We start from the raw sequence: 142,172 nt of genomic DNA, 5'->3' as shown, positions 1-142,172 counted from the left end.
CGACCCAGCAGCCATCCCCAGCGCCCCGTCCCCCTGTCCTCCACCCTGTACCTGGCAGTCAGGATGCCCTGGTAGGTCTGCAGCTGGCGCAGGAAGCCTGGGTTGGGGCGGGCGATGGGCCGGAGCTCCTGCACGTGGCGCAGAGCCTGCTCCAGGCTCCAGCCGTACTGCTTCATGGCATAAGCTACCACCGTGGCCGCCGAGCGGCTGACACCCATCTTGCAGTGGACCAGCACTCGGGTGCCCTGCGCTCTGTGGAGGCAGGACAGGGTTAGCCCCCTTCCTGTCCCCTCGCTGCGAGGGGCCCTGCAGTATGGGCGAGGGCAGGCAGCGGACAGACTCCCTGCCCAGGCAGAGGGGGAAGGAAGCAGCCAGGAGGAGGGCATGGGCGCTCTTGAAGCTGGCGTGGGGCAGGCCGTGAGGCTGGGGACACCTGACCTTGCGGCCTCCACAAAGCGGTGTGTCTCCTTCCAGTGAGGCAGCAGCTGGGCGGACTCTTCGTCCCAGAGGCGCACGTTGTGGTAGGTGAAGCGCTCGGGGTAGAAGTTGTCGATCTCCCGGGCCATGTTCAGGATATGACTGACCCTGCGGTAGGGAGTGCGAGGCGAGGCTAACGGGGCCAGGGCCTCCAGGATCGCTGGCCAGGGGACCTAGCGGGCCTGCGGGTTTCTGTTTAGTTCTCGGTTCGGAGTCAGGTGGGGGTGGCACAGTTATGATGGGAGGAGGTGATGACTGTGGCCCCGAGCCCATCATTTCACCCCACTGGGCTGTGTCCCCTCTAGTCCAGGGAGCTGCTGGGCTTCACTGCAACCCTGGGCCTTCTGTTAGTCTCAGAAGTCAGTCTGAGAACAACTGCTGAGCTAAGCTGAGATGGGGAGGGTCTGCAGCAGCTGGGTGACGGGCCACAACTGGTGGACAATTGATGGGAACCGGCAGCCAGGTCCCCCCAGGAGAGGGGCACTTCCAGCCCCCTTGACAGCGTGGGGAGGGAGAAGAGTGGGCCAGGGAGCCACAGCAAGCCAGCAAGGTGGTGGTTCTGGTCTGGCCCAAGACCATGCTGAGGGGCACGGCCCCAGGCACAGAGTTGGAAGCTGAGTTAGCAGCTGCTGAGGGGAGTCTGGGGGTTTCTGACCAAGTGGCCCCTTGAGGGGAGGCCAGGCAAGGGGGATGACAGGCTACGGGCAGTCCTGAGGGGGCTCGGAACCCTACCTGTTTCTCTGCAGCTCTTCCAGGTTCGCTGCATTCCACTCCGAGCCCTGTGGACAGGGAGAGAAGCATCACTCTTCCCCCGCACGCACCGGCTGCAGCTGTCCTATCTCCCGCCCTCACCCTGCAGCTCACCAGGTAGAGGTGGGGGAAGATGCGGGAGGCCCGGTCCCGCTGCGCCATGAGCAGCAGCATCTGGTTATCGATGAAGTCGCGGTACTGCTGGAGAGGGTGGCCCAGGCGCAGCTCCAGGGCCTGGCGGATCTGCAGGCAGGAAGGACAGGAGAGGTTCCTGATGCCCCACCCTTCCCTCCAGGGCTTCTGGGGACAGTACCATCCCATCTATTCAGAAGAGCTGAGGCCACGCATCCGGGACTGGCTCAGGAGGAGAGCTAGGTGGGGAGACTCCAAGGGGAGGGGAACGCTGGCTCCCAGCTGGAGGGTTCCACCCCCCATCCGAGCCCCGCTTCCTCCCTGGCCCCGCACCCTGCCCACCTCTTTGGAAGTGATGCTGTCCAGGTCACTGGTGTCCAATACCTTCCACAGCTCGGCCCGGATTGCCTGCTCCATCTGCTCCTGCTCCAAGGGTCTGGGAGCCGAGCCCGTCAGTCCAGGGACCCCTTCCCTGCTTTGCATGGCACCCGCCCCCCATTTCCTCCCTTCCCTGTACTGACCGGCCAGGCTCCGCACTGGGAGGCCGCAGAGACTCCAGGTCAGCCATGGCCATCCACTCGTTGAGGCAGCTCTGGTCCGAGCTCAGTCTGTCCTGGTAGTGGCTGGCCCAAGTGAGGGCACTGCCCCCTGGCACAAGACCACTGCCCAGAGCAGCCTCACACGCCTGGTGCAATACCTGGAGTGTGGCCCTGGGACAGAAGGGAGGCTGGGTCACACTGTCCTCCCTGCTGCCCCTCCCTGGACCCTGCAGCCGTCTCTGAGGAGAGGCCCGCTGAGGCTGGACCACCCCAGCTCTTACCACATGGTCTGGATGGAGATCGGCTTGAAGATTCGACTCTGCCCACCGGATGTCACACTGAAGCCCCTGAGGGAGAGCAGGGAGGAGTGGAACCCCACCCCGGGCCCCGGGACAGAGCCCCTGAGAGGCGCACCCACTAGACACCTCATGAGGCTGGGCCTCAGAATATGTACACATTTGAGCTTCAAAATAAGCCCCCTTGGCCAGATATGGGGCAGCTGAGGCCCAGAGAAGTTAGGTGACTTGCCCAGGATCACACAGTAAATCTGAGGTCGAGCTGAGAGTAGGCCCAGGCCTCAGACACCCAGCCTGGAGTTCCGCAGCAGCCCCCCAGCGCCCCAGCTCCCCATCATATGCATCACACCCTCTTCCTCTCTCCTCCCTCCTGTCCCCGCCCTCCAGTTGCCATGCTTACCCATCTCCATCTAGGTACACCTGGGTGTCACTCCAGAGAGGCAGGACCAGGCCCAGGGTGCAGCTGGAGGAGCTGGCAGGACAGAGGGAAAGCCGTTGTCCCCCAGCACCTCACTTCCTCGCCCCCCTCCCTTCCTCTCCCTGCTCCCACCTGCTATCGGTGAAGTCCACTCCCAGGAGGACTGTCTCATCCTGGCTCTCGGGGTCTCTTGTGGAAACTACCAGCAGGTAGCGGAGCCGAGGAGGTCGTGCTGCCTCCAGCTGGGCCGCCTGGGGAGGTGGGAAGAGAGAATCCCAAGGTCATAGTGGCCCCGTGGACCCTGCCCGCCTCACCAGGACACACCCCTGGGCCTGGAACAGACCTGCTCCCTCCACACCACCCCCTTCTTCCCAGACCTCAGGTCAGTGGTTACCTTCCAGGGGTTCCCAACTTTTGAATTTTATGGTCTAACAAAATGTTTTAAAAGATTTTCCTTAGATCTAACCGGTTTGGCTCAGAGGATAGAGCATCGGCCTGCAGACTCAAGGGTCCCAGGTTCGATTCTGGTCAAGGGCATGTACCTTGGTTGCGGGCACATCCCCAGTGGGGAGTGTTCAGGAGGCAGCTGGTCGATGTTTCTCTCTCATCGATGTTTCTAACTCTCTATCCCTCTCCCTTCCTATCTGTAAAAAATCAATAAAATATATTTTAAAAAAAAAGATTTTCCTTAAAGGGTGTATGTGTGGAAAAAGGGGAGAAGGAACCTGACAAAGATTGCCCATTTTTTATTTTTGCCCGGGAAGGAGGTTTAAAATAAACCCTTTCACTTGCCATTACCATCATTTCATTCAAGAAATGTTCCTTACCAAAGAAATGGGAAGGACACAATCTCACCATAAAAGACGGTGTTTCCGTGGAGCAAATTCAATTCTACGAAAGACTGACTGCACCTTCTTTTTCTCCTTTTGCTGCAGTGAGATGTCCCACAGGCACCTGGGGACTAGTCCTCGCACTCCCACCTGTGCTCACCGCCCACGGGCCCCTCCAGCACACCAGCTCCTGGTGGGCGCTCAGCAGGCTCCCTGAGCACCGGTCCACTATGGGCAACTCCCACTGTTAGGAAGGTCTTGCTGTGGTTGCACAGAAGCCTGTCCCTGTGTAATCCCAGCCCTTGGGCCTAACTGGGCCCTACAGGCTCATGCAGAACAAACCTCCCTGTCCTTTCCCAGCCATTCCGACACCTGCAGATAGGACCTCTCCCTGTTAAACCCAGCTGTCAGGGTTTGGGTCAACCCTTCACCCCCCAGGGTGCCCCCTGCCCTCACACCATTGCTCCCCAGAGACACACACACTGGCTCCATTCTGCCCTCCCCTCCTCCCACCCCAGGGATGACTCTTCCCCCTCCAAGAGGGCCCCTCACCAGGCGAATGTCGTCCTGCGGCCTCAGCAGCTCCACCATGAGGAGGAGGTGCTGACTCTGCTCCTGCTTCTGGGGACTCTGGGGCCCATGCCCATCGTCTGTCTGGTCCCCGTGGAGCTGCTCTTCACCCGAGGGTTCCTCCGCGGGCCGAGGGCTGGGCTCAGCTGCATCTCCACTGTCCCCTCCGTCCTGCAGTCCCAGGACAGCCCCATGGAGCACTGCAAAGCTCTGCCTGGCAGGGCAGGGGAACCGTTTTGGCCTGTTGTACCTCTTAGGACAGGGGCACATCAGAATCACCATTACAACAGGCGGTTGGCCCCATCGGTGCCGCATTAGCGGGTACGGAGTGTGGAGACCTGAGAACGTGAATTTCCAACGAGCGCCCAGGGGATGTGGCCACCACACTCTAACTGAGCGTTGCTCCCTTTTCCTTTCCACCTGCCTAACTCCAAGGACATTGTGAACTGGATGGGGACCCAGACCCTCAGGCCCTATAGTCCCATCTTGCCCTTGGGCTTGTGGCCACTAGTCTGGCAAGATGGGCGAAGGAACCCCACAAGATCAGGGGAAAGATGAAAGCAAAGGCGGAGCGCCAGCCAGCCAGGCCCCCTGGCTGCACTGCCCCACAGATCGGGTGGTTGGCTTGGGCGGCGAGCCCCCCAGGACAGTGGCTGGTGCCCAGACAGACCCGCTGCTCCCTCACACCCATCCCCTGAGCTCGGGATGGAGGCATCTGCGCTGCGGGAGGCGCTCACCTTCGCTGGAGCCGGCTCCTCCGCCTGGAGGCCTGGTCCTGCGGGGAAAGCAGCAGCCCCCAGGGCGGAGTTAGGGGGTGCTGGGCTGGGGGAATCCGCCCCCCCCACCGACTCCCCAACCCTATGGGGAGTGGAACCAGACAAAGCGTCAGATACCCCTCCTGCCCCAGTCCACACCCCACCGGAGGCCTGGGGGGGTCCGGCCGGGCCAGGTAGGGCAGCAGGGGGTACAGGTGGCTGGGGTGCTGGCGGTGGCCCACATCGGGGCCACGGAGGGGGTAGGGCCTCCACTGGCTGGTCTGGCGCCCAGAGCTCGGTCTTGCCGGGGTCACAGTTCCGGGGGCCTCCAGCCCCCCGACCCCAGCTGAGACCTCGGGTCCCCCTCCCACATCCCCAGCCCCGTCGGCAGGACGCTCCCCCGGCCCCGCTGGCAGCCAGCTCCGCGGGCAGGACCGCAGCGAAGCCAGACTCACCGAGGGCCCCACGGGCGTGGAGTGGCCGCTGGCCGGGGGCGAGCGGCTCACTGTGACCAGCGCCATGGGGTCAGGCGGGGCACTGGGCCAGCACCGGGCACGGAGACCGCCCACGGCCACACGGACAGTCCCTGCCCAGCAGGACCAGGAAGGAGAGCCCAGAGCCACCCGGCCTGGCACCTCCTCGGGGCGGCCCTTAAAGGGCCAGGCGCCCGTCCAGCCCGGCCTGCGCAGCCGGCACCGCCGGGCCGCCGCCCCACCCCTCCCCGCCGGCCTCCTGGGTTCGGTCCGCCCCGCCCCCGCCTCCGAACACGCTGGAGGCGGAGCCGGGGCGGAGCGCAGGTGAGGAGCCGGCGGCCCGGAGCAGGGGAGGTTCGGTCCCTCCTCCCGGGAAGCGCGCCGGCCCCGCCCAGTTAGGGCACCTGGACTCTGCTTTGGGCCTCAAAGGTTCTGTTACCCGGCCAAGGTGGGTCCTGGGGAAGGCCGGACTCGGGGGGGGGGGGGGGGGCACAGGTCTCAGGGAGCATCGGACACCGCGGGTCTTAAGTTGGGGGCCCCCCAACATCTCCCTCCTGCCGGTGGGCCCTCATGCTCCCACCCTGTGTGAATCGCTGGAGACAGGCTCGTGGGGGTCCTCAGGGCCCCCCAGAGGTGAGCGGGGTGGGGCTGAGCGGGTGCGGAGGGAAGTGACTTGTCCACAGAATGTGCGGGGGTCAGAGCAGGAGCCAGGCCTGGGGTGCAGGGGCTCTGGCTGGGAGTGGAGTCTGCAGGCTCCGTGTTGCCCCCTCGACAGGAGCACGTGGGTCCTGGGGAAGCCAGGCTGGAGGCAGGAGGAGCCCGGGTCTCCGGGAGGTGGCACAGGGCTCCGGGGAATTTTTATGAGGCACCTACTCTGGATGGGCACTTGGCACACGCTGGCTCTTCGCCCTCCCTCCCTCCGCGGCCCTGGCCGGGAACGTGGTCTCACTTTACAGCCGAGGAAACGGAGGCTCAGAGAGGCCAAGGGGCCGCGGCCAAGATCTGGACGCAGGTCTGACGCCATCGCCCATCGTGTCTCCCCTCAGGGCCCACCCACTTGAGCACAGCAAGCCTGCCGCTGAAGGTCTCTTTATTTCCGTCTTGGTCTCCCAGGCAAGCCCATCCCCGGGGCTCCAGGCCCCAAATCAGCAGCAGACAGTTTATAAATAAATAAGTTACAAAAGCGGGTGAGGAGGTGGCCCGGACAGCCCTCCCCGGGGCTGGGCAACCAGTGCTCAGTGTTCCGTGAGCGAGAGCCGCAGGATCCGCTGTAAGTCTTCCTCCTCCTGCTGCCCTCGCCGCTCCCGCTCCTCCTGTTCCCGTGAGGACAACTCCAGGGCCAGACGAAGCTGCTCCTCAAAGCTTGTGGGGGTCGGGGCCAGGGGTGTCCTGTGAGGGGATCCTGGGCCCCTGGGCTCTGTGGACATCTGCAGGCTTTCCTGGAGGGCCCTTCAAGGAAAGGTGTGAGGGGGAGCAGGCAGGTGAGCACCAAGGCTGGGGGTGGAGGCCAAGGGCTGGGGCATGGCTTTGAAGGACAAGGACCAGGACAGGGTGGCTGGGTCCTGGGAGATCAGAGAGAAGAGACAAGGTGGGGCCCGGTCTTCCCATCCCACATGCCGCCTTCGGTGCTGGGGAGTGATGCTAATGGCAGGTGGTCTTGGGACAAGCACCTCCCTGCTACCACCCCCACCAGCCAAGGACCTCATGGCCCAGAGGTAGGGCAGGGCTGAGACGTGGACTGGTAGGTCCCAGAGCACTCACCGCTCCAGCTGAAGCTGTTCCTCATAGGCCATGGCTTGGGGAGGAGGGTGGGTGCCAGGCCTGGTGTTGGTCAGGGCTTCCCAGACAGTCACCTGCAGCAGCCAGAGCCCAGAGCTGTCATCTCTGCCACCCCTGCCCATACCCGGGCCCCGCCCTGCCTGCACCCCACCTGCTCCGCCTCTGTGCCTGCCTCAAGCAGGCTCTGCTGGATGGCGAACTGCAGCAGGTCGTCGTCCTCGTCGTGGAGGGGCTCGCTGCGCTCTGCGCCCAGCACGCTGTACCCCTCAGGCACCTCGAACACTGAGGGGTCCACCTCGCATGGGAAAGGGCTCCCTGGGGTGACAGAGGGGCCATATTCAGCCCCCAGGACTCACACCCCAGCAAGTCGTGCGGCCCCCTCCCTCCATAGCAGTACCTGAAGCTGGGACAGCAGAGCCAGGGGCTGGCACCCACACCGAGCTCAGAGGCTCGTCACAGCCACACAGGTTGCTGAAGGTGATTCGGGCATTGAGCACATGGAAAAGGGGAATCTCTGTGAGGAGAGAGCCAAGCCTGAGCCACTGTGGCCAGAGACCCACCTGTGCCTGGCCCCTGTGGCCACATCCACCCCACTCCCTGCCACTGCCCGAGGCCTCCCTGCTCCCCCACCACCCTCTCACCAATCTTGACTGGGAAGCCAGGCGGGAGGCGAAGGGTGATGAAGTCCCGCAGCTTGGCAAAGTGAGCGTTGCTGATGGCCATCAGGTCAATGATGGGCGTCACCTGGTCGCCCAGGGAGAGCGGGTGCTCCTCGCTCAGCCACAGTGTTGCCTTGAATCTGCCCAGCCAACCACAGGACGTGGGTCTAGGAACCTCTGGTGGCCCCTCTCCTAAAGCCCACCCACTGCGGACACCGGCCTGTGCTCGCCTTCTGCCCGGCCTGGGTTCCCTCTTCTCTCCTCAGCGGCCCCTGCCTGCTTCCTCCAGGAGCTTGTGACCTTCTGGTCCTATGGCCCGAGCTGCCCCCAGACCCTGGGCCCAGGCTGGAGCCTATGGTAGTTTGTGCCAGCTCAACCCGTCTAGGTGAGGGCAAGGCTGGGCTGCTGGCTTCAGTCTGAGCCTGGTCTACAGCCCTGACCACCCCCTCAGCCCACAGGTGGCCAGCACAGCCCACAGGTCAGGACTGCTGGGGTCCAAATGCACTGGGCGGCTGAGAGAGGTTCCTGGGACAGTGCTGGGCCCGTCATAAGCCCTGTCACGCGCATCAGACCCTCATAGTGCCCAAGAGTGACTTCGCAGTTACTGAGAAGACCAGACTCTGGGAGAGGAAGATGGTTCCCTGGGCCACGAAGCCAGGAGGTGGTAGAGCTGTGGGCCCTTCCCACTCTGCTCCCAAGCTGGCCCCCAGCAAGTGCCATTACATTTCACAGAGAACCATACATGGGTGGTGCTGCCCGCTCATTCATTTGCTCATTCACCAGAGAAGAGTGACCAGTCCTCTGGGCCAAGTCCCGGGCAGGATCCTCTGGTAAGCCCATGTGTGACAGGAGTCTGTTAGAGCTCAGGGGAACCAGGCAGGGTCCCTGTCATCGACAGAAGTCCCAGTCAGCCCCGGACCTCACCTCTGTACTTTGCTGGACATCTCGATGGGGCGGCCGATGTTCCGTGACTCCAGGCTGAAGTTGGGGTCAAAGTATTCATCGGGGGAAATGGCTGTGGGGTTGGTGGGGCTGGCTGCCTGCTGCACAGGAACCTGGTGGGCCCCAGGACCCCGCTTAGCGCTCAGGACAGCACCTGCCTGGCCCTTCCCAGCGGTCGGTCCCAGCCCCTGCCCCCAGCCCTGGCTCACCCCGTTGTGGGAGGAGTGCTGCTGGGCCATCCCGAGGAAGGACTGGAACGGAGTCTTCCCCCCTAAGGAGACGGGTGGGAGCCCATGAAGGGACTTTAGGCCACTGCCCCCAGGTTGCCCCCACCCACCGTCCACCCTGGGAGCCTCCTGTCAAGTGGAAGACAGAGCAGACGGGAGTGGGGTGACCCCTCAGCTTGTCCCGGATACTCTGGCCCCCCTAGACCAGGGTGACCCCACCACATGGTGTGACTGGGCAGCAGCAGGCGCACCTGGGTTTACCTTTGCTCCTCGACTTGTCCTGATCAGAGAGGTGCTCCGTGCGTGTGCGTGTCACCAGCTCCACATTCATGGCACTGTACACCTGGGGAGCAGGGGGTTACAGGGGGAGCTGGGGGCTCAGAGCCTGTTCCCCACACTCAGCCTCACCAGCACGGGACCTAAGTCCTGTCCCCAGAACAGATGAGAGCTCGCTCCCCACAGTGGAGGAGATGGCAGGGGCTAAACCCTGGGAAGTCACTAATGACAGGAAAATGGTCTGCGTTCGTCTCAGTAACGTGGGTGGGGGGCCCGTGCTGTGGGTGACCTCTACGTGTCAGCAGAGGGCTGGGTGGTTGGGCCCCATTGAGTTCCCAGGGCTGCACAGGCTTCCAGAGCCCACCGGCTGCTCTGTCTCTCCCTCCATATGGGTGGATGAGGAGAAGGAGTGGAGTCCCGAGCCTTGTCCTACCCCAGCCCCCACCACTAGCCTCTCCTGCCTTGGCCTCGTAGCCGCTAACGGTTTCCATCTTCTCAGACCGCCAGCCCCAGATACCACATTTGTTCCTGAAACAGACCAAACAGGAGTTCATGAGGCCCTGCACCCCCCAACCCTGGCCAAAGCCTTCCCTTCCAAAGACTCCCTCCAATCAGCCTTCTCACGGTGAAACATGCAGGGACCTGGAAGAGGTTGCCTGGACAGCTGGGACAACTGAACAAGGACCGGGGACTGGAAAGTCCTGAGGAATTATTGTGAATTTTGTTAGGTCTGATAATAGTGTTGGGCTGGGTTTAAAAACATCCTTATGTGTTAGAGTCAGGTGCAAAGGCATTTACTGCTGAAATGATATGCCATCTGGGATGTACTTTAAAACAGCCCAGGGGGCGGGGGGAAAAAGGTGAGGAAGGATAGATTCAACAAGATTGGCAATATATTTAATAAATGTTGAACTTGGGTGATGAGCATATTCTCTCTTCTTTCATAAATATTTGAAATTTTCCATAATAAAAAGTTGAAAATGAAAGTATATCTGATTCAACAATAATAGTTGGGACTTCAATATCTCCCTTTCAATAATGGAGAGAATGAGTAGGCAGAAGGTCAACAAGGAAATAGAAGACTTGAACAACACCATAAACTAGACTAAACAGACTTCCTTAGGACACTCCACCCAACAACAGAATATACATTCTTCTGCACATGGAATATTCTTCAGGACAGACCATATGCTAGGCCATAAAAGAAGCCGCAATAAAGTTTAAAGGGCAGAAATCACACAGTGTGTGTCCTCCCATCACAATGGAATGAAACTAGAATTCAATAACAGAAAAAAGATTTGGGAAACTCACAAATATATGGAAAGCAAACAACACACTCCTAAATAACCAAAGGATCAAAGAATAAATCAAAAGGGAAATCAGGAAATACTTTGAGATGAATGGAAATGAAAGTTTTGACACAACATATCAAAACTTATGGGACATAGTTAAAGTAGAGCTTAGAGGGAAATTCTTAAGTGTGAATGACTATATTAAGAAAGAAGAAATCTCAAATCAATCATCTAACCTTACATATTAAGATACTGGAGAAAGAGCCTAGTAAACCCACAACAAGCAGACGGAAGGAAATAATAAACATTAGGGTGAAAATTAATGAAATACAGGATAGAAAAACAATAGAGAAAGTAAACCAAAAGATAGTTCTTTGAAAAGATCAACAAAATTGACAAACCTTTAGCTAGATTGGCCAAGAAAACAGACAAGACTCAAATTATTCAAATCAGAAATAAAAAAGGGGCCATTGTTACTGACATTACAGAAGTAAGGATTATAAAAGCATACAAATGAATAATTGTTCCCAAACAAATTATATAATTTAGATGAAATGGACAAAGCCGAAAGGGACAAAAACTATCAAAACAAATTTTTCAAAAATCTAATAGACTTGTAACAAGTAAAGAGATTGAAGTGGCAATACAATAGCTACCCACAGAAAAGTCCAGGCCCAGATGGCTTCACTAATGAATTCCCACCAAACATTTAAAGAATTAATACCGCCTGGCTGGCGTAGCTCAGTGGCTGAGCGTCGAGGCTACGGTTCAATTCCCGTGTTGTGGGCTCGATCCCCAGTGTGGGCCCTGCAGAAGGCAGTCAATCAATGATTCTATCATTGATGTTTCTATCTCTCTTTCCCTCTCCCTTCATCTCTGAAATCACCCGAGGATATTTTTCCATTGATTTTTTAGAGAGAGTAGAAGACAGAGAAATATCGATGTGAAAGAAACACACCGATTGGTTGCATCCTGACCAGGGCCCAGGCCAGGGAGGATCCTGCCACCGAGGTGCGTGCCTTTGACCGGAATCAAACCCAGGACCCTTCAGTCTGCAGGCTGACACTCTATCCACTGAGCCAAACCGGCCAGGTAACACTGCCTAACTTATCCTATGAGGAATTTTTCACCCAGATACTAAAACCAGACAAAGACATCACAAGAAAAAACTACAGACCAATATTCTTTATTAATATGAATATAAAATACTAGCCAACCAAATCTCGCAACATATGAAAAGAATCCTACACCATGACCAAGTGGACTGTACCAGAGCAGCGGTTCTCAACCTGTGGGTCGCGACCCCTTTGGCGGTCGAATGACCCTTTCACAGGGGTCGCCTAAGACCATCCTGCATATCAGATATTTACATTATGATTCATAACAGTAGCAACATTACAGTTATGAAGTAGCAACGAAAATAATTTTATGGTTGGGTCACAACATGAGGAACTGTATTTAAAGGGCCAGAAGGTTAAGAACCACTGGTACCAGAGGAATATAAGGTTGATTCAACATCTAAAAATCAATTGATGTAACATATGTCAATAGAATTTTTTAGAGTTATATGATCATATCAATAGACACAGAAAAAAAGCATCTGACAAAATTCAAACCCTTTCATAATAAAAAACACTTAACAAAGTAGAAATAAAAGGAAACTTCCTCAGCTTGATAAAGGGCACCCACAACTAACATCACTCTTTTTTTTTTTTTTTTAAATATATTTTATTGATTTTTCACAGAGAGGAAGGGAGAGGGATAGAGAGCCAGAAACATCGATGAGAGAGAAGCACCGATCAGCTGCCTCCTGCACACCCCCCACTGGGGATGTGCCCGCAACCAAGGCACATGCCCCTGACCGGAATCGAACCCGGGACCCTTCAGTCCGCAGGCCAACGCTCTGTCCACTGAGCCAAACTGGTTTGGCACTAACATCACTCTTAATGGTGGAAGACTGAATACTTTTCCCCAAGGTCAGAAACAAGACAAAGATGTCTGCTCCTGCCACTTCTATTCAACATTTTACTGGAGATTCTAGCCAAAGCAATTACACAAGAAAAATAAATTTTAAAAAAACAGGTTGGATAAAAAGAAATAATACTATCTCTATTAAATGATGACATGATCTTACATATAAAAATCATAAGAAATCCACTAAAAGTCCATTACAACTAAAAAATGAGTTCTTTGAGATGAGCAAGGTTGCAGAATACATGATCAAAACACAAAGATCAACTGTATCTATATAATCTATATAATAAAAGCATAATATGCTAATTAGACCGATGTCCTTCTGGACATCCTTCCTTCCAGACAAAGCCACAGCGGGCGGGGGCGACGGCAGAGGCGGCAAAAGCCCCCAGCTGCGGTGGTGGCAGGCGGGGGCCAGGGCCAAGGCCCTTGACGAATTTCATGCATCGGGCCTCTAGTTTTTATATATTTGCAATTAAAAAATGTAATAAAGAAAACAATTCCATTTATAATAGCATCAAAAAGAATAAAATACTTAAAATAAATTTAGCAAAAGAAGTGTAAAAGGTATACAGTTGATCCTTGAACAATGTGGGGGTTAGTGATGCCTACTCCCATGCAATTGAAAATCTGTATAACTTCCGACTCCCCCCAAAATTAACTACAGTTGGCCCTTTGTATCCATGGAGTCAACCAACTGCGGTTGGGAATTCGCAGTTGGGAAACCATGGTTGAAAATTCAAATCAGAATCCCATCTGACTTCTTTGTAGAAACTGACAAGCTGCATTGGGAATTCATATGAAATTACAAGGGAATCAGAATACCCAAAGTAATCCTGAGAAAGAAGAACGAAGTCAGAAGACTCACACTTTCCAATTTTAAAACTTACTACAAAGCAATATCAATTAAGACAGGGTGACACGGGAACAAAGACACATCTATAGATCAATGGAATAGTGTAGAGAGTCCAGAAATAGACCCATACATCTATGGTCAATTGATTTTCCACAGGGGATGTCACACCATTCAATGGAGGGAAATAACAGTCTTTTTAGCAAATCATGCTGGTATAACTGAATCGTCACAGGCAAAAGAATGGAGTTGAATCCACCATATATAAATATTAACTCAAAATGGATCAAAGACCGTTTGTAAGAGCAAAAACTATAAAACTTTAAAAAGAAAATACAGGGGGAAATCTTCATGACCTTGGTTGGATTTGGCAAAGTATTGTTTGATATGAAACAAAAAGGACAAGCAACAAAAGGAAAAATAGGTAAACTAGACTTCATAAAGATTAAAAACTTTTGTGCTTCACCCTGGCCGGTGTGGCTCGGTTGGGTGTCATCCTGTGCAACAAAGGGTTGCTGGTTCAATTCCCAGTCGGGGCAAATGACCAGGTTCCAGGCTCAGTCCCCAGTGGGGGGCGTACAGGAGGCAGCCAATTGATGTTGCGCTCACACATCAATGTTTCTCTTCCTTCCTCTCTCTCTAAAAATCAATAAACTATTCTTTAAAAACAAACAAACAGCCCTGGCTGGTTTGGCTCAGTGGATAGAACGTCACGTCAGTTTGTGGACTGAAGGATCCTGGGTTCAATTCTGGTCAAGGGCACATGCCCAGGTTGTGGGCTCGATCCCCAGTAGGGGCATGCAGGAGGCAGCCAATCAGTGATACTCTGTCATCACTGATGCTTCTCTCTCTCCATCTCCTTTCCTCTCTGAAATCAATAAAAATAGATTTTAAAAAACAATAAATAGCCCGAACCAGTTTGACTCAGTGGATAGAACGTTGGCCTGTGGACTGAAGGGTCCCAGGTTCGATTCCGGTCAAGGGCATGTACCTTGGTTGCGGGCACATCCCCAGTAGGAGGTGTGCAGGAGGCAGCTGATTGATGTTTCTCTCTCATCCTCATCGATGTTTCTAACTCTCTATCCCTCTCCCTTCCTCTCTGTAAAAAAATCAATAAAATATATTAAAAAATAATAATAATAAATAAAAGAGAAATGCTGCCTCTGATACAATCTTTATAGGTTTTTAAAAGTAAAACCAAACAAATATAAAACTTTTGTGCTTCAAAGTACACCATCAAGAAAGTGAAAAGAACCCACAGGATAGGAGAAAATATTTGCAAATCATGTATCTGGTAAGGGACTTATAACTAGAATTTATAAAAAGAACTCTTACAACTAAATAATAAAAAGATAACCCAATTTTTTAAATGTGCAAAGAATCTAAAGAGACACTTCTCCAAAGAAGATATACAAATGGCCAAAAAGCACATGAAATGATGCTCAACACCATTAGTCACTAGGGAAATGCAAATCAAACCACAGTGAGATACTACTTCACACCCAATAGGATGGTTAAAACCCAAAAATAAGTAAGTGAACAGTAAGTGTTAAGTGAGGATGTGGAGAAATTAGAATCCTCATACACCACTGGCAGGAACAGAAAATGCTAGTCCCTTTGGTAAACAGCCTGTCAGTACTCCAATTACACATCCAGTTACCACATGACCCAGCAATTCCACTCCCAGGTATATATACCCGACAAAAATGAAAACATACGTCCAGACAAATATTTGTACACTACTGTTTATAGCAGCATTTTTCGTAAGAGTCAAAAAGTAGGAATAATCAGAATGTCAATGGACGAATGACTAAACAAAACATGGTATATTCCTACAACCTATTCAGCCATAAAAAATAATGATGCAGCTTTATGCTACAACTTGGATGAACCTTGAGGACATTATGCTACGTGAAAGAAGCCAGTTACAAAAGTCTACATATCGCCCTAGCTGGTTTGGCTCAGTGAATAGAGCATGAGCCTGCAGACTGAAGGGTCCCAGGTTCAATTCCGGTCAAGGGCAGATGCTGGGGTTGTGGGCTCGGTCCCCAGCGTGGGGTGTGCAGGAGGCAGCTGATTGATGATTCTCTCTCATCATTGATGGTTCTCTCTCTCTCTCTCCCTTCCTCTCTGAAGTCAATAAAAATTTATTTTAAAAAAATCAACATATCATAGGAAATGTCCAGAATAGGCAAATCTATAAAGGTCAGTAGTTGCTTAGTACTGGGGGAGGGAATAAGGGGATGGGAATTAATAGGTAAAAGATATAGGGTTTCTTCTGAGATGATAAAATGTCCTAAAATTAACTGTGGTGATGGTTGCATATCTGTGAATGCACTAAAAACCATTAAATTGTTGTACACTGAAATAGGTTGAACTGGATGGTATATGAAAATTATATCTCAATAAAACGGTTTGGTTTTTCTTTTAGGTGTTTCTGAAGTCTGTTGTTGGAACTGGGGCATGTGTTGTCACAGAAATACACTCTGGCCCGAAGAGTCAGGTTCCTAGGCTGCCCACAAAGGCCTCTGGCCCAGACACAGCTATACTCCTGAGGAGCCAGCTTTGGTGCAAACAGCTGTCCTGAACCACAGCCCAAATCCTTGTTTTTATGGGAAAATATGCGAGGTCAGGAGTCAAGAAACTGGGGACACCCTGACCTAGCCTCTTCCCCAGGAAGTCAGCTGCCAGTATAGACAGGTGCAGGCTTAAAGGTTGCCACAGGATGCTTAGGTGACCAATCTTTGGGGGACACTGGGCCTGCAATGACCGCCCCCTCTCATCTGAGCAGCCTCTGCAAGTGGCTCAGCCTCCCAGAGACCTGCACCAGGAGCCTCAAGGGCACTGCCCGCAGTGTGGCCAGACCCCGACTCACCTCTCAAAAGCCACATTTCGAGTGTCCAGGTGGGTGGAGACGATGGGAGAGGTGAGGCGACTGGCCACATGCTCCTCACTGGGCCGCATGGCGGCCAGCAGCACTTCCGGCTCGGGAGGGGCCAGCCCCAGCGTCTCCGTGTGCACCACCTGCCGGTCATGGTCCACTTCCATCACCAGGGCTCCTGCCTCTGCCAGCCAGTGGGATGCAAGAGGGAAGTAAATCAGTGCCAGGCCCGAGGCAGTGGATGGGGACCCATCATGACGCCCTCAGCCACCTGCCCCTCCGCCCCAAACCTCCATTTCCACACCTGGAGAGTGGAAAGCAAGGACAGCATTGTCCTCACAAGCCACAGGAGCATCTCTGGCGCCCGCGGTGAGTCCCTCAGAGCTCACCCTGGCCCTTGAAGATGAAGCTCCTCCGGCCACGCTGCCAGGTCATGTGCTCAAAGCCCAGGAGACTGGTGTCCACCCGCAGGCTCTCACCCCGCTTCCATACACGGTACACGTCACTCGGGCACATCTTGGACACGAGGGGCACTGCAGGGGGCACAGAGGTCACCAGGGTTCTTTTCTTAAGGTCCCACCCCAGGCCCCTTGGAGCCGAGCAGTCCCCACTCACCCCAGCTGGTAAACTCCCACTTCATCTCCACGTAGAAATCAGGGGCCTGAGATAGATCAGAGCTCCGGTCAGGGCCCTGCCTAGTTCTGGGGGCCAGTGGGCCTGGGCAGCTCCTTGTCTGCAGCCCGTTCCGGGAGCCGAGCCCTTCAGCAAGTCCTGATGCATTGCCATGGCCCTGCTATGCCCCCATCACAACCAAACCCCACCCAGGAAACGGTGGGCCAAGTGGTGCCCTAAAAAGGCCGTCAGCAATCAAACTATAAGATCTGAGGGCCAGCCTCAACCTGGCTGCTGGCGTGCTGGGGCGGGGGGGGGTGGGGGTGGGGCGCAAGGGAGCTCCTGACTGTTCTGAATCCCAGAATCCTCATCTGTAAACGGAGCACAAGGACCCCCTCTGGGCCTGCCCCTGGGATGGGGGAAGGAGGTAGTGTGCTCCCTCAACCCCCCTCCGCCCCGGGTGCTTTGAGAAGGGCAGACAGGTATTCTAGAAGCGCAGGCCACATCCGTGGAGTTGGATGAAATCCTCCCTCCAGAAAATCTGCATTCACCAGGGAGCCCATGGTCTAAAGCTCTGCTGAGATTTCTGGCAGTAGGAGACCCTTAATGCCGGTAAGGGCTTTCCTTCCAAAAGACCCACTCTTGTCCCTGTGGGCCTGTACTCCTCGCTTTCCTCCGCGACCCTGGGCTGGGGTCATAAGAGAGGGACTTCGGGGGTGAGGGCATGTGCTGGGGAGTGGGAGTGGCCGGGGAGAGGTCAATGGGGGGAAAAGGAGACATGTTATACTTTAAACAATAAAGAATTTAAATAAAAAAATAATAATCAGCCGAAACCGGTTTGGCTCGGTGGATGGAGCGTCGGCCTGCGGACTGAGAGGTCCCGGGTTCGATTCCGGTCAAGGGCATGTGCCTGGGTTGCGGGCACATCCCCAGTGGGGGATGTGCAGGAGGCAGCTGATCGATGTTTCTCTCTCATCGATGTTTCTGACTCTCTGTCTCTCTCCCTTCCTCTGTAAAAGAGTCAATAAAATATATTTAAAAAAATAATAATAATAATAATCAGAGATATCGACAGACACAAAAAAAGAGAGAGAGGCACTTCGTCGGCAGTGTTGGGAAAGCATGCTGCACAAGCTGGGTGCCCTTCCCAGGCCAGGCCAGGCGTGTGTGACCAGGGTGACCACCACGCAGCCTGCCAGCCCCCTGCATGGCTCTCCACCCCTCTTACTGGCCACACCTCTGCCCTCTGTACCTGGCGGAGTTTGTTGAGCAGTTCCGGAATGCCGGCCAGCCTCTGCTTGGCCCTCTGGTAGTCCCGGTACTGGAGCACCACTTGCACCATCTCAGGGTCCCCGGTGCTGACAGCCTCCTGCAGGACTGGGTTCACCAAGCTGCTGAAGGGCGCTCTCGCCACGGCCCCAGGTCTGGTCACTCACCAACCCCATGTCACCCTCAAGGAAGCCCGTCTGCCCTCGGCAGTACCTGCCCAGCCCTGACAGCTCTCTCTGCCCACGTTGGCGTCGTGCCGAAGGAGGACTCTCACAGACTCCAGGTTCCCCAGGGAGACGGCCAGCTCCAGGGGGGTGCGGCCGCGGGGGTCCTCCTGTTCAATGTCATGCTGGGGGAGAGGGGACACTCGGCACGGGGCAAGGAGAGAGAGGCAGGGGCAAGAGGCCCACTGGGCTGAACGGAGCCGGGAGCCACTATATGGGAAATAAGTAGGTGGACAGGCGGTGGAAATGGCAGAGGGCGCACCTCGTTGTCCCTGCAGGGACCGGGAAAGGGCAGGTGGGAAGGGCCTGCCCGCCTCTCCTGTGCTTTGCCAGGGACAGAGCTGTGGGCCCAGTGGTGGGGCCTGGTCAGAGAGAGGTAGAGCTGCGGCTGTCAAGAGCTTGGACCGGCCTGGGGACCAGGACCCGGTTGCTCCATCTCAGCCTGGCTCAGGGGCGGCCGTGGCGAGAGATGAGGGGCTGGGTGCAGTGCGGAGCGGGGAGACGGGCGAGGCGGGCGAGGCTCAGCGCTGGGATCCGAGCCCAGAGGCTCAAGCGAGAGGGGCCGGTCACCTGGGCTTCCATCGCCCGGGGAAGGTGAGCGGGGAGGCGGCTGCGGCGCCGAGCGGGGACGGGAGGCCTCCAGGATGGAGGCCAGGGCTTTGGGTGCGGAGCCCCGAGGACGGCCCGGGTGCCCGGCGGGCCTCACCTGGCGGCTGTGCAGCGCGGCCTCCAGTTCGCGGTGCCGGTTCGCCCAGACGAGCCGGTGCAGCGGGAAGGTGGGGCCCGGGCCGGCCATGCTGGGCCTCAGCGCCGCATCCCGGGCGGGCGGGCGGGCGGGCGGGCGTGGCGAGGGCGGCCCGGCCCTGCCTCTGCTCGGAGCCTGGCGCGGCCCCCTCGCCTCGCGTCCTCACGGCGCCCCGGCGACACCACCGCAGCCCTCGGACCCCGCGCCTCCGCGGCAGTGGCGGCAGCGGCGGCGCAGGTGGCGGGGAGGGCGGGCCGGGGGCGGGGCTGAGCCGGGGCGGGGCGTCGGGCCGCGCGCCCCCTCGCCACCCGCAGCCAAGGCAACCGCTGCCAGCCGGGCCCGCGTGCACGGAGGTCTGGCGGCCGCGCTGTCCGGCCCCGGGGGCAGTGCGCGCGTCGGGGAGAAGCCCGGCCCGGCCTCTGTGCAAAGAGGGTCTGCGGAGGGCGGTCCGGAAGGCGGGGCCTGGCTGCAGCTCCGTCCGCCGCCTGCAGGGGGCGCCCCAGCCCAGCGTAGACCCCTCCTTGCGGGTCCCGCAGGGGAAGGAGGGCGCCCGGGGGTGGGGCGTCTCGGCGAGGGGCGGGGACTGGGACCCCGGGACGTGCGCGCGCAGCAGGCTGCCCTTATGCTACGCGTGGGTTATCGTATTTCGCCGGCAGTCCTGCTGGTCCCGGTCCCCTTCCTTCCCCCACCCGTCTCCCGCCTTCCCACCCCGGGCCACTGTATGGTGGCCAGCTGAGCGTGAAGCAGGGACCTGGGCCCGTGTCTGGAGGTGGCTGCACCGCAGGACTGGGTCCAGCCATGCAGGGAGGCGGCCCCCAGGCCCTGGAGCAGGAACAGGAGTACTGGGGGTGGGGAGGGCAGGCCTGGCTAGCTCTAGACCTCTCCTGGTGGGGGACTGTCCACGGGGAGCGGCTTTAACCCGCTGCGTGGATCCCTCTTGCAGAGGCTGCCCCTGGTTGCCAGAGTCAGGAGAGGAAGGAGAGTTTCGAAATCAGAGCCGGCCCCTCCACCCACACGGAACCAAGGTGCAGGCCTCCTGGCCTAGCGCTGGCGTTGTTGCCTTGGCCTGGCGTCTGGTCCTGGTCTGGTTGGGTGATGAGGCAGCCACCGGATCTGGCCACATTCACCAGAGACCTCCCCGGTGCCATCTTGAACTCCACCTCTCTCTCCCAAGTCCTGCCCATTCCTGATGGGCCCTGTTCTTCCCATCTGGCCTGTTTGCATCTCTTCCAGATCCAACCTCCACCACTGCCATTATGGCATCACTTCCCTGGACAGAAGCAGCCCTGAGCTGTCTCCCTGCCTCCCATCCTCTGCCTCCCTCCACTCCCCCTGCACATGGTAATCAGTGACTTGTTCTACAGCTGCTCCCAGCGCCCCGGCCCGTCCACAGCCTCTCCAAGTTCAGACTCCACGTCCATTCCCATCTTCGTTCTGTAGCCACTAAGTGCGCACTGGGCTCTGAGCCAGGTTGAGCCTGGCATTCAGGGCCTCCCGGGCCTGGCTCCTTCCCACAGTGCTCCTGCCAACTGGAGCCACTCCCGACCGCCTGGCCCATCCCTGCATCAGAAACATCCCCCCATCTCCCCACCTCAACACTGGAGGCCCAATTCAAAGGCCTTTTTCAAGTCTCAGCCTCCACCCCAGCAGCCTTCCTTCGCCACCTGCCATGCTGTGCTTTGGTCGTGTGCCCCTCAACCCTGCCCAGCAGAACCTTACACGGGGTGGGCAGCAACAGACATCACCCATAGGGGTCTCTGGGGAGTCCCTCAGGCCTCACAGACTGCTGCTAGGGGTGCAGCACAAGGCCAGAGGGGAGGCCAAAGCCGGAGAGGGCAAAGGCCTGGAGGCTCACTGTGGCCCTGAGGGCAGAGGTGCTTGTCTGTCCATGGCGCTGCCCTCAGCACTGTGCCTGGTGGGCTGGAGTGTTCAGTCCAAATGTGACACCAAGAAGCGAAATTCAGATATCTCCTCCTGCTTCCCGGGGCAGGGGGTGGAAGACCCTCTCTGCTCCCCCGGGGTGGGACCGGGGAGGGGAGGAGAGGCTCCTACCTCACCCTGGGGGAGGACTTGGGCCTGAGCAGGCTGGCCCTGGATGCCTGCCGTGGTGGTGGAGGGGACTGGCACCACCACGACCCTCTCCCCTCATGCCTGAGCCCAAGGGTGGCTGAAAACGATCATTGGGCACAAAAGAGTCTGACACAGCCAAAGTCAGGCACCATTTTTTTATAAAAACGCATAATCTCATTTTTTCACTTTAAAATCACATTCAAAAATCGGCAAAGAAACGCCCCAGGGAGTGAGCAGATGGGAGGGGAGGTTGAGCCAACCCAGCCCTTGGGGAAGAAGGCGCGACACCACACACGGCAGCGTGACTGGCACGAGGGGGCATGCGGCAGGTGAGGTGGCGCCCTGTGGGTAGTGGCACTAACAGGACATGTGGCTGGGGGCTGGACAGCCCATGGGGCACACTGGCGATCCTGGGGTGGCAAGGGCTGGCCCAACTGGCCCCTCTCGCTGTGCAGCCCAGTCCACCCAGGCTGGCCCCTGTGGTCCTGGGCAGACAAGGCCTTGCCCAGTCCAGAGTGATGGGGAGAGGGCGAGGGCGAGGCCCCGGTATGGATGGGGGCAGGGGCAGGGGACCTCAGGCCCAGGATAGGCCAGTGTGACACAGCCCAGAGTTGCCTTTCTGTGGTCCTGGAGCCTGGGAGCTCGGGGTGGGAGGAAGGGCGGGGCTGCCATGACAGCAACAGCACCTGCTGCCAACGCCACCCTCCTGGCCAAGCCCCAGTGTCCAGGGAAGGTGGGAACGGAGGCAGCCAGTGACACAGGGACTCCTCCCAAGTGAGGGTGCAGGAGTCCAGATCACTGGGCGGCGCTGGCGTCAAGGAGACCATGGGCTCCTCCTCACCAACTGGCTGGAGGCAGGACAGTGCAGGGCTGTGTCTCTGTCACAGGAGGGGCCGAAGTGGAAAAATCCAGGTAGTATTCCTGTGCTGTGGCCTCCCCTGGGGTGGAGGACGCTGAGCCACCCCACTGTGCTGTTGGCACAGAGCACAGCCCAGAGCCGGAGGTGGCACTACCCCCAGGAAGGGGCGGGGGACTGCTGGGGCTGCTGCTCTCCCCTCCACAGGAAGACACTGGGAGCAGGTAATCCCTGGGGCTTCAGGGCTGACAGGTGGCTGGACAGTGGCTGGGTTGGTGGCAGCAGGAGCCAAGGCAAGCGGGCCCCTCCCTGGGGGCTGGGGCCACAGGAAATCACAATAATTACAAAATAAAACCTTTTCCGCTTTGCGGGAAAACAAATAATAAAAATTCGACAAAATAAATTAGAGGTTTATAAAAGGCGGGCGGGTGGGGGGGGGGGGGTCAGAGGCCGTTGGCACTGCCGCGCTGGACCAGCGGCACCTTGCTCAGCTCCACCACGGGCGAGCGGGCCTTGTTCTTCATCTTGGGCACCCGCTGCACCAGCTGCTGGGCCTCACGGTAGGCGTCACGCAGCTCCTTCTTCCACTGCACCAGCTCCGGGTCACTCTGCATATGCCCGGGGGGTCCGTCAGGTGAGGCCTGGGTGCCCCCAAGGCCACGCCATCCCCGCACGCCCCTGCCTGCTGGGCCCCCACTCCCCACTCACGTCGCACTGCAGGACGAACTGTTTACCCCCGCGGATCTTGAGAAGGAGGCACTTTCGCTCCTTGATCTGCGTTTCCTCCACCGACTGGATCTCTTCCATGGTCAGCAGGCTCTGCTGCAGGGCAGGGAGGGACGGACACGGGCAGTGAGGGTACAGGCCAGGCCCAGCCAGCCCTGGCCCCAGCCCCAGCCCTCAGCCCCCATCCTTACCGGGGCCTCGCCCTCGCCCCGCCACTCGAGCCGGTTGGGGAACAGGTAGAAGTACCGCCGCTGCCACTGAGTCAGGAAGGGGTTGCCCATCTTGGACATGTAGCCATGCATGATGCAGTCCTTGCCCAGGGCGTAGTCTGCCGGGAGAGAGTGAGAGAGGCCCCGCCCGGTTTGGAATCCTGGTTTGGCTTCGACCTTGGCTGGGTTCCTGAAACCCACGCCTGTTTCTCATCTATACAGTGGGCAGCGGGTACCCACGGCCGCCACCGAACCTCACCTTCCTCGTGGCCCAGCTGCTTGTTTTTGGTTTTCTTTCGGGTCTCTAGCCGGTCTGTCTCGGCGTTGATGGTGTCAAAGACAGTCTCTGCCACCTCTTGCTGCCACCGCTCGGAGATGGTGAGGGGGAAGTTGCGGTAGAGTTCCTGGTCGCTGTCCAGTAACTGCGCCATGGGACGAGGCAGGGGCATCCATCACCATGGGCATGGGACTAGGGCAGGGTGATCTGGTGCACCCTCAGCGACATTTGGGGGAAGGAGCCTGGGGCCCACAGCTGACAGGGCTGGCCAAAGGGTCTCCCAGGGCAGAGAAGGGATGCGGATGCCCGGGGCTGGGCTCAGGTGCAAGGCCCAGTACCTTGATTCCTTTTGTGTCTTCCTCATCAAAGGAGCCAATGTCGAAGGCATCGGCAGCGTTCACCTCCCCTCGCGGGGGGATCAGTGGGGGAGGGTACTATGGCAGAACGAGGGCTGGGCATCAGCACGGGGCAGGGACTGCAGAGCACCACCGGCCCCGGCCCCTGCTGTTACCTTCTGCAAGAAGACCATCTGCCAGTCCAGGGAGCGGAAGAAGGGACTCTCCTTCACCTCCTGGGCCCTGTGGGGAGACGCGGGTCATCCGGGCTCTATCCGGGTGCGGGGCAGGTGGCCCCAACTAACGCCTGGTTCAGCCACTTTCTGGCTCTGCGACCTTGGGCAAGTTCCTTAAACCTGAACCTATTTCCTCATCTCTAGGGGGGAGAACAGCAGTTCCCACGTCTCGTAGGGCTGTTGTAAGTTTTAATATTGTAAATCTTGCAACATCATGCCTGGCACTTAGTAAATGTTTAATAAACATAAAAAGCTGCTGTCATCATCATCATCTGATATCACTGTCTTTGTTACAAGGGCCCCTCCGGAAGCCAGTCACCAGCCAGCTCCAGCAGCTGCAACCCGGAGGATACTGGACTCAGAGCTGGCTGTGCCCCAACCTCCTGTGAGTTCCCCAAAGGAGGCTGGTTCCAGTGAGGGGACACAGCCCTTGTCCTCAGGGCGGAACAGGCAGAGGCCAGCAGCCCACAGCAGAGGCCTGGACACCGCAGCAAGCCGAGTGCTCAGGGCCTTGCTGGGAGGCAAGACCTGGGACAGAGGCCCTGGTCCTGGCACTCACCCTCGGCCCAGGCAGCCCAGTCTCCGGTGGACATCCCTCTGCAGTAGCCCCTCCAGCAAGGAACGGAGCTCGGGGGAGAAGGAGTCGGGCAGCTCCACAGCCTGCGGGAAGAATGAGATGTCAGCAGCGGCCACAGAAGAGCCCCCGGCTCCCAGTAGAGCGAGAAACAGGCCCAGCTTCCTAACTCCCCCACCCCCAGCGGGCATGTTTGCTCTGACAATACAGGGAAGGAGCCTACAGGGCAGGAGGCCAGAGTGGGGATGAGTGGCCCAAGATCGTCGCTGGTGAGAACCAAGAGTCCATGACCCTGATACCCATGAGAGACTCCAACCCCACTGTGGCCCCATGGACTCCATACAGCATCCCTGGGCTGGAACCCCACACTCACCATTGTCAATGTCATGCGGTCGATCTCATGCTTGTCTTTGGTCTTGTGCTGCCGGAAGGGACTGTGCCTGGGCAGGAAAGGACAAAGGCCGAAGTCACAGATCAGGAATGGGGAAACTGAGGCAGGGGGCATCCATGGTCCTTATCCAAAGCCAGGGATGATGCCATACCTAACACCCAGGTGGCTGTGGGCTCCTCCCCCAGCCTCCTACCTGGACCAGGGAAGAGCTGCTCTGTCCGGTCCCACCCCTCCATGTGGGATGCCCACTCACCCCCGCAGCAGCTTGAAGAGCATGCAGCCCAGGGAGAACCAGTCCGCACTGCTGTCGTAGGCCACTCCCTTCTGCAGCACCTCGGGGGCCATGTACCCGTGGGTGCCCCTGTGGAAGCAGAGACCGTGAGCAGGTTTGGCAGAGGGTTTGGGAAGGGCGGGTGCGGGCTGGGCACTCACACACTGGCGTGGGGTTTCTTCTTGGAGAAGTCGCAGGCCAGGCCCAGGTCTGAGATGCGCACGTGGCCATGCTCGTCCAGCAGGATGTTGGCCGGCTGTGGAGGAATCCCAGTAAGCTGCCCCCCCGCAGCTCAGGCCAGGGCCCAGCCAGGCATGTGCCAGCTGGCCCGCTGCCTTCACTCTCAAGGGTGATGGGTGTCCAGGGACCAGGCCCTGGGCGGGGTCCTCCCCTTCCCTCCTCAATCACAATCTGAATTCAGAAAATGGCTTGTTGGGCTGGAGGGCACCTCAGGGAGGAGCCGGCTGGCCCTGTCCCGGGCACGCCACTCCCGTGGCCTAGTGGGCCAGGCGCACCGAGAGGAGGGACAGGCAGGCGGCTCACCTTCAGGTCCCTGTAGACGACGAAACGGTTGTGCATGTGCTCCAGGCCCAGAATGATCTCAGCCGCATAGAAGCGCATGTCGGCCTCGGAGAAGACCCCGTGCTGGGACAGGTGGTAGTGCAGGTCCCCGCCTGAGGGAGGAAGCGCTCAGCTCCCTGTCCCAGTCCCCCAGCCCAGCTCCTGGCCCGCCTGGGGCCGGGCCACACACTCACCGTTCATGAGATCTAGGATGAAGCTGAGTTTGTCTGGCGTGTGGAATGCGTAGGACATGCAGACGATGAACGGGCAGTCCTGGGAGGGGACAGGACAGGAAGTCAGCAGAAGCCGCCCAAAGGTCCCAGAGCCCAAGGCTGCTTGGTGGCCAGCCCACCTGGTCACCCGCTCACCCCGGTGCTGACGAGGGACAGCATGATACGCTCGTTCAGGGCCAGGGTCTCCCCCTGCTTCATCTTGATGCGCTTCTTGTCCAGACACTTCATGGCGTACCTGCGGGGAGGGGGCCACTGAGTCAGCCCAGAGGCACTGTCGTGCGGAGTCCCGGCTGCTCTGGGGCCCAGGGTCAGAGTGGGGGAGTCCTCGGAGCCCTTTTGGGGAATTCTGGGCACCACAACAAGCTTATGACACACAGACAGAGAGAGGGCAAGAGGAAGTGCTGATGGGTTGGAGGCTCAGGGGGTAAGAATGTGGAGAGAGACAGTGGCATGGGGTGACTAGCAAGCCTATGTCCCCTTGCAGAGACCTGCCCATTCAGGACCCTGTCACCTGGCTCCTGGGACACTGATGCCCCCACAGCTCTCCCATGGACACCCATGCCTTCAGGGCACCCCCGGGGGCCCTCCCTTCCCTCGAGCGTGCTAACATCTTGCCCGTGTCGGCCTTCCGGCACCCATAGACCTCGCCGAAGCCTCCTCGACCAATGATGCGGTGCACGCTGAAGTCGTTCATGGTCAGCTGCAGGGGCGGCAACAACGGGGGTCACTGCAGGCTGCCTGGGCCCCTTGCCCACGGCCACCCTCACGTTACCTTCCCGAGCCATCCTCATGGGGAACCTGGCACTGAACCCACAGCCACCATACCAGAGGCTGGCAGACTCCCTGGCCTGCCTACCCCTGGACAAGCCCTGGGGCCCAGCCCCCACACCCACCCAGCCCACTCACGTGGATGTTGAGCTCCACATTCTTCCACTGGCAGAACCGTGTGAATTTATCACTGTAAGAGAAGAACCGGGGCTCAGGAAACCTCAGGAAGTAAATGGAGTGATGCCAGGTGTGAGCCTGCGCCACCCCCCGCCATTCCCTGGGTCCTGAGCCTCAGTGTCCTCTTCCGGAACTGCCCAGGGACAGTGCCATCCCGAGCTGGGCCCCTGCCCGGAACACCGGCCCGAGCGGGGCCTGGACACCTACACGCAGGTTCCTGCTGCGATCAGATGGGTTAGAAAGGAGGTCTCCCAGCCTTACACTTCCTGCCGCCGTATCGCTGACAATGCTGCATGCCTGTGACACAGCACTCACTCCCTGCGAGGCCCCACTCCATGGCTACTCCTTCTATCAAGCTGACATCTGCCTACAGTTCCCACCCACCAGGTGGGCTCTGGCCATGAGGGCGGGGGCTGGAGCAGTGTGTCCTCTCGTGTCTACCCGAACCATCCCCCATGCTTCTCAGTCCAGGGAGGCCCAGCAGGGTGCTAAACAGTCCGTGGGAGGGAAGGGCTCACAGGTGGTCCCATGGTCCCTGGAGAATTACCTGGGACAGGCTTGGGCTGAGAGGATGGGAGGAGTGTGGGGCAGGCACTGACCTGGCCTGCCTAACCTCTGAGGACTCTCTTCACTGGGGTGTAGATGGGCCCAGGCACCCCCCTGCCCAGGGCCTAAAGCAGGCTGGCTTCTCTCCACGCCATCCACACCCTTCGCAGGACAGCCTCTTCCTCCCTCCCTCTCCTCTCCTCTTCTGCATGCACCCACTCTCACCTCTCGATGAATTTCTGGAACACATCCCCTCGGAGGTTCTGACAAATCTCTTCGATGTACGGCTAAGGGAGGAAGGCAGAGGTTGGCGACTGTGCCCGAGTGGGAGCTGACCAGGCTCCTTGACCTGGCCGAGGGGACCCTGGCCTGGCCGGGAGGCAGGGGGATAGGTCAGCACACACCTGGAAGAGATCTGGAGGCACCTGCCTCTTCACCAGGTGGCCCTGGACATGCTCAGTGGCACTTTTCGAGAAGGGCTGGGGAAGACAGAGATGGCTGTGAACTCTCCGCAGGGCCCTTTCATCCCTTCCCAATGCCCAGGTCGCTCCGGGCCGGCAGGCAGGTCCGGGCACTCACGTGCGAGCAGGCCAGCAGCTCCTTCATGATGTAGGTGTCGAAGATCTCCCGGCTGCAGGCCAGGCGCTCCTCCTCCGTCTCCAGCTTCTCGTATCTCTTGATCTAGAGGACAAGACCCCCCAGGGTAACCTTTGGCTCAGGGGAGCCTAGAGGCGCCAAGCATCTTGTCAATTCAACAAAAGCAACCCAACCTCGTCCCCTCCTCCAGGCAGTGCAGGGGCCGGCTTACCTCCTCGTAGAACTCCACCAAGGGCTTGGCCTCCTCCAGGTGTTTCAGGCAGAAGTCTCGAAAGAGCAGGTACCCTGAAAGCAAGCGTCAGGTCTCACTGAGCCACACCACCTCAGGCCTTCCCACCATGGAGGGTGGTGTGGGCTTGGGGCTCCCTGGGCAGAACCGGGCAAGGAGGTGGCAGAAGTGGTCTCTGCCAGGCAGTGGCTGGGCAAGATGGCCACGAAGGCTGCTGCCAATGGAAGATTCTTGGATTCGGGGTCAGGGCACCTGCATTTCTACCCTCTCAGGATCTCCTCCTCAGATGGTGGCTGGAAAGTGACCGGCACGTTGGTGAGTCACAGGCCAGGGGCTGGCTCTGGCACGTGGGCCCTGCCCTCTCACTGCAGTCTAGGGACCTGCACCTCCTCCCACAGTGTGACACCGGCCCCGGGCAGCTGTGCGGGTGCAGTGAGGTTCACCTGGGCCAGGCCAGAGCCACGGCACGGGGGAGGAAGCAGCCTCGGAGGGGCCACCTGCTCTCCCTGGACCTCATAACCCTCCATCATCTGCTGATTTATTCTCACAGCAGCCCTGAGACAGCACACGGGAGGTGAGGTACCACGGGGGAAGCTAAGGCTCAGGGAGGTCTGCCAGGCAGGTGCTATGTGGCAGGTCCTGTGAAGGAAGGTTGGGGAGCGGGGCCTTGAAGGGCGTGGGCTACTGGGGGGGGAAGAGGTGAGATGGGCTGCGGCCAGGTCTCACCCTCCCAGGGAGTAGGGGCCTGAGGCCTGGCCTCAGACTACCTTGGAGGGCAAAGGAGAAGTATGCCCTGCACCCTCCAGCCCAGCCTGGTTGAGCATCTTGCACTTGGGAGTGTTCTATGCCTCTTTGGGGGCACTGTCCCCACTGCCTCGCGCCGCTTCTGGAGCGTGCAGACTCACTTCCTGTAGGGAGGCCTGGCCCATCAGTATCGTGCCTTTGAGTAACTCGTGGGGCTTTCACTGGCACTATCACTTCCGGGCCTCCCACAGGTGGGGCTCCTGCGTTGTAGGTCCCAGGTGAGGACGCCAGCAGGCTCAGAGAGGTAAAGCAATGTGCCCAAGGTCACACCGCACAGGCAAGGGTACCCAAGCTGTGTGCTTCCTTAGGAGCTGGCTCCCAAGCCTGACCTCAAAGCCTGATCCCACCAGGCCAGGCTACTGCTGTTCCAGATCCTGTTCTCTGAAGCCCCATCCGAGCTGTGTGCCTGGAGCCTGCTTCCCTGAGACCTGCCCCGACCTGCCCTAAGGCCAGGTCCCCACTCTGAGACCACAGGCACTGGAAGAGGAGGAACGGAGGACCAGGCCCGAGCGGGTTGCTCACAAAGAGGGCCCATGGGGGCGGGGTGGGCCGACCACAGCGAGGCAGGCGCCACAGGAAGAGCCCCGCCCCTTCCTGTCAGTTCTACCAACAGCCCTGAGCAGTTGTGCTTGCGCCAAGGGGAAGCTGCAACTCTCAAAAACAAAAACCCCAAAGGAGGAACTTCCCCGGTGGCCCTGGAAGACTGCGGGGCCCCCACCCCTTCACAGGGCTCCCTGGGCCGACAGCCAGGGACTGGGAGGCACAGCGGGTCACAGCTCTGCTGTCACCCAGGGGCTCCCTGGCTGCCCGGCCCCAGTGGATGGGAGGCAAAAGCCCGGGGAGCCAGCCTCGGGGTCTTCCTGTTTCCACACCCCAGTCCCTGGGGCTGGCGGAGCCCCCACTGTACTCACCCAGTTTCTGGGAGAAGATCTTCTCGAAGGTCACCTCACCCCGGTCCTCCAGGTACTTTTGCATGACGCTGCGGATGCTGGAAGACAGAGGGGCCGTGTGACCTGGGGCCCCTGTGATGCCTGTCAGCAGAGGGCACTGCTAGTGGGTGTCACTGCTCCCTCGAGGAAGGTCACACCAGAGGGACCCGAGGACGCCCGGGCCTGTCCCCTAAGGCTCTGTCCCCCAAAGCCAGGGTGGCCAGAAGGTGGCTGCTGAGAAGTCTGGTCCCAGCACGGCCTTGTGCTGGCTTTGGGGTCTTGGCCAACCAGCAGCAGGTGATGGATCACCAGAATGTGGCCTGTCCTCACAGCGGAACGAGTACGGCTCAGCCAGATGGACCGTAGTGACACCCACACACGTTACAATGTGATGGGCCTTGAAAGCATTCTGCGAAGTGAAGAAAGAGAATCACAAAAGACCACGACCCCATTTACATGAAATGTCAAGAACAGACAAATCCACGGAGACAGAAAGCAGATTAGTGGTTGCCAAGGGCTGGGGAAGGAAAGGGGGGGTGACTGCTAAGGGTATGGGGTCTCTTTTGGGGGTGACAGAAATGTTCTGGAAGTAGGTAGTGGTGAGGGTTGCACAACATAGTGAATGTACTAAAACCCATTCAACTGTACTCTTTAAAATGATAATTAAAAAATATTTTTATTGATTTTTAGAGAGAGGAAGGGAGAAGGAGAGAAACATAGACTCGAGAGGGAAGCATCGATCAGCTGCCTCTTGCACCCCGCCACCAGGGATTGAGCATGCAACCTGGGCATGTGCCCTGACTCGAATCGAACCAGCAACCTTTAGGTGCACAGGATGATGGCCAACCAACTGGCCAGGGCTAAAATGAGAAATTTATATTATTTGAATTATATTTCAATTTTTAAAGATGGTTAAAAAAAGAAAAAGCCGTCTCAGTTCCCATGTCCCTAATACCTGTCCCTGGGTTGCAGCAGGGGAGGGGCGGCCACTCTGACACAGAAGCCAACCCCACGCTCTACCCCTGTTCATCTCACCCCCCGACATCACGCACCGTCTGGGAGAGCGACACTGCACTTCAAGCCTCAGACACACCGTCTGTCCCCTCCGCCCCCCTGGGCCACCTGCAGTCCATCCCTGCAGCCTGCCTGTCACGACGGCCACTGTGGTCATGTCGGGCCCTCACTAGCCCAGGATCCCGAGGAACACGCTTTGCTGCCCGAACTGAGGGCCGTGCTGGCAGTCGCACCGAAGGCCATGCAAGGCACATGTGACCCTTAGGATATGTGGGGCCACCAGCAGGCCACGAATAAAGAGACTGCAGCTGGTAAGAACTTGGGCTGCAAAGTCCAGGCTGTGCCCTCACCTCTGTGTCCTTCTCGGAGCTCAGCACGGGGCCCTGGCCACGGGGGCCGGCTGTACATCACCTACTGGAAGGTGAGGTGCCATGCACCCCTCCCAGGACACAAGCCTGGTTCTGTGACATTAGACAGAGTGTGACACAGCCTGAGTGGGACCCAGCCGGCTCAAGGAGGCTCGGAAAGGGAAGGGTGCTCTCGGCCTTCGGGACAGGCTGTGTGGACAAAGGCGGAACTTCAGTGGGTTCCTCAAGCGCAAACAGGATGTCAACAGGTGGTGAAGCCCAGGGCAGGTGGGTGGCCCAGGGGAAGGCCAGGCCGGGGATGAGCAGGAAGGACACTGAAAAAGCTCGGTCAAGGGCAGGGAGTGAGCAGACAGACTACACCAGGGGCACCCACTGGAGGAAGCCCAGGTATCTGATGACGGGGCCAGGAAGGAGGGAAAGAAACAGGGTGGGGAGAAAGCTCAGGCTGTCGGACGGATGGAAGACAAGGCCAGTGCACCGGCGGACCCTGCTCAGCCTCTGGGCCTGGGCTTGAAGGAAAGGGACTCCTGCCCTTTTCCACTCAGCGTTTTCCTTCTGAGATGGTCTCAGGGGAAGCCCAGGACCCAGCCTTCCTCGGCCTTTGCTCACGTTCAATCCACTCAAGGAAAAGTCAGGAAAGAGAACATGTGAACACGCGGAGCTGATGGGAGCACACAGCTTGGAACCTCCTGTCCAGACACTGGGACAGCTCGGGGGGCTGGGAGATGCTGGGGCCGAGTGCAGTGGGAAGGGCCCAGGTGAGGCAGCGAAGGCTCGGCAGGGTGGCGAGACCAGGCAGCCAGGAGTTAGGGGCAGGAGCCCAGGAACTCCGCAATGGCCAAGTGCCTGGTTTCTCACGTGAGAGGGACCAGGAAGGCGGGGCCCTCATTCTAGCCCTGGGCTCTTCACATCTGCACCCCATTCCTGTGGCAGGGGAAGCGAGAAAGCAATCAAGGGAAAACAAATGGAAAACATGTCCATCCTCCTTAGAGGTGGACACTGACATGGTGGTCAGGTGTGCTCAGGTGAGCGTCCAGACAGGTGATGCGACGACACACAGGATGACCCCAGCCTGTCTGGATGACCCCAACATGGCTCCTGCAGTCGTCACTGGGAAGCCCCCCGAACCCCAAGCTCCCTTTATGAGAACCAGCAAGACTGGCGCTGGCTGGTTCAGTGACGGAGACGGACGACATGGGAGTGCCCACGGGGAGCCGTCCTGCCACGTGACCCGACGGCCCTGCAGGGCAGCTGAGAGCCGGACACCGCGGTCCCCCCGGAATCACACCGTCAGAGCGCCTGCCCACCAGAGAGGACCGGCCGCGGCAGCAGCGCCTTCCCTACCTCTCGCTCTGTCACCTCAGCCCGGGGACAGCAAAGCGGCCCCGGCTCCGAGCTGCCTCGGCGGCCAGACCCCGCCCTCCCCCCAGAAGCCTGCACGGGAGGCCGCAGCATTCTTCCTGGCCCACAGCACTTCACTTTCTTCCTTAAAAAGAAAAAAAATGTTTTCTCAATAAAACAAACACGGCCCCCAACCAAACACAAGGTCAGGCTCGGGCAGAGCCCTCGAAGGGAAGGCCCCCACAGCGACAGCGTTAGGGTTTCCTGTCCATTCCCACGGGGCCGGCTGAAGGGGCTGGCAGGTTACAAAAACGTGTCACGGGGGACACTCCCGCCAGGGTGGCAAGTCCAGGCTGGCACGGGAGGTGGGGATGGCCTCCTGGGCTGGGCCACCTTTGTGTCCAACCCCCCGCTCCCCGATCTAGGAGGAGTCTGAGTGGCCGGGAGCCCAGGGCAGCATTCCTGCCCCTGCCCAGTCAACAACCCCCATATCCAGGAGCGCCTGGCTCCCACATCAACCCTGGGCTGTCAAGAGAGCCAAGTGCCTGCATCTTTCCTGCCAGAGTTTGCCTGAGGCTCCCCATCAAGGGGCGCCCAGGTCTGGGTTCCCAATGGCTCTCCCGCCTCCCTCCCCGGAGGCCAGGCCATGTCACCCACTTCAGATGTCCAGTTTCCTCATTTGTAAAATGAGGATGTCAACAAAATGCTGAACTGTCACCACAGCACTGGCCATTTAAAAAGCCTGGGAGGCCCCGGCCGGTGTGGTGCAGTTCACTGGGCGTTGTCCCCTGCACTGAAAGGTTACTGGTTCAATTCCCAGTCAGGGGACATGCCTGGGTTACAGGCTCGATCTCCAGTAAGGGGGGAGGGGGGGGCCGGCAGGAGGCAGCCAATCGTGTTCCTCTCTCTCTCTCAAAAGTAATAAAAATACAAATAAATAAATGAATAAATAATAAATGGATCCTACAGCCTGCACTTCCTTCTACTGTGACCATAAGCTGCAGTCTGGTTCAGGTCTCTGTCCCACACTTGCCATGATCTCAGAGACTGAGGCCTGTGGCCAGGCGGCCGCCTAACAAGTGAGCCCTGACCAGGAGCCCAGTCTGAGCAGGAGCGTAGCTGCCACGCCGCTCTGCTCACAGATCAGCCTCATCCACTCATGCTGCTCAGCCTGGGGCCTCAGGCAGAGCCCAACACCTGCCCTGCCAAAGTATTGGGGGGCCCTCAGCAAGAGGCCCACATCACCCCGGCAGGGAGCTGCCGGCCTGGTTGCATGGCACTGCCACCTGCAGCCAGGGCTGCTCACACCGGCTCCAGCTGCTCCAAGGAGCAGGTCCAGTCTGACTGGCATGAGGGGGCGGGAGGGGGGGAGCACTTCCTCCCTCTCGGCCCAGAGTCAGGGTTGGGGTGACAGAACAGCAGGCAGGGAGGGGGTGAGAGCTTCCGGAACCTTCTGGCACCACGTGGTTCACAGGAAAAGCCGAGGCCCTCACTCTGTGGCGCAGTGGCCGGGCCCCTCATCAGTGACTCCTACCCAGGGCCACAGACGGGAGCTTCTGTGGACTGGGAGGGGCGCAGGGGTCAGGGGCAAACACCCCTTCTGATGGTGAGGAAATCAAGGCTGAAAGAAGCTGAGCAGAGTCCCACACACGTTAGTGGCAAGAGAACATCCAACCCTCCCCGAGAAAGGGCCTCCCACCAGTGGGAGCCCCCCTTAACCTCTGTGGAAGAGCGGGGTCCGGGGTCTCGGGGTCCCTGGCTCGTGGCCTGGCTGCCTTCCCCTCCACTCCCTGCCAGTGACTGCGGACAGCAGGCAGCATCTCCCCTGGGAACCCATCAGGCTGGAGGCAGCTCTGGCTGGCACCCGGCAGGCCAGGGACCATAGTTCCTGTGCCCGTGTGACAGGGGTGACCGAGCCTTGAAATCCCAGGACAATGCAAGCTGGCACGGGCGCCAGGGACTGGCAGGTCCAGTGCAGCCACGCCGGGACTGCCATGCTCTGGGAGGTGACAGTTAACAAGCCAGCAGAGCGGAGGCTAAGGCACTCCTCTGTGGCATTTCCAGGAAACCTGGCACCGCGGTGGCAGTGGTGGGAGGAAGTCCCCTGGGGCTTCTTATTAATATTTCTCAATGACTCTCCCTCGGGCTGACAATGTCCTCGGAGCTCGAGGACGGGGCACGTATGAAATGGGAAAGACTCACTGAATCGGCCAGCTGTGCAGCAAGCCCTGGCGGTGGAAGGGAAGATGATGCCCACCGGGCACCACACACGCAAGCCCCCTGCAAATGTCCACAGCAACCCAGGCTCCCAAGGGCACGGTGGCCACAAAGTGGCTCCCTGTGGGATGTGCAGGAAGAGGCACTCTGGCGGCCTTGTCACGTCACAGCTTCTACACGAATATGACCCGAGCACCACACCCTGCAATTCACTGCCATCGAGTTAGCATGCAGCAGGAACACACTTCCAGGGCGCTGTGCCCTGAGGTTCCCAGGAGGGGCTGACTCCTCCCCGAACCCAGGATGGCTCCCCCGAGAATAAAGCTGCTCACACGTTAACACCAGAGGCCTCCCCGAAACCCTGCTCTTCCGCCTGTCTTAGAAAAAGCTGCTGCTCAACACCTCAGTGTTAGTATCTCCTGTTCGAAACAGCGCAGCAATAACGCGAGTGACTCCATCTTCTGTAATGAGTGAGCAGAGGACTCGGTCCCTCGGGGCCACAGGAGAGTGGGGAGTGGCCACAGGAAGGAAGGGCAGGTGTGATGGAGGCTGTGCATTCCCCAAAGACTGTTGGGTTCGTGGCTTCTGTTTGGTCCAAGGCGGGAGCATCATGTCCAGGAAGCATCATGTCCTGCAAGCACTTGGCCCATCTGCAAAGCTGACCTGGGCGCCTGCTGGGGGTGGAGGGACGCTGGCTGCAGGGTGTGCCTACATCCGACATCACTGGGAACTTACTACTAGGAACTGATCCTGCATTAATCGGATACATTATTCCCGGGATGACAGAGCCCAGAATCCCCTGCACAGATTCCAGCCTGTGGCTCATGTTCCCTCAAATTCCTCAGTAAACAGGCAGGCAAAAATGTGAAACCCAGTGATTGGGAAAGGAGAACAGATGGGAAAAGACAGGCCAGAGACCGATTCCTGGGGAACAAGGGGCTGCAGAGGCCCAGAGGGAGTGACTGCTACTGGAATGGAAAGTTCTGGATAAGGAATAAAGGCTGGTGGTGAAGAAGGGGAGGGATTAGGAGGGGAGAAAACCTTCCCCTGCACCCCATCCCCCACAAATCAAGGGCAGGAAGTTCTGGAGGCTAAGAGTGGTGGGTCCGGGAGACAGGGAAACCAGGAGAGGGACAGGAAGAAGGAAATCCATGGTGGGGGAGGGACCAGGAAGGAGCCGAGAAAATGGGAGGCTGCAAGAGGCACCCGGCTCTGACAATCCACTGCTGGGGCTGCTGCTGTCACTAGGGAGGGCAGGGGTCCCTCCGGGGACGGCCCAAGACGGGCTCCTCAGCAGGAGCCCAGAGATTAATTACACAAGGCCTCCATGGTCATATTAAGCAAATGACAGTAATTACAGAGCTGCTGCCGCTGCTGGAAAGGGAGACAGCAGCTCCTTCGGGGAGAGGAACAGACCACGGACCCTGGGAGGTCATTGTTCATCGTTTTACCGAGGCAGAAACTGAGGCAGCTCGGCCAGGATAAGGGATGTGACCTGGGCCTGCAGCAGGATTAGAAGCCGAGTCTCCTGTCTTCCAGCCACACAAGGCTACTTCCTTCAGTGAGGAAGAGGAGAAAGGGGTCTGTTTTCTTGGATTCTACAGGGTGACAGAGGGGAGGCCCCTGTGCCAACTCAAAGTGGCCTTGTGCCAGTAGCTCCAGTTCCCCAACCCTGAGAAGCCAGAGCTGTGGCGACAGACCCTCTGCCCAGCCAAGCCACAACCTGGGCACCAGCCGCAGGGAGCCCACCCGAGGTGGGAGCAACTCCAAATGGCACCTTGTCATGGGAAAAGCCACAGCCTTTCTTCTGGCCCCTGACCTGTGTGTGGGGGGGACGTGACCCCAGACATGGCACTGCCTCCTCCAGGCACTAGCTTTGCCAGGGCAGCCAATGGGGAGTGGGCTGGGCCTAGCGAACCAGGACAGCTGACGGTGCTGGGGGCTGCCCTGCTGCTCCCAGGCCACCCCCCCAGCCCCACGGCTCCCTGGAGAAGGGGTGCTGGCTGGCACATTCCACAAAGCGTGGACGGGTGAGAGCAGAGCTGTAGAGGGGCGTGCGGAGGAACCGCAGCAGGGAGAGCACGTGGGAGCCCAGGGGCCTGAGTTCAGGCTCCAGCTCCCCCCGTAACCAAGTCTCCTCCTCCCTGTGCGCCTTAGTTGCTCCAACTATTAAATGGGAGAATCTCAGAACACTGCCTGCTGTGCCTGCTCCCACAGTGATGAACAGGATAAAATGGAGTATGAAGCACCGTGCAAACTGGGAAACGCCAGACAGAGAGACAGTCCTAATGACCTTCCAGGGCAGGAGGCATCTGGCCCACTGGGTGCGGGAAGCATCAAGCAAAGGCTGGCGTGTGCTCTAATGCAGGAGGCCTGGACTCCTAGGAGCAGCTCCGGCCCTGCCCTGGCCTCGGCTCACCAGTGGCACCTGCTTAGAGCCTCTAGTCTGTCTCACAGACGCGGGCAACCTGCATGGCAGTGTGCTGCCAGATGGTGACCCTAGACGAGAACCAGGACACCTGGCTCTCGGTCTCCTGCTGTTTGCCTACAACGCACAGCCATCCTGGTTTCAGACATGGCACGGTGCCCACAGTTCTTGTGCAGCTACTACACGCAAGGCGTGGCCTTGTCAACTTCACAGGTTGGTTTTTGGATCAATTGAGATGACAGATGTCAAAACAAATCATAAATTATTATAATTTCCACCATTATCCCTATCACCACCACAGATGGTAAAGGGGCCGGGGAAAGAGGAACATCTCGTTTCTCTGGGTGCTAACACCTGCAGAGCCAACCCAAGGTGGGGCCCCATCAGGAGCAATGCATTCTGGGGAGAGATTACCCAAAGGCAGAGAATTCCAGAAAAGGCCCCGCCTCGCCATTTGCAGAACTCCAACCTGCGGGGGGGTCTTGGGGCCTTGGCCACCAAGAGGAGCCGTTGCAAGCCCCAGAGGCTGACTCCCCCATTTCCTCCCTCATGGCTTTGTCATTTCTGAACTCCTTTTTGTTCTAACTGTCACTGCTCCCCGGACAGCCCCCAGCTGACAGTCAGTCTGGTTCCTGTTTTGAGAAATCTGATTGCAAATGTCTAGAAAAAAAGGGCCCTAACGGCCTTTTCAAACTGCAGACCGATTTTCCTCTTCAGGCCTGGTGTTCAGTCAATCCGAAACCCAGCGAGCAGGGCCCTGAGGGAGACGCCGGAGACTGCAGCACGGCAGCCCTTGCAGCTTTCGGCCCCGCTTCAAAGACTCGGGACACTGCAGTCACAGCCTCACTTCACACCATCCACATTTCACAGATGAGAAAACCGAGGCCCAGAAACCAGAAGGGACTTGCCCAAAGTCACATGACAACACCACGACAGCCAGGACAGGCCCAGGCTCCTGGGCTGGCAGTCCCCAACATGCCACCTCTCTCAGGCAGGTATGGAGGAGTTGCTGGGACTGGCCCTGCCAGGTAATTCGAGGAACGGTTGTGGGCACCCGGCTCTCACAGACTCAGAACGGCCAGGTCCTGGCTCAGGCCGGAGCGGTGGCAGAAATGTGGAACTAGAAGCCGGAAGCCCTGATCTGGAGGCGAGGCACCACCCCGATTACCTGCGACACTGGGCAGGCACTCAGCTTCCACCACCTGTTCCACTGGGGCCCAAACCACACCCGTTCCACCTGCCCATGGGTGGCCACCAGGTTCAAACAATGAAAAAAGACTCCAGAAACCATAAAAAGCCCCAGCTGTCGCCCGTATCCTGTATGCTCCTGCACTTACATCCTGCACGCACAGTTTAAACTTTGATACCAGGTGCAATGGCATCAGCCGCCTCACAGAGAGGTGGCAGCCGTGGTCCAGCTGCTGCCGGGGTGCTGGGATGTCCCCCAGCAAACAGCTCTGCAGGCCCATATGCGGGGCCCACCCGAGGAGGAACGTAGGGGGAAGGGGCTGGGGGTGTCCGCTCCACCGGGATGGGGCACACACCACACCCTGCTCCCCACCACCCCGACTCCGAAGCGCTCTCCAACCCCATCCCAAGCCAGTGACCCCTCAGCGGGTGGGGGAGACTTTTGCCTCCCCCAAACCTCACACAAGTGTTGACCAGAAGGGGTTGAGCGGAGGCGGAGAAACCCCAGGGGGAGCTGGGCTGCAGGGGCAGCAAGGGGATGGGTCAGAGTCAGGCCAGGTGGACGGTGGGAGGCAGAGGAGGGGCCGGGAAGGGACCAAGCGCCGCCCGGAGGAGGATGGAGGGGCTCGGGCTCCAGGGGGAGAAGGCAGAGCCGAGGGCCGGGCAGAGGCCGCGCGGGGCAGGGGCACGGAGCCGCTCGGGGAGCCCCTGCGGCTGGGGAGCCCCGGCGTGAGGCGCCCCGGGTTCAGGTGCGCGGGGCTGGGCGCGGGCTCGGGGCAGCGCGGCGGACCCGGAGCGGCGCCGGGGCCGGGGTCGGGGTCGCGGGCAGCGCCCGGCGCGCGGGCGGCGGGGTCCGCGCCGGGGCCTCACCTGGGCTCGGGCAGCAGGATCTTCTTGGAGGCGCGCGCGGCCGGCGTGGCCTTGCTCTTCTCCATGGCCATCAGGTAGCTCACGTCGGCCAGCACCGCCTCCAGGTCCGCCATCTTGGCGGCGGCGGCGGCCTCTCCCGCCGCTCGGCTCCGCTCCGCTCGGCTCGGCGCGCTCGGCCCGGCCCGGCCGCTCCGTCGGCCTCGGGCGCCGCCGCCCGCCCGGCCCCGCTCGGCGCCCGCGGCTCCGCTCGCCGCGGCTCACTGGCGGCGCCGCCCCATGGCGCCGGCTCGGGCCCGGCCCCGGCTCGCTCCGCTCCCGCCGGGACTGCAGTCGGGCCGCCGCCACCGCCGCCGCCCGCGCCCCGGAGCCGCCGCCGCCGCCTCCGGCCCCGCCTGCCGCGCACAGCGCCAGCGAGCCCGCGAGGGGCCGGGCGGGCGGCGGCGCCCCCTGCAGGCCGCGCGCGCTGCGCCCGGCTTGACCCCCGCGGCCACCCGGACCCCGTCCCCGAAGCCGGCGGCCCCCGACCGGGTGGGAGCCACCGCCCGGACCCCAGGCCTGGAGCACAACAGCGGGAAACGCTGGACCCGGACCCCGACTCCCAGTCCGACCACCGGGCGGATCCCAGGCCCTGCAAGACCACGTCCCTGCCCGAGACAGGCACTGGAGAACATGGTCGCAGGGACCCCAACTAGAACGCCCTCCTCCCTGATCTTGGACCTGACGACACCAGACCCGGATAACATTGTGACCCGAGCCTCCGAACGGGACGCCAGACCCAGACCTGGGACCCTGACCCAGACCCCAGAATCTCACCATGACCTTGGATCACAACCCTGGATCCCTCCACTCCACACCCAGACCCTGACCCTGACACTGAACCCAGATCCCGGACCCCAGACCCCAGACCCCAGGTCCCCAACAGGACCCCACAGCTAGATTTTGGGTCGTGATCTCAAACGCTGATCAAGGGCACAATCTCATATTGGTTGCTGACCCCCAACCTTGATTCCGACCCCCAAACCAGACCACTCTCATGACCCTGGACCCTGAACTTGGGGGCAGAGCCCAGGCTGGGTCTTGGACCATCAGCACCAAACTAGGGTCCTAGACCCAACACCAAGAAATCTGGACACAAACCCAGGACCGGGACATCCAACCAGAACCCAGACTGGACTTAGAACCGTAACAGGTCGCCAGGAACCTGGGACCTGACAACTGTGGTTCCTGGGACCCGTTCCCCACCCCCACCCTTCCTGCTCCAGACCCAATCCTGGCTTCAGGACTCCCGCTCAGGACCAAGGACACTGCATCAGCCCCTGCCCTCCCTGGACCAGTTTGTAGACACAGGTCCCTCGCACCCAACCCAGCGACAGATTCATGATGGAATCATCGTAATTCCCCAACGTGGGATTCAATCTCTCATCCTGGGAGGCCACAGGGTCTCAGTGCTGCCTGGCAAGGGAAACTCACTCTGCTGAGAGCACAAGGGGTTGTGGGGGTGATCTATGTGTTTCAAGGCAGCACCCCTATCTCAACATGTTCCTCTTTATTTTTTTTAATATATATTTTATTTATTTATTTATTTATTTTTTAAAAAATATATTTTATTGATTTTTTACAGAGAGGAAGGGAGAGAGATAGAGAGTTAGAAACATCGATGAGAGAGAAACATCGATCAGCTGCCTCCTACACATCTCCCACTGGGGATGTGCCCGCAACCCAGGTACATGCCCTTGACCGGAATCGAACCTGGGACCCCCCAGTCTGCAAGCTGACGCTCTATCCACTGAGCCAAACCGGTTTCGGCTTTTATTTATTTTTTTACAGAGAGGAAGAGAGAGGGATAGAAAGTTAGAAGCATCGATGAGAGAGAAACATCGATCAGCTGCCTCCTCACCTCCTATGGGGGATGTGCCCGCAACCAAGGTACATGCCCTTGACCGGAATCGAACCTGGGACCCTTCAGTCCGCAGGCCGACGCTCTATCCACTGAGCCAAACCGGGTAGGGCTCAACATGTTCCTCTTTAGAGCCTCTGCTTTCCAAGATGACAAGGTCCTTTCCCATCCTGGGCACAGTAACCAGGACCCTTTTGTAAGGCAGAGAGGCCCTCCCTGGGCACCTCTCAGGCTACCTTCCGAGATCAGCCTCCGCAGACCTTGGAATCAGAGCACGTCAGAGGCCAGGTCACTTCTGTGTGGGTAGCACCACCATCCACCCAGATACCCAAACCAGGACTCCAGTCATCAGCCTTGACTCCACCCTCTGCCCCTGTCCTAATCTAGTTTAGTACCACACCCTCCGGTTTGGCCTCTTGAGAATCTTCTCAAACCTGTCTGCTTCTCAGGAGCCTCGTTGCTGCTGCCCTGATGCCGGCCCGGACCAGAGATGCCTCTTCCAAATCTAGATCTGATGGAGCTACTGCCTGGTTAGCACCCAGACGCCGCACTCCAGGCCAGAGGGAGCTCCAGGCTCCCACTCACTCTGCCCAAAACAAATCCCGTGAACAAGTTCCTCAGCCTGCAAGTCAAGGTCTTAGATGACTGTGCCCAGTTCCCCTCTCCAGCTTGTGTTGCCACCATCCTCTGCATCAGGGGTCCCTCTGCCAGCCTAGCCCTCAGTTCTCACCTATGTGCATTTGCTCTCCCTTGTGCCTGAAAGCCCTCTGTGTCCTCATCTCTGGTGAACTCCTGCTCATCCTTTAAGACCCATCTTCTCCAGGTAGCCTTCCCCAACCCCCGACTCTGTACAGCTCTGATTCTGCACTTACCACTTAGTTCCTTGATTTGAAAACATCATCAATTGCAAGATGCATAATGTCACTTTTTTTTTTGTTTTTTTTCATGTCACGTTTTTTACAGTGTGTGTGTGTGAAGCTTTATTAAATGTTTGCATCAATTGGGTCCGGCTGGCGTGGCTCAGTGGTTGAACGTCGACCTATAAACCAGGAGGTCATGGTTTGATTCTGTCAGGGCACATGCCTGGGTTACAGGCTCCATCCCCAGTGGGGGGTGTGCAGGAGGCAGCCCATCAATGATTCTCCCTCATTTTGATGTTTCTATTTCTCTCTCCTTCTCCCTTCATCTCTGAAATCAATAAAAATATATTTTTAAAATGTTTGCATTAATTGGAAAATGCATCCTGATGCTGGAAATGCTAATGTATGAAAAAAATGGTATATATACCATCTGCAGCTGTAACTGATGTTGCCAGTTTATCTCTTGCTCCCATGCCCACCACAGGGGCTGACGCAGAAAAGACTAATCAATGTATGATGAATGAGTGACTGAGCTCCTCAGCCCAAGGTGGCACATGGAATATGGAGCAGAACAGAGCCAGAGGCACGCGGAATGCCACAGCAGGAAGTCTCTAACCTCCCTCCCTCCCACCCCTCTCCAATTCCTTGGCACTCTAACTATAGACACACAGTGGCCTAGGTTTTCTGGAGCAACCCCAATTTTAAACATTCTTCCTGGTTTGGCTGGGTGGCTCCTTTGGTTGGAGCATCGTCCCATACACCAAAAGGTTCCAGGTTTGATCCCAATCGGGGTATGTACAGGAGGCCACCGATCAATGTTTCTCTCTCTCTCTCCCTTTCCTATTTCTCTCTAAAATCAATTTAGAGGGTGACTATTTAAAAAAAAAATCTTCCTGATGAACCTGTCAGACCACAGTCCCTGTGGGTTCTCAAATGCCAACCATCCTGCTCCGGGAGGTGGCCTTCCCTTCCCCGCCATCTGAAAACCCAGACTGCCCTCCCATCCACAGCTCAATCTGCAGCCCCCGCAGGCCTAAACCAGGGTCCTACAAGAGAGCCAGTCTCCAGAGAGCCTCTCATTGATTCCTAGGCCCTGGAAAGTGGGAAGAGGTCAGGGTGAGTCCTTGGCTTCAAGGAGGTAGTGCCAGTTTCCCATCTGGGGGTGGCTGTGTTTTGGATGGTGCTGCCCTCTGGTGGTTGAGGGAAGGTCGATTGTAAACTTGGCTTTCGGGTTGGCTTCAGTCATTCCTTCTCTCAACAAACCTCTGTCCAGGGCTGGGGCTGCCAGCCTCCGGCGGGGATAGTGATAGTGAAAGAGGAGTGGAAGCCCTCTCGGTCCAGCAGGCAGACCCGCAGACACATCATTACTTGGCAGCTCCCCTGGATGACTAATAGGTATTGCAACTTAAAGCGTCCCACACTGAGCTCTTGCTCCCACCACACAGCCCCTGTCCAACCTGCTCCTCGCCCGCCTCCCCATTTCAGTCGTGGCTCCTCCATCTTCCAGAAACTTAGGCGTCACCCTGGATTCCTCTCTTCCCTCGCTGCCTCCCCCCACCCACACACACGTATACACATGCTGTCATCCAGATCATACCTGGTATGATCCTTCTACTGTGCCCTGCTGAACTCTATCTGAGTCCCATCACCGCCCAGCTGGTGCTGCCACCTGGACCCGGCTCTCCGTGGGGCTCCCTGCCTCTCATCTAGCCAGAGTTTTTACAGGCCTAAATCTAACCCCACCTCCAACGACTGCCCCTGCACTAGGGACAAAACATACCCCCTTTTCCGTGGTCTGTAAGATCTGCACATTCTGGCCTCTGCCCACTTCTTTAATTCAACTCTATCCTCCCTCCCCTTGTCCTTTAGTCCCCAGTCTCTCTGGTCTTCCTTCTGTCACTACAACAAACCCAGTTTATTTCTACCCTAGGAGTCTTGCCACAAAGAGAAAAAGGACTCAGTGGTGGCCCAGTCCAGTGGGAAAGAAGACCCCCTAAGCGCATACCTACAATAAATCTGGACAGAGCTCTAATTCGAGGAGGTAGATGATCAGGAGGATCATGGGGAGGGTTGGGCAGGACAAGGGAGGAATGGGAAAGGTCTTGAACTTCACATTGTGTACATGTGAAGTACACAACCAAGTGTGTGTCACTTCACCTCTCTGAGCCTTGGTTTGTCATCTATAGAATGAAGGCACTGCTCCAGGGTGGGGTGTGATAGTGAAATTTGATCACGCATACACAGAGGCTAGGGTGCCAGTGGATAGGACCTCATAAATGTGAATGAGGTTGGGGGTGAGGACTGACATGTGCGAAGACCCAGGAGTGCACCTCTCCCTCTCCATCCTGAGCTTTGAAGGTATAGGAGGGTGAATTTGGGAGCTTCCCTGACCTCACCAGGGGTGTACAGGTTACGGGGAGAAACTTCCCCCCCAATACAGACAGCCACCTCTCGGATGCCTGGGGACCAGACAGTGCCAGCGTCTGCCTGGGATTCCGGAAGTTCATTTCATCCACTCACTCGCACATCTGACAACATTTGTTGAGCTTCTGCTGCATGGCAAGCACTGGTAATTGGCCTTGAGGATCCAACAAAGGGAGAGAGACAGTGAACTTATGGGCAAAGTACACGTAGCAATAACCACTACATTTTCTGGGTTCTCACTTTGTGCAGGGCCCTGTTCCTGGAGCCTGATGATCTCACTTTATACTGACAACATCCTTAGGAGGCAGGTGACACGTTACTATAAAGCCAGGAGCCTCCTTTCGGAAAGTCAGGGAAACCTCCGAGGAAGGGCCTGAAGGACAGGAGGGAAGCAGCTTTGCGAGGGGCAGGGAAGAGCTTTCCAGGCCCGTGGACCAGCAAGTGCGGAGGCCTGGTTATCTAGGGGGCTCCCACAGCGCCAGGGCTCCCTTCCACAGTGTCCAATAACCTTCCGGGTGAATCTCCGCACACAACCTGGGGCCGGGCTTCCCGCTGGCATCGCCCAACCTGCTTCCCGGGACCAGCACCGCTTCCTGGAACCCTCCAGAAGGCCACACAGTCCCCGCACCGCCCAGGCTCATCTCCTTTTCCGCTTCGGATCCTCAGCCTGGACTTGACCCCAACCTGTAGCCCGCCCCGCCGCAGCTACGGCCAGGTCCCCAACCTTGCGCAGGCCCCGCCCCGCCCCTGGCCCCGCCCCCGGCCCGGAGCCCGCCCCTGGCCACCGGCCTCCCTCGGATTCTGGCCCTGGCAGCGCCCCGCCCCTGGCGCCCGCCCGGAGCTGTCTCCAGCGCGCATGCGTCTCGTCCTCCTCGGCTCTACCGGGAGCTGGAACCTACTGTGTTCACGCGGCACACATTTCTGTCTTTTTTTTTTTTTTTTTTTTTTAATTTTTTTTTATATATTTTATTGATTTTTTACAGAGAGAAAGGGAGAGAGATAGAGAGTTAGAAACATCGATCAGTTGCCTCCTGCACATCTCCTACTGGGGATGTGCCCGCAACCAAGGTACATGCCCTTGACCGGAATCGAACCTGGGACCTTTCAGTCCCCAGGCCGACGCTCTATCCACTGAGCCAAACCGGTTTCGGCCACATTTCTGTCTTGACCTTCCTTCAGCCTGAGTGTCCGAGGCGTGATCACTGTGGCCACTGGTACTTGTGTCGGGGACCGGGACGTATGTGTGTGGAGAAGACCCAGGGTCAAATGCTAGTGCCACCTCCGTTGCCCCGTCTGGTTTCCCGAGGCAAGTTACTTAACCTCTCTGAGCCTGGCCTTTCTCAAACTCTGTGCGGGGGAGCCTCCAACCTGGCCGCACTGGGTTGCTGCGAGGATTAAAGGAGATGCTGTGCAGTGCTGGGCTCGGGGAGATGGTTTTCCTTGTGGCCAGTCAGACGTGGAGTATCTTGGACCTCGCTTGTATCTCCCTCTCATGGTCTCTTCTCTCATTTCATTTATCTTCTCCCCAACCCCTTTCTCTACTTCTTTTTCTGTCTTTCCTTTTCTGGGGTTTTCAGGGTGTTTTCTCTCTGTGTTTCTGTGTCTCTGCATCTGTTCCAGTCTTGCCTTTCTAGCACTCTCATGTCACACTCCAGGGAAGGGGGGATAGCAGTGGGACCTTTCTGCCCCCCTGTAGCTCTCTCTGGAATGGGGCTGTTGGGGGAGGCAGAAGCTGGGTGACAGCACTAGGCTTAGGGCAAAACCAGGTGCTCCTGGACCGCAGGTGCATACTCTTAGTTTCCTGCCCACACATAGGTGTCCAGCGCTGAAGTTCCCTTCTGGGCCTGGGCACCTGGGAAAGTGGTGGTAGGACAGGTCTCCCAAGCTGGGAAGTGGCAGGTCTGCTCTGCTGCTGGCCACCCAAATGACACTTAGCACAGAGTTGGCCTGGGAAGACAGGGGATTCCCAGAATCCCCTGGGAAGAGCTGGATTGTCCCTCCCTCCAGGACTGGCTATATCATTTGCAGGGCCCATTGCAAGTGGAATGTGGGGCCCTTTGTTAAAAAATTAAGACTTTCAAGATGGTGACAGTAGAGCATTCAACCAAATGTAAGGTCCTTCTGAGTACAGGGCCCTGTGTGATTGCATGGGTCACTCACCCATCAAGTTGCTCCTGCGGGGTCACCCTCCTATACACCCACCTCTACATTTCCTTATCCCCCACTTCTGGGACAGGTGAAGGGGGAGGTAGAGGTAGCTAAGGTTAGCCCCACCCTCAAGGATTTCGAAGTGCCATGGGAGAAGGGTGTGGGCACAGACCCAGCCTGGATGCTCAGCAGGGCCCGAGAGAGCTGGGACAAAGGCCCGAGTTCGAGTCCCAGGCTCACAGTTCACATATGTTCCAATTCTGCCACGGATTCTAGGACTGTCACTTCACCTCTCTGAGCCTTGGTTTGTCATCTATAGAATGAAGGCACCTCTCCAGGGTGGGGTGTGATAGTGAAATTTGATCACGCATACACAGAGGCTAAGGGTGCCAGTGGATAGGACCAATGCTAGAGCCTGAGTCTTCAGGTTTTACTAGCCAAGACACTTTGGCTAGTAAATGGTCAGTGTCCATAATTCAGTTTCTCACCTTTAAAATGAAGATAATGGTAGGGCTGCTATGAGTGCCTACATGAAAGTGTTCAGAACAGTGGCCAACTCTTAGTCAAGTCCATTAGATGTCGACTGTTTTTTCTATGTTGTTACCTATGAAAGGCACAGAATGTCCACACTAATCCCTCCTCCTAGTGAGAGGGGAAGTGGGAGGTGCTTCTGGAGGAGGAGGTGTTTGAAGGAAGATTTTCAGAGCTGTAGTGAGGATGGCGTACCACATCCTAAACACAGCAAGTCTGGGGACCACAGAGGTGCCAGTTTAGCCTCTTAGGAGCACACACCTTCCACGTGTCAACTATGGTGCTTCCCATTTCAGAGATGTCAGTGGCAGGATGAATTTATTCTGTTTAGACATGACCCTGGAGGGTTACTGAACATTTTTGTGTGCCTTAGGAAGATTAATTCAAAGCTGAATTGAGGTTAGCTTGGAACTATCCCTCCCCCCACAAAGAAAAAGAGGCTGGGCTTGTAGTATTGGCACAAGAAAGGAGGGAACGTATGAGGGAGTGGGAAAGTGAATTTGGAGAACATGGCAACAGATTGGCTGTATTGGAGGGATGGGCCTCTCGATTTATGAGCTACTGGGAACATTCACTCAACAGTATTTCTTGGGCATCTATTATGTGCCAAGCTCTGCATCAGCTGCTGGGTTATGACATGGTGAGCAACACAGACTGATCTGTGTCCTAGTGGAGCTCCTGGCTAGCTGGGAGACTGATTTATGAGAGCCATGGTAAGCAGTAGGGTATTATGGGAACATGTGATCTGGTCTTGAGCAGGGTGGGAGATGGCTTCCTGGAGGAAGTAACATGTATACTGAGGAAGGTGTACCAGCAGAGGGAACAGCATGTGTAAAATCCCACTCAGTGGGATTGAAAAAAGTTAGCTAAGGGTGGAGAGGAGTAAAAGGGGCAAATGACAAGGAAGAAGCTTGAGGACTTTATCCTGAGACATATTTAATGGGTTTTAAGCAGGGTAGTCAAATATATCCTATATAATAAAAGGCTGATATGCAAATTGTCCCCTTGGGAGTTCAACTGACTGGGACTTCAACTGCTCACTATGATGTGCGCTGACCACCAGGGGGCAGCGCAGAACTAAGGAAGGCCAGGCGGGCAACCAGGGGAAGGAAGGCCCTGATCAGCCCTGATCGCTGGCCAGGCCTGGGACCTTACCCATGCACAAATTTCATGTACCGGGCCTCTAGAATATATATATATATATATTTATTTTAATCCTCACCCAAGGATATTTTTTCATTGATTTTTAGAGAGTAGGAGAGGGGAAGACAGAAATATTGATGTGAGAGAAACACATCAATTGATTGCCTCCTGCACATGCCCTGACCAGGGCCTGGGCCAGGGAGGAACTTGCAACCAAGGTACCAGAATCGAACCCAGGACCCTTCAGTCAACTGAGCCAAACCGGCTAGGGCTCAAATATACCTTTTTAAAGAGAAATGTTCTGGCTGCCAACAGAGTTGGACCAAGGCTGGAAAGCCTCAGGATTCTTAACAATGGTGGCTTCAACTAGGGTGGCAGGGATGAGGTGACTGAGATAGGTGGTTTCTGAGATATTTAGGAGGCCGAACTGACACACTTCCTTTCCTGGCCAAACATGGCCACGCCCCTATCCCATCCTCAGGAAACAGACATGAAAGCAGCCCATCGTGCAAGGCCCCATCCTTTACTAACTGTGCAGAACTGGAGGTGGTCCTTAGCTGTCAGCTTGGGGAATAGGTGGGCAGCTCCCCCAGCTCCGGGCAGGTGGTGGTGAAAGCCTCCTCAGGACTCCCGGTGGGATCCCAGCTCTCCTGAGATGCTGCCACCAAGGTGCGGGGGCAGTCTGCTGGCAACACTTTACACACTTGTCTAAAGGCTGGAAGCTTGTTCCCAACAAGCCAAGTGAGAAGCGGTAGGGGTGTGGTGGGACAAATGCCGACTGTAGCCTGTCTTGCCCAGACCTTGTTCAGTGACCTGCAGGAGGCACTGTCCTTGAGGGGCTGGCTCTGCAGCAGCAGTGGATGGAGGCTGGCCTTGGCTAACAGCTCTCCAGAGATGCCAAGATTAGAAATCCCAGGGTTTCCTGTCTCAGGTGAGCACCACAGGGGTAGCTCTCCTCCATGACTACAGACCACTCTAAGCAATGCCGTGGGTGGGGTGTATGCGTGTGTAGGGGAACAGGTATCCTTGTACTGAAATTTTCACATCTGTTAAAAAGTTCGATGAAATAAAATGTGTTTTAGAAGCTGCTTCTGCCCAGAGGAGTGAAGCAGGCAACCTTTGGCCTTGGCCTCTAACATGAAAGCCTTCTGACTCATTCTCGTGCATGCGCGCGCACACACACACACACCCACACCCACACCCACCAAGGCAGGAAAGGTTTTGTTTGTTGTTGTTGTTTTTAAAGCCTTTTATTAAAAAAAAAAAAAAACCAAATCAAAATTTTCCCATTGGAAGCTATTTCTTTTTTTGTTTTTTAAAATTTTTATTACACAAATATCTCCCATTCCCGCGTATCAGAAGAAAGATGTCCTTGCTTTCTCTAAAACCAATAGTGGAGAACGTTTAGAAAACAAAAGTCCAACTAGCTTCCCTCTTTCCCTGGCCCAAAATAACCCAATGTGTCAACTGAGATATAGCATGACTTGTCCCCTTAATGCTTACATTTAATTTAAATTTTTAGCACAACATTGGAGACAGACTAAATCAGCAACAAAAAATATATATTTACAATATTTCTCTGAAAAAACAAAAAACACAACCAAACCCTTTAAACATAGTGACTTTAGGAGTTTTATTTATGGAGCAGTTATTTTTTTAATCACCAAGTGATTTTATATTATATATATATATATATAAATTTTCTTCCTTTCCTTTGTGGTTTTTCGCCCCGGTGCTTGGAAAGATGGAGGCAGGGTGTGTGGTCCTGTGGTCTGAGGGCAGGCTCTCCTGGCAAGGCAGGTATCTAAGAGCAGATTGCAGGAAATGCGATGGAACTCCCGGGTTCCTCTGTCCCCAAACAGAAACATTTCTTTCCTCCACGTGGACCATCCCTCACCTCTGAAAACCATTTCCCCCCTCACAGTCCCAGAGAAAAGGAAACCCCAGCAAGGGCATAGGTCCATCTGCTGCCACTCCTGGGTTCCTTTTTCTGCTGACCAATTACGTGCACGGTAAAAATGCTTATTTTTCCAAACCCAAAACAAACAAAAATACAAACCAAAACCCAAAACAAACCATCAGCTTGGAAATTTCTGTGGATGAAATGTCCCAAAGTCAGAGGCACTCTCCCGGCACAATCCCTGCTCTGAAGGGGTCTCTCCACCTCCCCTTTTATAAAAAGACAACAAAACAATCTTTTCAGTATTTTCCACAGGAGCAACCAAAAAAGGCAGGAAGCTTCCAATTATAGATCATTAACAATATTAATAAGGTTTTTGCTCAATACCCAGGGTTCTTTACAGAGAAGTTCCCCTAACTGAGGCACTCTGGAATAAGTCACTGGCGTTTCCTCAAAGTTTTAGCCCCAGGTCACTGGGCCTGGAGACCAATGGAAGGGGTAGAGGGTCATGGGAGCAGACTGCTGTTTTTAAGGTGCAGCCAAGAGAATCAGCAGATTGGAAGAAACACACCATGCTATCCCCTCCTACCAGGACCCAGTTTTCTCTTAGGCCAGTCAATGCCAGGGTCAAAGCTGGGCTAGGCGGCAAAGAGGGGGCCCCTCTGCCTCTATTGCTTTGGAAGTGGCAAGGGTGCAGTTGGCGTCTCTCCTCAAGGTGCCTGGGCTCCTTGCCCTCCCCCATAGAGTTTCAGAAGAGCCTGAGACTGGGATGCAGAAAGGGGCCAGGAAGGGATGGGGCCGGAGGACGAGGAGGTGGGCAAGGTTGTGCTATCACTGTCCTTCTGGAGGGAGAGCAGAGTGCAAATCCGCATCTATTACTTATAAGCTCTTGCCACAGGCTGCTGCTATTGAGCATCTCCTCACACATTTCAATATTGACCCAAAAGAAATTCCGACCTTTCTTTTTTTTTTTTTTTAAAGTGCAAAAAGCTCTCTGCTGCCCTAGAGAGAGGATCTTTGGACAGGCCGTTCAATGCAAAGAAAAAGGGGGCAGCTGATGGGGCTTGACACAGGGAGGTAAAGTGGGAGACACCATGCTCCACTCCTTTCCTCCCCACACACACGCGTAATACACTCAGCCACACACACAGAGGCACATGCACACCCCCTTCCAGGGCCGCAGAGGGCAGGTGACTGGCTTCTAAGCAGGAGCTCCCCCTCCTCCCAATGGTGCCAGATCAGTGAGCCACTGGGACTAAACACAGGTCTGGGCTCTGGGGATTACACTACACTAGAGGACTAGTGCCTGCTGGAAGGCAGGTGGGAACCTGGCCCAGATCTCTGTTCCCCCCAGCAGGGGCAGACAGGCTGCTCCCTTTGAGGACCTGCATCCTAGGAAAGCCCTATTCAGGCAGGAATAAAGATATGGAAAAGGGCAGTGGGAGGCTAAAGGAGTGGGAACAAGGAGATGGTGCCTGTCTCAGAATCTGCTTAGAAAGCAATAAAATGGGGGTGTCCCTGGGATACAGTTCCAGCTCCTCTGAAGAGCCTCAACCCCAATAAGTGCAACAAGGACCTCAGGACCTCATAGAGACTGGCAGGAAAGTCTAGGGTGGGGTAGCCTCATTATGTGAACTGACATGGTGCATCGGACAGGATCAAGCTAACTGGAGGAGAGGGGAGGACAGACACAGATGAGGTCTTAGACACCTCAACAGCACCAGTGTGATCTGTATGGGTCTGGCATTCCTGGGGCTGCTGGCCCCTCCTGTATAAGCCGGGAGAGTGTGACAGAGGAGAGACACTGGGCACCAAAAGGAGAACCTGGCCATGGAGACAGGGCTGCTTTCCTCCCTGGGAGTTTGCTTAGAACCAGGCACTGCTGGGGACCATGGATGGGGAGGAGGGCCCCAGGGCCTAGCGCAGATGATAGTTGCACAGACGACCCAACTGAGAGCTTGGCCTCCTGGCAGGCAGGCGGCAAGCGTGCAGGTGAGCTGGCACCTCGACAGCACACAGCCTATGCTTTTCCCTTAGATCAATTTGCTACTCCCTTTTCCTTAGGAGGGAGAAGAGCAGGCAGGTAAGCCTGGTGTCCACCGCACTCTCTGCCCCGCCTATAGGGGAAGGGCTCAAAGGACAGGAGAGCAGAGAGGGAGTGTGACGCTGGCCTCAGAGCCTGTGCAGGGTCAGGGAGAGAAGCTCTCCTGGCTGGGAAGTCAGGGAAGATTGGTTTCCTGTTCAGTCTGGGCCAAGTGTGTCTTAGCTGATCTTCTGTATCAGCTTCTCGTCAGACAGGCAGTAGAGACTGTTGATAGACAAGTCTGAGATGAAGTGCTCGCAGGCTTTTCGAGTGATCTGCTTGCATCCTCGAAGGTCGATCAAGGTGACATTGGCGATGCGCCGTAGGTAGATCAGGGTCTGGTCTGTCAATTTATTGCAACCTGTGGGGAAAGTGACTATAAGGACAAATGTATGTACACATGGCCACAGGAGCTTGCCTCTGTAGCTCAATTCCCCAGCTCCTCCCTTCAAAATGCTAAACCAAAGCCCTCTTTGTCCCGTAACTATCTGGCTCAGGGATCAGAAGTGCCATCATCACTGTGGCCTCTGAAAGCCCCCTGCTATCTCACTCCCTGCATTTTAAGGTTGACCAAACTGCAGCTGGGTGGTGGCTGTGCTCTTAGGCACCTGACAATTACTCTAGGCGTTGGCCACCCATCAGTTAAAAAAGGGATAGAAATCCATCTCCGTCCAGTTGTGAGGAAACAAGTTAACACAAGTTTAGTCAACAGACCCAAGTTCTTTCAGTCAAGCTCCAGGAAGGGCTGGGACTTCCAGGAGGCATGGGGCAGTTTGCCATGAAACACTGCAGCAGCATACCTGCCATATTGAGCTCTGTGAGGGAGTAACGAGTGGAAGACCCGACAGCAGTGAGTAGATTGGAGGACTGATCTGTCAGGTGGCTGCAGTGACTGAGGTCGAGTCGAGACAGGAGGGGCATGTGGCGAATGATGAGGCGAAGCGTGGCATCTGTGATGTCAAGGCCTGCCAGCCGGAAGTCAGTCATGTTCCGGAGCTTGCTGCGATTGTCCTGACCTACGCAAGCAAGAAAAGAGCCTAGATCAGTGGTCGGCAAACTCATTAGTCAACAGAACCAAATATCAACAGTACAACGATTGAAATTTCTTTTGAGAGCCAAATTTTTTAAACTTAAACTATATAGGTAGGTACATTGTTATTAACTTAATTAGGGTACTCCTAAGGCTTAGGAAGAGCCACACTCAAGGGGCCTAAGAGCGGCATGTGGCTTGCGAGCCGCAGTTTGCCGATCACGGGCCTAGACTAAAACTCTTTTTTTTTTTTTTTTAATATATTTTATTGATTTTTTACAGAGAGGAAGGGAGAGAGATAGAGTGTTAGAAACATCGATGAGAGAGAAACATCGATCAGCTGCCTCCTGCACATCTCCCACTAGGGATGTGCCCGAAACCAAGGTACATGCCCTTGACCGCAATCGAACCCAGGACCTTTCAGTCCGCAGGCCGACGCTCTATCCACTGAGCCAAACCGGTTTCGGCTAGACTAAAACTCTTAACCGGTTTCGGCTAGACTAAAACTCTTAACTCTATTCTAGCTCCAAACCTGCAGGCAACTTCACAGGCCAGGTCCCCTTGCAGGGAATACGCAGACTGCCCACACCCAGCCCTGCCTCCAGAAAGCAGTGTGTGGGGGCCATTTTCTAGGAAACCAGACACGTTTTCTTCCTTCCCAGCTGCTGGAATATGCCTTACACATCAAAAGAGTATGTGCAGAATATCCCTACCTTTCCCACACTCCTATACTTTTCTAGATCATCTCATACAAATAGTTCTTAATGATCCACCTCAACCCGGAAGCCTTCCCAGACTTCCTTAGGCTTTATACTTTCTGGACCCCAAATGCCAATGACCAACAAAATGGCTTACTCCTTTGTTTGCAGGTAGTTGTCTGGTTCTAAATCATTAACCTGTACTTGTATACACTCTATCATGCTGTTCTCAATCTGCACAGTGTCATTTCTGAGACTACCTTTGCTTTTGAAGATGAAGTATACTGAAAGATAAAGCTACATACAAAGTATGTTGAAAGACGAGCACAGAGAAGTCAGGCACAGAGCATACCTGGTTTATCAGCAGGTGGAGTCAGCAAGTCCCGAATTTGAGGGTCCTTGATTCCTACTGCCCACCGAAGATCAAGGGTCCTGAGAAGGGGGCAGCTGGAGGTGCTGAGGGCAGAGACTGCAGACCAGGAACAGCCGGCTAGGAGAAGGTCTTTCAGTCCTGCAACGGAAGAAAATACATATGCAATAATATATACTCTATCAGCACATCCAAAGCCTTTACTAGCAGCTGATCTGACAAGGTAAATGGATTCCCAGTCTAATGAGAGAGAGAGAGACTATGTCCTTATCTTATCCTAGTAATCCAGCTCAAAGATTCCTATGAGCACTCTCCTTTATTAGCTTTGGTGGTAAAACCAATTCCTTAGTTCCTACCAGAGCAATGCAAACGTGACTTTTTGTCTTTCTAAAACCCCAAAATGCTGAAAGGAATAGGTCAGCCATCGGCAAACTATGGCCTGCGGGCCGGATCCGGCCCATTTGAAATGAATAAAACTAAAAAAAAAAAAAAGACCGTACCCTTTTATGTAATGATGTTTACTTTTAATTTATATTAGTTCACACAAACACTCCATCCATGCTTTTGTTCCGGCCCTCCGGTCCAGTTTAAGAACCCATTGTAGCCCTCGAGTCAAAAAGTTTGCCCACCCCTGGAATAGGTCCTTACAAGGAGCTGATCAAAGCAACATCTTATTCAAGTTCCCTCTTCAGTAGCCATGCTGAGGAGAGCCTTAGCACTGGCAGCAGTACCTGATCCCATTCTTCTCGCTGTCCAGTGCAGTGATTGGTCTGCCAGTTCAGAGTGGTGCCTGGGGACTAGCAGTTAAGGTGACCCTGAGTAAATCTCTTGCTAAGCAGAAAGGCAACTATGGTATGGGACTGCTGCCCTAAAACACTGCTGCCAACAAAGCAGCTTTCCCTGCCCACTACTGGGGCCCTGGAAGAACAGTGGCAGGGCTGCTCACCTGGCAGCCTATTGACGAGCCATGTCAGTTGTTTTTTAGAGATGTTGGTCCAACTGAGGTCAAGGCTAACTGGCTGCCTCTTGATGATACCACTGAGAGCTTGGGGTACAATAGCCTTACACCTACTCAAGTCAATTTTTGTCCAAAGTCTCTTGTCGCAGCACCTGTGACAGAAGGAAAGAGAAAAAGCTGTCAATAACTCCATATCCCTTGTTAGAGTAACTTCTATCACAGGATGCTGGAGGCTTCTGGGAAAAGCAGGGCATCTGGAGGGTCTCTCTCCCTGGGTTCTACAAGCTTACAAGATCATGCCTGTTGTATTTTCCCTGTGAGAATAGGGCTTGTCCTCTATGGCAACCATACAGAGATTAAATGATGGATAACCTGACCAGTTCACCTTGATTTACTCTGGATGGGCTGAGAACACAGTAAACAATAAGCCCTCATTTGCACTAAAACGGTACAGCTTCTACCAAAGTGCATATAAGGCAGTGGTTCTCAACCTTCTGGCCCTTTAAATACAGTTCCTCATGTTGTGACCCAACCATAAAATTATTTTCGTTGCTAATTCATAACTGTAATGTTGCTACTGTTATGAATTGTATGGTCTTAGGCGACCCCTGTGAAAGGGTCGTTCGGCCGCCAAAGGGGTCGCGACCCACAGGTTGAGAACTGCTGATGGAATATTAAAAAAATATCTTGACTTCTTACTGCCTGAAGCTAGGACTGACTATATTCTTTCCCTTGTCAATCACTCCCAGCTGCCTGGAGATGCAGGTATATCCACAGTTCATCCTACCTTAAGCTCTAGAAAGAGTCCACTATTGTACCAAGCCAAAAGAGGCTCTTTATGACTAGGCCTGGAGAGTTCTTTCCCACCCTGGGTTTCTGCCTCAATGCTATCTCTACATTTTCTAGCCAGTCCAGACCAGAACTGAGAGGACAGCCTTTCCATTGCAATCTGCTAGTCCATAGGCCACAAATACTGTTGCCACCTGCAGGCTTCTATTTAATATTTTACAGTGCCTGTTCCCTCAGCCCGGCTCAGAGTCTAGCTGACAGCAGAAGGGAGACAGCACATAATGGGAATCTTATGTGATTTGGCCTAAAAACAAGGGACAGAGCCAGGTAGGCCCACTAGCCCTACAAAGAGAAATATTAGGAGAATTTGTGTAGCTCACATATTCAGATTTGGGAAATAAGCTTGTGTTTGTGAAGAATGGGGTCTTTATTTCAAGACTGAAAAAAACTTCACCAATGGCATATGAAACTTTTCTGGCAGAAACAAGCAGCTTACCTAAAGCAGTGGATCTCAGACTTGAATGTGTACCAGAACTCCTGGAGGACTTAAGAACAGACTGACCGGCCCTATCCCCAGAGGTTCTGTTAGGTGGTCTGAGATGGGCCCTGAGAACTTGCATTCTAACGAGGTCCCAGGTGATGCCACTGGTTTGGGCATCATCTTTGAGAACTACCCAGATATGAAGGGTATGTCCTAGGGTTCAGAAGCTTGAGGAAAATCAGTGTCCTATGAAAATCTTTGATCATCATCGCTAGGGACCTCCCCCCCCCCCCCACCCCAGTTTCTTAATGTTTAACTTGAGAAGAAACTGTTGGCCTCATTAAGGACAACTAAGTCTCAGGAAACTTTAAAACTGGACCCTGCTTGCTGGAAAAAGCAATTCTGGTCCAGATTTTGGGAATAAGAATTAAAACTAGAAAACTGTGAGCACCTTCAAATTTTCTGAAAACCATGCCCACCTCTCCCATTAGAGAGGTAACTGAGCAGACAATTATTGGGTGTCATCTGTCTCCAAGACCAGGAGAGTGACTGGCACATCAGAGGCTCTCAACAAATAAGTGACTAGTTTCACTGACTTGTGGGGAAACATATGACTGAAGTTTTTGCACAAACTACAGATCTATCCCCCAAACCAGTTTCCTACGCCAAGTCAAGAGAGATGGAAAAGTATGGATAAGGGAGAGGAGGCAAAGGGTCAAATTTCCTTCATGGACACAAGTGCCCACATCTTGAACAAGACCCCAGTCTGGGGAACAGACTAGATTGATTCAATCTTTTAGGTCCCAACAAGCCTCCAGATGCCAAATCACATGCTTGTCTCATTTGAAAAATCTGCCACCTACTCCCATACCCCTAGTCCTGATCCCTGTATCCCTGCTCACCATTTATACCACGTCTTGCACACTCGCATACATTCACAAAGTTCTCTGCGGCTGAGGTAGCGGAAGACAGACATCCAGACCTCCCGCTGCATCCAGCTTTCGTCTCCATCCTGAGCCCAACTGCCCCGGCCATTCAGCCTGGCTGCACCCCCCTCCTCTGCACTGTCATCTTCCTCCTCCTCATCCTCCTCCTCCTCTTCCTCTCCCCCCAGCCCCTCCTCATCCCCACGCTGGGGGGTTCGGGCTGGGCAGTGCTGCACTAGCACGCGGGGGGAATGGCGAAGGTTGGCAGAGGAGGCCGTGATGGCCTGCAGCTTGGGCACAATGGATGTCCCGTGGAGCTCTTTGGTGGGCCTCTGCAGCGTGACAGTGAGGTACGATCCCCGGATCTTGGCTTTCTCAACTTCAGACAGCTCCTTTTTGCCGCTGGGATTGTTCTCCTTTTCCCGTACCATGGTGCGCTCTGTGGCCTGTAGCCGCAGCAACTGCCGCCGTTTGAAGCGCTCATCGCGGCTGGCACTGTGGTGGTCGCTGGGGCCAGCCCCAGGGGATGACCGAGTCACCATACCCCGGGGGGAAACCGGGTCATGGATGAGCTGTAGCATGGAAGTGGGTGAGTGAGGCGGGGGTGTGAGGGGCTCGTCACAGCTCCGCAGGGGCCGCAGGACTTTGGCTTGCACAGCTTCTTCATCACTCTCTTCCATCTTCCGCTTCTATAAAACAGGCCCAAAAAAGCCACATCAGTGCCTCCCTGTTGTTGTCAGGGGACTAGAGAGAAGACAGATCACTGCTTTTCTATGGAGAAAAGTATCAAGAGATGCTTCTGGTGGAAGAAAGAGATGCTAGTGGTGAAAGAAAAGAGGCCTCCATTCACCATTTGGACTAGGATGCAAAACCTGAGAGCAGTCAACACAACAGACCTTCAGCTCCACCAGTGTCTGAGCTCGCCTCTACCAGTCTGCTGCTTCCACTCAGCACCCCACCCTATCCCTAGAGACCAAGGGCAGATACGAGACAAAGCAGAGAATGAGAACCTCTGTGAGAAACCACACTGTTCCCAGAGGAATCTGCTCTGGATGGAAATGAGGAATTCAGGTTGGGTGAAGACAACCTTCCATAAAGAAACAAAACCTCATCCCATGCCACCTGTGCTCTCCAGGCGCTTGTCCCTTTCTGGAGGCCACCTTGGCTATGTTGCGATAAAGCCTAATTAACATGTTTCTCTAGACTGATTTTCGTGAAGGAGAAGCAATAATCCTCCTCCTTTTTATCCTCACGTTTTTAGTGCACTATGGTTGGAAGAGAATAACCACCTTTTGGGTGTTGGCTTTTACCATACATCAGAAGGTGAAACTAAAATACAGCACCTGGCAACCCATCTGCTACAGCAGAGAAGTAAACACCCACCACAACCAGTAAAGACAAATGTAAAATCTGCTAGCATAAAAACTTGTTCCTAGTCCTGTCCTGGTAGCTCAGTTGTTAAAGCATTGTACCGATGTGCCAAGGTTGCGGATTCGATCCCCAGTCAGGGCACATGCAAGAATCAATCAGTGAATGCATAAATAAGTGGATCAACAAATCAATGTTTTTCTCTCTCCCTCATCAATAAATTAAATTAAAAAACAAACAAGCCCGGCCGGAGTGACTCAGTGGTTGTGTGTTGACCTATGAACCAGGAGGTCATTATTCAATTCCCGCTCAGGGCACATGCCCGGAGTGGCCTTGATCCCCAGTGTGGGGCCTACAGGAGGCAGCCTAGTAGTGGTTCTCTCTCATCATTGATGTTTCTATCACTCACTCTCCCTTCTTCCCTGAAAATCAATAAAAATATGTATTAAAAACAAAAACAAACAAAAAAACCCCTAAAAAACAAAACAAACCTATTCCTAGTATAAGAACTTGAAATACGGAGAATTCTAGCACTAGTCAACTCTAAAAATCTTTGTCCTCAAAGATATTTAGACTGAAAACTCAACTAACTCACTGCCTAGGGGGAAAGAAATAGAAAGACAAGGACACTTGTCTCCACTCCTACACAGTGCACCTAGAGACCACCGGGGCCCGGATGACAGACACTAGGCCAGCTACCTCTTCTGCATGTGCCCTTAGCAGGTCTTGTCTTGCCGGCCCCAGTAACTAGAGTCCTTTTGGCCCTTTGACATTACTGGCGACCATTGGGCCAGCAACCACAGCTGCTCAGGGCCAAGGTCATGGGGCTGGTCTCCTCTGGGGGAGGGGATGCCGCTGTAGGACACATTTGGGCCTATGGGCAGGCTTTCTGTGAGCACAAAGGTGAAGATGACAAAAATGTGAACCTGCTTAACTGGAAACTCCAGCACACCACTGTATTTCCCAGCTGCCTCAGATCTCTGCTAAAGTTTCACTCCACAGCAACCCTGCTCAAACAGCCCAGCTGTGGTTCCTCTTTTTCTAGGACCCCAGATTATATAAGAACCTCAGCCATTTGCAGACCCCAAGTGGAACAATATTCAATAACACAAAACCAAACATTAAAAACTCAAAACAAAAGGCCCAGCCGGCGTGGCTCAGTGGTTGAGCATTGACCTATGAGCCAGGAGGTCATGGTTTGACTGTTGAGGACCCAATCCCCAATGTGGGGCGTGCAGGAGGCAGCCAATCAGTGAGTCTCCCTCATTGATGTTTCTGTCTCGCTCTCCCTCTCCCTTCCTCTCTGAAATCAATAAAAATATATTTAAAAATAAAAATAAAAACTCAAACAAAAGAAAAAATAATTAACCAAAGGGAAAAATATCAAAAAAATAAAAAAAATATCCCTGGATCAGAAAAACCATGTGAATAAAGTTGCAAAGGCAAACACCTTCTAAGCTTGATGCTTCCTTTCTTCTCACAATGCAAATCTGGATAAAGTTCCCTTACCTGGGCTTTCTCTGAGCTGTCCTCCTGGTAGCACTTGGGACACTCCCAGCAATTTGGCAATTCCTCGTTAAGCAACCCCTCTCCATCCATCTATAGGTAGACAGGGATGTTAAAAATCTGTCTCATTACAGAAAAAAAAAAAAAAAAAAAAGCAAAAAAATAAAAAAAAGCAAAAAAATAAAAAAAAAGCAAAAAAAATAAAAATAAAAAAGCCTGTTTCTTAAGCCTCCTTTATTAAACACTAACCACCACATGGTTAGGAAGGACCTTTAAGAGTTACCCATTTCTAAATACATTGGCTCATAAGAGAAAGAATGAGAGCCATTTAGTCTCACATTAGCCACAGGGAAATGCTACCCTCACTCTTGGTTACTTGATCAGAGTTAGGCTCCATGAGGAAATTCCTAAGAGTCTGAGGTCTCTTCTCTTGACACATATACTCCAGAGGGTCTCATGCCACTTTGAAAAAGGAACTGAACACACAGGAATGGTGCCAGACCCAATCTTAACAGTGGGGCATAGTTAAGACTGCTTGGGTTCAGAGACCAGGGGCCTAGTCTCTGTAGCTCAGTGCTCTCAATGTAAAGTCGGGATAAATAACAATACTCATCTTATAGGGTTGTGATGAAGATTAAATGAATTAAGTATTACGTAAAGTGTTTGGATAAATGCCTGGCATGTAATAAATGCTCCATAATTACCATTATCATTATCGTGGAGATAATATCCTATTTTATTGATTCTAAGATGCTATTTTTCTTGAATCTTTCTGAAATTGGGCTGCTTCTCATAATTAACAGTGTTTTATAATCACTGTCATCCAGGTGCAGTCATGACATAATTGACACGTCTGGGAAGACCAAAAAGTACCAGCACCAATGCTTTTTAGATTTAAAGAAATATAAAGAAATGAGGCAGACCCAACTTCACACAGTTCTTAGAGATTAAACAAGGGAATGCATGGAAACCAGCAGCTCTCCATCTCAGCTGCACATCAGAATGATGTAGGAGATATTGAATGCCTCAGCCCAGGTCCAGGCTAGAAGAGTTGACTCAATCTCTGGGATCTGAACTTCCTTATTACTTTGTAAAGCTCCTCAGGTGTGCACTAAGCCTGATACAGACTGAGCACTCATTAAATGTTATTAGCTAATGTTACAACTCTCACTGACTTTTAGGAACTAATATCCAGTGATAGAATCAAGTATGCAACAAAGATGCTTACAGCCATGAAACATTCCAAATCAGACCTGGCAGTTCCACGATGGCCTGGAGACTCCAAACACAGTCTCCAGAGGCCAGAATGTAAGCTCCATGAGGGCAGAAATCTGGACTTTTTTGTGTACTGGTCCTCAAGGCCTAGCACAGTGTCTGACACAGTAGAGATATTTGGATCAGGGGTAGATGTTGCATCACTACATGACCCACAGCTTATGGCCCATAATACGGATGCTGGCAGTTTTTGTGACATATATTCCAGTTTCCTCTGTTCCACTGTTTCTTTAGACACTCTATCAGCTGAGACTTCAGTAGCCCCTTAGGCCTCTACTCACCTGGAGACAGCCAGGATGAACAATCTCATTGCAGATACAGCATTCCATGAGTTTCTTCTCAAAGTCCTGTGTCTCCTCATTTTGATCCACTTCTCCACAGAGGGAGCATGTGACTGAGTGAGGCAGCCTGGGCTACAAGAGGACAAAGACAGAAACCAAGAAAAGAGCAGACTTAGATCCTTATCATTTCAGCTTCCCTTTAACTGAGATGGGCAATTTGGTTCCTGTGACTCTATAGTAAACACGTAGGGAACATGGAGACCAGGTAGAGAAGTGGCTGAGGAAGCAGATAGGGGAGGAATCAAGTAGCTAGAGACCAACAGAGATCAGTTTATTTTCAGTGAGCCTGTCCCTGGTCTTGGGGTCCTTTCTTTCCAATCCACTTAAAGAGGGAGGGGACAGATAGCAGTGATTTGCCCTTCAAATGCTGGTCTCTCATTTGAAAACTGGATATGGCTCAAAGATTATACTAGCTAAGTTTTAGTACTGGATGTTCCTTCACAACCCAGGGAGAAAAGGGACAGAGTGAAGAAAGCTAAAAGAGAGAGTAACTTTTTCTTTCCAACTCTCAATAACTCTATATTATGCATATTTCAGTCCCTTTGGCACCACCACCCCTCCCCCAAATTCTTTACCCAGTAGGTCACTCACTGCCAAGCACTGCCGGAGGACACAGGACTGCTTCATACGACCAGGTCCTCCAAACTTCTTCATGTCCCTGCAGTAGTGGCAAACACCACACTCTCCTTGCACACAGGCTTTACACTTTCGACATCGTACTCGTCTCCGCCTGGCTCCAGACACTATGGGGGAGGCAGCAGCTGGCCTCACAGGTGTTAACCGTGGAGCTGGTTTCATAGTGTGAGGCTTTGTGATGGGGATGGTAGGAACCCGCACCTTTGGCCGGGTGGGGAATTTAAGCTGGGAAGAGAAAGCAGTGAGGTCAAATATATCAGGTAGCTTTAAGGACTAGAGAAGGTAGAAGATTACATGGCTTGGCAAACTATGGCCCAGGGAGAAATCTGCCTGCTGCCTGTTTTTTTTTGTAAATAAGTTTTACTAGAACACAACGATGCGCAGTTGCTTACGTATTGTCTATGGCTGCTTTTATGTGCACTGGCAGAACTGAGAAGTTGCGACAGGGACTGTATAGCCTGCAAAACCTAAAATATTTATCTTTATTATCTACCTATTACCTTTACCAAAAAAGGATGTCAATTCCACCCTAGCTGGTTTGGCTCAGTGGACAGAGAGTCGGCTTGCGGACCGAAGGGTCTCAGGTTCAATTCTGGTCAAGGGCACATGCCCGGGTTGTGGGCTCAATCCCCACTGGGGGGCGTGCAGGAGGCAGCCAGTCAATGATTCTCTCTCACATTGAGGTTTCTATCTCTCTCTCCCTCTTTCTTCCTCTCTTAAAATCAATAAAAATATATGTATTTTTTTAAAAAGGTTGCCTATTCCTTCAGACACATCTCTCTCATGCTGTTGAGCTTTCTAGGTACCAGTCACTTCAGGGGCCCTCCAACATTTCCTTATCCTGAATATTACTACTTAGAATATACTCCTCAAGAAGACAGTAAACTACTTGAGGGTGAGGCAGGTCTTGTTCATTTCTGTATTACTCTGAATCCAAGTATAACACCTGTACATAGCAGATGCTCCAATAACTCAGAAATGACTAAATCATTTTGAGGCAACCCGATGTGGCCAAGGAGAGGCCAAATGGGACTCCTGCACCTAGGTAGGAGAGACAGTTCTTTAAAGACATCTTTTAGCTACATACCTTCATATTCTACCTAAACACTCCTAAAACGTGATGGCCCTGCCATTTCAGCTTTGGGAACACCAAAGAAGGGTCAAACTCATGATCAGGATCAGAATGCTATCACTTTTTTTTTTTTTTTAATCACTTATTTTTATGTAATAACTTTGACAAAGGATGATGTGGGGAAAAATTATTCAGGGCCTAACTGAAGATTCATCAAAATTCACAACTGACAATTTATTAGCTAATGGGTAATTCCTATCTTCTCTTTTCAATTTGATAGTGAAAAGTCCAAATTAAGAGGAAACTTGAGAATGTGGTCTCAATTTAACATAGAAACACCCTGGCCTTTAAAATATATATGTAATTATTTTAACCAGTTTTAAATCATTCTGTGAAAATAATTGTGTCACTGGGCCAGAGGATAGGAACTGATCCATTCTGGTGAACAAATGCATACCTTGGCATCTGAACTTGGAGACAGGTCTCCTAGTTTGATAGTTTTGTTAAGAGCGTCATCTCCAAAGATAGCCAATTACCCTGACCTAAGAGTCAGAACAAACTGAGGAATGATTTTCCCTTTATATTAACATGCCAAATGCTTCTAGTTGTCCTTTTTTCTTCCAGAATAATAATGGTCAGACAGCAAATACTTTAGAACCTGAAGGTCAAGAAGAATAGTTTCTTACCTTATCCCTTTTTGGCCACTGTACTATAGGGACTCCAGTGAGGGCTAACTTGGGATCACTGTTGGCAAGCTCCTCCAGCAAAACCTAAGGGTAGGATAGAAGAAAAGAGGGCACAGTGAACAAAGAGTAGATCACTCCTTAGCCTCACTCCCCACAAGCACCAAGGGAAGGCCAGGGAATCAGCTGTTTCTATTTTCATTTCACATAGACTAGCTGCAGAACAAGTAAATCAAAATGAAAGAGAAAACTTAAACTAGTACAATACTGTCAAAACTTTTATCTTTGTTCCCAACCTGGTTCTTGTGTACTGCACTATACTGTTGACACTTTCACTGAAGCAGCTAGCTAGCTACCCTGGTGACAAGTGTTTCTTGTCACATAGTTCTACATGTGACAGTAAAACTTTACTTCACCCTTTTACTTTTCCATACCAGTTAATGAATACTGCCAGATAGTAAATACTGACTTCAATTTGCAGATGTCAGCAAAATGGCAACAACAACAACAAAGGCTAATACTGAATTAATAATATGAACAGCAGTCTTAATATCTAGCTCAACCCAGGGCTCTGTTCTTCTAAGGCTGATTACAGAAATCTCAATCTTAAATCTCTCTCTCTTAGACACACACACATACACACACACACACACACACACACACAGAGTCAATTATTTGCCTTTATTCCTATAAATAGGGCAGGAACAATCTTAGGGACAATAGTTCTCTCATGGCTTTAACCAATCTAGTTCGAATGACTTAAGGAATAATACCACAGTAAGAAACTGCCACTTAAGTGAATCACACTGGTTGAGTGTTATTTTGAAACCTTTAAAGTTTTACAGACAGAAATTTCTGAGTTCCAAACCTAGCAGGATGAAATCCCTCTGACCTCATAAGTCTTAAAGTAATGACACCAGCAAAAGAACACAAATCCAGAAGACAAGTGACATGATTTCCTTAGGTGAATATAGGATATTAACTGTTTAGAGAAAACTAAACTTTGATCCTGGACAGGTCAGTATGCTTGGGCCACCTTTAATAATCACTCTCATAACCTTGTGGGCTCTCTGCCTAGAGACCAAAACTTTCTGAAGCACGAGGCATTTCCTTACCAAGCATTTTCTTTCTGAACCTAAGGATCATGTTCCAAATCCCAGAGTTGGGACTCAGAAAGACCCTTTAACTCATACCCATGAAGCTTCCCTATGAAGATCCCCCTTTGCCAAGCCTCCAGATGCCTTTCCCCCTCCCCCAAACTGATTTCATTTCCAGCCGTTTTATTTACTCTGAGTTGCTATGGCACCCTATTCTGGAGCCTCCTGTTAGTACCACACTGCGTGGGGGTAAAGAGGCAGGGTGCGGTGCCTCATGGGACAAGACTGGTATGGGCTGTAATCTCCCTGGGGTGAAAATTTCAGGTCCATTCAAAATGTGTGCTAGAGAATGCACAGCTCCCCTCCCCCACTTCACACTGCTGAGGAGTAGGACTCTGCCCATTTCCTCTCCCCGAGAGCTCAGAGCTGTCCACAAATAGGGACTTTCCACTTTCGGCAAAACAGACGGCACAGAGAGATCCGCGACTGTTTGACTGTTTAAGAGTAGAAAAGGAGCCTAACTGTTCACCAAAAGCAGTCTAGTGCTACCAGCAAGATTTTTGTGGGGAACAGGGTAGGTGGAGAAACTGTGTGGGGTGGGGAGGAAGTGGGAGGAGGGGGGCTGTTAACACATACAGACTCAGTTACTGGGGTCTGTGTGGGTGTGGAGGGAAATGCAGATTGCCTTCCAAGCCTTATTTTGCTGGGGCCATACAACCAAGCACACCCTGTTTTCATGGAAAAAGACAGACTCCAGCTGAGGCCCTTCATGAAACCATATAAAGAAGCCACCAACCTTCACCAGAGGGGGTTTGGGACAGGGAGCAGGGGCGGAATGCAGAAAGGCTAACGCCTATCTAGAATCCTGGTTTTAAGGAGAACATTCAAACACAAGCCTACACCCCACACAGCACAGGAAGGGGAAGAGAAGAGCGACGTCTGGGCAGAGAAGGGGAATGGATTCCCAAAAGCCAAGCGACCCAATTCAGAAGCACATCCCACAAGGCGAGGGAACAAGTGCAATGACGGCTCCACCAACACGAAGTAACCTAAGCATTGTCTCGGACTCGCCCAGCAGACAGTCCTTCAGCCTTTTCGCCGAAGTCCCCACAGTTAAACACACCCTGAACCAGGAAGGGTTTGCCGCCCGCCCGCCCGCCCGCCTGACCTTGTGTTTCTCGTCCCTCTGGAGTGCTGAGGCTTTTGGTTGAAGTTTCCCCAGCGTCTTTGTTTTGTTTCCTGTATTGGAAGTTGTGCTGAAGGAGTTAGGTTTTCTGCCTCTTGAAAAATCCGATTTAATTGAAAATTCTGAAATCTCCCAGAGTACATAAGGCAGGACAGTCCAGGCTACCCAGAGGGAGCAGTGTGCAGCGCTCAGAGCTCCTTCCAGAGACCTTCAGCTCAGCCGCGGCTTCCTCTGCCTGCGAACAATGCTGCTGCGTCACCCACATGCAGCTCCCAGAAATGCTTTGCAACGGAAGATGGCAGGGGGGGTGGGGTGGGGGGAGCTGGGCTCGCCAGCAGAGGGCCCAGGCAGCCTGCTGCAGAGTCGGGAGGGAGGTGCTCTTCAAGCCTCTCTTCCTGGCCATTGGAGGAGAGCCTGCCCGAGGAGCTGGGCCGAGCACCGCCCTCCTGCTCCCTCCCACCGCCACTGCAATAGGAGAACCGGGGTGGCCCGAGGGCGCTGCTGGCCGACTTTGGCAGGCGCCAGCCAGAGGGAGGGAAAGCTTTAACCCATTCGGCATCTGGTCCCGCATTAGTCCTTGTATCAGTCCACACCCTTCCCTTCAGGGTCACCTCTTATTGTTAGTTAGGCAGCACTCTCCAGATAGCACACACAGGACTCTTCCTGCTCTCTCTCAAGCACAGTGAGTGGCCTTAAGTTCCGCCTCGGGAAGAGCCAGGCGGAAGCGGAGCCGCTCTGCAGGCACCTTCTCTCCCCTTGGATGACTTGCTTCAACTGCCCTCACTGCTGCTCTCCCAGCCCAGAATACAGAACCAGCATACAGGTTTCCAGAAAAACGTTCAGGAATGATACATTCCAATGAATATAGAGATATTCAAAACAATGTGTCTGTTTAACATCAACTGTCTACCACAGATGGCTGCCTCGGGTTGCGACTGGGAGCCACCATGTAAGAGTCATGCCTAGGCAGCTCTTCTGACCAAGTCAAGTTAGCTGAGGTGTGACCTGAGGTCAGGGAGCCAGCAAATGTGTATTTGCCAGTCTCCTAGGACCTTAACTTATTGTGTTTATTCTGCCCCTCAGATTATTCCACCTTCAGGACACCAGGACTCAGCACATTTCCTCGTCTAGTGGTTTGTCCTGACTGCCTCTTCTTGATTCCCTAGATAAAGCAGCCCCACAATGCTACTTCTAACAAGTGATGTGCGTCACCCACTCTCCTTGCACCAATCAGACAGGAGGAAGCTCTGAACAAGCAGTCTCTCAGGCTACAGAGGATCATATTCTGGGTTGAGATTTATGTAATTTTTAATTTTTAAATGTAATCTTTAGACTCTCAGAAATGTAACCTGAGTTTTCTGAAAATTTCAGAAGCTGCTTTGAAATAAACATTCCAGGCTACTAAGACCCTAGCTCTCACCACTGGGAATTCTTATTTATTCTCAGCATGGTTGTTTCAGTGAGTTTCTAATGCAGTCAGTAGTATAATATTTTCGGGGGCTGCATACTTTAATTTGTATAGTAGTCTGCCAAAGAAAGGAGGGACTTTTGTGCTCTTAGGTGAAGCTCTTCATGGAAATATTGATATGGTCATTCTATCCTAAATCTCTTCTTTGCACTTATTCTTAAGACTCAAAGACTCAATCAGCCTATGACTTGCTTCAAATGACTTGCTTTCACACTATTATGTGTGAAAAACTTTCCTTATGTGACATCCCTCTAACCAACTGAGCTATCCGGCCAGAGCAGAAAGTGCTTATTTTGATCTTAGTGCTATCTAACTTTACAGGGTTGATAAAATACAAATACTTAAGGGAAACATGTTACTCTGAAACAAAATACAAGTTCAAGTTGTAGCAAATATAAATTCTGGAAGCCACAGGAAAGAACAAAAACAGATAGGGCACTAGGAAACACTCCAAGTAAGTCTCCAAATCACAAATTAATAGGCCAATCCCCTTCCCCCCATTAATTCAGAATAAAAGATAGGCAACAAAGATCAGAATTAGCCCTGCCGGTATTGTTCAGTGGTTACAGCGTCGGCCCATGCACTGGAGGGTCTTGGGTTCGATTACCGGTCAAGGGCACATACCTGGGCATGTGTGATGTACACCCCAGGTTGGAGTACATACAGGAGGCAACCAATTGATGTGTCTCTCTCACATTGATGTTTCTCTTTCTCTCTCTCTCTCAAAAAAAAATTTAAATTGATCTGTTCATTCAAAAAAATTTTTTTAAAGATCAGATTAAGAAAATGACATTACATAATACAGAAATATAATGGAAATATCTCAAAGAATAAATCTATTTTAACCTACTCTATATACTTTTTTAAAATAAGATTTTAAAATAGATTTTTAGAGAGCAACACTGATGTGAGAATGAAACACTGATTGGATGCCTCCTGCATGTTCCCTACCGGGGATTGAACCTGGAACCCGGGGAATATGCCCTGACCAGGAATCAAACTGGCAACCTTTTGGTGCACAGGACAACACCTGACCAACTAAGCCACACTTGGCCAGGGCTAACCTATATGCCTTGTAACTGAGTTAAATTATTTAAAACTTTCTACTCAGTAAGAATGTGAATTATTATAAATGTATTGATAGTAAGAATTGCAAATGAAATTTTATTTATACAGGCTGCTTTTCCCCACTCCTAATCTGGTTTACTGGATTAAGATCTAATTATACTGGGTCCTCTACCAGTTATTCTCTTTATTAATATCAGACAAAGAAAATTTCTAATCAGTGCTTCTGTATTTATTTGTAACCATAACTCTGGCTTCAATCCCATCATACCCCTGGGATGGAGTCTAGGGTAAATTTTTAGACCTTAATTACAAAATAAAATGTTAGAATTTTAGATCGGAGCAGCAGTAGCCTATTGAACCACAAAGTACAGTTTTCAAATTTATAAATTCAGAGCTTTTACCATCTATATAATGTTGTAGTAATCAATTTGTATCATCTAACAGGCAAGTTTATTAACTGGTGAATTAAGAAGACTGACACCTCCTTCCCCCAGGGCAGAATCTACCACTGGACCTTCCCTGAGTGCTCTCAGTGCCCTCTATCATGCACAGCACCTGTGAACCTAGAATGCACTTACTTTCTTAGCCCACTTTAATGCCATTCCACCACTGGACTGTAAGCCCCTTGAGGGCTGAGTCCTTGACATGTTTGCATATTTATTCCAACACTAAGCATGATTCCTGGCACCGAGTATGCATCGTTCAAAGTAGCAAAATAAATGAATTTCAAAGATTTGTAATATCTAATTTTTTTCTGTAATACTATTTGTTAAGTACTTTACTAACATCATTAATTTTCATAACAGCCCCACTGAGGTAGATGTTATTTATAGAGGAAAAACAGGCTTTGCCCTCAAAGTCAAATGGTTGCCAAGCTTATCTACTAGTAAATGCTTTAAGAGCAAACAGGAAAATAGAAAAATATTCAACATCACTGAATTTTTCATTAAGTGAGTTAGGCATATGCGTACATTAGTTTTTTAAATCCTCACCCGAGAATATTTTTTCCATTGATTTTCAGAGAGAGTGGGAGAGAGAGGGAAAGACAGAGAGAAATATCGACGTGAGAGAAACACATCGATTGGTTGTCTCCTGTAGGCGCCCCGGCCAGGGCCAGGACAGGGAGGAGCCTGCAACCAAGGTAGGTTCCCTTGACCAGAATCGAACCAGTGACCCTTCGGTCTGCAGGCTGATGCTCTATCCACTGAGCCAAACCAACTAGGGCTATATTAATATATTAAAAGCTTCTTTTTGCAGATATTAAGATCTCTTTTATTAGCCAAACAAACACAAACAAAACAATAAAGTCTGATTAAAACTCAGTCTTCCAGCTGACTCCCACCACCTTGCCGTGACCCTCTGTCAGCAGTTGATGTGCCTTTCTCTGCCCCCCCCAACAAACGTACAAAGAGACTCTTTTTCCTACATTAATGGGACTGTTCTATACACACTGCTCCAGGTCCTGCCTCTTTATACAGCGTCTATCCAGGACACAACTTCTCAAGTTTAGAAATATGAAATATCTCACAGGAGGAGAGAACTCCATTCTATTTTTAGTCTACTTTTACGATTCAAGGTTATCCACACACCTCTTAATCAGAACTTTACACATACTGATTACTTTCCCTTGAACCTTACCATTAAGTCAACACTTTTTAATGCCCCATTTTCATCGAATCCCCTTCCAACTCTATATTCTATGATTTGCTCTTCATCACTGTAGAACTTAACATTTTGGCATCTTCAAAGCCCTTTTACCACATCACTAAAACTGACTTCTTCCAGAGAACATGTTTATGAACATCTCATCTCACCACTTTTTTTCTCCTCTCTTCTGCCAGTTATTTGTGGCTCTCAACAAAACCAATAGGCTACAACAAAAACCAATCCTTTCCTCTGCAGGAAGGGTAAACGAAGCTTGCTTCTGTCGTCCACTGCAGTGTAGCCTTCTGTGCTACAAACACTAAGTTCTCTAGCACTACAGTCTCTAGTTGTATAGTTACTCGGCACTTAACCAACCCAATGCTTTTTTTCTTCAGATTTTCAAATTATTCAAGCTCCAAACTCACTATTATCTGAAGCTCAGATTAAATATAGTCAAACGTAGGAATAATTAATTCATTTGATCTTTTTTAAAAAACATTTCATTGATATCAGAGAGGGAGATGGAGAGAGAGAGATAAATATCAATGATGAGAGAATCATTAATTGGCTGCCTCCTGCATGACCCACACAGGGGATCGAGCCCATAACTTGGGCATATGCCTAGACCGGGAATTGAACCTGTGACCTCCTGGTTCATAGGCTGACGCTTAACCACTGTTGCCACGCTGACCGGGCAATTAATTTGATCTTAAGTTAAAGTACCTGCAGAGCTGGGATCTGAAGCTGTTGTCTTCTGATTATGATTATGGTATTGGGTAAACAAAAGAAGTTGTGGAAAAGCCTCTGCAGGGGAAATTCAAACATTGTCAGCCTATGGAGTCATCTTACTGTCCATTCGTTCCTCATGCTCTAGTCTCTGTGCCCTTCTATCTTAGCCAGCAATGGCAGCCATGTTTCTCATGATTCCTGATAAACTAAGGATGCGCTCTCTAGACTAGCGGTTCTCAACCTGTGGGTCGCGACCCCTTTGGCGGCCGAACGACCCTTTCACAGGGGTCGCCTAAGACCATCCTGCATATCAGATATTTACATTACAATTTATAATAGTAGCAACATTACAGTTATGAAGTAGCCACGAAAATAATTTTATGGTTGGGTCACAACATGAGGAAGTGTATTTAAAGGGCCAGAAGGTTGAGAACCACTGCTCTAGACACTTTTATAATGCTAAGCAGTCCTCTTTAAATGTATCATCTAAACTCATTGCCCTTCTAGCAGCCTCCTTTTACACTGCTTAATATTTGAACCAAATCTTTCTTAATTTTCCCTTACCACTCTGCTTCCTCTACTTTGGTAAGAGAGTTTGCCTATTTCGATCATGATACTTGATGTTGTATAAATGATTAGCAGATTATAATATGGCTTCCTACAACTGGATTCTGGACATCACTATAGACATCCCTTAGGATTGAAAAGATATTTCTCTTTTTCATGAATCAGAAATACCTAGAACAAAAGAATGTCAGTGAGATATAAATTTAGAAATCTTTCTTCTTAGGGTTCTTAAAGGCAATTATACAAATTACTAAGTTCCCAAAGTCATAATTTTATGTTTCCCACATGTATCCAAGATGGAATGGTTACATATAAAAAAGAAAAAAAAATTCTGGCCCTAGCTGGTTTGGCTCAGTGGATAGAGCGTCGGCCTGCGGACTAAAGGGTCCCGGGTTCAATTCCGATCAAGGGCACATACTCAGGTTGCGGGCTCAATCCCTAGTTGGGGGCGTGCAGGAGGCAGCCAATCAATGAGTCTCTCTCATCATTGATGTTTTTACTCTCTCTTCCTCTCTGAAATCAATAAAAAAATATATTTTAAAAAACCCCACAAACTTCTGTAGAAAAAAAAGAAAGACATTACACTCAAATTCTCAGGAAAATATACTTATATGTGTCCGAACACAACGGAAAAGAAAGAAACTAAATGTCCTTTAATTACTTAAGGATGGGAAGTGAGTCTGAGGTCTAGCTTGTGAGTCTGGAAATTTATGGCTATGTTTGCTTTGTGCTATGCATTAATCATTATAGAAACAGGACTGCACCTACCTCGAACTTTGTCATTTCCTCCCCTAAATACAAGGTAAAGTGACGCCACTTGCCTCTTCTAGAGCAAACCTTATAAAACCAAACTATAAAACCAATTGTCCAGGGAGAGAACCAACTTCACCAGGTTAGACTTTTAGCCTCTCTAAATTTTTACCTTTTTACTGAGGCATAAACAATAAGATATAATGAAAATGTCAATCATATAAAGAAAAAAAGTTCAGGTCCTATTTCAGTCTTTGGAATTCTTTCCTGAGGTAGCTGCAAAAGGTTGGAAGCACTTCAGTTGGTTAGTGGTGACCAAAGAAAAACTTGAATCAGTAATCAGAGATGGAAAAAAAAACCCCTAGTATGAGATATTTAGCCCATCTATCTTAAGGTGACAGAATTATTCCCTATAATCCTTCTGAGGCTTAAAATAATCTATGACAGGCTTTAAAAATAACACTTACTACAAATTGTGAGTTAGCTTTCTAATACATATACCCATGCTCTGCAACCAAGACACAGTTCCAGATACTGACTTAAATTGTTATTCCCAGCTTTACATTTTTTGTTGTTCATTTTAATGGCTACATATGAGAAAATACCTAAAAGAGCTCCCTCCAGTTCAGAAGGCTCGAATCTGGATGCCTTAAAAATAAACTCATTTTGCCCGGCTAGCATGGTTCAGTGGTTGAGCGTCGACCTATGAACCACAGTTCAATTCCTGGTCAGGGCGCATGCACAGGTTGTGGGCTCAGTCCCTAGTAGAAAGCATGCAGGAGGCAGCAGATCAATGATTCTCTCTTATCATTGATGTTTCTCTCTCTCTCTCCTCCCTTCCTCTCTGAAATCAATAAAAATATCTAAAAAATAAGAACATATTTAAAAAAACACAAACTCATTTCTTTGAGACCAACACATGAGGGAAAGGCTTTCAAGATTACTAATACCGGGAGCTCTCTCTCTCTCTTTTTTTTAAAAAAAATATTTTTATTGATTCAGAGAGGAAGGGAGAAGGAGAGATAGAAACATCAATGATGAGAGAGAGTCATTGATTGGCTGCTTTCTGCATGCCCCGCACTGGGGATCTAGCCCACAACCAGGTATATGCCCTTGACTGGAATTGAACCTGGGACCCTCCAGTCCGCTGGCCGACGCTCTATCCACTGAGCCAAACCAGCTAGGGCTGGGAGACCTCTTGGAAAAAAAGAGAAAGATATACAACATGAAGAAACTTGATATAATAGTTTGCATTATATTTAAAATGATATTTTTTTAAAAGTTGCCCTATATATTTATGTCTTCCCACTAGATAAATTTGAAACTAAATATGCTAAACCTACTTAATATAACCCAACATAAAATAATTTCTTTCTTCTGCTTGGGGTAAGACTGTTAGACATTGTTACTGGCCACTTTTGTTCTAAAATAGGCCTGTTTATCTGAGGGTAACTTAAGTTTAAAGTAATATTTCAACAGGCACCTCTTTTTTTCTTAATATAAACACTTTCTCAGGCTCTTCTTTATTTTTATGATCAGCCTGCAATTTTTGTTTTTAAGACTAAATTTAAGTCCTGATGATACAAATATTAGTATTTTCACAACAGGCACCTCTTTTTAGGAACTAAAACACTATGCAGTACAAACTTGTACAAAATTTTTCAGAATCCAGAAATTGACAGCTCTAATCAGATCAGTAGCGGTCGTACAACACAACCAACTCTTACCTTTACGTCAGCAATAAGAGCATCTTCATCTTCTATCCCTGTAGGGACACATTTCTTGTGTAGTGGCAGAGACTCTAACTTGTCTACAAGGCAGCGAAGGCCTTCAAGCTCAAAATGGGTCAGATGCACCTGCCTGTCCTTTCGGGGACTACACTGGGGATCCCACACTTGGCCATTGTGGGAGCCCCGGCTAGAGTCAGATGATGAATCTCCAGACAAGCTTTTCTTCAGACTTGGAAGACTTCGGCAGGTTTTGCCCAGTCCATCATAATCCAGGTTGACCCCATTGGCTACAGGGCTAGTGAGGACCGAACGCCTACTACTCAAGCGCCGAGGTTCTCGATCCACTGCTTCTTCATCCCCATTTCCAGATTCCAACCCATTTAACTCCAAATCTGTTGGTATGAAAAAAAAATGCAGTAAGAACAAGCCACTTGGCCATGTGATCAATGAGAGAAATAGGCAGCATAGGAGGGGCCTTCAAGTTATAAATAATGAAGTTGTAACATGTTTAAAATGGTCTCTCCTTATTCCAACACCCATATGTCCACTGTTAAAAATCACAGCTATAGGATTTTCAGAAGATTGAGAAGAGCCCGGTTTTGTGTGCTAAAAATAAGTTACCTATGAAAATTATTGTAAATTAATTTCAAGTTCAAACTCAAATTTGGGGTTATGATTTAATTATCTTTTTAAAAAGTAGACAGTGTGAAGCACATACTAGTATACTTAAAAAGTAGTTTTGTAAACTAAGAATTGAGTTACTATGAGACCCACGAATCCATCATCTGGGTATCTGCCCCCCAAATTTGTAAACATTTATTCATAAAGACATTTGTAACCCCTATGCTCATTGCCGCATTATTCACCATAGCCAAGACATGGAAACAATCTAAGTGTCCTTAGATGGATGACTGGGTAAAGATGTGGCACATTCAATGAAATACTACTTAGCCATATATATGTGGGATATAAAGCTGAAAGCAATAAACAAACAAGCTCAGACATAGACAACAGTATGGTGGTGACCAGAGGAGAGGGGAAGGGGGGTGAGAGGAAGATGAAGAGTGTAGAGGGGGCCAAGTATATGGTGATGGAAGATGATATGACTTTGGGTAGTGGGCACAGCATGTCATATACAAGTCATGTATCACAGAAATGTACAATTGAAACCCATGACACTATTAACCAATATTACCCCAATATATTTTATACATTTTTTAAAAAAAGTAAGACACATACCAGAAAATTGATTCCTTTCTTGAGGAATGAAGTAATAACAAACTCAGACAGAGATCCAGAATATTTCATTTAGCCTAGTAATTCACATCTGGGTAGGAGATCAGCTGTTAACCAGCATTCACCTCCAATGACTAAATTTGGTATTTTCAGGTAGATAAGTAAAAAAAAAACAAAAACAAACAAAAAAAAAACACACACACATAGAAAAACCCCCACAAAAAACCATTGAGTGCAACAGCCTGCTGAATATTCTTGGCCACACCCTCAATCCTGTAGGGTGTCTTGCAAGTTTGTATAGGCAGAAAACTTACCCATGCTGAGGGACTCTTTCTGAAATTCCTTGGTTAGGTGGGAGCGGTTGGTTATGCAGTACACATAGCGCTCCAACACATACCAACACATCTCATAGTAGAATGGATAGCGAAACTTATTTGGAACCTACAGAAGCAAAATAATGAGAAAAGAAAGTTAATATCAACTTTAAAAGCGAGTTAAATAACTATATCACTGCAATAATTAATCTAGAAAAAACTCTCTAGTCAACCTGAAAACCCAGGCTGGCATTTTCTATCTGACAACCTAGAAAATGTTGATCTTGGGAAACAATCACTAAAGATAAATGGTACTTGGAAAGACCATTCAGAACAACCAAAAAACTGTCATTATTTATAACTTCTGAGTAGGAAAGCATCAAAAAGAAGTTCTGAGACAGAGAGTTACCATGTAAGACACAATATACTTAATTGAGAAAATTGTTTTAGGGTTCTTAGAATACAAAGGCATGCAAGCATCTGGCCTTTACTATAGTTCTACCCTGAATAAGAAGGCCATGGAATAAAGAAGCTAATGGAAAAACAGAACATGAAATTAAGTTATATGTTTTTATTATGTCCTTACATCTATGAAAGTATAATTAGAGACTCATTTTCTAGCTATATCCAGTCCATGACACAAGACTGAATATTTTCCCTGCTATCAACTCTCAGCTTGCCTGTCTTGCACTTTGTAGTTTGCCAAGATGTTATGTCCACAAATCAAGATTACTGTTCCACATGGCCTAATCAGTCACTATCTTTGTTTTCTTTCCATTTTCCCAAAAAGTGGCATGAAATTATTCCAGCTAAATAATAATAATAAAAAAAAGAATAGTCCTTTAGATCTACCAAAGCCAAGGAAAAGGCAAATCAGTATGTATTATTCAGTGAAGAAGACCAGTGATGGGGACTATCCTAAATATAGTTTGTTGTTTTCATTTAGAGAGTCCACCTTTCAGAAGAATAAGCAAAACATCATGTTAAAGACTGTTCTAAATATGCAACTCCTGAGAATAAGTTCCCATCTCCTTTTCAAAGCTGCATGTCAGGTAGTCTTCCTAAATCGAGGTGATCTGGATGGGACCCCCTTTTCAAAACCCTTCACCAAGAAAGGGTACAGCTCAGTGGTAGAACATGTGACTGCAAAACCCTTCACCAGGTCACAGGGCACTTTCCTCATCCAAGGCAGGAGAGGCATGTACTTCTCATTAGTTTTCCAACACAGAGAAGCCAGGCTCTGGGTCTGGGTCTCTTATGTGGCTACAACAAGAAGAGGTTTCTCCTCTCTTATTTAAAAGTCAAATTAATTTACTTCTCGGTAGATAGGGGGATGGACCACAAAAATTAATATATGATCTCCCCAAAGTAAAGCCATTTTGGACTCTTCAGAACTGAGTAATATTGATAAGAAAAAAAAAAGAAAATACATAATAGAACATTCAACTTTTTATTTTTTACTTGAACTCATCAGATTATGTTAGTAATAGTCAAGATATCACATACCCATCCTGCCCCATTACATTTTACCTATACTGCCAGACACCAGAGAGCATATCAATTTCTGAGACTGGGTTCAAATTTTTTGCAAAAATTTTTAGCTTCTCATTACAAAATTATTGATCCTTTCAGCACTATCAGGAGAATAATTACTAACACTTAAAGTTTATATAGTATATTTCTACACTGGCATGGCAAAAGTAACCAAAGCAATGCCTTAAATTTATATTTCTTTCATAAAACATCTTTTTATATTCTTCTTTAAACTTGGTAAGTATATAGAGATCAATAATATATTAAACATATATCAGGTTGGTATTTAGCATATAAAAGGTTTATGTAGAAAGCAATTAAAAACAAAACAAAACACACTTCATTTTATAGAAACATAGAAGGGTTCCTTATTTGGAATAAAAGAATTAAGCCATACTTAAGAAAAATGGAATAATATGTAATAATATTAACTACTAGAGGCCCGATGCACAAAATTTGTGCAAGGGGCTCGGCCCTGGGGCCCTCGCAGCCCAGCTTAGTCCGGATGGTGATTTTGCTGTTTGGTCTAATTAGCATATTAGCTCTTTATTATATAGGATTATTACAACTTCAAACTTATTAAACTCCTTACTATCTTTTGTAGTTTCATTATGCTTAACAAACAAGCAAAAGTTCACCTTTAGGAAATTCATTTAAAAAGCACCGTATTCTCTCTTAATTCTACTAATAGGGCAATCCCTGTAACTCCAACAGTACCAATCTTGTGTATAAGATAATAAGTAGTTCCTAACCAAAATAAATACCAAAATAGTTAACTGAGCATGTTCACAGTAAACAGGTCAATACCTATTCCTTCTAAAAGGTGTAAATTCTTTACTAACTGCTACTTTTTAATTTAAAAACTTTCAAGTCCACCAAAAAGTTTCAAGTGCAGTACCATGAAGACTTCTCTAACTTCTCCAAGATTCACCAATTGTTAACATTTCTCCATATTTGCTAATCTCTATTCATATATGCTGTTATTTGCTGAACTACTTCAGAGCAAGTTATGAACATCACGTGCCCTAAATATTTTGTACTCTAATTGCTGTTTAATGTCAAAATATTCTGTACTCTAATTGCTGTTTAATGTCAATACCATTTATACTTCAATCATATACAGATATAATTCAGCCCTTACCAACTAGAGTCTGCCCTATTTAACCCTAAGGCATGGGTCAGCCAGCAAGTAGCAGCTGATGGATTTGGTCAACTATCTGTTTTATAAGGCCTGTGAGCTTGGAGTGTTTTTCACATTTTTAAATGGTTGAAAAAATACCCTAAAAGAGCATTTGTGACAGGAAAAGTTTATGGAATTCAAATTTGTGTCCATAAATTAAATTTTATTTTATTTAAACCATGCTCAATCTTTTAAATATTTCATTCTACAAGGCAGAGTTAGAAAATAGACAGGTATTGTACGGCCCACAAAGCCTAAAATTTCTACTATCTGGTCCTTTACAGAAAAGGTTTGCTAAATCCTGCCCTAAAGTACCTACTGCATGTAATGAACTAACTTTTTTCCTATACTTCTAGAATGAAATCAGCTCTGTACCATCCTAGGGAAAACAGAAATAAGACACACAGAAATCATTTTCTACAATAGTTAATTCTCTCATAGATTTCTCTCAGTTGAGAAAGGCAGTATACACATTTCTATATTAAACTACAATAGTTTGAGTGTTAGTAAAGAAAGATACATGAACTTAAAGTTGTGGATCTTGAGTTGATAAGTCCCATTACAACAAATTATTCTAAGAGCATAAAAATGAAAAACATGGCTCAAGACACTATCAAATGTCTACCTCTACCCCCATAAAAATCTGAGATACCAAGAACCTTGATGAATTGTAGTCCCCCAAAACAAGCATGTAGATCTTTTTTTTTGTTTAAAACTACCCGCAAACAATGTGTTAAATATATTTTATTGATTCTTTTTCACAGAGAGGAAGGGAGAGGGACAGAGAGTGAGAAACATCGATGAGCGAGAAACATCGGGCAGCTGCCTCCTGCACACCCCCCACTGGGGATGTGCCCGCAACCAAGGCACATGCCCTCGACCGGAATCGAACCCGGGACCCCCAGGTCCCCAGGCGGACGCCCCATCCACTGAGCCAAAGCGGTCAGGGCAAGAGAGATCTTGTTAAAACTTTTCTTTCAGTGTTCCCAAAATGTGAACACTGCATTTTAATCCAAAGAAAAATTAAAGTTTTGAGATAAACTATCAATGAATCTCTTATAACATTTATCTAACTGGAGTAATCCTGTTCACATCAACTGTTATACAGAATTACTTACCCGTGTCCGATCTTCAATGTTGTATATTTTTAACTGCATGGGGATATTGAAACTGTGCAAGAAATTGCCTCCAAACACTAACGTGTCTGTAGGAGTATACACAGCATGAATCCAGCCTAGAAGAAAGGGAATGAAGGGTAGTAGCTGTAAGTACACATTATAAAATGGCTCTTTCAGAGAACTAGTACAAGATTCCTACACTACACATTTTTTTTCTGCCTCTTAGTGGTTGGTCAGATTCTTTAATCTCTTGCAGTTTCACTATCCTCTAAAAAACATAAATTATACTTTACATGCTTGTTGGTAAGCATTAAATGAGAAAATGAATGTAAAGTGTTTTTTTAAAGCCTTGTCGAAACAAGGCCACCAAAAATTTTGGTTGCCTCCCCCCCAAAAAAATTGGGAGAGAGATGTAACAAACTTTTAATAAATGCTGCTTCTATTTATTGGAGTACCTACTATGATTAGGCTCAGTATAAGAGTCTACATGTATTTTCATTTACTCCTCACAACAAAATAAAACAGAGATTTAAATACTTGACAAAAGTGGTTTAGCAGGTAAATGCATAGTCAGAATTCTAATACATGTCTGTGACCCTAAAAGCTGTGCTCTGAGTACTTATTTTGGAACTAATGACCTGATAAAAAATATTACTAATTCAGCACTTTCTTTAGCTTTCACAGTCATCCTCTAGAGGAGTAGGTAGTTCTTAACCAGAGGTTTGTATATCACCTGCAGAACTGGTTTTATCTAGAGATTCTGAATTTCTAGGGCTAATGTGGGGCCCAAACATATAGATCTGAAAAGCATCCACTGGCAATTCTGATATATACCTTTAGTGGAAAATCACTGCCTTAAAAGAAAAAAATCTCAGCATCCACTGCATAATGACAGGAAAGGACACTGTTGTTTTCTGCCTACCCCAGCATCATAATCATTCTTGGTAGTAATCCATCAATTCCTTTTGACTTAAGAAAAAAAGTGGCTAGAGTAGATAATCCATTTTTCCTATCCTGCTTACCTGAGGGAATGACGAACGTATAGCCCTGCTTGAGCTCAATGCGCTGGCAATCTGACACCCGGTCACCCAGAAAGATGTCTCCCTGTTTCCCTGACAGCAGCCAATTCTCGTACAGCTCCAGGTTGTGGGCTGTAGGGGGGATGAGCCAGAAGACCTGTGAGTTAAAAAACTTCAGTCTGTTAACCGCCATTGACATGACCCAGTCACCCCCCTCAACTGATAAATAGGTACAAAGTTAAAACCAACGTAGAAGAAAGGCAAGCAATTCTCCCAGCCAACAGAACTTGATCACTGGGAAATTCTAAGGGCCCCAAAAAGTACATATTGTTTCATCCTCCACTTGATGAAACAGCATTAGAGTTTCCCTGAGATTTGAATGTAGAACAAAGAACCTAAGACTCAGAGAGAACTGGGGCATTGGGTTTATTATCTAGGCAGTCCCTATTCGCCCCTGGCTGTCTGGCCTCTATAGTTCTATTGTTAGGTACAAAATCTTTAAGAGACTGTCCGGGTTGCTTTGTTCCAAGGTAGCGACCAAGACCAAAAGAATAAAACTTAAGGTACCCCTTACATGGATCCAAAGTAAATAAAATGATTTTGGATTTAGAGGTACAATTGTTCTAGATTAGGACCTCACATTTTAAAAGGTTTAAAACTTTATCTGTTCTTATTCCAGTTTTACTTTTCTCTCACAAATGCATTCAATTCTAAGGGGGAAAAGGGTAACAATAAGAGTATAATACTATAAACCCCTAATATTAGTTCTAGATTTCCATTCTCACACCATTTCAGAAACACTCCAACAAGCTGAAATATAGTTCTTTATAAATGCGAATAATCTTTCAAAATCTATTTATAACTTCAGAAACGTCTAAAAAGTATCCTTTGGTCCCATTTTACACCAATGCCTCCATATAGGGAAAGGTAGTTTAGATCTCAATTTGCTGATTTCATTGTGAATCTATCCAAAATTTGTGTGTCCTTTTACTATCTTATTATGCTCCCACATAGAGAAATTATCTTGTCCTCCTAAAACCACTTCCTTGCCTTCATTTGGAGAATTCTGCTTTGGGGATCTACAAACAGGACTGTTGAAGTTTACTAAATACTATGCAAATATTGGCATGATCATAGTGGTCTAGATGAATACTAATTCCTACCGAATTCTAGCCAAGAAGGTCAACTAAATCTACAATTCTCTCTAGATATGAGCAGGACAATCTCCTAATAGATTCATCTCCACGTATATTAAGCAAGCATGAACTAAAGCAAAGTCATATAACCAGTGTCAGATTCCAACCCCCATCACAACTACAACCGTACCTTTCCCCCTTGATGGATGTGATACCAGACAGAGGTACCACCAAAGTCGACATGGAAGTCAGTGTAGCAGCCTCGAACACTCATTAGACAGTACCTGACCCAAAAAAAAGCAGCAGTGTTAGTGCACTGATGAGAAAAAGAGGACCCGCCCCACCACAATGCCATACTCTCCCCAGTACACTCCCTCTATCTTCCATCTAATCCACTCCCAGTCAGTGAGAGGAATGCAACTGCAAGTCATCTCATTACCAGTATAAATTTTTTTCTTTAACCATGTGATCATGGGCTGTAATACTCTTACATACACTCTTCCCTTTGGGAGTGTAAAGGCTACTCTAAAGAATTCATGCTTTTGATCATTTAGGATACGGGGCATGGCGCCTAAGGAACCAGTCCTTACTACTACTTTGGTCTCCTCTAGCACACTGAGGAAAATGCAGGGTAAGCCACTTACTTCTGCACTTTAGGGTACTGCATCTCCAAGATGGCATTTGTTGATTCAGTCTGACTTTCCTTCAAATGCCTTGGCCACATGTTGTCTACCCAGTCAATGAAATCCACCTTTAAAAAGGAAAACATTTAGGCTTCAAAGGTAGGGTCAGGATTAAAGAGAATTTTAAAATCAAGAAAAACAGAATTTTGCCCAGCCGGTGTGGCTCAGTGATTGAGTGGTGACCTATGAACCAAGAGGTTGAGGTTTGATTCCCAGTCAGGGCATATGCCTGTGTTGTGGCTAGATCCCCAGTAGGGAGCGTGCAAGAGGCAGTTGACTGATGATTCTTTCTCATTATTGGTGTTTCTATCTCTTTCTCCCTCTCCCTTTCTCTGAAATCAACAAAAACATTTTTTTTTAAAGAAAAATAGAATTTCTCAAAACACACACTGAAAGACTAACTATAATTATAAGTGAACTAACTAAAACAATCTGTTGCTGAATCTTAGTATTGGTGGGCAAACATTCCAGTAATTATTATTTAATGAGAATAAAGACTAATGGTTCTATCAACATGATCATAAAGACAGCACTAATCAAAGTGAAGTTATTAAATAACAGTAGTGTCCAGCCAAGCCTTCTCTTCTGTGTTGGTTCTGGTATAATCAACTTTATTTTTTTTGGATATAATAAGAGGCACTACCTGGAAGGTACCTATAAACTAACAGAAAGCTATAACACTATTAGAGCAACTAAGGTATCAAAAGTTAAAAAAGAAAGACAAAGAAAAAAAATCCAGTAGGGATTTGAGCTTTGCATGAATCTACATGGTTAGAAATCAGAAGTTCCAGGTCATGTTTTCTCAAAATCTTATGTGACTAGTGTGGCTCAATGGTTGAGTGTCAACCTATGAACCAGGAAGTCAGAGTTTGATTCTAGGTCAGGGCACATATCTGAGTTCTGGACTCAATTCCCAGTAGGGGGTGTGCAGGAGGCAGCCGATCAATGATTCTCATCATTGATGTTTCTATCTCTTTCTCCCTCTCCCTTCCTCTCTGAAGTCAATAAAAATATTCTTAAAAAATACACACACACACACACACACACACACACACACACACACACACACTAGAGGCCCAGTGCATGAATTCGTGCATGGGTGGGGTCCCTCGGGGTGGCCTGTGGAGATCGGGCCCCAGCTTGCGCCCCTAGCTTCGCAGTCCCGCCTGGCACCCCACCTTGGCCTGGCGCTGGCCCCTCATCTGCTCCAACATTCCGTCTGCAGGCTGCCGCCCGGCTCCATCAGCACCTGGAAGCTGGGCGGCAGCGCCGCCCCCTGCCACTGGTCACTATCTGCAGGGCAATCAGAGGGCGATTGGGTCCCCAATTGCATCCACCTTGGCCTGGCACCACCTGTTCCACCATGCCACAGCAGTCCCCCTCTCCTCCGGGCCCATTGGGGCCAGCAGCAGCGCTGCCAACACCCACCATATTCCACGCAGCCCCCTGGTGGTCAGTGCATGTCATAGCAAGCAGTCAAACTCCCAGTCTCCAGTCAAATGACCACCCAAGGGAACAATTTGCATGTTAGGCTTTTATTATATAGGACTTTTATTATATAGGATATGTTTATTGATTTCAGAGAGGAAGGGAGAGGAAGAGCTAGACAGAAACATCAATGATGAGAGAATCACTGATCGGCTGCCTCCTGCACACCCCCCACTAGGGATCGAGCCCGGAACCCGGGCATGTGCCTTTGACCGGAATCGAACCCAGGACCCTTCAGTCCACAGGCCGATGCTCTATCCAGTAAACCAAATCAGCAAGGGCAGAAATCAATAAAAAACATTTTTAAAAATCATATGCAAGCCCCTGGAACTCATCTGTAAAATGAGAATAATTACCTGAAAGAGATATTATGAAGAGTAGATATATCTACATGTTAAAATTTTTTGAAATAATATTATCAGAATTTAGGAATCTGTTTGAAATAATATGTGCTGAAAGAAATGAAAAGTGAAAATATATGAACTTATTTGAACACTTTACACTGAATTGTAACATATCCTGGACCTTCAAATGTCTATACCCAAGCACTGAACTCTAAGAAACAGTCTCAGTAGATAAAGTGTGAGCCAAACAACCATGAATCCAGCGTAGCACTGACATTGTAAATATCTAACTTATAACTGTAAAAAATATGTAGCTAGTAAGCTTTATAACAACATCTGTTTGATTAAAAAATACACATCTAGACAGATGCATACAGTCTGTGCATAATGAGATGAGACAGGTGTCCAGTGGACACCCAGATGTAAACTGTGGGAGAGTGTATGGAAATGACATGCAAGTTGAAACAAGCAAGATGAGGAGCAACTATGAAGGTTAACTTGTTGCTCCATTTCAAAGAAGTTCTGCTTAGGGAGCCACCAGTTTTAATTAACCAAGCATTCACTGGGCCTAGAACACTGAATGAAACCCAGATTCCTTTCTTTCTCTCAATCAAAATCTACTTTCTGTTCACTTAATGCAGTAGCCAGCATCTCCCATCTTCTGCTAACATCCTTTAGAAAGTCTTTATCAAAATAATGAATAATTTTACTTGCTCAATACACTGTAAGTTCTTATGTCCGATGGGGGAGAGGGAAATTAAGAAACACATGAGTATTCCTTTATCAGGTGTCCATTCAGAGAAAGCTAAACTACTCTGGCCAGAATTTCTCACCTGCAACAACAAGTCACTCATCTTGGCCTTCCTTTATTTGTTATTATCAGGTTGTCTGACTTCCAGGAGAACACTGTGGTAAGGTGTTCATACTTTTAATCTTTAGGCTCTAAATGGCTTCATCCATTTGAGAGCAAGTAGGGATAACCACCAGTTTCTACCTATTCTGCACCAATATAGGCCCAACTGGCAAGAAGAAGTCTAATACCTAGGACCTAATGTATTCATTCATATACTGCAAAAACAGCTCATGGCCTTCCATAAACTAATTTCCCCATCACCAAACAAATCTGCACACTGTATCTGTTGCTAATTTTTTATCTATCTCCCAGTTACTGCTGGAATGACAGCAGTAAACAATCTCTCTTGTCTCACCAAAGAATCCCACTTTATGCTAGCATCCACAATGACACTTAAAAGTTGCCCACCTTACTCTCCCTGCGCACCTGCTTTTATACATTCTGTTCCTTCTGCCCGGAATTCTAGTCTTCCTTTGATTTTCTTAGTGAGAGTGGAAGAGAAAGAGGGAGGGACGGAGGGAGAGAGAAGAAGAGAGAGAAATAGTGATGTGAGAGACACACACACCGATTAGTTGCCTCCCACATGTACCCTGACCAGGGCTGGAAGTGAATCTTGACTGGGAATCTAACCCGCAACCTGTTTGTTTGTGGGCCTGATGATCTAACCACTGAGAAACACAGGCCAGGGCTAGTCTTCCCTCTCTTTGTATCATTATTTCCTTCACGTTAAGTTTAGGTATCAAGTCCTTCAAAGAGCTTCCCCAGTTTGCCTCCAGTTTAGTCCTTCCTATTGGCTTTCACAACATTCTCATTCTGCATTTATTCTCTTTTGAAGCATTTCCATATTGAAGTTTATATAAATGCCTATCCTCTGGTCTTTCTCCCCATGAGACTCTGAGCATTTTGAGGATAAGGATGGCCTTATTTTCTACAGTACTTCTGGCACCTAGCACAGTGCTTAGCATGTGGTAGGCACTTGAACTAATAAGCTAAATTGGAAAATGTGAAAGATCATAGTGAACAAGAGATTATATCGTTTATGTAAAAAACATGAATGAATACACTTGTCAAAACTCATTGAAATGTACATTTAAAATGGGTACATTTTATTGTATGTCAATTGTACCTCAATAAAGTTGATTTTAAAAAAAAGCATTATTGAGATATATTAGAAAAGACCTAAATAAATGGAGGGGTATACTGTGGGCAAGAAAACCCCCAAAACAGTAAATAAATAAATAGTAATCCAGCAGAGTATGTTACCGCTTATATAGCAAGGTCATAGAAAGCTTGCTTGATTTTAGGATGTGACCTTGGAAATAGCTCACTCAATCTTTCTGGCCAGGTTTTAGGTACCTTAAAGATACTTGTGCATTATCCCTTTGTCCTTAGAAAATTTTCTACTTCTGAGCCCTTCCACAGATTCTATTCCTCCATTTAATGGTACAGTATTTTCTAATTTTTATAAAATGATTTTTTATCAGCATTTTAAAATCATTAAAACTAGGGACATTGCCCTGACCGGTTTGGCCCAGTGGATGGAGCGTCGGCAAGGGTCCCAAGTTCGATTCTGGTCAAGGGCATGTACCTTGGTTGTGGGCACATCCCCAGTGGGAGGTATGCAGGAGGCAGCTGATCGATGTTTCTCTCTCATTGATGTTTCTAACTGTCTATCCCTCTCCCTTCCTCTCTGTAAAAAATCAATAAAATATATTAAAAAACAAACAAACAAAAAAACTAGGGGCATAATGAATCAATTAAGGATGTTACAAAGAAGGCTTCATGTGTAAGTAACACATTTCTAAATTTTAAAAAAATGAAAAGTATGATCCAGATCAAGTTTTAATTTTATAAGTACAACCATATTTCTTTTAAATTGAAATTCTAAAAATATTAAGGAACACATTATAAAAATAGGTTATTGTAATTATTACATTCCTCACTTAATTGAACTCTTCATTTATTAAGTAGACCAGGTTTGGCTAATAACAAAGTTAAATGTACCTATATTTCCTGTCTTCCTGTATTTCCAAACAAACAAAAATTACTATTAAAAAAACTTTTGTCATTCATTCTACGGGGGGAAATGTTTTCTTAATGAGAAATTCTGTATTTAATTATAGCATCTCAAGTTATAAGAAGCAATGACAAAAAATTATCTATTCAAATAATAGTGAAATACTGTGAACATTTTCCCACTGGTCTATACATATCTATGTCTTAGTATAATAACAATGTAACTTAGTAGTAAGCTATATATATATATACACACATACACATAATGATGTTATAAGCAATTACAATATCTTAGCTTTGAAAGTCAAAGGGATAAAACACGGAGATCTTGACTTTAAACAATTAGTATATTCGAAGTTCCAGGTGTAATACTTGACAAAAGTGAGTTCTGAGTCAGGAATTAAATGAATAAAATTTGTCTGAAAATGACTAGGTGTATTTCAAAAGTGAAAGCAATCCCCATCAAAAAAATAAGTTTTCTCAATGTCCTGTAGACAGTCACTACTTTGCCAAGAAATGGGTAAAATCAGCATCTATCTTCAGGAGAGCTTGGATCAAAGACTAACTTTCCCTAAGTATGGGGTGTCAATTTATTGCTACTAGTTATCCAGTAGAATCTACTCAAAAAATAATTTCATAAAACAATCACCTAGCTCTAAACCAGTTTTCTCCCAAGCTTCTCAGCAAACATAAACCTATAGGACAGAAATTTATAAGGCAAACTTCCTATTGACAGTACTTACAAGAGTGAATTTTAAGATTATTCTTTATTATGTATAAAGGCCAATGTTCCTAAATTAAGTATATTGATGATGTAAATCAGAATGGTCCCTCCCTATATAAAATTAAATTATTTTAGAAAATGATGGACCATCTAAAAATGCAAGTTATCCTTATCAAATTGTCTTGTTCCTCTTTATCTTCATCTTGGCATGTACAGAAAGGAATAAATTCTCCTAGTAAATATACAACTCTTTTGGTGACAATGACAATGTGGAAAAAATGGTTAGACTCACCGTGGAGGGCCTCTGCACCATGTTCTCCAGCCTGGTGTGGCTAAACTCTAGGCTGATGACATTATAGAGTTTTTCTCGCTCCTCCTCTGGGGTCTCATAGTAGCGTGTCCACTGAGCCATCGTCATTTCAATACCTTTCTGTGTGTTCACATCCATGACATCCACCATGCGACGACTCCCTGCCATGAAAGATGCATTGATTATCTCTACTGAGCCATTGATATCCATAAATACATTAAGACTATAAAATACAAGTGAAAGTAAACAAACTACCCTTTCTTATTTAAGTTTTTCAATAACAAAGAGCTAGTTGTGACTTGAGATAATCAACAGAAAGTCAAATCACAGAAAATGGGAAAGACAATGGGTAATATTAAAAATAACAATCACTCCTTTATGTCATGTTTATTTATATGGTTAGGCACTGAATCTTATATTCAATATCTCACTCAATCCTAAATGCTAAGTAGTAATCTCCATGTCACAGATGAGAAAACAGGTGATAGGTAACTTGCAGGACAAAGCAGGACAAGAATGCAGGTAGCCCAATTTTAGAGTCAATGTACTTATCCACTGAGCTACGCTGCTTTGATGCAGGTTTGAAACAGAATCTAATCTCTCCCACAAATTAAGTAAAAGACTGATTCTTTAGTGAGTACTAGATTAAATTTTAATCTGTCTACTCTTTTGTTTAAAAGGGTTATTTCCCAAACCTGTCAAGTATTTCTAATATAAATTTCCCTTTTCATACGTTCCACAAATATTTACTGAGAAAGATACCATAAGGGACATAAATATCTATTTACATCAGACTCCCAACTAATCCTAACAACCACAACAAAAGGCAAAATGCTAGAAGAGGTAGCATAAAATACTAGGGGAAGAAAATAATAGTTTTGGAGCCAAAGAGATCTAATGTACATCTCATCTCTAATACTAGTTGGCCAAGTTATTTAACTGCTCTGAAACTTAATATCATCTTCTATAACTTGCGAATAATCCCTTATGCGCCGCTGTGAAAATTTAGTCAGTGAAGTAAAATGTTTAACACAATTAAACAGTAATTAAAAATAATGGAAAATATATAACCTATACTGATCAGAGAAGAAAAAAAGAGGGTAGGAGAATCGTTGAGTTTGGCTCTAAAGAATAAACAGAATTTCAGCAAGAAAGATTCCACAGAGAGAATTCCAAATAGAGGCAACAGCATAAGAGAAGATATGGAAAGGCAGCACAGCTAAAAAGTTAAAAAAAATGGTGGTTAAGGAAGGGAGAGAGAATAAAAAGCTACTGCTGGAATATTAAGAATACTGTTCAACTTGCATGAAACTAACAAATACCTACTACATACCTGGCCTTGGCAGATATAAAGTAGTATTAGGACCTCATCCCTTGCCTTCAAGGAGTTTACAGTCTGGTTAGAGATAAAAGATAATAGGCAAGAGGACAAGAATATGGCCACAATGAAGTAGACATGACAGAATACATAATCAAATATAACATAAGTAAGGCAACGGACCAAACTACCCTTCATGTTTTAGAAGAAAAAGCAAATGTTAAATCATATTTCAAATGACTTGAAATACTACTTCAGACCCACTAGAATGGCCATATAATAATAATAATAATAATACTGAAAAATAAGTGCTGGCCAGGATGCAGAGAAACTGGAACCCTTAGACTTGGGTGGTAGAAATGTAAAATGGTGCAACTGCTATGAAAAAACAATTTGTGGTTCCTTAATAAATTAAACACAGAATGGCTACATAACCTAGCAATTCCACTGTGAATATATATTCAAAAGAATCAAACTCAGGTGTTCTAACAAAAACTTCTACAGGAATGTTCATAGGATCTCTGGTCCAATAGCCAACAGGTGAAAATAATGCCCATCAATAGATGAGTGGATTAACAAAATGTGGTATACCCAGCACAATGGAGTATTATTTCACCATAAACAGTAATTAAGTACTGTTACATGCCACAAGATAGATAAACCTCGAAAACATACTAAGTGAAAGAAGCCAGACATAAAAGGTTACATTTTGTGATTCCATTTATATTAAATGTCCAGAATAGGCAAATCCACAGAGACAGGAAGCAGATTAGTGGTTGCCAGGGTCTGAGGGAAGGAGGGAATGAAGATTGACTATTTAATGGGTAAGGTGTTCCTGTTTGGGGTGATAAAAAAGTTCTGGAACTATTTATTAATGGTGGGTGCACATTGTGAATATACTTAATGCCATTGAGTTGTACACTTTAAAATTACCACAACAGTAAACGTTATCTGTATTTTACAATAAAAACATGTATTCTATATAATAAAAGGCTAATATGCAAATAGATTGAATGGCAGAACAACCAGTCACTATGACGTGTGCTGACCACCAGGGGGCATGTGCAGAACATGGCGGGCATTGGCCACAGTGGGATGGTGGAGAAGGTGAGCAAGGTCGCCAGACCAAGGTGGGGCACTGGTCGCTGTCATTGGGATGAGCCTTTGGTGGTTATTAAAAATTCTTTGCTTCCACATGCCGTAGTCCTGCCTGGCGCTCGCACTTGCTGCTGGCGCTGGTCCCGCTCGCACCCACAGCCAGCGCTGGAGCTGCCGCTTGCACCTGCTGTTGGTGCCCGGCGTGGGTCCTGATCACTTAGTGCCATCAGCAGGTGCGAGCGGCAGCTGCTGGCCCTGATTGCCCGAGGGCTTTTCCACCTCTCCCTGCCCCTGAGGGGCAATCAGGGCAGCAGCCACAGCTCACACCCCCTGCTGGCGCTGGCCTCAATCACTCCACACAATCAGTGGGTGCGAGCGGGGCTGCTGGCAGACGAGACTGGGGGGCTGCGGCGGGAGGGGCCAGGCTGGGGCGCGGAGGATGGGCCAAGACCTGCCCCTATGCCTACCGCAGCCTTGCAGCCCACAGTTCCTTTCAGGGTGCACGAATTTGTGCATTGGGCCCCTAGTCCTATATAATAAAACCCTAATATGCAAACTGACCAAACGGCGGGACAACTGGTTGCTATGATGCACACTGACCACCAGGGGGCAGATGTTGAATGCAGAAGGTGCCCCCAGGTGGTCAGTGCTCTCCCACAGGGGGAGCGATGCTCAGCCAGAAGCCGGACTCACAGCTGGCAAGCACAGTGGTGGTGGCAGTGAGTGGGCCTAAGCCGGCAGTCAGACATCCCCCAAGGGGTCCTGGACTATGAGAGGGCGCAGACTGGGCTAAGGAACCCCACCCCTGACCAGTGCACGAATGTCATGCAATGCTTTCATGCACCAGGCCTCTAGTATATATATAAAAAGCTAGCCCTAGCTGGTTTGGATCAGTGGATAGAGCGTCAGACTGCAGACTGAAGGATCCCAGGTTCAATTCTGGCTAAGGGCATATGCCCAGGTTTCGGGCTCAATTACCAATGGAGGGTGTGCGGGAGGTAGCTGGTCAATGATACTCTCTCATCATTGATGTTTCTATCTCTCTCTCCCTCTCCCTTCCTCTCTGAAATCAATAAAAATATATTTTAAAAATAAATAAAATAAAATAAAATAAAATAGCCAGCCACTGGAACGCCGGAACAGCCGGAACGACCGGTCACTATGACACCCATTGCGGCAGGCCAACCAGCCTGATCGGGGGCGGGGCCAGCCGACCAACCTCCTGAAGAACCCCCTCCGACCTGCCCATCCCCCCCTCCCAACTTTGATCAGGGGTGGGGCTGACCGACCAACTTCCCGTGGCACCCTACCCCCCACCGGCCTGGCCCTGATCGGCCCCATGCACAAATTTGTGCACCGGGCCTCTAATTAAAAAGTGACTGTTTTCCTTCAAGAATGTAAATCAAAGCAAAAGCAGTTCCACTGTTAATGCCACCAGAGCACTTAGTACTCTGTGTACGTACCAGAGCGCTTAGATAAAATAATGGCATAGTGCCCTAGCCCTGTGGTTTAATGGATAGAACATGGCCTGTGGACCAAAGGGTTCTGGGTTCGATTCCAATCAAGGGTACCTACCTCAGTTGCAGGCTCCTCCCCGGCCCAGGCCCTGGTCGGGGCTTGAGCAGGAAGCAACCAATCGATGTGTTTCTCTCACATCGATATTTCTTTTTGCCTTTCCCTCTCTCTTCCACTCTCTCTAAAAATCAATGGGAAAATATCCTCAGATGAAGATTTTAAAAAATGACATAGTAATAGCTAACATTAATTGAGCACGTACTATGTTTTAAGCACTTTACACTTAAGTAACATTGTCTAAGGTTACACAGCTAGTAATTAGTAGAGTTGGGATTTAAACCTGGACAGTTCTGCCCGAGTCCATACTCTCAACCAATATATCCCATCACATAATTTTTACACCATAGAATGATTTTCTTCTTTTAGGGACATGAACTGATACTAGAGATGTAACATTCCACTTAAGTATAAAAGAAGACTGGATTAAGCCATAGTACATATACTGGTAGTGATAATGGATTCTTGTAATCACTAATAGTCTGTTCATTGCATTTTGACAATCGTTAGTTATCCAAGAGAAGACTGCCCCCAACTATCCTCTTAAGTATATGATTGCGAGTGGAAGAGGGGACAGAAATCAGTTTTGGCAGTTTTTCCAATTTCATTTGTGAATTTTTAAAATATAAATGCAGGGATACAAAGCATTCATGCAAATCAAAATGTTTCAGTAAACAAGTTTCAGCAGTTCAACTTTATAACAATTATAAATAAAACTGTTCAAATTTTCTGAACAATGTCAACATTTGGATTTTTTAAAGAAACAAGTAAATTTCTTACTGATGGAACTCAATGGTGTTTGTAGCACTTTTGTCACACAGTAGATTCCATCCATTCACTATACTTTCTGAGTTGTCTCACATGCAAGTACATATTTTTTTAAAATATATTTTATTGATTTTTTACAGAGAGGAAGGGAGAGGGATAGAGAGTTAGAAACATCGATGAGAGAGAAACATCAATCAGCTGCCTCCTGCACACTCCCCACTGGGGATGTGCCCACAACCAAGGTACATGCCCTTGACCAGAATCGAACCTGGGACCCTTGAGTCCACAGGCCGATGCTCTATCCACTGAGCCAAACCGGTTAGGGCTGCAAGTACATATTTTTAATGTCTGTCTTCTATGCTGTTCCTATAAGTCTGCTATTAAAATACATTAAGTTATAAAACCCAAAACAAAAACAAAAACCCAACCACCTAGACTTCAATCAACCTGGACATAAAGTTAGATATCAGTTGAAATTTCTGAAAGTCTATTCCAGTGGTCGGCAAACTCATTAGTCAACAGAGCCAAATATCAACAGTACTTCTTCAAAATAGACTCGCCCAGGCCGAAAACTTACTTCTGCGCATGGGCCACGAAGTTTCAATTGCACTGTACGTGCGCGCCCGCATGTGGTATTTTGTGGAAGAGCCACACTCAAGGGGCCAAAGAGCCGCATGTGGCTCTCGAGCTGCAGTTTGCCGACCACAGGTCTATTAGATTAGATATAATCACTACTTTATTTTATTTTTAATCCTCACTCAAGGATATGATTTTATTGATTTTTTGAGAGAGAAAAAGGGAGAAAGAGAAAGCGGGTGGGAGGAGAGAAACATCGATGTGAGAAAGAAACATCATATGCCTCCCATATGCCCTGACCAGGAATCGAATCCAAAATCTTTTGGGTGTATGGGATGACACTCCAACTAACTGAGCCACATGGCCAGGGCATCACAGCTTTATTTTAAATCACAGCAAAGATATCTGTGACTATTCACAGGTCTATTTGGAAAATAAAAGGTTATTAAGAGTTTCCAAAGATCATTATTAGCAATAAATATTTAAAAAATGGTAAGAAAGTGGTAAGAAATCCAAAAGGAGACTAGTGACTGAATGAGTCCTTTTATTTGCATAGCTCATTACATTTGGATAAGTCTATGATGAGATCCTGAAGTTTATATTTTTAACATAGGTGATTCCGATACAGGTCATTTGTGGCCCACAAACCCATAAGAATGCTCGACCCATAGAGAAAAGCTATGGTGGTCCATTAACTTAAAAGATCTAAGGCAGTGGTTCTCAACCTTGGCTGCACATTAGAATCACCTGGGAATCTTTTTAAAATCCTGATTTCTGGGCCTCATCCTCCGGAAATTCTGTTTCTTTGTTACTAATGTTGTGGCCCCACCCCATAACAAAGAAACAGAATTTCCAGAGGATGAGGCCCAGAAATCAGGATTTTGAAAAAATTCCCAGGTGATTCTAATGTGCAGCCAAGGTTGAGAACCACTGATCTAAGGAATTACTGCTCTGGAGGTCCATTAGGAAAAGAAGTCAAGTGATGGGCTGATAAGTACTCATGTAGGTCTTTCTGATGCCTCTTGAGAGAGCCCTACTTTGAAAAGAGTATAACAGAAAAGCATTTTACTCAGCAGGTTTACTGAGTACCTACATACTCCAGAGAATATGCTAGGTACTAGGAAATACATAGTGACAGGCAGATAAGTGGACTCTAATGTAGAACCACCAAAGGAGTAAAAAATACAGGGAATGAGAGAACTTTCCTCTACTGAGGCTATCTTTGACTTTTACAGTGGTCAGCAAACTTATTAGTCAACAGAGCCAAATATCAACAGTACTTCTTCAAAATAGACTCGCCCAGGCCGAAAACCGACTTCTGCGCATGCGCCACGAAGTTTCAATAGCACTGTCCGTGCGCGCCTGCACGTGGTATTTGTGGAAGAGCCACACTCAAGGGGCCAAAGAGTCACATGTGGCTCGAGAGCCGCAGTTTGCCGACCACTGACCTAGTAGGATAAACAGAAATTTATCCAGCTGTCTAAAAAGGGCCCTCAAGTGGCCAACAGGTAGTACTGCAACACTTAATTTCCAAAGCAAGAGATTTCAGTGCAGCTTCAGCAGAGAGGAAATTTAGTGGTAGAAGGAAAACATCAAAAAACTTTTGGTTCATGTCCTGTTGGAAACCTTTCTAAAAGATTTTAATCTACTTTACTGCCTTATCGTGTATAGGAGAGTGACCATCTCTGAATTCAGTACTGTCTCACTGAACAGCAATGGTCTGCAGAAAATGGACCTGAACCTTTACTGACCATAGGAAGTGTTCTTCTTTAACTAGATTGTTTTAATTTGCTTTCTTTTTACTAATTTTGAATAGAATAAAACATAAATCAGATTAAAGACTTAAGTTAACCAGTCACTGATGAAGAAAAATTTTAATGTATCTACTCAGTTTACAAAGTTTCAAACCTTGGCCTAGTTAACAAATGTAGCATTGGTAAAAATTTCCTGGAAATTTCTCTACTGCTTTTACGGGGAAAAAAGAAAATCAAATATGAATGAAGCTTCATTCTTGGCTCATAGATATAGAATTTCACTTTCCAGGGGAGGTTGCCCTGGAAGGCAGATCTTCTGGAGAGAAAGTGGTGGGGAGCGGGAGAGGGATGCACAGAGATAAAAATGGCAGGTAGGAAAGAAGTATCGGGTTCAAATGTTTTACCTCAAATGAGTGCTGAACAAAGCAACTTAGTAACTCCCTCTGAGAAAATTCTCAGTTGCTGAATTATAGTTTCTAATCAAGAAACTACTTCAATCCAATACATACTTCAATGCTCCTAAACCTTCTCAAATCTCAGAGATTTAAGACTCAGTCCTAAGTGTAAAATCTCTGCCTCAAAGACACGAAGGCCACATGCTTAATACTTACCCACACACATTTTGACATCATTCACAGTGAAGTCTGGATCTGGCATCCTATGAAACAAACACCAATAAGCATAACTTAAGTGGGAAGCATAACTTCTTTAGTTGGTGTTTTTTCTTTTCTTTTTAACACTCTAACTTTAAGAAAAAAATATGTTTTTATTGATTTCAGAGAGGAAGAAAGAGGGAGAGAGATAGAAACATCAATGATGAGAGAGATTCATTGATTGGCTGCCTCCTGCACACCCCCTACTGGGGATGGAGCCTGCAACCCGGGCATGTGCCTTGACCAGGAATCATATACATTGATTTCCTGGTTCATAGATCAATGCTCAACCAATGAGCCACGCCAGTTGAGCTATCTTTTTTTTTTTTTTTTTTTAATATTTTATTGATTTTTTTACAGAGAGGAAGGGAGAGAGACAGAGAGTTAGAAACATCGATGAGAGAGAAACATCGACCAGCTGCCTCCTGCACATCTCCTACTGGGGATGTGCCCGCAACCCAGGTACATGCCCTTGACCGGAATCGAACCCGGGACCTTTCAGTCCGCAGGCCGACGCTCTATCCACTGAGCCAAACCGGTTTCGGCGAGCTATCTTTTTTTTGTTTTAAGATTTTTTTTATGTGGAGGAGGGCTATGCATGCCCAAGGCCGATTTGATTTTTTTAGATGAGTTTTTTTTTTTTTTTAGAGAGGGAGAAACGGAGAGGGGGAGAGAGAGAAACACTGATATGAGAGTGAAACATCCATTGGCTGCCTCTTGCACACACCCTATCAGGGATTGAGCCCACAACCTAGGCACATGCCCTGACCGAAATTGAACCAACAACCTTTTGGTGCATAACATGATGCCCAACCAACTTAGCCACACTGGCTAAAGCAGTGTGAAGTTTTTTCTTAAAGTACTAAGAACTCTCCAGTCAAGACACGTCAATTTTCTTATTTGAGCTGAAAATATATTTTAAATATAAATGACTTGATTTTCTTCTTATCTCAACTTTATTTCCTCATTTACCTTTAACAATCATTTGTAAAAAAAGAAATATACACCCTTTTAAAACTAAATGTGAAATATTATCAATACTGCACTGTCTATAGCTCTATGTGTAATATGGCCATTTCTCAACCATATCCAATCAGGCCAACAACACTTACTTTATTCCAAGTCCATCAGAATTCTTGAAAATCAGAGGGTCTCTTAAGCCACCCCGCTGGATATACTCCACATTAAAATCTGTCACCAAAGGAAAATAATTGTTAGGATGGCAAGAGGTATAGCTGGAAAAAGATAACTGAGAAGCAGGATTCAGGGATTTGCTAAGTCTTTATTTCCAGGGTAAATTAAAAATTTAATCAATAGGGGGTAGCTCTATTAACGAGTCATCTCATAAATCCTAGGCAGAAATTATTGTCATCCTTCCTCTTTTTTAAAAAATATACATTTTAATTGATTTCAGAGAGGAAAGGCAGTGGGAGAGAGAGAAAGAAACATCAATGTTGAGAAAGAATCATTATTGGCTGCCTCCTGCACGCCCCACAATAGGGATCAAGCTCACAATCCAGGCATGTGCCCTGACCGGAAATCGTAACTGTGACCTCCTGGTTCATAGGTTGACACTCAACCATTGAGCCACGCCAGCCGGACATCCTCCTTCCTAATAGCCAAAAAATGTAATTCTGTCCACTACATTCCTGTTGGTTTGCCAAGGAGCAAAGCTGCATGGTACACATGGAATCACACATCTCAGTTTTGGTGGGAGGTATATGCATAGAAGGGCTTTTATTGTACTACTAGTGGCCCAGTGCATGAAATTTGTGCACGGGTAGGGCCCCTAGGCCTGGCCAGCAATCAGGGCCAATCTACAGGGTGACTGGGGAGCCCCCTGTTGGCACCCGCCTTGGCTGGCCTGGCGCCACTCACTCGCTGGCCCAGCCCGCCACTGCCGCCAGTCGGGGCCTGCAGGCTAGGGGAAGCTTCTATGTTGAGCGTCTTCCCCCTGGTGGTCAGTGTGTGTCATGGCGACCGGTCGTTCTGCCATTTAGTGGATTTGCATATTAAGCTTTTATTATAGTATAGGATTTATAATTAAACCCAAACCAAGGAAAGGGAGAAAAAGAAGAGACTTTTAGAGAAAAATTCTAACAACATTCCTGCCCTAATAAATGCTTGCTTCTTCTAATATAGCAAAGAAATGACTCACAGGGTGGGAGGATTTGGGGATGGTAGTGTGTGAGTGGTACTGTGTAAAAAGAGAAAATAAAGATAAATAGCTGCATAGCATCAACAGGTATATACTGGCTGCATAGATGCTTACTACAGTTCCCAGAATTTAAACTTCCTACATCAAGGGACTGTAGGTCTGAATCAAAATAATACTAACCTTTTCCCTCCATAAAAGTAACAAAATTTGCATTATATTTGTTGGTGTGAAGTTTCTCTTCCAAGTCAAAAGTTCTTTTCCCTTCAATTTCATCATCTGAAATGCCATCATCTTCATAACGTCGTCGCATGGTACCACGCTGGGGAGAGAGGGACATTAGGATGAAATCATGTAATTTTTCATGCCTATCGAAAAGTGGTCAGTTTTCCCTACACGTATGGACAAAGTGCTACTTTTAACTTCAGTTGCTATGTCAAGCATCAGTATTCCTTGCCTTAAGATCTTTCTCTTAACGAAAGATGAGTGTTTTCTGAGAATGTACGGAATAAAACAAAGTTTTAATGAGCCACTGCGTCCCCTATTTGTGATATGTTCCCTCTGCTAACTCTTTCAGCCTAGAGATATAAATTTATAATAAAAATTTGACCAAAAAGGGTCTACTAAACATTTTACTTATCAATCACTGCTTATCAGAGGGGGAACAAATTGTCTTTATGAACATTTCAGGCCAGGATACAAGATATAATTTTTTCACAGGGGAAAGCTGTATTTACAATACCTTCAATAATAGAGTACAACGTTTTAATTAATGAAGCAAAAACTCTAACATCAGATAAAGGAATAAAGTTAATCTAAACAATAGCATCCTAAACAGCAACCTCCAATATTTACTTTAAGGATGTCTTCCCAAAGAAGATATACAAATGCCAATGAGCACATGAAAATGCTCAGTATCATTAGTCATTAGGAGAAGTGCAAATTAAAATCACAATGAGATACCACTTCACACCCACTAGGATGACTATTATAAAAAAGATGGACAATAACAAGTGTTGGCAAGAATGTGGAGAAATTGAAACCCTCATACATTGATGAATTCAATCTAAAATGGTACAACCACTTTAGAAAACAGTTCGACAGTTCTAGCAATTCTACTCTGAGAGGTGTGTGTGTGTGTGTGTGTGTGTGTGTGTGTGTGTGTGTGTATACCGGTCATTCTGCCGTTTGGTTGATTTGCATATTAGCCTTTTATTATATAGGATATAAAAAAATTTAAATGAAGTCCATACAAAAACTTGTATACAAATTTTCATGGCAGTATTCATAATAGCCAAAAGGTAGCAAGCCAAATTTCAATCGATGATGAATGGGCTAACAAAATGTGATGTCCTCCTATATAATAAAGGGCTAATATGCAAATTGTCCCCTTGGGAGTTTGACTGACCAGGAGTTGGATTGCTCACTATGACGTGCGATGACCACCAGGGGGCGGCGAGGAACGAAGGAAGGCCCCAGCAGGCAGCCAGCAGCCAAGGGAAGGAAGGCTCTGATTGGCCCTGATCGCTGGCCAGACTTAGGGACCCTTTCCATGCATGAATTTCGTGCACCGGGCCTCTAGTATTTACATAATGGAATATTTGGCCATAGAAATAAATGAAGTATTGATAAGTGCTACAATACAACATAGAAGAATCTTGAAAACACTATATTAAATGAAAGAAGCCAAACATAAAAGACCACATATTGTATAATATTATTTACATGAAATGTCCAGAACAGGCAAATCCATAGAGATAGAAAGTAGATTAGTGGTTGCCAGAGGCCGGGAAGACAGACAGAAAGGAAGTGACCAGTAAGATTTTTCTTCTTGATGATATATTATAGAATTGCAATTTTATTAGCCAATATTAAATAAATAGAAAAAAAAGATTTCTTCTTGACAGTTGATTTAAATCAAAGGGAATAATGGTGGGCTTCCTTTCAATGCTCTGCAATTTTACATTTCTGTTATTCTGCTATTGAGAAAGGCATCTTCCTTTGGTATAGCAGCCTATATAGTTAAGTATTACACACCAATATTTAATATTGTATGTGGTTTTCACAGAAAAACAACAACCTGTAATTACGTAATACACAACTGCTGAATTCGTTTTTTAAGTGAACCATTCTAAGAATTTCTAAAACCTTTTGTTTTACTTTAACTGTAAAAATATTACCTAATTACTGTCTTAATGGACAGTTTTATTTTCTTTATAATTATTTAAGTACTAGAGGCCCGGTGCACGAAATTCGTGTGTTTGTGGGGGGCGGCGGCACGTGGGGCCCTCAGCCCCACCTGCACCCTAATGCAATCCAGGACTCCTCAGGGGATGTCCGACTGCCGGATCCCTGCGGGATTGGGCCTAAACTGGCAACTGAACATCCCTCTCGCAATCTGGGACTGCTGGCTCCTAACTGCTCACCAGCGTGATCGCCCCTAACCACTCTGCCTGCCTGCCTCATCACCCCTAACCACTGGCCTGCCTGCCTGATCGCCCCTAACCACTCGCCTGCCTGCCTAATTGCCCCTAACTGCTCACCTGCCTGCCTGATCACCCCTAACCACACCTCTGCCTTGGCCCCTGCCACAGCAGCTTCGTCCAGACGGACATCTGGAATGATATCTGGAAGGTCATTCAGCTGTCTGGTGTAATTAACATATTATGCTTTTATTATTATAGATCACATGATAATCCATGTGGTTTCTATAATAATCATTCAGCATTTATTGGAACAATTACATTTCACTTGAAAGACAGTTTTCTAAGGGAAACTTAGATTAATTAGGTTTCCCCCCATTTTCTCTTTTTACAACTCTTTTTTTAAAAAGTTTTATATAATTGATTTGAGAGAGAGAGAAAGAGAGAGAAAAACACCGATGTGAAAGAGAAACATTGATCAGTTGCCTCCCATATGCACTCCAATTGGGGATCAAACCCGCAACAGGAATCGAACCAGTGACCTTTGATGTATGTGACAACATTCCAACCAACTGAGCCACACCAGCCAGGACTTTCACGCTTTGAATTGCTTTACCTTCCCTGAAACTACCTGAAATTTTATGGTAAAACCACATTTTGGATCAGAATTTGCTAGATGGCTTTCTTATTTATAGGATATCACTCTATAAATTAAAAACAAAAAGAAGTGACCACTGCCCTAGCTGGTTTTCTTTAGTGGATAGAATGTTGGCCTGTGGACTGAAAGGTCCCAGGTTTGATTCTGCCCGGGTTACGGGGTCCATTCCTAGTAGGGGGCGTGCAGGAGGCAGCCGATCAATGATTCTCTCTCTTCATTGATGTTTCAATCTCTTTCTCCCTCTCCCTTCCTCTCTGAAATCAATTAAAAAAAATACTTAAAAATAAAAGAAGTGACCATTAATGGTATGGATTTCTTTCAAGAGTTATGAAAATGTTCTGAAATTAGGTAGTGGTAATATTTACACAACTCTGTAAAGATACTAAGAACCAGTAAATTATACATTTTAAATGGGTGAATTTTATGGTATGTGAATTATATCTCATAAGCTGTTATTTTTCTTGCTTGTGCTGCAAACTTATCTTTTAGTATATTTTACTTTAGCCAATGATGACATTTGCTTTTTTTTTTTTTTTTTTTTTTTGACATTTGCTATTCTTGAATACATACACAAGGGACAATTGGTGTGGGAGTGGTAGGTGCCATACAGGGTAAAGTAGTCATACCCTACAATGTGCTAAAAACAACTAAAATTGGAATTTAAAGTTAGATATTGATAATCTAAAATTGATTACATAGCATCTGATTTTGCATAAATATCTAAGAAAATGAGACATTGGAGGAAGATCTCTTGAATGAACAGAAATGAATCATAAGAAATAAAAATTAAAGAAAATAAAATACACTGTTAAACACCTAAGAAGAACAAGATTCAACTTCGAAACTTAGACAGAAACACTGAGGAATATCTGCTATCTTTTCCATAAGCCACAGCTCAAAAGCCAGTCCCCCTCCCCCCCAAAAAAAGGAGATTAATTTTAATAGAACTTTCACTTACTCCAATAATGCCATCTCTGCTCAAAATATTTTTAGGGACATTTATTTGGGCGTAGAGGAGTGTATTTTCACTGACAATTTCTTACATGGGTTTTTTTGGAAAGAACAACACTCAGTTTTCTTCTTCACCTTATTCCATATGTGTCTTTGAAGGGAACTCCAAAAGACAATTTCCAAGCATGTCATACAATAAAGGCAATACCATCAGAATAAATGTAGTTTCCCAAAATAATCAGTTTTAAAAAGCATTCACTTGCACTACAAGTTCTTTTTTTTTAATTTTATTTTTCTTCTTCAGTGACAACATATTCACCCTAATTACCACAACATTTCTAACATGGTAGCCAGAAGTTCCCCATCCTTCCTTCCTTTTTACATTATTTTCTTAATTTTTAAAAAATGTATATATATTTTTATTGCTTTCAGAGAGGAGAGGGATAGAAACATCAATGATGAGAGAATCATTGATCAGCTGCCACCTTCTGCATGCCCCCTACTGGGGATCGAGCCTGCAATGGGGCATGTGTCCTGACCTGGAATCGAACTGTGACCTCCTCGTTCATAGGTCAACACTCAACCACTGAGCCACTCCGGCCTGATGGTTTTATCTTATATCAAGAGGAGTCCTCCCATTTGCACTCTCAGTTTGTAGAGTGTAACAATATAGGGAAGGCTCTTTTTCCAGCCAAGCTATGCCCATTTCTTAACGATGACAGAAAAATTAATTTGAATTCTTATTTTCTTTTTGATTGTTGCAACTGGGAAGTCAACACTGATGTGAAAATTATTTGTGTCAGTTTTAACGCTGTCAAGGATAAGGGTCCCCTCACCCATCTGTCTTAATGTAAACCTTGGGAAAAGTAAGTATCTATAGCAAATCTCTAGGTGCTTTAAAAACATACTCAATCCTCACAATAACCTGTAATCAGTAGGCAATAACACAATCTACTACAGGTGAAACCCTAAAAGCAGAGACTTACTTTAACCCTAAAGCAAAGGCTCTTCCTCAAGGCAGGAAGTTTCTGATGTTTGCTAAGGGACACTACATTTCTAGCTATGCCATTATTTAACATTCTATCATTCCTGATTTCAAATTCTAACTTTTATTTGACAACTTATTTTATTGGTCATTCAGCTATTCTGGTTGAAATAAAAATATTGCTATTTCTAACCAGAGACAATTTTACATCTCAAAGTGTTTGGAAATACATCATTTATTGTCTATGCTGTTCAAATGTTTTTTCATTCTCTACATTTGTAATCAAATTATTTCAAACTTTCTGTAGAGATTAAATTGCCAATACATTTTTACCAAGATTAATCAACTCAGATTTTCTCTAAGATTCTGATCTATCTTATTTCATTACCTAAGAAAAGTTTTTTACAGAGCCTCTTTGCTAGAAATGGTATAAGAAGCCAAATAACTAGATTTTCATGTCCCACGTCATGGGTGAAAAAGTTTGGGGGCATCTTTTTTATAAATATATATGGATAAAATTCAGTGAATTCCCACTGACAAAATTAAATTTAAAAATAGGAGAAACCAAGATGGCGGCATAGGTAAACACCGGAAAATGCTGCCTCGCACAACCACTTCAAAAATACAACTAAAAGACAAAACGGACATCATCCAGAACCACAGGAAGGCTGGCTGAGTGGAAATTCTACAACTAGAAGGAAAGAGAAAAGCACACTGAGACTCAGAGGAGGTGCGGAAGTAAAGTTCAGAGGTACGGAGGCACACGTGGAAAGGGCTGGCAACTAAGGACACGGTTGTCTTTTTCAATCGGGAGGGAGTCTCAAGCTCCCAACTGCTCTGAACTCCAGTTCCGGGCGAGTCTCTGGGGACCCAGACTCATACGGGGAGCAACTGGCATTGGTTGGAACTCAAGGGCGGCTTTCTCTCAGAGGTGCTGGCAGCAATTACCGGGACACTGAGATTCCGGGCCTCTTAGGGTAGGACTGAGGATCTGCCATAGCTGTTTGCTCCGCCCTGTTGATTCCCTGAGACCCCGCCCCACCCAAGCTGTGCACAGAGGCTTTTGCATATGAAAGGCCTGGCCCTTTGCAATCTGAAAATTACCTAACAAACTGCAGCTGGGTCAGAGAGACCCAGAACTTCCAAAAGAAGGCCCAAGGCCCCACAGCAGCTTGCATTGCTTCACAGCTGGGCCTCATCTGGGCACCTCCAAACCCCAAACAAAGAAGTGGAATCTGCAGATCTCTCCGTAGCTCCTGCTGGGTAGCCTCAGGAAGAGGCTAAATTAGCACCGCCTTAGAGATCCAAGAGCCAGTGTACCCAGTGATCAGAGTGGGACCATCCAGATTACAACTCCTCAGATCCATAAGGGACACACTCAGGGGGCAGACTCAGTGAGCACCAAAGCTCCACTGAAGCAAGTCTTGCCCCAGAAGGGTGTCTACAGCACAGAAGTTCTCCCACTGTAGACACAGCTGATTCTCACAGCCAATTGGCCTGGAGGTCAACTCCTCCCAGTGATACCTACAACAATCAAGGCTTAACTACAACAAGACTGTGCACACAGCCCACAAAGGGGTGCACCAAGAGTGTCCACCTCAGGTAATTGGGGAGGCTGAGCCACTGGGCCCTATAGGACACCTAGCACAGATAGCCACTCTATCAACACAGGGAAGCATAAAAAATGCGGAGACAAAGAAACAGATCACAAATGACAGAAATGGAGGAAAGCAAACTACTGGATATAGAGTTCAAAACCAAACTTACAAGGTTTTTCAAGAATTTTCTAGAAACCACCGATAAATTTAGTGAGACCCTCAAGAAATCTAGTGAGACCCTCAAGGATATGAACAAGGACTAGAAATTAAGCATACATTGACTGAAATAAAGAATATAGCCGAAACCGGTTTGGCTCAGTGGATAGAGCGTCGGCCTGCGGACTGAAAGGTCCCAGGTTCGATTCCGGTCAAGGGCATGTACCTGGGTTGCGGGCACATCCCCAGTGGGAGATGTGCAGGAGGCAGCTGATCGATGTTTCTCTCTCATCAATGTTTCTAACTCTCTATCTCTCTCCCTTCCTCTCTGTAAAAAAAATCAATAAAATATATTTAAAAAAAAAAAAAAAAGAATATTATACAGAGTTCCAACAGCAGACTAGAGGATCGCAAGAATCAAGTCAAAGATTTGAAATTCGAAGAAGCAAAAAACACCCAACCAGAAAAACAAAAAGAAAAAAGAATCCAAAAATATGAAGATAGTGTAAGGAGCCTCTGGGACAACTTCAAGAGTACCAACATCTGAATTATGGGGGTGCCAGAAGAAGAGAGAGAACAAGATATTGAAACCTATTTGAAGAAATAATGACAGAAAACTTCCCCTACCTGGTGAAAGAAATAGACTTCCAAGTCCAGGAAGCGCAGAGAGCCCCAAACAAAAGGAATCCAAAGAGGACCACACCAAGACACATCATAATTAAAATGCCAAGAGCAAAAGACAAAGAGAGAATCTTTTTTTTTTTTTTTAATATATTTTATTGATTTTTTACAGAGAGGAAGGGAGAGAGATAGAGAGTTAGAAACATCGATGAGAGAGAAACATCGATCAGCTGCCTCCTGCACATCCCCCACTGGGGATGTGCCTGCAACCCAGGTACATGCCCTTGACCAGAATCGAACGTGGGACCCTTCAGTCCGCAGGCCGACGCTCTATCCACTGAGCCAAACCGGTTTCGGCAAAGAGAGAATCTTAAAAGCAGCAAGAGAAAGACAGTCAGTTACCTACAAGGGAGTACCCATACGACTGTCAGCTGATTTCCCAACAGAAACTTTGCAGGCCAGAAGGGAGTGGCAAGAAATATTCAAAGTGCTGAATACCAAGAACCTACAACCAAGAGTACTTTATCCAGCAAAGCTATCATTCAGAATTGAAGGTCAGATAAAGAGCTTCACAGATAAGAAAAAGCTAAAGGAGTTCATTACCACTAAACCAGTATTATATGAAATGCTGAAAGGTATCCTTTAAGAAGAGGAAGAAGAAGAAAAAGGTAAAGATACAAACTATGAACAACAAATACACATCTATTAACAAGTAAATCTAAAAATCAAGTGAATAAATAATCTGATGAACAGAATAAACTGGTGAATATAATAGAATTAGGGGCATAGAAAGGGAATGGACTGACTATTCTCAGGGGGGAAAGGGGTGTGGGGGGTGCGGGAAGAGACTGGACAAAAATCGTACACCTATGGATGAGGACAGTGGGGGGGGGGGGTAAGGGCAGAGGGTGGGATGGGAACCGGGTAAAGGGGAGCTATGGGGGGAAAAAAGAGGAACAACTGTAATAATCTAAACAATAAAGATTTAATTTAATTTAATTTTATTTTATTTTTTTAATATTTTTATTGATTTTTTACAGAGAGGAAGGGAGAGAAATAGAGAGCTAGAAACATCGATGAGAGAGAAACATCGATCAGCTGCCTCCTGCACAGCTCCCACTGGGGATGTGCCCGCAACCCAAGTACATGCCCTTGACCGGAATCGAACCCGGGACCCTTCAGTCCGCAGGCCGACGCTCTATCCACTGAGCCAAACCGGTTTTGGCTAAAGATTTAATTTTAAAAAAAATAAATAAATAAAAATATTTCCCCCGTCCTGGCCAGTGTAGCTCAATTGGTTGAACATCATCCCATGCACCATTATCCGAGTGTTTTACATTCTTTTTTCATATTAAGTCTTCAAGATTCAGTGTGTATTTTGTACTCACATCTCAATTTAGTCTCATTTGTGGCTTGTGGCTTACTATACTGGACAGGACAATCTAAATCTTAGAAGAAGCAACAGAAGTAAAGCTTAGAAAATGAGCTATCAAGAAAGCTACTTAAAGCTATGTACAGTAGTGGGCAAAAGCAGGAGTTGTGAGTATACAAAACAGAGTTAATTCTTGTATTATTTTCCATACAAACAACTGCAAACTGACTCTTGCCCATCCCTGTATATGAATCGCCCAAGACAACATCTGCTGGAATTTCTCTATACTTTCATAAGATAATCAGCCAAACAAGCATTTACTAAGGTATGACTTACAAACTAAACTCCAACCAAGCTCTGGTATCCTCCATGATATCCTCCAACAAAGGTGGTTATTCCATCCCTATTATGGGCAGAGAGTGGGGGCTTTACCACAGACCTCCCCACAAACACACACAGAGTTTGGGAGTTTTGTCCTTCGGCTTTCATTACCAGGTTAAGTCTGAATATTGGGATAAAAGAAGACCTGAATATATTGCTCCACTGTATATCACTCTCAAAATTGTTAGAACTAGCACTACTTTACGTTAGCATTTTCCTGTGTCTACTAACCCCCTTCTCCTATAATTTTGCCCAACTGACCACTAATTCCCAAGAGAAGAGAGATAATGTCAAATTCTCCAACTCTTAAATCCCTGCTACAAGTAATTATGGCCTCTTTCTCTTGATATTCCTTTACTTAAAAAGAAAATTCTGTCATAACAAGTGGCTTTAGGAGAAACATCACTTCATGATCAATCTTCTTCAAGTGGCCTGGAATCCACTACCCAAAGTTCATGTTATAAACAAAAATACCATAGGTGCCCTGGCTGGGTGGTTCTGTTGGTTCCAGCATCATTCTGTGCAACAAAAGGTTGTAGGTTCCATTCCTGGTCAGGCCACATACCTAGGTTGTGGGTTTGATCTCCAGTTGGGACACGAATGGGAGGCAACCGATCGATGTTTCTCTCTCACATCATTTCTCTCTCTCTTTCCCCCTTCCTCTCTAAAAATCAATTAAGAGAACAAACATATCTTTCTGTTAGGATTAAAAAACAATTTAAAAACAAAATACCATTGGCAATTACAAAAATAATTTAAATATACTTGAGGATCAATAATATGCAAACAGTTTTAATTATTCTTTCCTACTACCCTCCCCCAAATACCTCCCTTGCCCCAAAAGGATGGTGGCAAACTTTTCACATTTTTGAGAAAAGGAAACATTTCTTATTTGTCAGGCTAACAAACAGTAACTTTAACCTCTTATTGTGGAACTTAAGGTAAACTGGGAGACACTAAATGTCATAAATTTTGACCTATTTATTGGCTAAAAAAGCAACTGTATATTTCTGAGCTAAATGGCTAAAACTATGTTTCTTATTTCTTCTGGCTATTTTCCTTTGATTAAAACTGTCTAGAGTTATAAAGAATTCTATAATTTGGTCCAAGATCTGACACTATATAACAAATTGCTGAGTTTTGCTATCCTCTGATTATTGAGCCTATAAAATATAGATCCTAATAACGGACAATTGTAATATTTACAAAATCACTTCATTTATTCTTGACATATGAAGTAATTAATATATATACATGTGTGTATTTTTGTACTTTAAAGACAAAAAAATACATGGAAGGATATATAAATTGATAAAATGGTTACTTCTGGGGAAGGAATTGAGATTACAGCTGTTAAGAAACTCTTTAGCCTTATCTGCAAAACTTTAATTTTATACAATAATGCATTCATATTTTATTTGTATAATTAAAACCAGTCAGAATGGAATCTGTAGAACTAGCTGTTATATACTTATTAAGTTTTGAAAATTATAACAGATACCATTTATTGAAAGTTCATTGTTTGCAAAGCAGTCTATATTTATTAGCCCATTAAATCCTCAAACAACCTTAAAAAAGTAGGTATCATTATTATCCCAATTTAGAAATGAGTAAAATGAGACTCTGAGAGGTTAAGATGTGTCCCATTCAAGGTCACATAAATGTTGGAACCTGGGACTCCCAAGACCACACTAAGGCAAACATACAGGGAATTTAATACATTGGTTATAGCCTTGCTAAGGGAATATTCAGTTAATTCAGAAGCAAGAAGAAAATACTTTTTAATGTTTGTCATTATTACTAGTAAAAAGCTCCAGGAAAAAAAAAAATCTGCTTATCTATTTGCCAGAAGTATAAACATTTGGGGCATTTCCTGATTGACTTATTGCCATGCTGAACATGGTGTAATATCCCAAACCTATTGAAAGTCTTAAAGTAGATAGTGATAGGGAGAAAAGTAAATAAAAATTTTAAAAAAGAGATTTAAACTGAATTGTAGTGCCAAGCCATGTGCCACTGGCCCCTACCTCAGCATTTTTGCTTAGTTCTAAGCAAAGTATAATAGATGATTTCAGCTGGATTGCGCTTTAGGATATGGATTGTTTCTGAGAAAGTAAAAAAAAAAAACACAAAAGAAACACCTATGATTTGAGTTTTATCTGCCAAAAAAACCATAATTTTCTTAAAGGGCAGCAATAGTGACAATTACTTGCACCAATTATAAGTGATCTAGTAAAGACTCTAAGTTAATCAACTGACAGGTGTGTACTAGATTAGTTTACCACTAGAAGATAAGCTAGAAGTCTTGCTACAAGAATCTTTGTCACCCGGCCAGTGTGGCGCAGTGGTTGAGCATCGACCTATGAATCAGGAGGTCAGGGCACATGCCCAGGTTGCATGCTGGATCCCCAGTGGGGAGCGTGCAGGAGGCAGCCGATCAATGATTCTCTTTCATCATTGATGTATCTATCTCTCTCTCCCTCTCCCTTCCTCTCTGAAATCAATAAAAAAAAGAAAAGAATCTTTAATGTCTGGGACTACACAGTCTCTGGGGAAGCCCTTGATCCTTGAATTTTCCTTTCCTTCTTTCTTTAATAAGGTTTAGCAAGGTTCACTGACTCCTGAAATCCAGTGAAAGGAATATCTTTTAACCTAACCTTTCCCAGGATGGTACAGAAGATGTGGTTAAGTCTGAATGAAATACAATCAAGGCTTATTTATACTCTCATAAATCAAATCTTCCACAACAACATTGTTTTGAACTTGATCACATACTCTGGACTTACACTGTAGACATTCTCATAAATCTTAATTCTGTTTCAACTTCCATCTTGCATAGCTTTTCTGCTATTTATATCTGAGTTCAGGAAATCTTTACTGTTAGTACTACAAATTAACTTTAGTCCTCCAGCCAGGTTCTGAGGGAGTTTCAAACATATTAACACGATCCCAAATCAGATCAGAAAGCTATGCAACTATAAATACTTTAATAAAACACTTTAAACCTCTAGTTAAGGAATAACTACATAAAACGCATTAAAATGAGAAGGAGAGGACCATGCCAATATAGTTAATAACCAATATTAAATTGAAACATTTTCTGCAGCAAAAAATGAGAATGTTTCTTTTCATCCACAGTTTCGATATTGCTCATTTTGTATTTGGTAGCTTCATTTCATACAACACGTGGTTTCAAGTTTCTTTTCCAAACTCTATTCCCAGTTCTACCTTTCCTTATAAATGATGACCTCATGACTTAACTATATAAAAAATGTTAAAACCTTTAAAAGCTATGCCCTACTCATTTTGGCTCAGTAGATAGAGCGTCAGCACACAGACTGAAGGGTCCCGGATTCGATTCTGGTCAAGGGCATGTACCTGAGTTGCCGGTTTGTTCCCCCTAATTGGGGCATGTACCAGAGGCAACCAATCAATGTGTCTCTCCCACATTGATGTTGCTCTCTCTCTCTTCCCCCTCCTCCCTTCCACTCTCTCTAAAAAAAATAATAAAATAAAAATCAATGGAAAAAATATCCTCGGTGAGAATTAAAAGAAAAAATAGGTGGATGAGTAGTGAAAAATTGTTGGAGAAATCTCAAAGTACCATCCCATAAATTACTTTCTAATTACTAAGGAAAAATATATTATAGGAAAGATCTAACAGTCACACACTAAATAAAGTGATCAAGCCTAGCATCACCAGAAATGAGACAACCTAACACTATCTTCTGGTATGATGCAATAAATATGAATAGTAGTCTTTGTGCCAAAATGTTAAACCTGAATTTAATGACTTAAGTATATCTAAAATGCTCCTTTTTAATTTTTTAATTTCAATTTAGCCACTATCAAAGGGCCTCTGAGAGGACTCCTAACAACCATCACAAAAAATGTAGTAGTAAAATGAATATGGGTTTGGAGCTAGACAGACCTAAGTCTGAATCCTGGATCAGCTACTTACTAAGCTTATATAAACTGTAAGCCTCAGTTTCCTCATCTATAAAACGAGGTTGTATGAAGAACCACCAATTTCAGAGATTGTTGTAAGGATCAAATGATATATCTACTGTATGTAAAGTATAATACTGCCTGGCACCCTAGCTGGCGTGGCTAGTTGGCTGAGTGTTGTCCTGTGCACCAAAAGGTTGCCAGTTCGATTCCCGATCAGGGCACATGCCCAGGTTATGAGTTCAGTCCCCGGTCAGGTGGGAGGCAAAAGATGGATGTTCCTCTCTCACAATGGTTTTTTTTTTTAAATATGTTTTTATTGATTTCAGAGAGAGGAAGGGAGAAGAAGAGAGAGATAAAAATACCAATGATGAGAGAGAATCATCAATCGGCTGCCTCCTACATGTCCCCTATTGGGAATCGAGCCCGTAACTCAGGCATGTGCCCCAACCAGGAATCAAACCGTGACCTCTTGGTTCATAGGACAATGCTCAACCACTGAGTCACACCAGCCAGGCTCTTATTGATGTTTCTTTCTCTCTGTCCCTTCCTCTCTCTAAAATCAATAAAACTACAAATAAAACAAAATCATTAAACACATATTTAAAAAGTAAAATAAAATACTGCCTGGCATATTAGAGCTGGTCATGTTGCTTGCTCTATCATACTACATAATTGTTCTCTATAATGTATTATGGCTACCAAAGGTCCTTTATATACATATACTGGGGCCCAATGCACAAAATTCATGCAAGAGTAGGCCTTTGCAGCTGAGATCCCTCTCAGCCATGGTGACTGCCTCAATCCCGTGGCTGCAGCCCGGCTTCATCCGGAAGGTTGTCCAGTCTAATTAGCATGTTACGCTTTTATTATTATAGACAGTATGTCATCATCTGATCCTACATATAAACCAGAGCTACAGGTCAGTAAACTACAATGACATTAATCTTCCTACAAGGAATTAATCTTTTAAACTAACATTATAAAATCAAAGCATTGCTCTTCCCTCTTTCGGCCATCATAGGAGCGCTAGCGGTCAAAATGAAGTTCAACCCCTTTGTGACTTCTGACCGGAGCAAGAACTGTAAAAGGCATTTCAATGCACCTTCCCACATTCGAAGGAAGATCATGTCGTCTCCTCTTTCCAAAGAGCCGAGACAGAAGTACAATGTTCGGTCCATGCCCATCCGAAAGGATGATGAGGTTCAGGTTGTTCGAGGACATTACAAAGGGCAGCAAATTGGCAAAGTAGTTCAGGTTTACAGGAAGAAATACGTCATCTACATTGAACAAGTGCAACAGGAGAAAGCTAATAGGACAACTGTTCATGTGGGCATTCATCCCAGCAAGGGGTTATCACTAGAGTAAAGCTGGACAAAGACCGCAAAAAGATTCTTGAACGTAAAGCCAAATCTCGCCAAGTAGGAAAGGAAAAGGAAAATACAAGGAAGAAACAATTGAGAAGATGCAGGAATAAAGTAATATTATATACAACTTTCATTAAAAACTTAAAATGAAAAAAAAAATCAAAGCATTTGTGCTCATTCTTACACTCTTTATACTGGTAGTACTTGCTTTGCATGGTCCCAATATGTACACATTTCAGTTACCACAATTTAGTTAAATAACATCAATCTCCTAACAATATAGTTCAAATTTCATTTACCATTGTATATGAACTGTGAGTAGTTGAATAGAGTACAAACTTTACTGTTAGTTTCTCAGTCCACAAAACATTCTATAAATAAGAGGTGTGCATCATGATCAGTGACCAATCATACCACTTCTTTCAAAGTCTGTTGGTGATGAGTTCACTTACAAACAATAAGACGTAGTATATTGCCTCCTAGTCTCCCAGTGATAAACTACATGATATTTTATTAAAAAAAAAAAAAAAAAAGGATAATCAAAAGAGGGAACTGGTCTACAAAGATAAAAATGAAGCAAAGAAATAAAAAGTGAGCCCTAGCTGGCTTGGCTCAGTGGAGAGCATCAGCCTGCGGACTGAAGGGTCTCAGGTTTGATTCCAGTCAAGGGCATATGCCTGGGTTGCAGGCTTGATGCCCAGTGGGGGGCATGCAGGAGGAAGCTGATCAGTGATTCTCTCTCATCATTGATATTTCTCTCTCTCTCCCTCCCTCTCTGAAATCAATAAAAATATATTTAATAAACAAACAAAAAACCCGCCTGTTTAAAAAAAAAAAAGTGAAAATGCTGAAAATGAAATGTGAATAGAATATGGAGTTATATATATCAGAGGAACTAAGTGCAGACAAGCTTATCAACATAAATGAGAAAGTGATTATGATGAAAAGGATAAAGACATCCCAGTGGAAGCGACACCAGCCCAAAAAAACAAAAAACACAAAAACAACAACACTTAAAGGAACTCAAGTCCTTTGTATTACTTCTGTATTTAATTACAGTTTCAATATGAGTCTTGTTAATATCAAATTAATTCCATAGTTCAACTAGCCAACAAACTACTTTTAGAATTTAATAGCATATAAAAAAACATTATACCCAAAGAAACATCTCCTTTTCAGAAATGGGAGAGATTATTTCACACCTAAGCCAGTGCACAGTTTAAATTCCTGTGCCAATGAACCTATCAAATGCCTGTGAAGTGAACAGATTGATTCAAATGGACATGTGTCAGCTTGCCATTCTATTCCCATTAAAGCTTTAGTAGAAGCCAATGAATTTGATTAATATGGGTAGGCATACATAAGTCATTCAATGATTATTACAGTAGAACAAAATTGTGAAATTTGAGCCAACATTTTTCTGTTTTCAGATGTGTTTTAAAACTACGTCTCTCATCAAATTAAGGAGATGTAGTTAGTTGGTCAGAAAACTCTGAATCTATGAAAAATGAGAGAAAGTTGTTCGAACACAGGAAAGGCTGAGGCCTAGAGATGTGATGCCTTCCCAGGTCTAAAACCACCACTGCCGGAAGCCTGTTCATCCTTGCTGCTTGACACAGTCGCTGCAGGAAAGAAACATCTGCACAGCATATGTTTCAAGGGACCTGCCGTATATAACATACTGTTCTTAATATGTTTGCTCCCCTTAGCGCTACGTGTTTTAACTGTTTGAGTCCCAAGCATGCGATCGCGCTGCTTGGTATTTCTCGACATAAAATAAAACAAGCGCTATCATGCTGTTTGGGTCTTTTCGTACTCATTTAGAGAAAGCGCGGTTGCGCTGTTTGGGATTCTTCGACAGTGTTTTTTCAATACCTCCTGGGACTCAAACGAATCGTATGTTTTCTCGACATAAAATCTCAGCAGCGCGATGGCGCTGCTTGGGACTGAAACGGTTAACCAAGATCACATCTCGGAGAAAGGCTGTTTCCCCAGGTAGGGATTTTTCCCTGAAGTTAGGGAGGGGATAAAACCCCTTAACTAAGTGGCAGGCCGGTAGTTAATCACTTTAACTACAAACAATCATGCTTAAGCTACATAATCTTTACTCCCTGGAATGGAGATAAGAAACGCCCTAACCTTTGCAACAGAAATTGACAGGATTAAAATCAACTGGTATAAATACAGATGTAACAAGACAATAAATACCAGAACTTGGCTGGAGAACCTAGTGACAGAATTTGGCTGGAGATCCTGGCTAGAGATCCTGGCTAGGCTGCTGATCAACTGAACACTATCTCTGTGTCATTCCTTCTTCGCCGACTCTGTCCACACCTTGGGGAACCTCTGGACCTGCTGGGGTTGGACCCCAACACACCACCACCACTACTTGACACTTGATCATGATGCTAGAAATTCCTATTCTACTTTTACACAGTGGGGTTCCTTGGCTTATGGCTGGTAACTCAGAGTCCCTCAAAGTTCCAACTTGACACAGAATGGCACAAGTATCAGCAGGGGCTTTCCCAAATGTGTGATTACAACAGCCACATGGATGCAATAAAGGGAAAAATTCAAGAAATGTATTTAGAATTATAAACACCTTTAACAAGGCTTCTCTACAGAATTTTTAAATTATAGAATCTGAAAGAATTAAAGAATAAATATAAAGAAATAAGGGACAGACACAAATGGATGTCTGTAGATGTTGGTACCCACAACACAATGTTTGGAACAGTTCCTAGTTCTATATAATAAAAGGCTAATATGCAAATTGTCCCCTCTCCTGGGAGTTCGACCAGGGGGTGGGGCCGGCCAGCCAACCGACTGCAGCCCCTCCCCCAGACTGGCCCCACCCCTGATTGACCCTCCACCCCAACCGTCTGCAGCCCTTCCCCCCTGCTGGCCTGGCCCCAATCAGCCTGATTGGGGTGGGCCAGACCCCACCCATGCATGAATTCATGCACCAGGGCCTCTAGTATTTTCATAAAGATACAGAAGATAACATGGAGTAAAAATTACAAACAGAGAGGTATAAACTGAGAAAGAGCTTAAAAAGCTAAGTAGGTAAGTACAGTGGAACCTCGTTTCTCAAACCTCTCCCATCTCAAACAATAAGCTTCTCAACCTGTCAACCCCTTCATGCTGACACCTGTATGATGAGACATTCATTTTGCAGGTGACAAAGGAGAGAATGCGCGAATATGAGTCAGTTTACCACTGTTAAAATCTCAGGATATTGTGCTATGAATATTTTTGTGTGTTTTTGTTGCTGCTTATAATTATTGTAAAATTTTCATTTTTACTATACATTTCCTTTCCCTTTTGTTAAATTTTCATTTACATTTCATGCTCTTTTTGTTTCTAAGGGGTTCATTTAGAGCAGGGGTCCTCAAAATTTTTAAACAGGGGGCCAGTTCACTGTCCCTCAGACCGTTGGAGGGCCGGACTATAGTTTAAAAAAAAACTATGAACAAATTCCTATGCACACTGCACATATCTTATTTTGAAGTAAAAAAACAAAACGGGAACAAATACAATATTTGTATTTGCATGTGGCCCCCGGGCCGTAGTTTGAGGACCCCTGATTTCAAGATTTAACAGTATAATAGACATGTATTGTACATAAAAAGGTTAAAACAAGGACTCATTTGGGGGTCTGGAACAGATTAACTCAATTTACATTATTTCTTTTTCTTTTTTTTTATTCCTCACCCAAGGATATTTTCCTATTGATTTTTTTGAGAGTGGGAGAGAGAGAAACACATCGATTGGTTGCCTTCTGCATGCCCCAGACCAGGGCCTAGGCAGGGGAGGAGCCTGCAACCGAGGCATTATGCCCTTGACCAGAATCGGACCTGGGACTCTTCAGTCCACAGGCCAACAATCTATCCACTGACCAAAAAAATGTAGCCAGGGCTACATTATTTCTAACTAGAGGCCCAGTGCACAGGTAGGGTTCCTAGGTCTGGCCGGCAATCAGGGCTGATCTGTGGGGCAACCAGCAGGGCGATCAGGGCCCCCCACTCACACCCACCTTGGCCAGCCTGGCGCCGCCCGCTCGCTGGCCCCACCCCCCACCACCAGTCACCTTCCTCTGCAGGGCGACTGGCGGGTCGATTTGGGGGGTTCCTGCTGGCACTCGCCTTTGCCGGCCTGGCACTGCCCATTTGCTGGCCCCACCCCCTGCCTCCCTCTGCAGGGTGACTAGTAGGGCGATTGGGGGGATGGGGGGGTGGGGAGGGCCCCCAGCTCGCACCCACCTTGGCTGGCCTGGAGGCAGCTCCTGCGTTGAGTGTCTGCCCCCTGGTGGTCAGTGTGCGTCACAGCGACCGGTCGTTCTGCCATTCAGTCAATTTGCATATTAGGCTTTTATTATATAGGATAGGATTGGAAAAAAATGACTTTTTTTGAACAGCATTTCAGAATGAATCAAATTTGAGAAATGAAGTTCCACTGTATTATATTATTAGCTTTGACTTGGCAAAGCAAAAAAGGCCTATTTTGCCTATATAACTATCATTAATAGTTCAGAAAAAATGTCCACAAATTCAACTGGTAAGAAACACACATAAAGAAAAGTTTTAAAAATAACTTTAAGCTATGAAGTGTAAAGTAGTTAACTCTAATTTTTTTAACACAGAGTAAAACAGACAAACTACTAAACTAATTTTGATAGTTCTCAAACTTGACCATCTATCAGAATCACCTGCCCGGCCTTTGTGGCTCAGTGGTTGACCATGGACCTATGAACTAGGAGGTCATGGTTCAATTCCCGGTCAGGGCACATGCCTGGGTTGCGGGCTCGATCCCCAGTGTGAGCCATGCAGGAAACAGCCGGTCAATGATTCTCATTTACGTTTCTATCTCTTGCTCTCTCTCCTTTCCTCTCTGAAATCAATAAAAATGTATTTAAAAAAATAGTGCCCTAGCTGGTTTGGCCCAGTGGATAGAGCATCTGTCTGCGACTGAAGGGTCCAGGATTCGATTCTGGTCAAGGGCACACACCTGGGTTTGCAGGGTCCCAGCCCTGGTCTGTGCCATGTGGGAGGCAACCAATTGATGTGTCTCTCTCACATCAGTGTTTCTCTCTCCCCTCCATTCTCCCTAATAATCAATGGAAAAAATAGGAAAAAAAAAAAATCACCTAATGGGGTTGTTGAGACACAGATTGCTGGGTCCCACTCCCAGAGTTTCTGATTCAGTAAGTTTGGAGAAAAACCCAAGAATCTTCATTTCTCACAAGTTCTCAGATATGGTCAGGGACACCCTTTGAAAACAATTGTTTTAAACTATTATGCTAAGAAAGAACTTGCAGGTGAATAAAATAAAGCTTAGATAACTAACAGGCTTCCTGATTATCAACCAAAGGTTCTTTCCATTGTTAGGGTTCAGTCATTATGTTATATATTTTTATGTATTTTTAAAAAGTGCAAACATATTTTTGTTAAATTCAATAAATATTTTTGGAGCACCTGAAGAAGACATGGTCCCTTGCTTTAAAGAAGAGACTCACAGTCAGATAACTACAACACAAAGTGGCTGGTTCCACAAAAGAAGTGCATAAAAAGTGCCTTGGGAATATAACTGAAGAGAACTCAAGAGAACAACATCTGGGTCCTTGGAGGATAATTATTAGGAGCTTACCAAGAATACAGAATGGGGTGGAATGTAGAGCTGTTAGATATACACATTCACAGAAAAAAAAAATCTATCAAGCACCTACTGTGGACCAGGCATTATACTAAGCACGAGATAAAATGGTGAGAAAAGGCATTGTAGCAGGCTTTAATGATGCTTACACTCTAAAGAGAAACAATCAAATAATTATCCAAGTAAATATAAAGTAGCAATTTTGATAAGTGCTATGCCTAAGAGGTATTCTATACTATGAGAATTTAATCAAAGACTTCTCTGAGAAAAGGGTCTGAACTATGGTATGAAGATAGTACCTTAGCATTCTACACACCATGTTCAAACCTTTGCACATAAAATAAGTGGCTTTACATACTATTAATGTTAAGTAGATATCTTTGTCTCTTTTATTTTAAAGGTTTTAAAATTAATTTTGAGAGAGAGGGAGAAGGAGAAAGAGAAACACTGACATACCATCAGCTGCCTCCTGCATGCCCCAACAGAGGATTGGGCCCAAAACCAGGACATGTGCCCTGGAGAATTGAACCAGCAACTCCTCAGTGCCTGGGATGGTGCCTGGCACGGCCCAACCAACTGAGCCACAGCAACCAGGGATATTTTTGTCTCTTTCAAGTTCAAAGAAGAAATTTTGGTAGGCTAATAATCAATTCTACAAGACAAAAAAACTTACAGGTAACTTCTGGTAATGCCTACCACTGACTGAATATTTATGCCCACTATCCAAGGAAACCCTTTCCCAGCATCAAGGAACAGGGAACCAAGCTAATTACAAAAGAAGCTGGTGAGCACCGTGTAGTAAGAGCAAGGGTAACTGGATGGTCTCAAGGAACATGAGCAGCTTGTTCCCTCCTCTCTTATGACCAGAACAAGTGGGGCTACCAGTTATGGCAAATTCTTGTTTCTTGGCTCCCCTTCTTTGACTGTGTTCTGACCACCGCCATCCTGATAACTGTCAGCACTTCAACACAGAATGGAGTAATTTTATTACAGTTGCTTTGTCTTTTAAAAATTATTATTTATTTTGAAAGACAGACACTTGTTTAAGGCAGTGACCTAAAGTAAGGCAGTTTTTAAAAAATATGTTTTTATTGATTTTTTTGTCGAGAGAGAGGAAGGGTGAGGGAGAGAAAGAAATAACGTACGCACCCCTACCTGACCAAATGGTGCATGGGACAACACTCAACCAACTGAGCCACACCAGTCAGGGCACATTCTGCTTTGTCTTTACGATAAATTTAAACAACTAGTAATGTTCATCTCAATGATATACATGGGTGCTGTGCTTTGTGTATGCCAGGGAAGTCATAATTTTTCCTCAAGGAGCTTATAATCTGACATAATTAAACTTTTATCTTGTATCCATTTAGATATCAGAGGGGTAGGGAGAAAAAACTATGAGGATTCAGGAAAGAGGTTTCCTTCAGTATGTGAGATTAGTAAAACAATATTGCAAATGGGCTTTAGAGGATGAAAAACAAGGTAGGGACAGGGAGATAGGATATCACAAGCAAGCAAGTAGCTTGGTTTGACTGGAACATATATAGGAGTAGATAAGCCCTAGGCTGAGTGGCTCAGTTGGTTGGACCTTTGTCCCGTATACTGAAAAGGTACGGGTTTGATTCCTGATCAGGGCACATACCTAGGTTGCAGGTTCAATCCCCCATTGGGGTGCGTACAAAGGCAACCAATTGATGTTTTACTCATATCGCTGTTTCTTCCTTTCTTTCTCTCTCTCTTTCCCTTCCTCCCCCTATCTCCCTCTCCCTCTTCTCTCTCTAAAAAATAATAATAATAAACAAAATAAAAGTAAATAAGAAAGACTAGATAATAAACCCTGGCTGTGTGGCTCAGTTGGTTGGAGCATTGTCCCGTACACCAAAAGGCTGCAGGTTCGATTCCCAGTCAGGGCACATATCTAGCTTGACGGTTTGATCCCCAGCTGGGGCATGTGCAGGAGGCAACCAATGGATGTTTCTTGTTTCTCTCACACATGAATATTTCTCTCTCTCTCTCTCCCATCCTCTCTCTGAAAAATCAATAGATGTATCCTCAGGTAAGGATTAAAAAAAAAAAAAAGGAGATAAAACTGTAATAGTCAACTGAAGCCTGAAGCCCAGGCTAAGGAGTTTATGCCTACAATGGCAAAACCTTAAAAGTTAACCAAGCACTTATAAGCAATTTCCAAAAGGTAAGCTTTATTTTCACTACTCCACACATGAAAAGTTACAGTTCATCAAGGTTAAGTAACTTGCCCAAGATTACACAGAATATGAGCTAAAATTCAAAGCCACATCTTATGAACCAAAGTCCAGTGTCCATCCCACACCACCAGTGACTAAGAGTGGGGGAATGTCACAGAGGATGGGAACAACCTAATCAGAACCTTGGAAGCACCAAATAAGAAATAATGGAAAAGATACCCAGAATAAAAATCTAAGAAGGAGGCTACTACAACAGTGCAGACTGAGTCAGAACTAGGAGTGGTAGTGGGAACTAAAAGCGTTGAATATCAAAATCCAGCAGGTCTTAGCAATTGATTAAATATCCTATATAATAAAAGCGTAGTATGCAAAGTGTCCCCTCTACCGAGAGTTTGTTCAGGAGTTTGACCAGGAGGCAGGGCCAGCTGGGGGAAGGGAGAGAGGCCCAGTCGGCCAGTGGTGGTGGTGGTGGCTGCAGGAGGTCTCTGCTGGTGGTGGCAGCAGGTCCGGCCAGCAGCAGCAGCAGGTGGCTGGGAGAAGGGAGTAAGTACCTGGCCGGCAGCCGCTAGGGACCGCACGAATTTCGTGCACTGGGCCTCTAGTGGAAGATAACAGAGAACTAGTAGTTGATAATACCATTAACCCTTTGCGGTCCAATTTTATTTCTGGAATTCAAACAGTCTGGTCCAAATTAATTGATGGGATTGAATGTTGAACCGGTTTGCGGTGTCGACCTCAGCCTCAACGTTGGACCTGCTCCTAGCGCAGTGATGGCAAACCTTTTGAGCTCGGCGTGTCAGCATTTTGAAAAACCCTAACTTAACTCTGGTGCCATGTCACATATAGAAATTTTTTTGATATTTGCAACCATAGTAAAACAAAGACTTATATTTTTGATATTTATTTTATATATTTAAATGCCATTTAACAAAGAAAAATCAACCAAAAAAATGAGTTCGCGTGTCACCTCTGACACGTGTGTCATAGGTTCACCATCACTGTCCTAGCACCTGGTCTGTCAAGTCAGCCTCCACGTTGGACCGAAAAAAAATGTAATGGTCAGCCCTAGCTGGTTTGGCTCATTGGATAGAGCATTGGCCTGTGGACTATAGGGTCCCTGAGTTTGATTCCAGTCAAGGGCACATGCCTGGGATGTGGGCTCAATCCCCAGTGGGGGGTGTGGCAACCAATCAATGATTCTCTCATCATTGATGTTTCTATATCTCTCTCCCTCTCTGAAATCAATAAAAATATATTAAAACATAAAATAAAGTAAATGTAATCGTCACTCCTATCTTAAAATCAAACAAACAAAAATCCAAGAGAACCTTCTCTAGATCCTGTACTTGAACTACGATTTGCACCCCTTCTCTCTTCACAGCCAAACTTCACTCAACTTCCCTTCACTCACTCTCTGTGTAGCCTCACATTTATTTTGAAGAATGTCTTCTGCCTTCAGATGCCACTAAAACTCCTATTTAAAGTCACCAATACCCTCTATATTGCCATATCCATGGCCATCTCGGTTTTTAATATACTCAGTCTCTGAGTAGCATCGACCTCAGCTGACCACTACCACCGCTTTGAAGCACTATCAGTATAAAGTGATGTTTAAGAATACAAACTGGAGCCAGACGAACCTAAGCTCAAAAACCCGGTTACTACCTGGTGGTACTGGACAAATACACTAATGCTTAGAACAGTGCCTGATAAACAGTAAGTACCACAGTCACTTGGCTTCAAAGACACAACTACCTTGATTTTTCTAATACCTTGGGCCCCTCCTTCTCACTCCCTTAGTATGCCACTCCATGTCTACCAACTTCAATTACCATAATATGCCAATGAGACTCCGCCTTATGCCAATAAGTCCTTCCTTAGGTCAAGAACCATAGTTACCTACTCAACAATTCTATAGGCACCTCACATTCAAACTGTCCAAACTTACTCAAAACTGAACTTATGCTATTTCCCTCAATCTCCAAACCTGCTCTTCCTTCAGGGTGCACTATTTCAATAAAAGGGCTGTACTACAGTCACCCACATGAGAAAAATTTGGGAGTCATCCTTACATGTACCCCCTTAACTCCACCCTCCACACATCCAAAGAACCAAAATCCTATGATTCTATTTTCTAAATATTTCTCAAAACCTCTCTATGCCGTAACCGGTTTGGCTCAGTGGATAGAGCGTCGGCCTGCGGACTGAAAGGTCCCAGGTTCGATTCTGGTCAAGGGCATGTACCTTGGTTGCGGGCACATCCCCAGTAGGGGGTGTGCAGGAGGTAGCTGATCGATGTTTCTCTCTCATCGATGTTTCTAGCTCTCTATCTCTCTCCCTTCTTCTCTGCAAAAAATCAATAAAATATATTAAAAAAAAAAAAAACCTCTCTAATTCTACTGTCAGCACTCTCAACTATACCACCATCGTATCTGACCTGAATCTCTACAGTAGCCTCCTAATTGGTCTTATCAAATCCATTCTGATCCTTTCTGTATACTCTAGTCAATTAGTCCAAGCATTTTTTTTTTAATCCTCATCCAAGGATATTTTTTCCATTGATTTTTAGAGAGTGGAAGGGAGAGGGAGAGACAGAAACACCTATGTGAGAGAGGCACATTGATTGGTTGCCTCCAGCATGCCCCCGACCAAGGTTGGATGCCTGCAACCGAGGTATGTGCCCTTGACCAGAATTGAACCTGGGACCCTTCAGTCTACAGGCTGTTGCTCTATCCACTGAGCAAAACCAGCTAGGGCTAGTCCAAGCATATTACTCCTCTGCTGAATGTCTGTCTTTCCTGCTGCCTTCAGGATAAAACCCTACTTGGACTGACCCGTTGTCAAGACTGACTCTCTCCTCCACTCTCTTCTCTCGTTACGCTGGACTTTTGTTTTTGTTTGGTTGGTAAGTTCTTCAAATGTGTCAGATTCCTTCCAACCTCAGGGTTTTTGCATATGCTAGTCACTTCTCTTTTAAAGTTGGTTACCTCTTACTCACCTACAGGTCTCAGCTTTAAAGGCTTTCTCAGGAAAAGTGTTCTCTGACACCTTCTCCCACTCCTGAAGTTTAGATCAGGTTTATATACTCTTATTGCATTCTGTACTTACCTTTGCAGCCCTTTGTGTAACTATAATTAACATTACTATTGTAAGTATTTATTTAATGTCTGACTTACCCACAAGACTATAAGCTTCATGATAGAGAGACCATGACTGTCTTATCTCTATATCTATAGCAAGCTTTGCATGGTGTCCGACACATGGTTAAGTGCTTGCAACATTTTCTCATCCCTACCATTAATTAGGCTTTGCATTAGCTGGTCCCTCTACCTAGACCCAGATCTGGTCCCCTAAGTTCTTGAACTTCACAAAATTGGCACCTCATCACTCAAGTCATAGTTACAAAATGCCATCTTCAAAAGAAGCCTCTACTGATCACCTAATCTCACGAAGTTATTCCCATGATACAACAATTTTAATACCCTTTTAATTTCTTCGAAATATTCAACACATCTGAAACCATAGTATAGTATTTAGAAGTCTAACAAGGCAAGAACCAAGCACAGTGCCTGCCACAGTGTAAGCATTCAACAAACATTTAAGTGATTGAATCTCCTGAATGAGAAAAGATGACATGGGGAACACCCCAAATCCATCAGCAAAACATTTATAAACTGTGCTTCAATAAAGTTGAAAATATGGCAGTATTAGCCTGGTAGGCCTGAAAGCCAGACTGCCTACTTTGAATCCTGGCTCTTTCCCTTCTTAACTGGGTAACCTCAGATAAGTTACTTAGCTGCTCTATGCCTCCGTTTCCAAACCAGTAAAATGGGAATTAGAACAAAGTGCCAATACCAAGCACATAGTGTATTATTATCCATTAGATTGGGCTTTTCCTCCCAATGTTTCAAATACACAGGGTGACTTTTCCTTTATCTTATCCACCCCAAAAGGGCCACCATTATTCTTGTACACTGCACAACTCCAAGGACATCTTTCACATAGATTAAGACATGTGAAGAGCACCTTCTAGACCTGTGGTTCTCAACCTTCCTAATGCCGAGACCCTTTAATACAGTTCCTCATGTTGTGGTGACCCCCAACCATAAAGTTATTTTCGTTGCTACTTCATAACTATAATTTTGCTACTGTCATGAATTGTAATGTAAATATCTGACATGCAGGATGTATTTTCATTGTTACAAATTGAACATAATTAAAGCATAGTGATTAATCACAAAAACAATATGTAATTATATATGTATTTTCCGATGGTCTTAGGCGACCCCTGTGAAAGGGTCATTCAACCCCCAAAGGGGTCACGATCCACAGGTTGAGAAACGCTGTTCTAGACTTGTGCTACATGGTAGCACCGTCCCGAGTTCCAGCAATCCTTTGTGATAATCAAAAGATTAAGATGATCAAAGAATACAAGAAACAGGGAAAATACTTTGGAAACTTAAAAGAATTATAAAATGATCCCTATATTTACAAATGTAAATTCTCTTGAGGTCAATGTCAGAAAGAAGGTTGGCTAGATTACTGCTCTGTGATTCCAGGGCTATAAAGAGATGGAATAATAGTCAGGCTACCTTGAATTCACACTGAGGGTTACAACCAGCCCATGAGGTTGTTTCTCAGGAACAGTCACAGGTATTCAGCTGCAGGGCAATTCATAATATTTCAATATTTGCTTACGTCTAACACTGCAGCTTTTATCTCATTTTTCTATCCTTCAAAGAGAATATCAAGCCGAAGCCGGTTTGGCTCAGTGGATAGAGCGTCAGCCTGCGGACTGAAAGGTCCCAGGTTCGATTCCGGTCAAGGGCATGTACCTGGGTTGCAGACACGTCCCCAGTGGGGGATGTGCAGGAGGCAGCTGATCGATGTTTCTCTCTCATCGATGTTTCTAACTCTCTGTCTCTCTCCCTTCCTCTCTGTGGAAAATCAATAAAATATATTTTTTTTAAAAAGAGAGAATATCAAAAGGAAATTCCTTGTTGTAACATAATTATTGATCTCAAGACAGTGAATACTTATTTCGGGTATCCAAATAAATTGATCTTAGGATAAGCTGAGTAATAAATCTGCAACTGGGTTGAGAATTTGTCATGACCATGAAGTGAGCTTTGTGAAAAGTCAACAATAAAAATGCTTCATGCTTACTTTGGGCGAAGCCCTGAGAAACAAAATCTGAGAGTGCTTTCAAGATATTTTGTGATAGACTTTAAACTCAAAGATGAACAGCAGCTAATCAGAATAATATACATAGAACTATCTACTGATTTTCAATCTTACACTATTGACATTTTGAGTCAGATGATTCATTGTTGTGGAGGTCTGATCTGTGCATGAAGATGTCTTAGCAGCATTCCTAGACTCTATTCACTAAAATACCAGTAGTACTCCCCTAATCTGACAATAAAAAATGTCTCTAGCCCTGGCCAGTATAACACAATGATTAGAGTGTCATCCTGCAAACCAAAGGGTCTCAGATTCAATTCCTAGTCAAGAGCACATACCTGGGCTGCAGCTTCAATCCCTGGCTCTGGTCGGGGCGTGTGCCAGAGGCAACCAATCCATGTGGCTCTCTCATATCAGTATCTCTCTCTCTCTCTCTAACCCTCCCTCCCTTCCACTCTCTCTAAAAATCAATGGACAAAATATCCCCCTAGCCTGGCCGATGTGGCTCAGTGGCTGAGCATCAATCTATGGACCAGGAGGTCACAACTCAATTCCTGGTCAGGGCATGTGCCCGGGTTGAGGGCTTGGTCCCCAGTGGGAAGCATGCAGGAGACAACCAATCAATGATTTTCTCTCATCATTGATGTTTCTGTCTCTTTCTTCCTCTCCATTCCTCTCTGAAATCAATTTAAAAAAATATCCTCCTAGGGCAGTGATGGCGAACCTTTTGAACTCGGTGTGTCAGCATTTTGAAAAACCCTAACTTGCCCTAACTGGTTTGGCTCAGTGGATAGAGCGTCGGCCTGCGGACTCAAGGGTCCCAGGTTCGATTCTGGTCAAGGGCATGTACCTTGGTTGCGGGCACATCCCCAGTGGGGAGTGTGCAGGAGGCAGCTGATCGATGTTTCTTTCTCATCGATGTTTCTAACTCTCTATCCCTCTCCCTTCCTCTCTGTAAAAAAATCAATAAAATATATTAAAAAAAATAAAAATCATCATTCTCCCCTTTAAAAAAACAAAACAAAAAAAACCCTAACTTAACTCTGGTGCCGTGTCACATATAGAAATTTTTTGATATTTGCAACCATAGTAAAACAAAGACTTATATTTTTGATATTTGTTTTATATATTTAAATGCCATTTAAGAAAGAAAAATCAACCAAAAAAATGAGTTCGCGTGTCACCTCTGACACGCGTGTCATAGGTTCACCATCACTGTCCTAGGGTAAGGATTAACAACAACAAAAAGGCTCCAGATACTGTCAAACTCTCTTGACTGGACAAAAATCACACCCAGATGAGGACCCCTGCTTTAAACAAATCTGTACTACTGTCTAAAACATCCACCCAAGTTCTCTTCTCCCCCTTTCAAAAATCCCTCCCTCTGATCTTCCTGGGAATCCAGATCTAACCTCAGAGTCCACCTCAATTCTTCAACTGCCTTTGCCTCCAAAATCCTCAAAAATCAGTTATTATAACTCCCTCAATGACATGTCAGTACTCTTGTTAAAACCACAACTGGTGATAGACTTACTACTAGTACTCAGGGTTCATGATCCCTAATCAAGCACTCTTTTCCATCATAGCACATTGCTATCCAGCAGTCATCAAGTTTTAAGTCCTTCACTGACAACATGTCTTGCTTCCTTCCACCCCTTACTTTCCAGTTCTACTACTTATACCCCAAAGCAGTGGTTCTCAAACTTTTGCATGCATCAGAATCACCTAGCTTGTTAAAACACATTTTGCTGGTCCCTAACCTCAGAGATTCTGATTTAGTAAGTATGGGGAGGATCCAAAAATGCGTGTAACTAATATGTTCCCAGATACCCAGATAATGCTTATGCTGCTGGTGAGAGGACCACACTTCAAGAACCACTGCCCTAGAGTTCAGGTACCTTTCACCTTAAGAGGTAACTTATTTCAGTATTCTTCCAGAACTAAAACTGAAAAACTATTACTTCTAAAATTTTGATCAAATTACTACTCGGTTAAAAATAAGCCACAACTTACGGCTATTTTCCACACGTGGCTTTTCGTAATTGTTTAAAATGTGTGCCCAACCCTATGAACAGTGCCTCCCTCCCAAAACAAATCTACTTTTATCCTACTAATCTCATGGATATCTTCAGAATAGACCTTATAGACTTCCCACTCCATAATACAGCTTCTGCTGTCTTTACCTCCTAAAAGGCCACCCTCTTCCCTCCTCCTCTCTACCTACCTGAAGGAGGCCTTCACCACTGTATTTGCCAAAACCACGTTTGGTCACTATCTGCTGCCTTTATCTTTATGGTTTTAAGTTTTTACCAAGTACTCACAGATAGAGAAAACCCCCAAGAACCTAAAATTTAAAACAGAAAACAATGATATGAGTGACATGCATAAATAAAAGGCCTGACATATACACAAACTACACAAATACTGGTGTTTTAATAGATTAAGTGCAATCAATTAAAAGTTCACAAAAAGAATGTGCCGATCTTTTTAAAAATATGACTAAACACCGGCTGTCAAAAATTTATACCTCATTTAGGATATTGAGCAGGCATCTGTTAGGGAAGAAAATTTTAAAGTAGAGAAAGTACTAAGTTTAACCACTTCCTACAACAGAAGTGGGTATCATTTGTTTTCTGTATGAAATGCACCACAAGAGAGTTGGTATGATGCGAAAGAAGAAACATGGGGTTCTACTCCGACCAACTATGATCTTAGTCAAGTTGATCAAGGCCTTCCCCAAGCTTCCATTTCCATAATTAAAAGAAATTAAGGTTTAAAACTATACAGTCTACCTTACAAGACTGCGTTGAGGGTACAATAAGGTAATGTATATGAAAGAATATAACCTATTAGTTGGCACATGATAAGTATTTATTGAGTTTTAACTTTTTTTTTAATGTGAAAGCCAATGCAAAAATAGTATTATTCCAAAAATAAGAAAAACAGAGCAAATTAATGAAACCTGAGTATGTCCATTTCCCAAGGAAAAAAGTTTTTTAAAGGATATAAAATAAAGAATATAAGTCCCTCAGAGTGGTATACACTAAATGTATCAATTCCCTGACTTAATGACCTGGAGAATAAAATCACTTGCAACTTCACAACTTAAAGGTTGTCTAAAAGTCAGCAAAAACTTGCCCTACTAGGTTTGGCTTGGTCTGCCTGTGGACTGAAGGGTCCCAGGTTCGATTCCAGTCAAAGGCACATACCCGGGTTGCGGGCTCAATCCCCAGTAGAGGGCATGTAGGAGGCAGCCAAACAATGATTCTCTCTCATTATTGATGTTTCTCTCTCTCTCTCTCTCTCTCTCCCCCCCCTCCCCTCCCGTCTCCCTTCCTCTCTAGAGTCAATAAAAAAATATATATTTTTAAAAGTCAGCAAAAACTTTGACATACAGGGTTTAGGACAGGATTAGAGGTAGGAGAACTTAAATTCACCCTGAGTTTTTAAAGTTTAACTAGATATTTTCTTATTTTTTTCTAATGGCCCAACCATTATAGATGTGTTCATCTGGCGTGTATGTGTATTAAGCATACGTTTTTAATCTGTTATAGCTCCAGTGGTTCTCAACCTTCCTAATGCCGCGACCCTTTAATACAGTTCCTCATGTTGTGGTGACCCCCAACCATAAAATTATTTTCATTGCTACTTCATCACTGTAATTTTGCTACTGTTATGAATCGTAATGTAAATATCTTATATGCTATACAGTGGGACCTTGACTTACGAGTTTAATTCGTTCCGTGACAGAGATCGTAACTCAAATTACTCGTATGTCAAATCATTAAAGTGAACGAGTGAGACATGTGATGCTGGGCTGATGTTGTGGCGTTCACTGTGACGTTCGCTGCGCCAACTAGCGGTGGGGTATCTGAAGCTGGCTTGTAACCCGAATTTTAGCTCGCAACTCAAAGCAAAAAATCGGCCGAGAGACGGCTCTTATCTTGAAAAACTCGTTAGTCAGGACACTCATAAGTCAAGGCCCCACTGTATGTGTTTTCCGATGGTCGTGACCCACAGGTTGAGAACCACTGAGACTTTTGGTCCTTATGTACACTGCAAGATCCAATACCCAGATATTTTGCTTATCTCTGTGCACCAAAACTCTCCTCAATTCTAGTGGCCTATTCCTAGCACTCAAGAAAACTGGTAATACAAAAAAGTATTTATGAAGGCTTCCAACAACGTAAACAAATACTTATTGAGCACTTTCTATGTTTAGACTGAGTATCTTCTTTTTTCAGGCTACTCATTGAACACTTTGTGTCAGACACTGTTCAAAGCATCCAATATACACCATAAACAAAAACAAAGTCCCAACTCTCAAGGAACTTACACTAATGGAGAGAGATGCACAAATAAATTTACGTATGGTAGCTAATGACTGGTGCTCAGCAAAATAAAACAAGAGAAAATAATAGAGCTTAAATATAGTCCTTACTCTGGATCTCCAAAAAATAATTAGATCCCTTGCCCTAGCTGGGTTGCTCACTGGTTAGAGTGTAGGCCCGCAGACTGAAGGACCTCGGGTTTGATTCCAGTCAAGGGCATATGTACGGGCATATGTATGGGGCGTGCAGGGGGCAGCTAATCAATGATTCTCTCTCATCATTAATGTTGCTATCCCTCTCTCCCTCTCCCTTCTTCTCTGAAATCAATAAAAATATAATTTAAGAAAAAAGAAAGTGATGTTAGTTGTGGGTGTCCTTTATCAAGTTGAGGAAGTTTCTTTTTATTCCTACTTTGTTTTTATGGAAAGGGTTTGAATTTTATCAGATGCTTTTTTTTCTGTGCCTATTGATATGATCATGTAACTTTAAAAAAAATTCTATTGATATGTTACATCAATTAATTTTTAACATTTTTTAAAATATATTTTATTGATTTTTTACAGAGAGGAAGGGAGAGGGATAGACAGTTAGAAACATCAATCAGTTGCCTCCTGCACACTCCCTACTGGGTATGTGCCCGCAACCAAGGTACATGCCCTTGACCAGAATCGAACCTGGGACCCTTGAGTTCACAGGCCGACACTCTATCCATTGAGCCAAACCGGTTAGGGCACATCAATTAATTTTTAGATGTTGAATCAACCTTATATTCCTCTGATAAATTCCATTGGTCATGGTGTATGATTCTATCCACATGTTACTAGATTTGGTTGGTTAGTATTTTATACTCATACTAGAGGCCCAGTGCACAAAATTCATGCACAGGTAGGGTCTCTAGCAGCTGCTGCCGGGGCCTCCCTTCCCTGGCTGCAGGCTGCCAGGGCTGGGGTCTCCCTTCCACGGCTGCTGGCTGCCAGCCAGGGCCTTCCTTCGTTCTGCTCCATCCCTGGTGGCCAGCGCACGTCAGAGCAAGCAATTGAACTCCAGAGGGGACACTCTGCATATTAGGCTTATACACACACACACACACACACACACACACACACTGGAGGCCCGATGCACAAAATTTGTGCAACGGGCTTGGCCCTCGCAGCCACGGCAGCTTGCTTCAGCCCTCACAGCCCTGGCTTCATCTGGAAGGTCGTCTGGAAGGACGTCCAGAAGGTCGTCCAGCTGTCCAGTCTAATTAGCATATTATACTTTTTTATTATAGATAGATTAATAAGGGATATTGGTCTGTAGTTTTCTTGTGATGTCTTTGTTTGGTTTTAGTATCTGGGCAATGCCTCATAGGATAAGTTAGGCAGTGTTACCTCCTTGTCTACTTTTTGCAGGGTTTGTAAATAATTGGTATTAATTATTTTTTACTTATTATTTTTAAATATATTTTTATTGATTTCAGAGAGGAAGAGAGAGGGAGAGAGAGAAACATCAATGATGAGAATCATTGATTGGCTGCCTCCTGCACCCCTCCCCCCACCACTGGGGATTGAGCCCAAAACCTGGGCATGTGCTCTGACCAAGAATCAAACCATGACTTTCCCGGTTCATTGGTTGACACTCAACCACTGAGCTACACTGGCTGGGCATTAAGCATTTACTTTAAATGCACATTATTTTGCCCCTGATTTTCTATGCAATAAGGATTACTCAAAATTGGTGTGATTTCAAAAACCTAAAAGATCATCAATTATAATTGCTAAGGACTTAACTAACATTTTAGATTAAGGAACTCTAAGATATTATGCTGAACATTCCCTATAAATGAACTTAAATGTAAATGGAGAGTCACAAACATCCAAAACTACTCCAATACTTGAGCTCCTGAAATCAAATGAAGAAAAAAAAAGTTCCATCTTTAGTACCAGTCAATGTTTCTTAATAAGGTCCTACATCTAAATTTATTAAAATACAAAAATAAATCATCTTTACCTCTAGACAATCAAATATCCACCCATCATTAAAACTGAAGTTTCTGTTCCTCTCCTCAGGTATACCAATTTGACTTGGAGATCTATCTGGCTTTATTCTAGGAATCCATACATTGAAACTACTAATGTTTTTCATCTAGCCCTGGTTGACATGGCTCAGTGGTTGGAGCATCAGCCTCTGGACCCTTGAGTTCAATTCCCAGTCAAGGACATGTACCTGGGTTGAAGGTTCATTCCTTCCCTCCCCAAGTTGATGTTTCTCTCTCCTCCCTCTCTTCCACTCGCTCTTAAAAAAAAAAATCAATGGAAAAAATATCCTAGGGTGAGGGTTAACAAAACAAAAGTCTATGTCTTGCTTTGAAAAAGCCAAACAGGATCTATTTTGTTCATCAGTTTATTTTGTTCATTAACCAGGAAACTTAGATGCATATATGCAGTCAATGGACACAGATAATAGTGTGGTGAAGGCCTGGGAGGTGCGGGTGCTGGGTGGAGGGGGTCAATGGGAAAAAAAGACAAACTAACAATGGGGACATCTGTAATACTATCAACAATAAATATAAATTTAAAAAATAAAAATAAAATATAAAATAAAATAAAAAAGCTAAACAATATTTACCCTCTCATGTCATTTCCTATACTACAAAAATAAGTTTTCTGGTTCCAGAAAGTAGAGTCAATACCCAAATCTACACATACACATCATCTTCAAAGGTACAATTCTCTTCCACATGTAATAAGTAAATAATAGTTTGGTAAAAGATAAGCCAACCTTAAAAAACTAGTTATTTCTGATTTTTTTAAAAATTACTTGTCATAAAGATGATATAAACCTATCAAATCTTACCAAATTCATCCTGTGTGCTTGAAATAGCTATGTCAGTAAAAGGATTTATTCAATCATGAATATAGCATTCTTATTAGTACCCATACAACTTTTTTTTTTTAAAGATAGGTAAAGGATCGCCCTGGCCGACATGGCTCAGTTGGTTGGAGCATCTGCCAGTGCACTGAAAGGTCACAGGTTTTATTCCCAGTTAGGGGTACTAGGTAATATGGTGGGGGGTGGGGGGGAGGGTGTCATACGGAGGCAACCAAACAATGTGTCTCTCTCACATCAATGTTTCTCTCTCTCTCAAATAAAATAATAATAATAATGTCTGTCTGGCATGGCTCAGTGGTTGAGCATCGACCTATGAACTGGAAGGTCACAGTTCAAGTCCCGATTAGGGCACATACCACAGTTGTGGGCTCAATCCCCAGTGTGGTGTGTGCAGAAGGCAGCCGATCAATGATTCTCTCTCATCACTGATGTTTCTATCTCTCTCTCCCTCTCCCTTCCTCTCTAAAATCAATAAAAATACATTTTTTTAAAAAAAGATAGGCAAAGGGTTTTAAATACAAAAAAGTCATTCTTGTTTCTAAATGAGTTTAGAACATTTAGGTTCTGTCCCAAAAAATAACATGAAGTAACAGTCAACAATAGTATAGTCAATGTACTACCTGATTCAATTAAATTTGACAAACATATACTGTATGAGATCAACACAAACTTTAATGACCAAGCCAAATTGATAAACCTGTCATTTTGTCTTTCACACTTTATGTTCCATGGCCAATTACTGCAAAACAACCTAAGTTCTACACTATGACCTACTTTAAAGATAGACAAGGTGTTAAAATATATATATATATATCACTATAAAGATTAGCCTTTATGCCTTTATGTTGGTCTTAAAATTGTTCAAATAATATCTACCTTAATCAGTAGAGAATTCTGTAATATGTGCAGTCACCGAAGAGATATTATTAAAAGTACGGTAGGCAAACTGCCACATAAATAATCCACCAATATGCTCTCTTATCAAAAGTTATGCTATGGAAAGGATTTACACTTCAGATATAATTTTGTCATGTAATCTTAGAAAGGAAAACATGTCACCCTAAACTTCAAAATTATCACCCAAAATTCTAAGTAAGAAAGATCCCCCAAATATGTGGTGTACCTTCTTACATAAAATGACTACAATTGCACATGAACCAAGAGAAAAAAAAAAAGGTTAGATAAGGAAAGGATTAACTGTGCAACAGGTAGCAATCACTATAATTAACAAACAAACAAACAAAATCTTACCAGGACAAAAATTATAGATTTCTTGTATCTCCCTACAACTACCTTGTTTAAAAAATGTGAAAACTTTTGTTTGATGAAAGGCTCTTCCTTTGAAAGACTGGATCCCAATATCCCTTAGATATGTATGTAGCAAGTCAACAATTCTATAAGTTTGACATGATAAGCATAATCTTTTTTCCCCAAAGAAAGTTTAATTCAAGAAAAGTCAAAACAAAATAATTCCTAAATGTACAAAATCCCACTACTGATACACTTTACTCTGAAAAGTTAAAGATAAAGAAATATAATCTCAACACATGAATTAGAAGAGGCAAGTCTCTAAAATAAGGCTTGCCAGAACACATACCTGCTGGATATACTTGCCAATACACTCCACACCTTTTTACCAATCACATCAAGGGGAAAAAATGTAGTCTTTTCTCAAAAAGAGTGGAGACCATCAACAAATGGATTAAAGAATTACTCTTTTTCCCCCTCCAAACTAAGTCTAAAAAACAGAGCCAAATAAAACCACCATAAATTCCTTTAGTGTCTTCTAGGTCTTTCAATTCACCAAATTTCACATAATAAACACAATTTTGTGGCTTTCCTCATACTCTACTCTACAAAGACAAATTCAAATTTCTGAAATAAATATATGGTGAGAATATTAATAAAGCTCTCTGACTAGGGAAGCAAAATCAAATTCTTAAAGTCCAATAGGGAAACCTTGAGAAGAAAGCAGGGCCTAAAGGAGCACATGCATATTCATATGCACATACAAACTAACTCCCTCCAAATCATTACTAAGTAAAAATTTCCTTCAACAAGATGTCATGTATCATACATTCCTCCCAAAATACAGAACTTCATCAGCATCCAGTATTTTACCTTTTCTCAATCCCCCCCTTCCTTCCAAACCTATCCAAGTATTAATTTGTTTAAAAAAAGAAAAAGACTCAATAGTTTTACTCCCCAGCTCAAGGCCACAAAACCTGGCACACCATAATCTTTAAAAAACTATATCAAACTATCCTTCCTCAAACAGGTTTGCCTCTGAAATTTACATTCTAACTTAATTTGAATTATTACAATGTCAGTATTGCAAAATTAGGAATCCTTGAAAGTTGTAATCCAAAAAGTCTTCGGATTTACAATGGTTTTTATAGAAGTTAAAGGCTACATATAACTCCATTTCCAAACAAGATGAATATGAAGGTTCTAACTACTTGGCCTAAAACCCAAATGAGGTAGTCATAATATACCTTCTCTCCTCCTCTAGTGTACAGAAAAGCCACCTGAAAAGTTGTAATCACAGTATGTTCACAAATGGAAACATTATAGTTATTCTACGTCAAGACTGGAAAAAAAATATAACAAGAAAATACTAACCAATCTCTGGCTGTAACGAATCCTTTCTTCTTCGGGTTCCATCTCTCACTCTTCTGTTGAAATTACTGTAAAGAAACCACTCCAGGGCTGCCTTCCTCTTCCTCCTTAGGAACCAGATTGATTGCAACACTGAAGAATAATGATATGAGCAGAGATGAGAACTCAAACTCAACCTTTCTTTCCACGGAAAAAAAAGTGTTTAAAATATGTGTAAGTTAAAGGCTCTCGGAGAAATCTGGTTCCTCTTCATCTGTTTGGGACCTCTCTGCTCTTGGGCAAGTGGTTCCATGTCATGACCAACATTAATCAAATTACAACAGTCCAAGGCCTAAGCAATAGGAGATGCTGGTTTCAGTTCCTTGTGGTCGGGCCACACCACTTGTTTCTCCCCACAGGATACAATTAGCAAGGATCCCCTTCATGGCAGCATTAGCAAAAAAAATTTTAAAAAAAGGGGGGGGGGGGCGCGCACTGACCAGGTGAAGCAGGTACTGAAGTAATCCAGATCCTAACCAAGTTAGTTCTCTCTCACTGGTAATTAGAAACTAGAGGAAAGAAGGGCAGACTAACCATATAAAAAGAGGACAAGAAATTAGGATTTGAAGAAAGACTTCAAAACACTTTCCCATACCCCTCTAGAAAGCAACAATCTTCATCTTCCTTCCTAAGGATCTTTTCATTCCCAAACCCAACCCAAGATGTGTACAACTCTGAAATTCAAGAGTTGCACATCAGGAACAAAAATTCCATCAGACACTTCTGGGTAAAAAAAATAAATAAAAACAAACGGTTCTACCTATAGATATAAGCAAATACATCTTTTCCAAAAATTAAATAAAGACAGGTTTGCGCAACGGACCCATAATACCAAGAATGGTTTTTCTGTTTTTCTCAATACTCTTATAGATGATGGCTTCCATAGGGAATGCAGATTTGTTTTTCTAACTACATTACCGCCACGTTAATAGCATCCTTTCAAAACTGCTGCGAGACCGGAGGACCCGGTGACACAGTTTGCGCGCACAGTCCGCGGCAGAGCTCTCCGGGGGAAGCCCTCGCCCCCAGCCGGGAGGGAACCGCGTCTGCACCCCCTGGGCGAGGGTCGCCGGGGCCGGAGGGTCGCCGGGGCCGGAGAGCAGAAAACGACAAATCGCGCCGGGCTCCCCCGGGAAAGGCGTTTCAATGGTTCGCCCATCGGAAAAAGAAATAGAAACTTTACATTAAGTCTTTAGATAACACAGAGAACCAAACTTCCAAAGGGGGGGAGGGTAGAGAGGGAAATCTCACCGGGGGTTTTGCTCTTGAGTTCTTGACCAAAAGTAAAAGATTCCAAAAACTGAGAGGAAAAAAATTAAATCCCAATCGTCGTCTTCGTTTTTTTTTCCCCCGTGGATCAACCCAGTATCCAGAAAGGGTCAGAACGACCCGGAAAAGAGAGGAAACAGTTGCCGAATCAAACCTCCTCTTCTGGCTTTGGAGACCGGGAGTCGGAGGCGTCAGGAGAGGGGAGCGCGACCCCTCGGCGCCGAGCCCGGGGCGCCCCCGCCTCCCCCGGGCCAGCGGTCAGCAGCCGGAGCCCGAGACCCGGGCCGGCCCCGGCCGCGGGAAGCACCCTCCTCGCCGTGCCCGCGGCCAGCAGCCGCCTGACCGTCTCCGGAGCCCGAGATCGGCGGCCGATCAGCTGAGACCGGCCGGCCCGAGGCTCCCCGCGCCGCCCCGGCCCCCCGGAACGCGGGCCCCGGCCCCGGGGGGCAGAGAGGGCGGGAGCGGCAAGGCGCGCCGGGCTGGGGGCCCGGGCTCCCCTCGCGTCTCCCCCTCAGCCCGGGCTCCGCGCTGCGGGACGAGCCCCCGGTTACTCCCCAGTCGCAGAGAAGGGATTCCGGGGGATGGGCCCCCTGGCGTTGCTCCTCCTCCCGGTGCGCCCCTTGCCCAGAAGAGACAGAGCGGCGACAGGCCCAGCCGCCGGGAAGGTGCTCTGCGAGCCGCAGCCGCCGCTGCTGCCGCCGCTGATGCCGGGGAGGGGTGTTGTTTCCCTCACACAGGAGGAGCCGCTGAAGCAGCCGCCGCCATTTTGAACCCGTCAGACTCTCACATACACACAGCTCCTCCGCGGCGCACTGCGCAGGCGCCGCCTCCCCACCCCTCCTCCGACTCGCCTCTCCACCCCCCACTCCCCTTCAAGCCTCCCTACGCTCTTACCGCTCTCCCGGGCGCACGTGAGCGCGCACGCGCACGCGCACGCGTCACTCTCCTCTACGCGGACACTCCGCCGGCGCGCGCACGCGCGGATGCGTCGGCCTCTAAACGCCCGCGCCCGGCGACGCCGACGCGGCTCCCTGGCCCCCCCGCCCTCGCGTCGGCTGCTGGCCCTCTCGCAGGCCCGCTGCCCCCACTCCCCGCGGGCTTCCTTCCAGAGCTCGGGCCGGCCCGCTGCTCGCGCCTGCGCGCAGGCCACCGTGCCTCCTCCGCGCGCTCTCCCCCCACACGCCTGGTTCTAACACACAGACACACACGTACACTTCGCCTCTGTGACCCCGCCCCTCGCGGCCAGCTGCGCCCGCGGCCCTCCCCCACCTCTCCCCGGAGGGTGGTGACCCCCGACCCCCCACAAAGCACAACCACCCCCCAGCAGTGGGAGCAGCGCCTGGTTCCCCTGCAACCGCCCCAGCCAGCCGGTCACAGTCACACAACCTGCGGTCCGGGCGGCCTGGGCCGGGGCGGCCGTTGCCCGCCTCAAAGCGGGGTCTCCCGGGGTCAGGACGCTGGGCCCGGCCAACCCGACCTGGGCGCCCCGCTCGGGCCTGCCCAGGGCGAGGGGGCGCGGGGAAGGGACGCCTCCCCGTCTGCTGCCCTCCCCTTGCGCCCGCCAGTGGGCCGAAGCCAACCTGTCCGCCATCCCCGGGCAGGCCCGGCGCCCCCGCCGCGGGACCCGTCCACCCTCGGCTCGGGGGGCGCTTCTCGGTGCAGCGGCCTGGCCCCGCCTCACCCGCTCCTCGCCGCTCCGAAGGGGCAGGAACCGGGAGTAGCATGTCTGTCCTGGTGTCGGCGACCCGGGGGCAGCGGGGGGGGGACTCCAGGCGCTAGACAAGGGCGTCCACAGGTACCAGGCGCCCCCGTGGTCTCCGCGACGGCCCGGGGGCGGCGGGAGCCGGCGCGCCCACGGCAGGCCCGAGGCGCCGGGTAGGTGGCCCTGGAAGCCCCCGCTCCTCGGCCACGCTCAGGTTTCCGCAGCGCCGGTGCCCCCGGCGGCCCGGGTGGGACGTGACCCCGCCCCCGGCGAGTCGGGGCGCCCTCCACGGAGGGGTGCGCGGGCCGCCCCCGGCCGCAGGTTGGCATCTCTGCCCCGGGGCCGAGGCGGGCGGGGAGGCCCAGCCGGGAAGATGTCTCCTCTCGGTGCGCGCAGCTTCGCGCGAGGGTCAGCGACGGGGCAGCGGCCGCCCGAGGCGCGCCGGCCCTGCCCACGAACGGGCTCCCGCGGCTCGACAGCGGCCCGACGGGCTGGCGGGCAGGGGACGTCGACGGAGCGCGGCCGGAGGGAGCTGAGCGACGCCGTGCGAGCAGCCCCGCCGCGATCGGGGCCTCCCCCCGCCGGTCTCGTGCTTTGGGGCCCGTTGAGACGATGCATCCCCTCCAGGACCTCGGCTGGGGCGTTGCGCATCCGCGGCCGCGCCACTGGCCGGACGGCACGCTCGCCGAGAGGCGGCACCCGGGTCCCCTCCTCCTGCCTTGGTTTCCACTCTGTCCCCGCCGATGCCTGGGATGGGCCGATGCGGGGAGAGGAAAGGCATGGAGTGTGAATCCTACAACCGGCAAACACAACCTCCCACTCTTTTAGGGAGGCTTTGGAGAAAGACAGTTGAAATGATGGTACCTTCCCTTCCTACCAAGGTTTGCATTCTGGCATAAAGGCACGGATTAAACCCCAGGCATTATTTGTTACCACTCTGGGCTGTCCTGCATGCAAACTCTGGGAGTTTTACGGACATTCTGTGCTTGGTTTCACAACATCCTTCCGGAACAAGCGCAAGTGCCAGGTAGCATTTTAAAGACGGACGGACACTCCGAGCTCGCACGGTCACTCGCACAGAGAGGAGAGCAGCACTCTGCAACAGCAGCAGCTCACCAGCGAAGATTTGTTCGTATGGTATCACCCTCTTGCATTCCAGTCGTTGCGAAATAGTCTTTACTCTGATATCAGTTTTGTTCAGACTTCTTAGGTTTTCAGAGCACTGATAGCAAGGCCTTTACCAAAACTTTATCAGGTCGACAGCCTTATTATTAAGTCTTTCAAACGACAGTAGGTATTTACAAGTCTCCCACACTGGCACCACCAGATGTGATCCCGTAGGCATCTGGGTCTCTGTAGGTATAGAAAATGCAGCAGCTTGTTTTGTTGTTAAGTTGGAAAGATTTGTGTCATTTGTCAGATGAAGTAAGCGTTGGGCCTCATTGCTATTTGCAGAGTAAGTGCCTTTATTTTCTTTCCACTCATCCCTGTAGCCCACGGGATACTTGGGGGCAAACAGAGAGAAGGAGGCCTCTTGCTGTAGGTCAACTTGGTCTTGCCCTTTATCTTAAGGTCCAGAGCCCCTTAACTAATTAGTCCTTATCTGAGTTGCTCACCTTCAGCAAACACGTGCCTTCTACAGGTTTAACTCAGGTGAGTGTGCTGGGAGGAAACCTAAGAAGAATCCAAGAACAATAATAGTTAATACTTATTTTGGGACAGGACCGCAAATAAAGGCTTGTCCGGTTGCAGCTAGGTCTTTTCCAGTTGAAAACCATTTGTTGACTAGTCTGCAATGGGAGAAATGATGTTTAAAGAGACATACACAGCCCTAGCCGGTTTGGCTCAGTGGATAGAGCATCGACCTGCGGACTAAAAAGTCCCAGGTTCGATTCCGGTCAAGGGCATATGCCTAGGTTGCGGGCTCAATCCCCAGTAGGTGGTGTGCAGGTGGCAGCTGATCAATGATTCTCTCTCAGCATTGATGTTTCTCTCTCTCTCTCCCTCTCCCTTCCTCTCTGAAATCAATAAAAATGTATTTTAAAAAATAAAAAAAATAGACACATACACAATGGTTTCTCCACAAGCCAGCTTTGTTAGTATTCTAAGGCAGATGTGCAGGGTGAGATAAAAGATAAGCAGACGGCTAGTGATTCCCCCACAATCACAATGGCTGCGGTTGGCAAGAGTATATCATAGGGTTTACTGTTTTGTCCTAAAAAAAAAAAAAAAAAAAGGCCATTTTCAAGGAGAATAGAGCTTGGGGAAGTCCCCAAGAAGGCCACTAGAATTATGAATTACATGGCTTCAATTGTAATGGCAGGGAGAAGGGAAGAGTGATAGATGAGAAGAAGGAAAGAAAAATTCCTTCTAGAATCATTGAGTAGAGCATCCCTGGCTGGAACAAGCTGGTGCCTTAATAAGGTATTAACAAATCTCTGCCTTCTTGAGCAAAGCTAAGGCCCAACAAATGCTGAGAGTCAAAATCCAGACCACCAACTTCTTCTGTGAGACTTCAGTGAGTGAAAAGAGAACTCTGTAGTCTCGTCAACTAAATTATTTTCAATTTTTCTGCACTCCTTAAATGTTAAGGAGGAAGTGGGGATGTCCCAAAAAGTGGAGGTCTGAATCAAAATAAAGAAGTTGGTCTAGCCTTAGCCGGTTTGGCTCAGTGGATAGAGCATCTGCCTGTCAATTCAGGTCAAGAGCACATACCTCAGTTGCAGGATCCTCCCTGGCCTGGGTCCTGGTTGGGGCACGTGCAGGAGGCAACCAATCGACGTGTTTCTCTCACATTGCTATTTCTCTCTGTCTTTCCCTCTCTCTAAAAATCACTGGAAAAATATCCTTGGGTGAGGATTAAAAAAAAAAAAGTTGGTTTTTAAGATCCCCAGAGATAGCGTAACCAGTAAATAGTTAAAAAGCTCTGGAATCAGCCCTGGCAATGGTTAGAGCATTGGCCCTTGGACCAAAGGGTCGAAAGTTTGATTCCTGGTCAAGGGCATGTACCCCAGCAGGGGCGTATGCAGGAGGCAACCAATTGTGTCTCTTTCACCAGTCACCGATGTTTCTCTCTCCCTCTCCTCCCTCCCTCCTACTCTCTCTATAAATCAATGGAAAAAATATCCTAAAAAAAACAAAACTCTGGGATCAGAGACTGAATGTTTACTATCTAATCAGTCTTAATGAACTCCTCAGAGCCTTGGTTTTTCATCTATAAAGTTGGAAAAATACCTCTCAAAGTGAAACATTGTCTTAAAGCTCAGTGTCTGGCACATTTACTGTTTCTGATCTCTAGCTTTAAAGAAAGTTTTTAGTAAAGATGCTTCAATACAGTGGGGCCTTGACTTACGAGTGTCCCGACTAACGAGTTTTTCGAGATACGAGCCGTCTCTCGGCCGATTTTTTGCTTTGAGTTGCGAGCTAAAATTCGGGTTACAAGCC

The 142,172-nt window shown here is 47.4% G+C and overlaps 4 protein-coding genes and 1 pseudogene across 9 annotated transcripts in view; 1 reads left to right on the top strand and 4 right to left on the bottom strand.

Annotated features, from left to right (window-relative positions):
* Positions 1 to 5,382, bottom strand: part of SSH3 (slingshot protein phosphatase 3) — an 8,254-nt gene extending 2,872 nt beyond the window's left edge. Inside the window, exons 1-12 of the mRNA XM_070426452.1 lie at positions 5,223 to 5,382; positions 4,750 to 4,787; positions 3,995 to 4,226; positions 2,745 to 2,863; positions 2,595 to 2,666; positions 2,180 to 2,245; positions 1,881 to 2,069; positions 1,702 to 1,795; positions 1,342 to 1,470; positions 1,210 to 1,256; positions 439 to 585; positions 52 to 252 (exon numbers count right to left, since the gene is read on the bottom strand). Coding sequence (XP_070282553.1) covers positions 52 to 252; positions 439 to 585; positions 1,210 to 1,256; positions 1,342 to 1,470; positions 1,702 to 1,795; positions 1,881 to 2,069; positions 2,180 to 2,245; positions 2,595 to 2,666; positions 2,745 to 2,863; positions 3,995 to 4,226; positions 4,750 to 4,787; positions 5,223 to 5,288 — 1,400 coding nt within the window. The 5' untranslated portion in view covers positions 5,289 to 5,382. The remainder of the gene's footprint in view (positions 1 to 51; positions 253 to 438; positions 586 to 1,209; positions 1,257 to 1,341; positions 1,471 to 1,701; positions 1,796 to 1,880; positions 2,070 to 2,179; positions 2,246 to 2,594; positions 2,667 to 2,744; positions 2,864 to 3,994; positions 4,227 to 4,749; positions 4,788 to 5,222) is intronic.
* A 931-nt stretch (positions 5,383 to 6,313) lies between these two features.
* On the bottom strand, positions 6,314 to 19,182 carry ANKRD13D (ankyrin repeat domain 13D). 2 transcript variants are annotated; one of them, XM_070426450.1, is made up of 15 exons: positions 18,935 to 19,182; positions 18,218 to 18,353; positions 17,988 to 18,112; positions 16,739 to 16,784; positions 16,513 to 16,656; positions 16,118 to 16,307; positions 9,585 to 9,651; positions 9,109 to 9,190; positions 8,830 to 8,891; positions 8,603 to 8,733; positions 7,661 to 7,818; positions 7,417 to 7,533; positions 7,171 to 7,334; positions 7,002 to 7,093; positions 6,314 to 6,689 (listed from the first exon to the last, which is right to left on the bottom strand). In XM_070426450.1, the coding sequence occupies exons 1-15, from the start codon at positions 19,022 to 19,024 to the stop codon at positions 6,476 to 6,478; spliced, it is 1,818 nt and encodes a 605-aa protein (XP_070282551.1). In that variant the 5' UTR covers positions 19,025 to 19,182; the 3' UTR covers positions 6,314 to 6,475. The 2 variants fall into 2 exon arrangements, with proteins under 2 accessions (XP_070282551.1, XP_070282552.1); XM_070426451.1 differs by lacking the exon at positions 8,830 to 8,891 and having other exon boundaries at positions 8,603 to 8,656; positions 9,099 to 9,190.
* A 2,002-nt stretch (positions 19,183 to 21,184) lies between these two features.
* On the bottom strand, positions 21,185 to 39,434 carry GRK2 (G protein-coupled receptor kinase 2). Its single transcript, XM_070427635.1, has 21 exons — positions 39,189 to 39,434; positions 29,745 to 29,821; positions 28,012 to 28,085; positions 27,783 to 27,884; positions 27,608 to 27,682; positions 27,429 to 27,490; positions 26,619 to 26,670; positions 26,321 to 26,412; positions 25,848 to 25,947; positions 25,674 to 25,752; positions 25,462 to 25,592; positions 25,080 to 25,174; positions 24,901 to 25,008; positions 24,630 to 24,696; positions 24,242 to 24,342; positions 23,623 to 23,689; positions 23,450 to 23,545; positions 23,094 to 23,256; positions 22,817 to 22,953; positions 22,608 to 22,721; positions 21,185 to 22,507 (listed from the first exon to the last, which is right to left on the bottom strand). The coding sequence occupies exons 1-21, from the start codon at positions 39,299 to 39,301 to the stop codon at positions 22,343 to 22,345; spliced, it is 2,070 nt and encodes a 689-aa protein (XP_070283736.1). The 5' UTR covers positions 39,302 to 39,434; the 3' UTR covers positions 21,185 to 22,342.
* Positions 39,435 to 49,447: 10,013 nt separating this feature from the next.
* Positions 49,448 to 138,750, bottom strand: KDM2A (lysine demethylase 2A). 5 transcript variants are annotated; one of them, XM_070427632.1, is made up of 22 exons: positions 137,009 to 137,852; positions 135,722 to 135,850; positions 128,119 to 128,238; positions 98,578 to 98,716; positions 97,352 to 97,430; positions 96,198 to 96,244; positions 88,483 to 88,661; positions 82,727 to 82,833; positions 82,273 to 82,366; positions 80,950 to 81,103; positions 79,928 to 80,043; positions 76,097 to 76,223; positions 74,544 to 74,938; positions 64,311 to 64,394; positions 62,508 to 62,777; positions 61,857 to 61,988; positions 60,304 to 60,393; positions 57,403 to 58,115; positions 55,219 to 55,382; positions 54,255 to 54,413; positions 52,975 to 53,190; positions 49,448 to 52,535 (listed from the first exon to the last, which is right to left on the bottom strand). In XM_070427632.1, exons 4-22 carry the CDS (start codon positions 98,705 to 98,707, stop codon positions 52,354 to 52,356), a joined length of 3,438 nt encoding a protein of 1,145 aa, XP_070283733.1. In that variant the 5' UTR covers positions 98,708 to 98,716; positions 128,119 to 128,238; positions 135,722 to 135,850; positions 137,009 to 137,852; the 3' UTR covers positions 49,448 to 52,353. The 5 variants fall into 5 exon arrangements, with proteins under 5 accessions (XP_070283733.1, XP_070283732.1, XP_070283731.1 ...); XM_070427631.1 differs by lacking the exons at positions 128,119 to 128,238; positions 137,009 to 137,852 and adding an exon at positions 138,708 to 138,750; XM_070427630.1 differs by lacking the exon at positions 128,119 to 128,238.
* On the top strand, positions 112,493 to 113,012 carry LOC139017832 (large ribosomal subunit protein uL24-like; annotated as a pseudogene).
* Positions 138,751 to 142,172: the final 3,422 nt, after the last annotated feature.

This window comes from Myotis yumanensis, unplaced genomic scaffold (assembly GCF_028538775.1).
Source record: "Myotis yumanensis isolate MYYU_CA2020_CCGP unplaced genomic scaffold, mMyoYum1.0.hap1 SCAF_10, whole genome shotgun sequence".
Lineage (NCBI taxonomy): Eukaryota > Metazoa > Chordata > Mammalia > Chiroptera > Vespertilionidae > Myotis > Myotis yumanensis.
Note: the sequence above shows the minus strand (reverse complement) of the source record. Positions and strands in the feature narration are given on the sequence as shown.

Coding starts and splice junctions, on each gene's coding strand:
- ANKRD13D (XM_070426450.1), bottom strand. CDS start 19,024: ATGGCCGGCCCGGGCCCCACCTTCCCGCTGCACCGGCTCGTCTGGGCG. Junction 16,308..16,512: donor CTTCATCTTCAAGGGCCAGG/GTGAGCTCTGAG, acceptor ACTGGCTGGCAG/AGGCAGGAGCCCTGGTGATG. Junction 7,534..7,660: donor TGGCTTCCCAGTCAAGATTG/GTGAGAGGGTGG, acceptor CTCTCCTCACAG/AGATTCCCCTTTTCCATGTG.
- GRK2 (XM_070427635.1), bottom strand. CDS start 39,301: ATGGCGGACCTGGAGGCGGTGCTGGCCGACGTGAGCTACCTGATGGCC. Junction 25,948..26,320: donor AAGGCCGACACGGGCAAGAT/GTTAGCACGCTC, acceptor CCCTCCCCGCAG/GTACGCCATGAAGTGTCTGG. Junction 23,690..24,241: donor CTGGGCTGCCTGGGCCGAGG/GTGAGTGCCAGG, acceptor GTCTCCCCACAG/GGCCCAGGAGGTGAAGGAGA.
- KDM2A (XM_070427631.1), bottom strand. CDS start 135,763: ATGGAACCCGAAGAAGAAAGGATTCGTTACAGCCAGAGATTG. Junction 61,989..62,507: donor TCCTCCGGCAGTGCTTGGCA/GTGAGTGACCTA, acceptor GTCCTCTTGTAG/CCCAGGCTGCCTCACTCAGT. Junction 54,414..55,218: donor GCTCGTCAATAGGCTGCCAG/GTGAGCAGCCCT, acceptor CTTCCGTTGCAG/GACTGAAAGACCTTCTCCTA.